This window comes from Salvia hispanica, chromosome 5, assembly GCF_029641045.1.
Source record: "Salvia hispanica isolate PSC_SH4W2 chromosome 5, Shi_PSC_v1, whole genome shotgun sequence".
Lineage (NCBI taxonomy): Eukaryota > Viridiplantae > Streptophyta > Magnoliopsida > Lamiales > Lamiaceae > Salvia > Salvia hispanica.
The window spans coordinates 44,350,847-44,474,732 of NC_142696.1; the positions used below are offsets into that span (position 1 = coordinate 44,350,847).

The following is a 123,886-nucleotide window of genomic DNA, read 5'->3' on the forward strand; positions in this document are numbered from 1 at the left end:
ATTGAATTATGATGAAAGAGTCATGTATTTTCGCACCTCGTTGATACCAATAGCTTTTTTTTAAGCGAAATGAACTATATATGAATAGTAGAATACCAATAACTAAGGTTATTTTGAGTAGTATATAACTCTCATGTTTTATATTAGTAATATTTTTAGAGATATTATTAAATAAAAAGATTTTATTATTATTATTATTGTTGTCGTCCGCAGCGGCGGAGTTATTATGGGGGGCTATGCTCACTCTAGGGTAGTGATAAAATGTGAACTTATATATTGTACAAACTCAAAACTACTCAACACATCTTCAACACTGTTTCAATATAATATTAATATAGTGTAAAATTTCAAGATTTTAATGTCAACATAGTATCAACACAATATCAACATACCATCAATCATTGACTATCATTGGAATTCTGTTGACATTTTCCTGTTGATGCTTTTGTTGTTATTTATTGACATTTTTCAATAGTCCAGATCATAGTTTTGAGTTTGTACAATATTTAGAGTTTTCATTCCGCTCACTCTATATTATTTTCAATCCAAATTTAATTCAATTTAGTTACAAAATTAAAGCATATAGCTTACAAAATTAAAGCAGATAGCTTGTGTCTAAGTAAATGTGAGCTAAGAAATTAAATTTAATCCCTCAATAAATAGCCTATGGGTAAAAAATTGATATATTTTCGTATGCATAAAAATAAGGACCAGAACAATTAATGCATGAGATCATTAATACAAAAAAATAATTAGAAACGAAAAATAAGGACCAGAACAAGCGGTAGAGAGGTTAATGCATGAGATCAGTGCGCAGTTTTTAAATTTTAATTTATTTACTCATAAAAAATAAAATACAATTGAGGCTCAGTTTTGTAAAATTAATTGTGTATGATGGGCAATAAAGGCCCATTATAATTTATAAGTGGTAAAAGCTATTCTTAAGGAATATTAATCAACTGTTAATGCATCACACAAATTTCTACCAATCAAGAATGAAGTAAATAAATACAAACTGCAGCCATGAGAATCCTCTGTTTTACTCATGCTCCTCTAATCCCCAATTATGTACTGTGTAAAGAATCCTTTAATACAAAAAGTCCAATGAACAAATGACTAATGAGTGAGTGAAGAATCAGATCACACCTCTTGACAACTCCTAAGGTGTTCCAACAAAGATCCAGCCTTCATCTTGGCTCTCTCCGTGCCCGATTCCACCAGCTCCGACAGCGCCGTTGCTGCTCCGAGCCTGCTCAGGCACGCAAGACTCACGCTGTCTCTCCTGCACAAAGACAGCAGAATAGCTACAGCATTCTCTCTGCAACGAGGCAGCCCCATCCGAAGAAGTTCTGTCAAGACAGGTATCATGCTGCCTCGCACAAGGGCTGTCTTTGCCTCGTGGTGGCTGGCAAGAACTGAGAGAATGGTAAGAGCTTCATCAACAATACTGCTCGAATCTGTAAGCATCTTGATCAGTGCTGCCACAATGCCGGACCTCACAGCACGTCCCTTGTTTCCTTGATAGATGCACAGGCTGAACAAGGCGGTGGCAGCGTCTTTCTTCCCTCTTGAGCTCCCATTTTGGAGTAGATCCACCAGGGCAGGTATTGCCTCGGATGCACCCATGATTATCTTGTTCTCGTCTGCCAGGGACAAGCAAAAGAGGGTTGCAGCAGCATTTTCCTTTGCCTCAGCGTTTCCCTCTTTGAGGACTTGGACAACGGAGGGGACTGCATTGGCTAGCATGATGAGCTCTTTATTCTCGTCGTAGATGGAGAGATTGAGAATCGAGGTCACTGCATTATCTTGAATCTCAGCATCATTACATGTCAAGAGATTAACCAAAATTGGAATAGCTCCTGCCTCTGCAAGCAAGATTCTGTTATCCGTGCTTCGTTTAGAAAGCAATCGGATTTCAGCCACAGCAGCCCTAATTTTCTCGACACACCGACTTGCAAGCCTACACACAAGGGCTTCTATGGCTGCAATATCCCCCTGACATCACGAAATGATCCATCGCTTCTTTTCAGCCTCCCGTTTACTAATGAAGTCGGCTGAACCACATCATGCTTCAGGCACCACTGAGATATAAGGCTTCTCAATACATAATTCGGAGTGAGAGTGAGATTCTGCAGCTTCTGCCGCGTTTTTGGGCATGTTGTGTTGCCACAGTCTACCCATCTCTGTATATAACATCTCTCATATGTCTGAAACAGCAAAAACCAAACCACATTGTTAGTAAAAGCAAACTCATTATGAATAATTTTAACCCCATTGGTCTAAGGCTCGGTTGGACCATCATCATACCTGTCCGGTGGCCACAACAACCAGATCTCTCATGAGCTCGAGAGAGATAGGGCAACGCAGATCATCAGGAATACAAACAGAACCGGGCTTCTTGTTTTCCTCTACTGCTTTGCCAGACGAGGTATTGAGTCCCGGAGTCCCACCTTCCTTAAAGACAACAGCCTCAGACGAAATGGATGAGTTGGTTACATCGTTTTCAATCAAAACCTTGTTCAAGAATTGATCTACGGCCCCAACGCCTTCTCCCAGACCTTCCGTTTTCGAGCTAGCTTTGGTTACATTGTCTACATGTAAATATCCAATCTCTTTGTCTAATGGCTGAGGTAAGCTCGAGTTCAGAGGGCAGTCGTGTCTTTCACCGGCTCATCTCAACTGTGACCTCACTAATTCAACCTAATGAAAGAATAATGATGTTTAGAAACGAATCATATCCAAAATAACAGTACAAAGATGCTTAACTGTAAATGCTAACAACCTGATCTAGCACCTCTTCCCATATGTTGAAATCATCATAAGGCAAATTATCCAATGCTTTCTCCAGTTTCCATATTACACACTGAAATTGGAAGAGAATTTTCATTTTTGTACCATCCTATAATATAATGCAGATATCAAACAAGAGAAGCATTTCAAGTCAAAGTAATTAAAAACAATAATTTGACATAACTCATTCAACTAACACAGCTAAAGTATCAAAAATCTACAAATCAATCGAGTCAAATTCAAAGATCATATTTTTCATTAAGATTAATAGTTGTATGAACTCAAACATCATAAATCAAAATATACAAATTACATACTTACACAAGTGAACTCGGAGTTATCAAAGTGATTAGCAGCAAACATGAGTCTTGTTGAAACCTGAAGAGCTAAATTCAGATCAGCGAAGCCAGAATTCGAGAGACAAGAAGAGCTTGTTTCACAATTTTTTTGAATCATCTCGGAATCCTCAATTTCTTCAATAAAATCGGCCAAAAGTGAGACTCTTCTCCCCAATTCTGTGCATTCTCTCTTGAAAAAACCAGAGAAGCCCGAGGCGGAGAAGAACTGAGGCGGTCACCGCCGTCTTCTCTTCGCCTGCCATTTCATCGGGAGTGCAACTTCTATTTGGCATTATCACAAACATATTGTCGACATTGTTGTGTGGGACACCGTTATTATAAGATGAAGATTTGATCGTTATACAGTCTTCATTGCCAATTTGCCACAGCCTAAGTATATCCCAATATATAATAAATAAAATGAAATTAATTTGGAAACATTTATCACTAATAATTTTTTTAGCCCAAAAATGAAACTATTTATTATTAATGTAATATTTAAAATAAATTATTGGAAAATGTTTAAAATAGTAGTAATACTTAATCTGTTGCCATAAATATCAACATCTTCTAATTATATGGGCTGGTAAAGATCAACATTAGTTCATAACTTCATATCCCTTGAGTATAAACTAAAATATTGAAATTCGATGAGTATAATTCATAGATAGTACTCCACTACGTTCACAACCTATTTGCCATAAATTAATTGATTCATAGAAAATACTCCACTACGTTCACAACCTATTTGCCATAAATTAATTGACATAAATTTAATAGTACTAATTTGATTCACTTGTTTTGTAGAATCACTGACCGTGATTTGAGTACAATAAAAGATCCAACTTTTAATTGATTTTAATTAATGGATTAAAGATTCACTATAAACAAATGCGTTTGCTTGGTCGAATCTCGTTGGTCTAATTAATTGCACTAGTATTTATTTATTTTAATTAATGGATTAAAGATTCACTATAAACAAATGCGTTTGATTGGTCGAATCTCGTTAGTCTAATTAATTGTACTCGTATTTATTTATATTTCAGTTTTATTGAGAAAATATATTCGATACGAAACATATAGTTTTTGTGCTCTATACGGACTATCATTTATTATAATCCAAACGAACATCATTCTCAATAATGAATTCTCCACAGAAAGGAAAAGCTGGTAAAATATTGGTAGAAAACAAACAAACGAGTACAGTTGGAAGAAGATTAGGCTGCCATATAACTACCCACCAAATAGGTACTCCCTCCGTCCCAGAGAAATTGACATACTTTGAAAATGACACGGGATTTTATGAGGTTTTGTTTTGTGTGTTAAATGGAGAGAGAAAATATAATTTTTATATTCATGTGAGAGGGAACTTTTTCCAAAAAGGAAAATGTGACATCTTTTGTGGGACAAACTAAAAAAGAAAGTGTGTCATCTATTGTGGAACGGAGGGAGTACAAAACAATCATGTCCTTAGGCTGCCAAATAACTACCACCAAATAAGTAACATGTTGGATATTTTAGTGTAATTGGGTTAACTTGATTGATCAGTATTATCATAATAATAATCATATAAGTATGAAAGTACGGAGTGCACGCTTATTTGAATTCATTATGATGGACGGGGGTCCGAGGGCAGCGCCCCCGGGTAGCGGGTTCATCTTCTTCAAAATGCACTGATTCATCTACAGATGCACTTGTTCATCTTCTTCGAAATCTGATCGATTCTTTTGGTTCTAGATACTTCTTGAACATCAACATATAGAAGTTCTGATTTCTCTGAATTGTATGCGATCAAATATTTTGATAGAACATCGAAATTGATTTGACCTGAAAGTGATTTATCACGACTTTCAGATTATCCGTTTTTTATCCAATATTCTAAATCTCCCTAACATAATATAGGGGACAAATTCACATAGTTTTATGCACCGAGGGGACATAAAATAACTGTAGCCATTAGGCTGCCAAATAACTACCCACCAAATAGATACCCATTTTGCCGTACGGAACAGGGCATGGATGATAAAATTCTTGGTTAAATTAAGTCCATTATTTTCACTAATTTGGCCCACAACCTCCACTCAATGGTAATTTCTTAAAGATTATTTTATCCGTCTCATAATAGATGTTACATTTTCCTCTTTAGTTTGTCACACAAACTCTCTCACATTAATATAAATATACTATTATTTTCTCTTTCCAACTTCTCATAAAATTTCATGTCAATCCCAAATGTGTCCTCTATAATGGGATGGAGAGAATATTTTTTACCAAACAATACTGAATAAAACTCGTACCAACCCATGTGTCTTTCTTTTAATGAAGTGAAATCAATCTCTGTTGATGTATAAATTTTGGGTGAAATTCTTGAAGTAATTGTGTTTAGAAAATCATGTCCTTATATTTGACATTTTTTTAAAAATTCTACAAAAGGAGTTACACATTCTCAGATGTGTAAGAGCTTTCACAATAGTAGACAATTAACCTCCAATTTCCTCCTGCCACGTTAGTATTTTATTATTCAGGCTATCCACATGCCGAAATTGCTTGTAATCTTCGATTAATCAAGTAATTAGTACTCGACTTTATAAGTGATACTTCTCTATAATATAATTATGTGTATTTATTTAAATAAGTAAACTTTAAATTTAGTCCTCAAAAGTAAAGGTTTGCACATTTTAGTTTAGCGAATTACTATGAAAATTATCTCTGAGAAACAAAAATGCCTCAAATTCATTTTTTTTTTCTTTTTTATCCTAAGTTAGCATTCTGCGTTCAATTTATGTATGTGTTTTCCGTTTGTATTTATTAAAGTATAAATTGAGCGGAATCATAGGCAAAAATGGGGAAATACCTCAAATGATATTTCATTTTTCAAATATTAGTTACGATACTTCCCATGTCCCAAAAGAATATACACTTTGGCTTCGATACGTGTTTTAATGCAAAATTGTTAAAGTATGAGAGATGTATGGAGAACAAATAATTAAAGTATTGTTAGTGGAGAATGTGTTTCACCTAGGGGTAGCAAAATGGGTAGCGGGTAATGGGTAATTCCCATTTCGACCCGCTACCCGCCGGGTATTGGGTATCCGCTACCCGATGACAACGAAAAACGGGGCGGGATCGGGTAGGGTGTTTTAGAATTTTGCGGGTAGCGGGTATACCCACTACCCGCTTGGGTATACCCGTTAGTCCCGATAATACCCGTTATTATGAGTATTAGCCATATTCCACCTTTTAATATTCCCTTTGTTCAATATTAATAGAGGTGTTTCAAATAGTTAAAGTAGAGAAAAAAAAAATAAATAGTTAAATAATAATAGCTATATACGTACTCATTTTGAAAAATTGAAAATAATTAGTTAGAACGGAGGAAAATTAAAGTAAGAGAGATAATAATGTAGAGAAGAGTATTTATATTATTATATTTCCAAAATGAGTGAAGAAAATAAAATGTCTCTATTAAGACGGAATAGTGGGAATACTTTACATAATCTAAGAGTTCTTTTAAAATATTTTTATATTTCAACAAACTTACAATTAAAAACTCGATATTAATAAAGTAAATTAGAGAGCATGGACGGTTATTACGGTTTTGAAATTTTTTATTAGGATTTCGGGTCGGGTACGGGTACCCGCAATGTTGGGTACGGGAAACCCGACACGGGTATCGGGTAATCCCGGTATGTCGCGGGGCGGGTATTGGGACAATAAATTTGGCTTAAATCGGGTACGGGTACCCGACTTGTCGGGTGCGGGTACCCGCGGGTAACCCGTTTCGCCACCCCTAGTTTCACCTCATTAGAGAGAAAATAATTTTTAAAATTAGAGAGGGCATATTCTTGTGAGGCAGATTAAAAAAGAAAAGAGTGTATATTCTTGTGGGATGAATGAAGTATTATTTTTCATTCAAAAACCTAAAATATGTTAAACCCGGGATCAAATTTGTAATTGAATGTGCATCAATTTTGAGAATAGGAAAGCAAACAATATATATTTAATTGTCACTGTAAAATTGAAATACTCATAAAATTACAAAATCATGCACGCATGATTATATATCTACATGATATAGGATCAATCAATATTTTAGGCTCGAGTCTTTGGTCCACAACCTCCTCCACTAAATAATTTTTTTTTCATTTGTCTACTAGCTTGAGGAAAAAGTAGTCATATATTCCATGTTAATTTCTTATGATAAAGTGAAATCAATATCGTAACCGTGTGACCATTAATTAAGTCAAATCAAATTTGATTCTATGTCCTATGATATACTCCCTCCGTCCCTTATTAGGAGTCACTCTTTGATCGGATACGAGTTTTAAGAAATGCAAAGAAAAGTTGGTTGAAAAAGTTAGTGGAATGTGGGACCCATTTTTTATATTGGTTTTATAATAAAATGTGAGTGAATTGAGTTAGTGGAATGTGAGACCTACTTACTATTTATGGTAAAAATGAAGTGTGACTCTTAATTGGGGACGGACCGAAATGGAAAAGTGTGACTCTTAATGGGGGACGGAGGGAGTATATAGAAGTAAATGTTGATTTTGGTACTAGTATTATCTTAAAATATAAAATTATTAGTAGTCCTTTGACTTCATCAATAAAAAGAGGCATATTAGTACACAAGTTTGCAAGGGAGAAGAAAAAAAGAAAATGGATTCCTTTTTGATTGGTGTTGTGATCAGTGTGGTGTTGTTGGGTTTAAGGTGGTTTGTATTCCTCCGGGAGCCACGGCCACGGCTCCCTCCGGGACCCAGACCCCTCCCGATCATAGGAAACATGCACCAACTAGGTAAAAATCCGTACGAAACACTGAGACAGCTGGCGAAAACGTACGGCCCTCTGATGTCGATCCGCATAGGCAGCGTGTACACGGTGGTGGTGTCCTCACCGGAGATGGCCATGGAGCTCCTCCAATGCCACGGGCAGGTCTTCTCCGGTCGGGCCGTCCCCCATGTGATGGATGTATGCGAGTTTAGCAAGTTCTCTATGACCTTCGGTCCGACCGGGAAGGAGTGGCGCAACAAGCGCAAGATCTGCAAGGAGATTGTCTTCTCGGAGCGGTGCCTCGAGGGAAGCGAGGCCCTCCGCCAGGAGATGCTGCAGAAGCTCGTGGATCACGTCGGGGCCCACTGCGACCGCGGGGACATGGTCAACATCCACGACGTGGTGTTCATGGCCAACCTCAACCTCTTGCTCACCACAATCTTCTCCATCACCTCCCCGGATACCACCATGGAGTTGAAGAACATCATGGACAATGTTTTCTCCTTATTTGTTCCCAATATCGCTGACTCCTTCCCCATTCTCAAACCCTTGGATCCGCAGGGGCTCAAGAGCAAGGCTGAGTTAAACGTGGCTAAACTCTTGGCCAAATTCCAAGATTTTACTAACGAGAGGTTGGAGAACAGAAGGAACAACCCCAAGAAGCAAGATCTGCTCGAGACGATCATCGATATCACCCAAGGAAACGACTTCAACTTCACCACACAAGATATCAATTATTTACTTTTCGTAAGAAGTTCAATTTTCATTTGCTCTATATATATTATATATATTTTAATTCTATAAATATAGGAATTAATCGTGGGAGGAATAAACACCAACTCCAGCACAGTGGAGTGGATCATGACTGAGCTACTATTCAACCCGGACAAACTCAAAAAGCTAAAACAAGAGATAAAGAGCATAGTCGGAGAGAAGGGGCAAATCCGGGAGGCGGACATGGCGTGCCTCCCGTATCTGCAGGCAGTGATCAAAGAAACCTTTCGTTATCACCCGCCAGGGCCTTTCTCGATTTCCCGGGCATCAGAAGCCGATCAAGAGGTGAATGGTTATATGATTTCAAAAGGGACGCAGATAATCGTCAATTCGTGGTCAATGGCAAAAGATCCCACCATCTGGACTGATCCCGAATCTTTTCAGCCAGAACGATTCCTTGACAACAAACTGGACTTCAAAGGCCAGCATTTCCAGCTCATACCCTTCGGGGCGGGCCGGAGAATATGCCCCGGACTACCCTTGGCAACCCGGATTCTGCAGATGACCACTGCGGTTTTGGTTCATAATTTTGACTGGAAACTTGAGAAAGACAAGGATCATCCGGACCATAAAGAAGACAAGTTTTCGATATTCTTGAGCAAATCAATTCCACTTAGAGCTTTTCCTTTTAAAATTTAAGATTTAATGTAACCATGAAAAAGAATAAAGCATGAGAAATAAGACACAGTACTATAAAAGACACGAGTAATTATATATTTTATTTTTTATCAAAAAAAAAATGCTACCTGACCCGGCCATTTCCTCTTTCTCCCCCTTTTCTTAACTTTAGTAAAAGAAATAAAAAGCATAAATTGAATCCCAAGTCCATAACTTAAATAATACTCCTCAACGAATATGGCCCAATTATTCATTTATTTTCAGCCCAACGCAGTTATAACAAAACACAATCAACAACACTAAAACCTTGGCCTTTCTCTCCATTTTCATTACCGCACGCCTCATGGCTCACTGTCGGAATGTTGATCGCGTTACCAATCACACTCGTCTATTTTATTATTCATAATATCACTCATATGGATAGCAACGATTTTCAAGGTTGGAGCTTTGAGTGAATATTAGAAGAAGAAGAGAGAAAATCTGTGCTTCTTCAATTCCCAGAAACTTGGAGAAAGTTGTAGGTATTTGATTTTAGATAATATGAGTAAAAAGCCATTTTATATCGACCACATTGTCAAAAGAAGAGAGAGTACTCCTATTATTTATTTGTGATGATTTGTGCTTAGATTTACTATCCTAAAGGCTAAAATTACAACAGAACGTACGTTCTATTTATGCACCTTAAGGAACCAAGTAACAGCTAGATTATAATTGTGTTAAAATCAAATTAGTTCATGTTTTGTTTGAGGCGCATTGTAAAATTGTGTTAACGTTGATAGATTGTTTGGAGCAAGTAGGTAACGTGGATAATTGCAAAAGAATTCTCAAACCATTTTTTTGTTTTAAGTTCGATATGTTTTTAGGATGTGAATGATTTATTCAATTCCTTAAAAAGGGGGGGAAATATTAGTCATTATTGAATATTATTGTTTTCGCAATGTATTTTTTTCTTTCCGCTAACAATTATTTCAACATGAAGTGCAACTTTTTCGTTCCCATACAGTTTAATTGTAAAGTTGCGATCATGATCTAGTAGTTCAATCCTTTCGATTACATGCTATACAAAAATTCCATAAATTAATTAAATTAGAAAAATCATTGGAAAAGGTTGGAAGTATGCTTCTGAGTTAGTTATTCTAAAAATGGGATAGCCATATACTCGCAGATAAAAATTGGGCTTCGGCCTTATTTAAACAAAGATTGTATATTTGTTATTGGGCTCCAGGCAGTAGGCCCAACAATGGCGAACATTGTCGATGGATCTTGCAAGCATTAACTCTACAGCCTTTTTCCCTTTCAAAAAAACATTCTACTATATTTTAAAATATAATCGTGCATTATTATATCAACAATTTAGATACATCTTATTATATGCACAGGGGTGTGATCAATTGCTAACTTTCTTAAGTTACTAACCTGCTAACTCATCTATGCAGTGTATTAAAAATGTCAAAACATAATTTTGTTGAACTTCAATATAATGTGTTGATATTATGTATTGACATTTTGATGTCACTGTGTTGACAATTTTATTGATGAGTTAGCAGAGTTAGCAACTTAAATAGTTAGCAATATAACGCATCATATGTATATTTATAAAAACTAAAGTCAATCACATAGGAGCATTTAATATATATTGCAGTTCAAGCATTGGAGAGTGATGCCTTCGACTTGTACTTGAATTTGGACATGAGATATGGAATAGTAATAGTCATTGCTAAATGCTACACAAAGTTACAACATACTCCATCACACTTTAGTTGAAAGTTGAAACTATATCCATTTCCCTCATCAATATTAACACAATACACACATCAATGAGTGAATTTCAATGGTCTCATCATCGCATTATCCTCGTGATCTAAAATCTGCAACCAATTCAATATAAAACAATCATTTAAATGTCCTGAAAAAATATTAGGTAGGAATTGAAGGAACTTACATGACAATGGTACACATATCCCGGCTCAGCAGTGGCGTCGAACGGATATGACTCATTCGAATGAATATACGAAAACCTCACAAATATCTTAGTGACATGTCCAGGCATCAACTTGAACACATTTTTCCACCCCCTCTCGTGGGCAGGAACCTGTCGCTTCCTGCCCGTGGCGTACCTGTGGACCCCACACTTGATCGCGTCGTTGTACTTCAGCATACACTCTTTAAACTCATCGACATCCACCAACTCCGTTTGATCAAGAACCATAAAAAGGCCCAAATGTATGTGCAACGGATGGTTATCCTCCGTCAAATTGATCACATTCCATATCTCAGTGGTCCCCACTTTCGGCGTCTCCGTGGCTGGGGCCTCATAGGGCAAGCCGTTGATGTAGAGATGCGTGGGCTCATCGATGGGGCTCGTGTACTCGTATAACGAGATGTACCTCACGAGCACCCCCGTGGCAGACAGACTTGGCAGAGGATACTTGATCAATGTTTTGGGGATTTTTGATGTGTCAAATTCATGTTTGGATTTGATGATGAATTTCATGACCTTGCTATTTGCTGCATTGACCGGGTCACCGGAAGGGTACGGATATGCTGCATCATTGGTCAATAATACTGATTTTGACTTTGACTTGGAGAAGTCAACGACCACGTCAGCGATCTCGGACGGGGCTAGCAGGAAGGAGTTGACTGTTACCGGCTTTTCAATGTATGCTGAGTCGGATCCTACAAGGATAAATTTCAAACCGTTGTCGAATGAGAAGTTGAAGAACCTCGCATTGCTGGCGTTGATGATTCTAAATCTGTATTTTCTCCGCCTCACGGTCATGTACGGCCACGCCTTCCCATTGACAACAATGGCATCACCGAAGTACTCTGGCTGCCACTGAGGATGGATGGATGGGTTATTCCCCTTGGGGTCCATGTAAATCGAGCCATCCGTGGAGAAGCTGCGGTCAAACACGACCAACGGGCGGTCAAACTCCTCATCATAAGGGAGTCCTAGTGGCAGCTCGAGGCTTGGCTGGCGGATGATGTAGGCGCCAACTAGGCCAGCCAAGAGGTTGACCCTGGTCAACCCCATCGCGTGGTCGTGGTACCATAGCGTGCCTGGGTGCTGCAGATTGTGGTAGTTGTAGGTTTCCCTCGTCCAAGATGGGCCATGGTCCTTGAACCGGGCCGTGAACCATGCACCCGAGTGGCCGTCACTCTCGGGCTCGTCGACGCCACCGTGGACGTGCACCACCGTGGGGATGCCCTTACCCTTGTGAGGTGTGGCTGTTGGGATGGTGGGGTCCCAAGGAAGTATGTGTTTTGAAGGGAGATAATTAGTCCATTTTATGTGAGTGTGAACTCCATGAAGAGCTTCAATTGTAGGGCCAGGGACTGTGGCATTTTCTTTTGTTGTACCATATGCAAAAACTGGTGTTGCAGGTAGATCTCTATGAAATTTCTGCAAATAAAAAAAATAAAAAGCAAATTGTTGCATTTTATCTGCTTTACATGTTAATAAGTGCATCATGAAATGAGAGGTTCAATAGTAGTAGTATAAGCTAAAATCAAATAATTGGGACTCCACCAAATTGCAATTGTGAGATGATATTCCACCATAATGTGTCACACCACATAACTACAGAACATATAAATTATAATGGTTCGAATTCGAATTTATGGAGGAATAAATGATATTAATGCAGAATAGTACTATAATGGCACGGCATTAAATTTTGTTAATGATGAATTACAGTTAACAATTGTTGGACTGTGGTGTATATTATTACTAGTAATTATCTTTCTGGAATTTTATAAAATTGCTGTTGAAAGGACTCATACCAATAAAGAACCCACTATATAAAATAAAAATAAAAAAAATTAAATTAAATGTAAAGTGATAGTGGGAAAAGTTTCCTACATTCCAATTGAATTCACATGCCATGTCTATTTTTTGTTCTATCCAACATACGATTCCATTTATTTAAATAAATAATTTTTCTATAAATCGTATATGTATCTCATATAAAAAAGTAAAAAAAAAGTACTTTTATCGAGATAAATTAGACCGATGACCTAAGCTCGTGGAATTCAAGTACAGTATATCAGAACAAGACAGCACAAACATAGGAAAATATGTGCACAACTTATAGAAGAGGTAGAAACATAACGCAAGCTCAACTTTACCTATTGAAAAGTATGCCAAAATTGATGAAAATGAAAATTTAGAAGCAAAAAGATGGAGTACTAAATGAAATGGCTTTGTAAAACAGTGGGCTCTACTACTTCATAAAACAACAAGAAAAAGTGGGTCAGTCGAAAAGTCTAGTACAGACTACAAAACGACCTCGATGATTGAATAAATTTGTGTGTACACACTTATCTTAAAAGTTAAATAAAACTGAAAGATGATAATCTTATTTAACAAATTAAATGAAAATCACACACTCAACACAGCCCTATTTGTGCACATTTGAATTATTGGAGAACATACCCATAGTTTGTGATACATTCCAATACTGAGTTTGGTCGGAATCGGAGAAGTATCGGCGAAATCGAAACCTTTGATTCTGGGCATGTCGGGAAGCTCATCAGCAAACATCTCCAACTCTAATGGCTTTATCATTCTATCCTCAGCCCATGCAATATTCACCAAAATTACTATTACCACACTAAACTGCACCAATTTCTCTCTCCCCACCATATTTTCGTTAGATTGTGAAGGATAATGTGTGTGTATGTGTGAGAGAGAAGGATTAGAATAGAAGAAGCAAGGAGAATGTGACAAATGCAAAGATAAAAGTATACTGAAAAAGGCTTTATTTCGGCACTGCTTCGTTGTCTCCGCTTATATATATACTAGTATAAATTTTACAGCTTAATTTAGTAGGAGTACAACTCCTATATTTTTTGTGGAAATATTGAGATATAGAGTAGAATTTAAATTGAATTCCGATGCTTTAAATTGCAGAAGAATCTTTAGAAAAAGATGAGTATGCACACACATACAATGACACAAAGGTACTATATTTACACTTTTCAAAACTTAATTTCATTGTGTTTCTTTTACACTGCCTAATTTGTTTCGTTCCATTGTGTGAGTATTGCTGTTTTTATTGTGTTTCAATGTCAGAGACCATTAGTCTATATATTTTATTTGCTATAGTTTAGGAGTGTGGTAAGTATGATTATTTTTCCGGTGAACATTTGAGGACATGATAACGGTGCCTCACTTTGTATATCATTAGCAAAACTGAGAATATTTAGCAATAATAAATTTAATTGTGACTCCAAATAATTTAACTTGCTTTTTAACAGTTCTGCACACCAAATAATTTAATTAAAAAATTTATTGATAACAATCGAATCCAAATTGGAATACTTCCATACTGATTGTTGCAGCAAGATGTCACTATAAACAAAGAATAACATATTTGCTATATGCGGAATGGATTAATTCTTCTTCCATCATTATTCTTATAAGATATTTTTATGCTTTTTGTAATTAGAATGACGTGGATTTTCATTCTCCGTTACACATTGGAATAAAATGGTTACCACTTATTTTATCTACGATTTGTTGATTTATGAGATGCTCCTAAATCCAATCCTGTCTATTTTGGCTCAAGATTTTTCCAAGAACCTTCCACTTAGACAAAGCAACTTCTAACTATTTTGAGGATCACATACTGTTTTGAATGATTGCAAAAGAATCACAATTTTGATCAAAGTTGGATTTTAAATATGATTTTAGACTTTTAAAACAATTTTGATTAAATAATGTGTACTGTATTTGATTATACAAAAAGCGCATAATTAAATTGGGTATCGTGTACTGGGCTGAAACAGGGGAGACCCTGACGGCATGCCCAGAAAAGCCCAAATATATGTAAATAGCCCAATCAAATAGTAGATTAGTAGAGTACTTCCTCCATTCTATAGTAATAAAGTCATTTTATCATTTTAGTACATTCCATAGTAATAGAAGCATTTCTCTTTTTAGTAAAAGTCAACATATTTTTCTACACTATTTTACTCTCTCTTACTTTTTTTCTCTATCCATCTCTCTACCTTTTTCATTTTCCACTTTATTCTCTCTTTACTTAACTCACCTAACACAATTTTTCTTAATTTCCGTGCCGAAAAGAATTGTCTCCATTACTATGGAATGAAGGGAGTACCTTTTTTCTCTAATTTTCAACGCTAGCTGAATTTTCTATTTATGGTAATCTCCACGTTGATCATCTAACTGTATGTCTTACTTTCATTCCCCAAAATTGTACTACTACAATTTACATGTATGAACAATAACTAAGAACTTTGTGTATGTTAGTTTAGAGTGCTTAATGAACAAGGTTAAAGATATCAAATTGAGCACGTAGAAACGTGATTTTTAAATTTAATACTTACAATAAAAAAAAATGATAAGCAGAATATAAATTGTCTTTTAGCTCTTCCTCAAACACAATACAATAGGAGATGTAAGAAATGAGGCAATAGACTATGCTTAATAGCTAATACTTCCATCTTGACAATGAAACACAAATAGTAGTTTATAAAAACTCACATGCAAAACAGAGAAAAATTCAAGAAAGTCCAAACTACATAACCCTACAACCACCTGCAATCTCATCACTAAACACATGATCACCTCCACCGGTATAATCTCCGCCACCATAGCTGTAGTAATAACCGGTGGTAGGAGGCACAAACGCGCTCCGGTTATACAACATCTGCTGGTATGGGTAACCCCCATGCCGGCTCACTAACGCATCACTTCCATTAGGCTGCTGCTCAAGTACTCCAAATCCCCCATTCCCTTCCATTCCTAAAACACCATTACCATGAAAACCGGCAAGACTCATCATCGCGCTAATATCATTTACACACATGTCGTTCGTATTGGCCATCTGATCATTCCCTTTCTTACCAACCACATTCTTCTTCGTTTTCCCATTATTAGACTTGAGGCGAGAGAGCTGATTGATCTTATTCCTGATCAGCTGCATCTCGTCTTGTTCATTGTTTTTAGGCACGTGCGGTTTAGTGTTGTTCTTGTTTTCTTTGATCAGTTTCGGGGTTTGGTTGGATTTTGGAGAGCAGAGCTCGGCGTGTTTACCGGACTTCATCAGTTTCTTCACAAGAGTTGCGGAATCGACGTTGCCTGAAACACTCACCCTTTGTTGCTCTGCTTCTATCTTCACTTGGTACACACCTAAATCCACCAACAAATTCAATATTGTCCAAATTTTTGAAATACATTAAAATTGCACTGTGTTTATTCAAAACAACTATTTACATTCATAGCAACTAGTGTATTTAGCTAGCTGAATGTAAATAAGGCATATGTTTTTATTAGACATGACATCAATTGAACATAATTAATATTTTTGTTCTTACTAAAAATGTAAGGAAACAAAACATGAAATATCAACAGACAATGTTGCCACACAACAACATACATTATTTAGGAGAGAAATTGGTATAGTCTAAAAAGAAATGATAATGGGAAAGGAGCAAAAACCTTCAATTCTCTGAAGAATTTTCTTCACTTGCTGCTCACATCCCTCGCAATGTATGTTCACTCTGAGCATAAAGGTCTGTAATTAAAAAATATAGAAAGCCATAAAACTTGAAGCTCTGTCAAAAAAAAAAAGCACTACCATAAAAAAGAGGTTAAGCCATGAAACTATTTTATAACAACAAAGAAACTACCTGGATTTTGAGCAGTTTAAAGTCTTCATCTTTAGTCATTTCTTGGGAGGTAAGATCTGCAACAAGAAAAATGAGACAAGGAAATGTGGGAAACTATGTTATCTGCCTTGGCAGAATTAGAGTGAAAGAGAGATAGTGGTGAAATGAAATGGTACTAGTATAAATAGCTATAACTATTGCTAGAGCTCACTTAATAGGTCAACAAATTTTCTCAAGTGCAAATACACACTCACAAGTCACAATATAGAGAAAAGAGTTGGGAAATGGAATTCTATGGAATATTGTACTCTCTCCGTCCCACAAAAGATGTCACACTTGTGGGATGACACATGATTTTAGGAGGTTTTGTTTTGTGTGTTAAATGGAGAGAAAAAATATAATTTTTATATTCATGTGAAAGATAACTTTTTCCAAAAAGGGAAATATGACATCTTTTGTGGGACAAACTAAAAAGGAAAGTGTGACATCTTTTGTGGGACAAACTAAAAAGGAAAGTGTGACATCTTTTGTGGGACGGAGGGAGTATACAGTTAAAATTTGAAAATGTGTGGAACAATTGGGTCTAAGACTGGTCTCTGGAGTTTCGTGAATTAGTAAAGAGTAAAGGTAAATTTTAGTCCTAAACATATGATCAAAATATGAATTTGGTCCAAAACATTTACTTTTTGAAAAATAGGTCCTTAACAAATAAAAATGTTGCTGAAATAGTCCTTTTTTTTACGGTTTCGTCAAAAAACTAACGGTCAACGTTAATTGCACAGTGGCATGAACGTTAGTTTTTTGACGGAACCATAAAAAAAGGACCACTCCGTATCAGCATCTGCAATATTTTAAATATACTATTTTAAATAGCAATGTCTATAAAAAAATATTGTACTCCATATCATGATAGAATCTAATGTACAGATACTATTAAATTCATTCAAACTAAATCGGAAAATTAATTTTTTATACTATTGCTTCTTTGTTTAAATCAACCAATATTAGAATAGTTTGGAATATAAGAAGATGGGTAGCTACAAAAGAGGCGCATTTTGCCTTGCAAAAATAACTTTGGTGCCATTAAATAACATTGTTGGGGTGGGTCATCGGTTTATTATAGGCTCTGCAATAATCAATGCAGCAATGAATGAAAGCTTTAGCCAATCATTTTACATGAATATTTTTTGTTCCATTCCAACAATACTAAATACAACCATTTTTTTGTTTCTCATCATTTAATACAATTAATGTCATCGGTAGAGTAGATTTACCCTATATAGGGTTGCGTTAGTGTGCTAACTAATTTACAGTAATAACTAATAACTTTTAATATCGTGTATTAAAATTATCAACACAAAGACATAATTATATTAATAATACAACATGTAAATTTAAAATGTCAACACAAAGACATAATTTTATCAGCACAAGAAGATTGATAAATTTATGTTATGTTAATGTTTTTTAACATACAAAATTGATGTTAGTTATTAGTTATTACCATAACTTAGTTAATATTTGATCACATACTACCCTATATATATATAAAGAATGATAACGTTGTGGTTGTGGTACAAATGTTATAAATTTGGAAGAAGCATGACTTGCTTTGGTATTGTGGGAAACGTGGGGCAATAAGAGATTGTGCACACGGTGCAATTATGAGTCCTGTGACTGCCTTTCTCATCGAATTTTTTTCACAGATTAGTGAATTGTCGATTCTCAATTTTACAGCTTTTCTCCATTTTGTAACGCAATGCTTATTTAATTATAAGGACAGGTCCAATCCCATATTGAAGAAGACGACATATATAACGTACGAAAAAGTTGTTCGAATTGTAAAGAGGGGGATTGCTTTGGCCCCGCACCGCATCATATCATATGATAACTTGTTTTTCATTGCTTTGTAATTTTATTCTTCAGCTTATGGGGTTTTTCCACTTTCCACTTTTCTTTAAAGAAATCATCTTTTTGCATGGATATCATCTGGTAATGGAACTTCATGTCATTATTTATGCTGTGTGAGTATGGATTTCTCTTGAGACCTATTTGAGCGATGGGGTTTAATCGATAAAAATATTCAAACTTTATCTATCATTTAATTTTACGGGTTGATTGATTTTAAACTTTATTCATCATTTTATTAGTTCATTATATCAATTAAGTAAGTTTTCGTATTGGGCCATAGATATAAGTAAATATTGTAGTATGGAGTATTCTTTTGGGCCGAGTCGGGTTGATGGAGTCGGGACATGAATTCAGGTTATTTGAGGAATTTGTAATTTACATCTTTAAACTGGGTATTATAAGAAGAATGCAAGGGAGAACAATAGGAACTATTAGTAAATAGTAGTAGTATAAATTTATTCTTTAAAATCCCAAATATAAGGTAATTTCACAACAATAAATGTATCTAGCCTGCTCTTTGCATAGAAAAGTTTCAGTGGTAATGTGGTGAATGGCTCTGCCATACCAACACAAGCAGACCCAGAACTAGTGAAGAGCGAAACTTGATCAAAATCCATGATGAGGAAAAAAGAATTAATGCTCTGCTCAGAAACCTCCCCTCTCACACTACAAAGTTTAAATGAATGACCGAATCAACTGGACATGAGACACTTCGCTTAGCTCCATCTTCTTCGATCCTCATCCTCGTCGACAGGGGTGTACCACGAAGGCCGGCGCTTCGCGTTGCTCAACCTATAGTTGAGGAGAATCTCTTCATTCGAGATGGCCCTTGTAGCCACTAGAACCAGACTCCTGATAACGGGAACATCTGCAACGGTGCTGCTTGATTTCCATGACTTGAACCAAAAGGTTCCAAACTTCTTCATACTTACTTCTTGCCCGCCCCCAAACGGGACATTTGGGATGTAGGTTCTCATATTCTGCTCAGTTAGAGGGAAGTCATAGGGGCATACCATTACATTAGGGAGCGCATCCTTCGATGGATGGTTCGCGAAATGAGCGAAAGCAAGTGGATGTCTCCTTTCCAGAACAGCTCCTGTACCCCCAGCTTTGGAGCCATCTAGTGGTTTACTGAGCAGCTTCCACATCCGATCCGAGCCATCTAAACCACCTTCAGCATTCAACCCAGGCTGTGGAGCACCTGACCCGCTCCACAATTCACGAGCTTCACCACCAGTACCCCAGGGCTGCGCATTTATCACTGTTCCATCATATCTTGTGATCAAATAAGGGTTCTCTAAATCAACTCTGGGGTACCCGGGAATGTATCTGTAATATGCAGGTGAGTATGTGATGCCAGGGTAAAAGGCTATTACAGCTCCCACATCAGCTTCACCATCCAAAAACAAACCTTGGCCAGCATCCTTGTGTTGAATTTGAGACGGCTTGATTTCAAGAGTGTAGTCAAGGAGATCCTTCAGATTTTGTGAAACCTCACAACGCTTTATCATCTTCGTTTCTGGCACAGCCATGCCTGAGTACAAAGTCATCAAATTTGGAGGTTTACACGACAACATCACTCAAGTGGAAAAACACTTAAATGCTATCGGATGACTCCAATGGACTAAGATTATTAATTCATAAAGATGTCCTAAAACTCCAAATAATACATAATGAAGGACTGCAAGAAGCTGTGAGATTCAAACTTCAAACTGCTGAAATTTGATAAAAAGAAATATTTGATGCTCGTTAAGAATGTTACTCACTGGGATTACGATCCATTGGTGTGGTCCTGCCGACAGCAAGACCTAGACCACTACGTCGAGGGGCAGTTTTTGCTTCCGATGATGAGTTGGGAGTGTTCGCCATCCGTGGATCAGGACGAAGAATGTCATCCATATACTTGCAGAAAGTACTTATTTGTTCGTGAATGTTTTCTTGAACTTGCTTCTGTTGCTCTTCCAGATTGGCTTTACTTGCCATCTCAATGATTTCATCTGCATCAGCTTCTTCTGCATTTTTACCCAAACGGTTGTAGCTGACAGTAAACCACATTGCAGCAGCAACAAATAAGCCAGACATAATTCACAATAAATATAACATAAATCACAAATTTTCAAAAACTCAGAAGTGCACAAGCATACAGTTAAGCTCACTGATTATTAAACTTATTGGCATCAACTTTACTCTTAAAAATGCTAGCTCAAGATGAGAAATGGTATTCACCATGTAAAAAGGAAAAGTTTGTTCATATCGGCTTCAAATTGAAGGTGCCTTCCATGCTTAGCAAACGTAGGACTTTTCGCAAGCACCTTGACTGCCTAAATGAAGCAATTAATCACACAGCAGTTCAGTATAAATGAGTGGTAAAAAACGACATAGATATGAATATTGAGTTGAAATCACCAAATATAAATGTCTTTTTTTGCAATTATATCGGAACATCGGCTCAATTGGATGCTAATGCAAGCGATTTCTTCAACTACAGTAATGCAGATCGATAGAAATGGATATCGTGATCGTATACAAACGGGATCATAGGAAGTTTACCTCTTGAAACTTCTGAAATAGAAATGCCATGACAGGAAATTTGTTGCAGAAATTTGAATGAAATATCGGTTACTACTGCTCAGCTTTGGTTAACCTGAAATTTTGAAATTAGGGGTTTGGGAAATGAAAAGTCAAAATTAGGGCATAGACATTGGGGGCAATTTGTAGCTGACTTATTGTAGGAGTATTATCTATTTGATGAATAAATTAAATTACTACACTTTATTACTTAATTAATTTGTTTGATTATATAATAATAATAACAATAATAGTAAATGATAAGAATAACATTTTTAATTAGTTTGGATGAATTGACAAGCTAAAAGCAAAAGCAAATAAATAACGACATTTTAGAGCATTTCCAACAGTTTCCCTAAAACCTCCCTTATTTCTCCCTAACTCCTGCCACATCAGTGCCACATCAGCACCATAATTTATCCCCAGTTTTTAGCCAACTTTTAGCCAACTGTTCCAATGGTTTCTCCCATATTTCTCCCTTATTTCTCCCTAACTCAACATTTCATTTTTACATCATCACTAATTTAATTGTTTTATTTTTGTATATATCTCCTCGTCGGACTGAGAATGAGAAGATGATTCAGAATTCATTAAATATAGATGGAGAGAGAGAAAATAAATGAAGAGAGAAAAGGGATGAGGATGAGGAGAGAATGAAGAGAGAAAAGGGATGAGGATGGGGAGAGAATGAAGAGAAGGTGTGTATTTATAGGGGGGAAATTAAAAAAAAAACAAAAAAAATATTTATCGCCGAATTATCGCCCACGGTGGTCGGCGATAATCCGGCGATTTTTCGCTGGTTGGCGATAAAACGGGAGGAAAACTCGCCGAATTATCGCCGACCTCTCCCATTGGTCGGCGATGACTCGGCGATAGACGGCGAAAAAACGCCGACTTTTAGCCGGCACCATTGGGAGTGCTCTTAAAGTAACAGATTTTTTTTACAAAATATCCATTTAGTTTAGAGCACTCCCTATGGTGCCGGCTAAAAGTCGGCGTTTTTTCGCCGTCTATCGCCGAGTTATCGCCGACCAATGGGAGAGGTCGGCGATAATTCGGCGATTTTTCCTCCCGTTTTATCACCAACCGGCGAAAAATCGCCGGATTATCGCCGACCACTGTGGGCGATAATTCGGCGATAAATATATTTTTTGTTTTTTTTTTTTTAATTCCCCCTCTATAAATACACACCTTCTCTTCATTCTCTTCCCATCCTCATCCCTTTTCTCTCTTCATTCTCTCCTCATCCTCATCCTCATCCCTTTTTTTTATTAATTTTCGTCGTTGTAATGTTTACCCGTGTTTAATACAACGAACTTTATTACTATTATTTGTTTTGTCTTATAAATTAAATTAGCTAGCTTTATTATATACAAAAATAAAACAATTAAATTAGTGATGATGTAAAAATGAAATGTTGAGTTAGTGAGAAATGAGGGAGAAATAAGGGAGAAACCATTGGAGCAGTTGACTAAAAACTGGGGATAAATTATGGTGCTGATGTGGCGCTGATGTGGCAAGAGTTAGGGAGAAATAAGGAAGGTTTTAGGAAAACGGTTGGGAATGCTCTTACAGACATTTAGTATAAAGCTTAAATCTAAGTGAAAGATAATTTTCACTAGTTTAAGATCATAAAATGCACGGAGTATACTTTTTCAAATATACTACTAGTACTACTAAAGTACTAATATTACTCCTTACATTTGTGTAGATAACAATTAGCCAAATTTTAATTAATCCGTTATAATTTTCTTATGATCAATTTTATCTTATGTGGCACCTAATATTTGTATTGGATTCGGATGCACATCTATTTTGATTTCTTTTAAATTTTAAAATATACTCCTATATTTCTTATTAATAAATCAATGCTCAAAACGGGAAGCCCAAAACCATCCACGTAACCAAAGCGAAACAGAACGTGTATAAGAGCATCCACAATGGCGGCTAGCGCACCGGCTAGCCGAACCATTGGGACCACCTAGCGGCAATTCGGCGTAGAAATCGGCGAGTGCACGCCTATTTCCAGGCGCTGGCCGATGCGCACGGAAAGGACTACAGCGGGGAGGAGTGCCGGAAGGGGTGGGAACGCATCAGGGCCGTGGTCGGCCGATTTTCAGGGTTGTACGCCAACGCCCTCCGCATGATGCGTAGTGGACAGACTGAGGAGGACTGCCGGAGGATAGCGGAGAGTCAGTTCCCCAAGTCGGGGGTTTATAAGGAGTTCACCTTCTGGAACTGTTATGTGGTGCTGAAGGACTCCGAGAAGTTCCGGGCAGGGGTCGACGCTGGGTGGCCGAAGAAGCAGAAACTGAACTATTCCGGCGATTACAGCGGCGGCAGCAGCGGCGGTTCCCACGACCTCCCCCCGGATTGAGGAGTTTCCATCCCCTCCATCGTTTGCGACCCGCACTCGCCCGATTGGCCAAAAGCGGGCGCAACAGGCAGCGAGCGGATCTTCCCCCTATCGCCCCAGGAGGTCCAGTCGACAGTCCCCGCCCCCCACCCGCGCGTACACCTTCTTCTCGCGACAAAAAACGCGGGAGCAGATGTACAAGGTCTTCCAAGATTGGAGGGCTGCCACTGACCCCACGGAGAAGAGGTTTCTTCACTCGATGCTCGATAGCATGCAGGTCGATTTGGATGTCGCGAGGGCACAGATGGGGGGCTCAGATGCCACCGATGTGGAGGTCCCGAGTGGCGGCGGCGACGATGATGAGGAGTAGAGAGAGGCGGGGCTCGTGTGTGGAAGCCCGATTTTTTTAAAAAAAAATTTATGTACTTTTTTTTATCTATGTACCTTTTTTTTAATGTAATGAATGAATTTTTCCGTGTATGTCTCGTAAATTTAATTTCATAATTTATCGTAAATTTAATTTTGTAAATGTAGTTGTTTTTTAATTATTTTGCGGCTGGCCTTAGGCTAGCCTATTTGAGTAAAATGGTGATGTGACAGATGGATTTTTAGTGCTGATGACATGGCAGGGAGAGAAAGTGGCTGGCATATGGCTGCCCTATTTATTATGGATGCTCTAAGGGCCTGTTCATTTTAGTAGATATGGATTTGTGAGAATAAAATCTAATCCAGATTTGGCACTGTTCAATTATGATAATTAATGAAGGTTTAGGGTGTTCATTTTTTTCGAAATGGATCAAGAAATGGTCTGCATGAATTTATTAATATATTCCAACATGGGTAGTGTGAGTGTGTGACCATAATACCACCGCTTTTTCTATGTTTTCAGAGAATTCAAAGGGTACATTAGTCAATTTAACTCCATTTCTTGGCTCAAGCTTCAATGCAGATTTGAAAACCACGGTGTGGAGCAGAATTGATTTAAGGGTGTTACACAGCCCAACAGTGCAGGCCTTCCAATTCTGATCGGGCTCTCCAGATATATTCAATGAAACATGAACATCATTTAACAGTTAGAAATCACCCTATTTCTTATCATTTCTAGGAACTTGAACACGCCCTAAGTCTAAACGCAGCACATTCATCATACTTCCACTTTTTTCCGTTATTTAGGCTAGTAATGCCATTTTCATTTTAATTCAGGATGGCAGATAAAAATACTTATATGAGAAAAGCGCGTATTCAGTTTTTACTTTTCTTTCCTTCTTAGAATTAAATGATAAATATATCATCAAAGTGAAAAAATTGGAAAAATTCAAGATAGCATGTGACAACTATAAATTGCAAATTTGTTGTGGATGGCGCCTCTCCACCTACATTGATTACTAGAAGAAATAAGTATATTCCAAGAAATTAATACTAATAGTTAATTACCACAAACTTTCTGTTTACATATTATTATCCCGCGTCATCCCATCACACGCTTTATATACTATCCTCTTCTTTCATATCCAAGATATATATTGCTACTTCTACAAATACCAAACTCCAACACACTAAATTATCACATTTAAAATTTAAAGAAGTAGTATCTTGGAAAAATTAAAGAATCAATCAATTAGATGACTACAGTTGTGCCAACTTCCTATGGGGTTCAATCCTTACTGCTCTCACGCTTCCATTCGGCCCCTCCGAAGAGGCTCGGAAATGGAAGACAACGAGCTTCAACTTCAATTCGTGCAATGAGAAACGACGGTAAGAGAGATAAGCGACGAGATTCGAAACTTGTGGACGAAAATATGATTGTTTTGAAGATGAGGATTCAAGAAACGGAGATGAAGGAGAGGGAAAAGCATAATTTGGAGAATGAGGAGGATTGGTATGAGAATTATGATTCGGATGTGTATGAATTAGTAGGGTTGCTGCAGATTTTGATGATGAACAATAGGCCTAGTTTAGTTTTGGGAGTGTTTGCTCTTTTGGTGATTAGTTCATCAACATCTTTTGCTCTTGTATTCTCCTATTTGCTACACAATATAATGTAATTAAAAATCGAACGCAATTTCATTTGCAGTGTTGTAATAATATTTTTGCATGTAGCTAGTTACGATGTGTAAAGTTGTTAATTGTTATACTATTTGGTACAAAATGATTGATGAAATGGACAATTAAACTGTATTATTTAAATGTCAATAATTAATGAGTATTAGCAAGTAGTTATAAATGGAAGATTCTCCTTTTCTCTCTTATTTACTAAACTCTATCATCCAACCAATCCCACCTTAAATCAATACCAATTAATTAATATTACTCCTAGAAGACTTTTTTTTGAGGTAGTTAAAGAAACATTGTATGCAACGATTAATTCATAGTATTTTCATAGTGATTTGGTCCAGTTACGTCAATGTCGAGTGTTGACCTTATAAATAATTTGATACTAGAAACCCCTATTCATTTAAATTTATAAATAACGAATTTGACCATGGCCAATTAGCATTAAATTCAAATGAAATCACGGCTGAGATGTTTTAGATATTTTCCTCTATATTGTCTCGTCCCACGCAAAATGTTACCAGCAAGCAACAGATAATGCTTCGAAAATCCTTGGGAAAGTTTTTACAAACATGTATATCCTATAGTACTTAACAAAGCCAACACGTTTGAGAAGTGCAACTTGCCATAGAAAAATAGTACAGTTAAAAATCAATTATATATATTTAGAGGATTATTGTTGCCTGGTGCCAGCTTAATTATATGGGGATATTATTATAAAAAAAAAATGAATTAAAAAGAGGTGAAAAAGTACAAAGATTACCATCCCTTGCTTTACGTAATAAGGACGTATTATTTATTTAATTGCACCGTCTTATTAATTTTAATATTTCATCCTATTTTTATATGACAAATATATTTGATTTACAAAAAAATATATGTAAATGATCAATTATTAAATAGAAAGTATATTTGGCATCAACTGGCGACGAAATGGAGGCAAGATCCAAACGATTAAACAATTTGCCGACCAAAACAAAGTCAAATATTAAAATTCAATATCCAAACCATAACGCATTTCAACCAAACTGAAAAACAGGCATATTCCTCCCACTAAAGATTCACATGCAAAAAAACAAACAAATTAAATAAACCCCTATGCAGAAAACTGTGGACCTCTATAGACATGAAGTATCAAGCATCGTAAGCTGGCATCATTTAATGATTTAATAGTGATTATCGAATAAGTATTCGTAATAAATCTGACGTGCACACTTTAAAACAGAGTTGAGAACTATTCAATACAGGTATTCATCCTGCACCCTTCGAATTTCTTTTTAAAGAAGCTAACGTATATCCTTTTGAAGACATTACGATTTAGAGCATCCAAAATTTGTAGGCTACCTAAATGCTCACTCCATACTCCAAATATGGTCTCACTTTGTCTTGATCCGTCACGGATTTTAAGAAATGTAATGAAAAGTGAGTTGAAAAGTTAGTGGAATGTGGGTCCTATTTTTATATACTCCCTCCGTCCCTCATTAAGAGTCACACTTTTCCATTTCGGTCCGTCCCCAATTAAGAGTCACACTTCATTTTTGCCATAAATAGTAAGTAGGTCTCACATTCCACTAACTCAATTCACTCACATTTTATTATAAAACCAATATAAAAAAATGGGTCCCACATTCCACTAACTTTTTCAACCAACTTTTCTTTACATTTCTTAAAACCCGTGCCCGATCAAAGAGTGACTCCTAATAGGGGACGGAGGGAGTATTAGTTTTATAATAAAATATGATTAAAAATGAGTTAGTAGAATATGAGATCCACTACCAAAAATTGGTAATAAGTGATATGAGATAAATTTTGTGGGACGAACGGAAATAGAAAAATGGAACAAACTTTGAAGACGGAGGGTGTAACTCGCAAGTTTAATAGGATAATAAAATTCTAATTAGATTAGTCTATTACCCGAATTTAGTTAATCTGAAATCTAATGGACTGACTTGTTGAGTTGACCCTAAGTGCAACTATTGTCTTTTTTCTATCTTGTCCGAAAATTAATTTAAAACTTTCAGTCAACTATTATGAATTCTAACATAGTATAATTTAAAAAATTTATTGAAAATATTAAGAAGCATCTAATAGTAAAAATAAGAATGTAATTTGGAGCATATTTAATTCATCCAATTTGGTTAAACATTTTTTATCTTTATTGAAAATAAGTAAGTACTAGTAATTTTTTGAGGTGGAAAAGAATAATTATTCTAAGAAGCAATTTGACTTTTATCTCTCAAAATTATTGCCAAAAATCAGATTAGAAGTTTCGTTTTGTATAAATTAATAGTAGTACCCAAAATAGGGGGGGGGGAAACGGCGTTATCTGGTAACGAATGGACGCTTTCACAGCATTTCACCGAAATCGGTTTTGATAAAACGCGTTACGCCTGGCAGGGGCGGCTCGCTGTCAGAAATAGTTTTAACACGCTTTTATTTTAATTAAATTAATATATTAAAAATTCTTGTCACATGCCCAATCAAGAACTAAACTCAAACTATAAATATACGCACACTTAAAACAAATCATCATTCCATCAACAAATTCCCATCAAATCTGAATTCATACTAGTACCAAACAAACATGGCATCAACTTCATTCCTACAAACTTTCCAGCCTTTAGGTAAGATCAAATCGAGTAGAAGGCCGGGGGTGATCAGGGTCCGTGCGATGAAGGGAGAAGCCCGCAACCACGGGTGGAAGGGTGGGAGAGTGGTGGACGAGAACATGATCGTGTTGCGAAAGAGGATCCACGAGATGAAGGTGAGGGAGGCTGATTGCGAGCTGCCGAGAGAATGGATGGAGTGGGAGAGGCGCGTCTACGTGGGCTACGATGCGATCATCTGCGACGCGGTGGGCCATCTGCAGTCTTATTTGATGGACACAAGGCCCGGCTTTGCGCTTGCCATGCTTGCACTTCTCGCATTCAGCGTGCCCACCTCCACGGCTCTGCTCTTGTACAATTTCATGGCTGTTGTCTCTGGGATTCATTTGGGCTAAGTCAGGGGTGTTTAATTTGGGAGGTCTAATAATTAATAGGTGTATATAGTGTGCAAATCTTTGATTATTTTTTTTCAGTTACATTAAATTTCATCACTCAGCTTTGAGTAAAGATCCGTAATAATATGGGAAGAGATTCCTAATTCTTAAAAAATATTACTACTGTACTATAGATTCCCCATGGGGAATAGGTGGAAAAAGAGATAGTGAGTACTATAAATTGTTTGGTGGTGTCATTCTTTTAATTGGAGACTGTTATTAAACAAATAAGATAGCTGAGATGTGTTGATCGGAAGCGGGAAAACTTAAAATGCAAGAAAATAAAGGTTATCTACTAATCTTGAAAGTCATTTGAATTGCCTTGTACGTATCCTAATTATGTACACAACTTATTACCTACAAAATTGTGAAAACTGGAGTTCCCCTGTTAGTTTTGCACATTTCAAATCATATAGTCACACAAGCAAAAAGTGCAGATCAAATAATTAATTAACTAGCTCGTTGTTATTAAGGACCGGTCATTATCAAACGAATTTACTCTTAGTGCTTCTGTTTTATACAACTCTGTTTTTTTTAAGCAACCAATTCTACGACTTTGAAAAATGAAAATGGGCTATTTTACCCTAATCTTGCACACATGATTTTACTCTCTTTAGCCTCAGCTGTTATAGGCCTATAGCCCACTACCATATAGTATCAAAATTCCAGTTGATATTGGGCTTTTACATCCCCTTTAACCCTAAACAGATTACTAAAATAGGAGTAGCAAACTGCACAAAAAAATTGGTGTTTTGGCGTGTTGTTACTCCACTTAAAATTCTAAAGGCAGACATATTAGTAACAAACAAGATTGGCTTATCATACCTCAACTTATTTTTCATTTTCAACATGTTTGGTGCTGTGCAATTTTCTTCAATCAAAAAATAGTCAAAACTGTACAAGTGTTTTTTACTAAATCCGTGTTAAAAATGAACAGAAGGTAATCGACCTAACTTTAATGAATTGAATGAAGCCTAACATATTAATTTGACAAAATTGAAAACGTATAAGGAATGGAATTAATAAGGCATGTCCAATTGATGCTTGCGTTAAAATTTTTATTAGTTTGCCTTGAAACTGGAAATTCTACTAATCGTTTCATTCATTTCCAAGTTATACATAAAAGGGTCCGTGTTTAGCTAAAAAATTGTAACCTATGATATATAGTAGTATTAGTTTTCTTAAAAATAAAATAAGTTGAAATATTATACGTGATGTCTGTATAAGAATTAAGACAGTGCAGTATTCTTTCCCATTGACCTTTTATTTATTATGATCGGTACACGTACGTGGAAATTGCGATCTAATCTTTTTTATATTATCAGGAAGCATAAATTTATAATAAAAACAATTTGGACCTTGGTTACATTATTTTTTGATGTGGACTTCAAACAACTACATCAATGGAAACGGGGAAGTCAAGTTATTCATGAAAAATTAGTAACGTACGCATGGGTCTAGCCATAATAGTCGAACGTGTCCTAAATTTTACTTCCTTCAACCGCAATTAAAAATTCTGATTTATACGATTTAAAATAGAAAAATATACTACTATGTAATAAAAATTCAATAAATATATACTCGTCAATTCATTTTACACCTAAAGACATTAACTTAAACATATTTAAAATTGAATTGAGACAGAACACAATTATTTGGACAATGATAAAGAGACTACATTAAGTGTTGACATTTTTGAAAAATATGTTTAAAATAATCCTTCATATTTCTCTACTAAAAATAATAAATTGTGTAAAGATAAAGATAAATACTATGTGTGTTTGAGTTAAGGATGTTATAATTCTTCTCTCTCTAAGAACGGTAAGAAATATTGGGGTAAAATTCTGGAACCATATACACGCGGTACTAACTTTTGTAATCAAAGGAAAAAAACAACAATAAATGAAATGGAAATTACAATGAAAATTAGTCAAGAAAAACCATCTTTTCGCAAGACAAATTACATCACGGTTAGTGCTCTCGGATTGACATATTTTCCCCAGAGATGAAAACGACTTCCTCCTAAAGTATATAACATCTCAAACCTACTAGGCACCTATAAACTTGATGGGGCTCCAAAATCAAGCAAAACAATGTTCCTAAAATGTGCAATAAAATGTTGGGAGCTTGAGAGAGAATGAAGAATGTTTTGTTAGTGTGTATAGTGTATTTCATCCAATTCTATGCCTTTTATAGGTACAAAATTAGTACATGAGAGATCATGGAATTAAAACATCATAAATTTTAAAATCAAGACAATATAGGTTACAAAATTTGTTAAATGCTCATTATTCTATTTAAATATTTGTAACCACCAATAAGTCATTGTAGTGATTTAAGAATTAGTCAAATGCTCATTAAAATATATAAATAAATATTTATGAGTTACTTAAAATATTCAAATTGGTCCATAACTTATAAATATTTCAGAATAAGGACAAAACATATAAATATTTCAAGAAAAGACCAAAACTCGCCTTTTATATATGTATAGATAGATGTGATAAAGTCCAATTTTATTTTTATTTTAGAAAGTGATAAAATTAAGACATCAATAGATACGGTGAATCGGTGATGATGACCACGTAAACTAATTAGACATCGACACACTTTTTCACTTTATTCTGGCTTCTCTATTTGTGCATTCATTATATCCCTTCGGCCATTCCTATTATTTGACTTATAGCTTCACATAATATTTCTTCTTATGTAAAAAGAACAAATTATTCAATTAAATTTCACATAATTTTCATTTGATTAAATTTTGGGCCTAATTGGAAATTTAAATTATTTAAATATGCATGAAACCTACTCCTATATGAAAATATAGTCCACTTCATTTTACTATGAACATGTTAAAAGTAACAAATCCATTCTCCACTATATGAAAATATAGTCCACTTTTTATAACTGAATTCCTAAAACTATTATACGAAATACCTAATCATAGACTTATTCTTTATCGACAAAATTTGATTTTTTAAAAATGAAATATTAGTGACAAAATTAAAAACAATAGGAGTATAATTTTCAGCATATGGAAATATACTCCCTCTGTCCACCATTAAGAGTCTCATTCATGGGCAACACGGATTTTAAGAAATGTTAAGAAAAATGAGTGAAAAAAAGTTAGTGGAATAAGGGTCTCATTTGTATATTAATTTTAAATAAAATGTGAGTGGAATGAGTTAGTGGAAGGTGAGACCCTATTACCATTTATGGTAAAAGTGAACCGAGACTCTTATTCGCGGACGGACTAAAATGGAAAAACGATACTCTTATTCGCGGACGGAGGGAGTAGTAATTTTTAATTCACGTACAAAATATTCTCTCTGTCACACTAGAAATGAAACGTTTTCCTTTTTGGGTTGTCCCATTAAAAATGAAACGTTTCTTAAAATAGAAATAACTTTCTCTCTACTTTTCTCTCTCTCTTACTTTACTCTCTCATCTTTAACTCACAAAACAACGCTACATAAAATCTTGTGCCAAAAAGCAAACGATTCATATTTATTGGGACAGAGGGAGTATAAATTTAGTAAGTTAAAGTTTTGAGGTAATAAAGCTTATAATAATAAAATTAAAAAATAAAAAACCACAACAATGAAGAAACGACTAGCAACTACAGACTTCAGTAGCTCTAGGGGTGGGAATACGGATATCGGGTATTGGATTTATCCGTACCCGACCCGATACCCGCAGGATTTTGGATACCCAATATCCGATTTATGGGATTGAGTATTGAAATTTGAGATAAATCGGATATTGGATAACCCGAACAGGTACCGGCTATTACCCGAATATCTAATTTATTATTTAAACGCATTTTTTAAATTAGGTTTAGGCGTTTAGCAATGAATGCTTCTATATTTTGCTTAGTTGTTTAATGACTTTTACGTATTGCACAACCAACTCATGTGGTTTATATATTTTATTTAATTATTTTGACTTTTGAATTATATTATTGGTTGCGTCTACAGTTATATTAAATGCATAACTTTTATTATTTTACTTACATATTGCATAATCAATCCCCAAAATTATAATCGTATACTTTAAAATAAATGAAACATTAAAGATATTAGTCAATTTAAATATTTCTATATTTATTTTAATATATAAAATTTGAAATTTTTTTATTAGTTAATAACACTTGTAAAGAGTCGGGTATTTGGGTACCCGATACGTCGGGTATGGATACCCGGGGCGGGTATTGAAGTACCCGAAAATATATCGAGGCGGGTTTTGAATAGACATTTTGATGATTTTCGAGTTTGGGTACCTGGTTTTTTCGGGTCGGGTATCCACGGATACCCGTATTCCCACCCCTAAGTAGCTCTATAATTCCATTGATTTTCTCTTATTTGCATCTGCCCCATTGGCGCCTATATATACATAGACATGATCTGTTGTTGAGAGACTGAGATCTCTGATAATCAGGGCCTCACTAGTCTAGCAACTGCTAAATAAGAAAATCAATGAAATGTCCCTTTCATTTGTTTGCCATGTGCGATAATAAGTAACTACACGGATGATATGATCTGCACTGGCTTTATCTCCAGTTCTTGCAGTGAGATTGGTTAGCTGCTGCGGTGAAGATGGGGAAGTGGGCTTCTTTGTGTTTTGCTGTTTCTCTCATTGTTGTCTTCAACTCAAGTTTTGTGCTTTGCCACCCCAGTGATCCTCTCAACTCCATTTTAGGTTGGTTTTTGATTGCTCCTTTTCCTTATTCTTGAGAATTTTAGTGTTATTGCTGCTGGGGTTCTTGATGCTTTGCTTCAATTGTTATTCCATGATTTAATTTGCCTTTTGTTTGAGGTGAAAGATTGGATTTTGATGGGGGTTGTTTCTGTTAGTTTTGCTAATTGTAACCCATTAGGTTCTTGGAATTTATACTTGTCGTTTTCAATATACTACCGTACAATTTATACTGTTTAGAGTAATCAGGTTTCTTGATAATGTGCTAGTGGGACATATATCTCATTATTCAGTTAAGCTCATATTCTTCATGAAATGGGACGTTTTAGCATCTTTTCTATGTAAATAATAGAGATGGGGGCTTAATTGTGTCACCAAATGACTTGATTCTTGAGAGTATGAGGTTTTGTTGTATGGAGCTTTTGAATCATGTTGGTTTATGGTTTTATACATCATGTCCTGTCATGTGCTCTCTAATTGCAGGGAAGATTTCATCTTTTTTAGCATAAATTTATGAATCAAAGTGCTGAATGTGTAGGTCAAGAAAATATGGGATCTTGGAAGGATCGAACGTTGAGTTCTAACGGAGAAGCTCCGGGGCCTGCCAATGATGTGAGCACACTTGTATTGGCGGCGAACAGGACGAAGAGGCCTGACATTCTCTCCAAGTTCCATAAATACAGAGGTGGATGGGATATTGCCAACAAACATTACTGGACTGTGAGTTCCCTTTCTCACTGTTTGCTGGATTTCGTATGCGTGTGGGGGTTGATCTTTCTTTTGATTGCTTGTGTTTGTGTTAATTTCAGTGATATGGTGGATATTCTTCCTCTTGCTAGAACTTGGTGTGTGCTGATGAAGTTCACATAATTTCTGATGAATTGTTTAGATGACTAAAGCATGTTCAGATGCGATCTTGATATAATTTCAAGAAACGTGTTAGTTTTGTTTGGTCTAATTCGTGTTTTTTGTTGCTAGTGGTTCATAGTATTTTAAATTTGGAACAGACTCCCCAAATACCAAAACTGTTCTGCTATATCTTGTTATCTAATCTTGTACTAGTATAGTTTGTTTGATAAGTACTACTATTATATTTGAGGATGTGGATATTTGTATCATGTTTCTGACCCTCGTTTCTTTAGTCCGTTGGATTCACAGGTGCAGCAGCTTTTAGTCTTGCTATTTTATGGTTTATTTCTTTCGGTGTGGCTCTTCTGGTGCACTACTCGTGCGGATGGAAGATAAACATCTTTGGAAATGAAGCAAGCTGGTCTCTCAGGCTATGCCTTTTACTTCTCATTCTCTTCACCTCTGCTGCAGCGTAATAATCTAATCTTGCACCTTCGGTTATTGATCATCGATCTTCTTAATCATAGAATGCAATGTTGATCATTTGATAATTAACTACCATCTTTGCCTTTGTCAAGAAATGTGAGGATGATTCCTCTGCTCATGATCTACATTCTCTCTCAACAGCATCGGGTGCATTCTGCTCTCCGTGGGACAAGTCGACTTTCATGGGGAAGCAATGCATACTCTGGATTACGTTGTGAATCAATCAGATTACACCGTGGAGACACTTAGAAATGTCACAGGATACTTATCGCTTGCAAAAACCATCAGTGTGGCCCAGATTTTCCTTCCATCAGATGTCAAGAATGACATTGATCAGTTAAATGTAGACTTAAGCTCTGCAGCAGATACATTGGAGCAGAAGACTAAAGAGAACTCAAGCAAAATCCGGAAAGTCCTCAGCAAAGTGTATGTTTTCTGCTACAACAGTAAACAAAATTTTGCTGCATTTGTACACTTAAGCATTAATTAACCTCTTGCTTATTGTAGGAAGTCTGCACTGATCATCATCACTGCTGTGATGCTCGTTGTATCAATCTTAGGTCTAGGTATGTATTGGTGGATCGGAACACTTTTGTGCCCACTCTTTCAACTTCCTGCCTTCATAATCTTGATAATCTTCACCTTTACTTGTGCTGCAGCATTGTCTATCTTCGGCCATCAGCACGTGATGCATGTGTGAGCCTCGTTTCTTGTTCTTCGTCTTTAATCTCTTTACGCAGTTGATGATCATTTTGTTACATCTATAATTGTGTAGATTCATTATCAGTGGATGGCTACTTGTTGCTGTCACTTTCATCCTTTTGGGGGTTTTCATTATTCTCGACAGGTAAGAAAAACTAGCTCGTTTTCTTTTTTCGTTACATAGTCATCGTTGCTTTAAATCTGCGTCTGTGATCAGCGCGATTGCTGACACGTGTTTGGCGATGGGAGAGTGGGTCGAGAATCCTCATGCAGAAACGGCCCTCAGCAACATCTTGCCTTGTGTCGACCAGAGAACTACAAATCAAACCCTTTACAAGAGCAAACAGGTTATCAATGATATTTCAAATTTGGTCAATGGTTTCGTGGGCTCGGTTGCCAATTCGAACCCTCCTCCCCAGGCCGGTTCAAGTTACTACAACCAATCCGGCCCGGTCATACCTCCTCTCTGCTACCCCTACGATGCCCAGCTGCAGGAACGGATATGTTCAGCCGGGGAACTCTCCGTGGAAAATGCTTCCACAGTAAGTGGTCTTGTTTACATTAGTAAACTCAATTCACACTATAAGGATACAAAACTAGAGACACAATCACTTGTATTGAATTTTTTTGAAAAATAACCATAATTTAGGATGCAAAAGCGTCCCTAGGTTGTGGACTAATTATCTTAATATTTTGCTTTATTAGGACGCTTCTATTTGCATCTCCTAATTTTAGTTAGGACACCAACCGTGAAGACATTTTTTAATGGTATATTTAGAAACACAAATTAGCATCCTTGATGTTTACAGGTGTGGCAAAACTATACGTGTACCGTATCCTCGTTTGGCCTCTGCTCTAGCGTTGGGAGGCTGACTCCGGCCATGCACGCGGAGCTGGTGACTGCAGTGAACGTGAGCTACGCCCTCGAGCACTACGCTCCGCTGCTGCTGAATCTCCAAAACTGCAACTTCGTGAGGGATGCCTTCCGCAACATCACCTCAATCTACTGCCCCCCTCTTGAGCACTATCTCCGTGTGGTGAATACCGGGCTAGGGCTGATCTCGGTTGGGGTGATGCTCAGCCTCGCCCTGTGGATACTCTATGTTAACCGCCCCCAAAGGGAGGAGGTGTTGGCAAAGATCTCTTCACAGATACGCCGCGGCTGCATAAGCCGGGACGGTGCAAATTCTGCAGCCACGACGCCTCGGCGTGGAGTTTAGGTTACTTAGACACTAGTCATGTGTTAGGCCGAATTTGGAATGGGGCGAAGCGCCATTTTAAGTTACGTCCGATTGATGTTGTACCAATATTAATTTTTTTTCATTTACTCAAATCAATATAGTACCTCTTAAATATTCACTCAAATGAGAAGGATTTTTAATTAGATTAGTGAAAAAGAAAATATAATAATGATATAAATAGAAAGTTGCGTTACAGTTTGGATGGAGAGGAAAGTGAACGGAATAATGAATAAAGAGAAGATGTTGACATAACTCGTTACAATTTACCTAAATGGTGTAGGAATTTAAGCAACAAACCCCCATAAATTAAGATGTATACTTAGATTCTAAAAATGATTTCCGGTTATGGCAAAAACTAATTTTGTCGGTTTCATACTATTTCTTGCTAATAATGGAGTAATATTCTTCAGCAAAAATTTCTATAAATCCCTAGTATAATATTTTGAACTAACAATCCTGTCCACTATTTGAATTTTGACGAATTTAAGATAATTAAATATACTAAATTTTAGAAAAATAGGAGTAAAATTTAGTCGGACTCATTATATCGAGCATTTATTAAGGCGATTAAATGAAAAAGTTTGCTTATAACGTAATAATAGAATTGATTTAAAGTAAACTCTAATCCATAAATAATGTGCGAAATAACTATTAATTGCCGTTTACTATTTAAGTAGACGTACAACCATTAAAGCCCAGGGTGCCACAAAAGTATCATAAAGCAGGAAGCTGGTGTATCTATCAATGGAGTACAGTGACGTTACTCTTTGAAGTCCCAATATTTTCAACTTTCCCTTCGCCGTTGCCGTCGCCGTCGCCATCGCCAAAATCGGCGATCGCCGGCTATCGAAACGGCACCGTGTCGCCTCTAATCACGTGGACCTCTGCGAAATATAGACATACGCGATTTTGTATCTATATACGTCAGCGTTAATTCCATGTCGTCTGTAACCATTATCACTCTGTTAATCCAAACGCTGTTTTTATACACCGGCGCAGCGTCTCCGGCGACGGATTTTTCGGTTCTGGCGCCGTTTGCAGCTGGATCTCGTTCCCTGCTGCGATCTATCGACGGCGATCAATCTGAAAAACCTGATTACGCGGTGGAATTGAACGCCACGAACTTCGATTCCGTGCTCAGTGAAACCCCCGCTACTCATGCTATTGTGGAATTTTTCGCTCACTGGTTCGTTTGCTCAATTCGTTTTATTTTTTTCGCAAGTTTCTGTCTTTCTCTGTCTCTTCTGTTTAGGCGGAAATATGCTTTCTTAATTATGTGAATTGCGTTGGTGTTCATTGGATTTGACTGTTTAAGTTCTGATTGGTTTGGTGAAATCTATGGCTATTGCGAGAACTGTGATTTGTGGAGGGAAATGGATTTAATTTTTTAAATTAAATCGCACTGTGCATAAAGAATCAAGCTAGGGTAAGAAATTTGAAGGTTTAGGTTGGGAGAAAGATGTTTGATTTCCAGCTAAATAGTGACTGACAAGGTTGGATCGCATGCATTATTGAATATAAATACAACTAAGAAACTAGAGAATACCGGATGCATCGATATAGCTAGAAATTCTGCCATCATAAGCTTAACAAATTTGATTTTTTTTAGTTGCTTTCCTTTGCTTTAAGTAATAGTTTTGCACACGATGCTGTTAAAGGAAGTTGAATTTTTCTCTATTATAGTGCTCCCAGTGAGTCCCAGGTGATGTACTTTTCCCTGCAAAAACTAAGTTCCAGTTATTCTGAAAAACCCCATTTCCAATGTGCTAAATAAAAACATAATAGTACTGGCAGTTCACCGAATGTGATTTTCGCATGGATAATGGAGTTTGTGCCTCATTTATACGCCTTGAAAAAAGCCTGTTTAGTATGGGAATCCAGTTTCTGCTGTATTAGTTTGGTGGAGCTTGTAATGTTCGTCTAATTGGTGAATATATAAGTTCAAAGAAAGAGAAGGGTACATGCAACCTTTTCCTGTTCATCTATTTGTGAAGCTGTGCTTGACTGAGAATTCTGGTTGCTGAATTGCCTTTGTAGTTCCTATTGTGAAAAATAAACAAGCATGGTGTGTTTGTTTTTTGAACACAAGTATCTGCTGCATGGTGTGTATAGTAAATGTGTTCGTAGGTATTCTTATAAAATACAGACAATTGGAAAACAGAGCTGCATATATTTACACTCATAATGTGCTTATTGCCTATCTCTTTTGCAGGTGCCCAGCTTGCAGAAATTACAAGGTATGTTAGGTTTTGGATGTGTTGTTCTTCCATGTGCCAATAATGGTTGGTAACATAATTCAGAATTTGTGCAGCCTCAGTATGAGAAGGTTGCAAAGATATTTAATGGAGCTGATGCTGCCCATCCGGGGATCATATTGATGACCAGAGTAGATTGTGCCCAAAAGGTTCTAATGCTATATGCTTCTCTAAGTTTTCATGAAATTAAGATCTCCGATGTTTGTGAAACAGCGTAGGGATAAAGAAATAGGTTTAGCTGGTAATTTTGTTCTGTTGACACACAAAATGCCGAGAAGATATTTGTCAGATTATATGTTCTTGATTGTTTCTCCAACTTACTTGCTTGGCAGTACAGATAAATACTAATATTTGTGATAAGTACTCTGTCGGGCGCTACCCCACACTTCTATGGGGGCCACCTTCTATGTTTGTGCATGGAAGTTTTGACCCAAAGCAAGGAAAGGGTGAAATTCTCTCTATTGAGGATGGACGAACAGCCGAGCGCCTGCTAAACTGGATTAATCAGCAATTGAACAGGTATAAAACGTCGCTTCATGTTGGCAATTAACTTTGTTGATGGAGTGGAACCCATTTATTTAAGCTCTGGTGTTTGAAACTTTGGAGCATTAAATGCTTGGGCAGTCAAACAATACATATGTCTTTCTTGTATTTGACAATGAGGGTATATATTTGGGCCTAATATATTTTTGTATCTTCATTTTTACATTCACAGCTCATATCTCTTGGATGACCAGAAATACGAGAACGATCAACTTCAGAAAAATTCTTCAGATATTGGACAGGTGCTTTTAGAACATCTCCTAAACACTTTACTAAATTTATAAAAATATAACTCCGACTTTGTGTTTGTTTCTGACACATTCTTATGTTTTTCTGGAGAAAGATTGCACGTGCTATTTATGATATCGAGGAGGCAACATCCACTGCTTTTGACATCATTTTAGACCACAAGGTAAACATCTATTGTGCATTTATTTTATTTTATCATTTTATTTTTGCTTTTTAGTGCTAGTATTTAACAGAAATCATGTCTCAGTTGATCAAATCAGAGACTCGACTGTCACTTGTGAAGTTCTTTCAACTTTTGGTGGTCCATCACCCTTCTAGAAGGTCAACATCCATTCCTTTGTTTTCTTATGCTCTGGTTGGTACTGCGCTTCTTTGCTTCTAACATGGTTTTGGATATTCTTGTTAGATGCCGGAAGGGGACTGCCGAAATACTTGTTGATTTTGATAATATATATGTCAACAAGAAGGAAACCGAAAGTGGCGTCGAGAAGGGAGAACCCAAGCATTATGACATTTGTGGAAAAGATGTACCTCGTGGATATTGGGTAGGTTTTGTTTATATTTAAAAATTTGTTTTTATCAACAATATGGTAGCTATCTGGCCTTAAGCTGACTATAGACATTTCACCCTTACTGTAAAGCGAAGATCACCTCCAATATTTGATGTCTTGAGAAGGCATGCATATACCTATATGTGAAGGATGCCATATTCTTAGATATTTTAATCTACTCTGTTTGGTTCTGTATAAACAAAATTTTCCTTGTCATCTTTCATGTTATATTATTATTTAGTAATTTTCTGAATGTGGCGATTAATTCTGTATAGATGTTTTGTCGGGGAAGCAAGAATGAGACAAGAGGTTTTAGGTAAGCGCATTCCTAATATCTACACTACAAATTACATATCCATGTATTTTAGATCCCAAATTTGGTATTGAGGGAATTTTATATTGTTATATGATTGTTGATGCTGAGGATTCTATCCTTTTAATTGCCATAAATGACCAGATCAGAGATTTATAAACTGCAAAGCATCCAGCAACGGGATGTTAACTATGTTCTTTAATTTTTTTAGCCATATTGGATGTTAACTAGTATGTTCTTTAAGTTATTGAGCCATGTTTGGTTTAAAATGTCGCAGGAAACATAGTAAAAATCTCTAACCCGCTTCTGTTACAGTATCAAACATATGATAATCTACTGATTCTTTGTTTCTGTTGCAGTTGTGGTTTGTGGGTTTTATTTCACTCACTCTCTGTAAGGGTTGATGATGGAGAAAGTGAGTTCGCATTCTCTGCCATTTGCGATTTCGTTCATAATTTCTTCGTATGTGAGGAGTGTAGGCAACATTTTTACAGCATGTGTTCAAGGTAATCAATCTAATGCAATTACCTTACTCAATATTTTTTTAAATGTCAATTATCTGAAAGTCTCAAACCTGCAGTGTTTCTAGCCCTTTCAAGAAATCCCGTGATTTTGCCCTGTGGCTATGGACTACGCACAACAAAGTTAACGAGCGACTCATGAAGGAGGAGGCCTCTCTTGGAACCGGTGATCCTGAATTTCCGAAAATCATCTGGCCTCCAAGACAGCTCTGCCCTTCTTGCTATGTGAGTAAGAGTGGGAAAGACAGTAATAAAATCGAGTGGGATCACGATGAGGTATACAAGTTTCTGAAGGGCTATTACGAGAAGGCCCTTGTAACATTATACAAAGAAAAGGAACTTCTTGTGGAGAAGCAGTCAGTTGGGTTGCTAGCTGAGGATTTGACAGCTTCAACCTCAGTGAACGCCCTCGTTGTTCCACTTGGAGCTGCATTGGCCATCGCTGTTGCCAGCTGTGTGTTTGGAGCGCTTGCCTGCTACTGGCGCCAGCATCAAAAGAGCCGGAAGTATAAATACCTACACTCATTAAAGGATATCTGACTGAATATGATAAATCTAAAGGAAAAGGGTGTTTGTAACACTGGGGAGTTCTTCACGCAAATGTTTAAGGCCAAAGAGAAGCTTGAAGTTAAATACCTAACTGAATCTATACACTGATGAGAAATGGACACTTTTTATTCACGGTTCCGGAGGTGCAGTCCAGTGGGGTTGGAGGGGAGAGCTTGCCTTTCTTCTCAGGCTGACTTCCTGATTGGAGGTACAGATTTTGTTTGTATCGATATGGAGACATTGTAGGGAAAGATTACATAGTGCCATATTGTTTAAAGTGTTATTGCAAAGATTTGTAGGGAGATATTTTTGTTATTGATGTGTACTCAACAAGGAGGATTATGGCTGATACTTTAAAATATGTATTTTTGTGATTTAAATTTTATGCAGCAACCTACAAAATTTTGGTTCAACTGTGCAATCAGAGTGCACGAAATGTGTGACTATTTTGTTTTGAAGTTCAGGCCATCCTACTGATGCATTTGTCTTAACAGTTGGTAAATTTTGTTTGTGGGATAAAATTTCAACACCAAATACTTGTTCTCTACACAAGATCACAAACAAACAATCAAAGCATAGTACACACTGAATACACAACAATCAAATCAATACAAATAGAAAACGATGTTAAAAAACTAATTTCAAGCAAAGCAGAAGATAATGAAAACAGTCCTACGTCCTTCCTATCTGTTAGGTTTCACTCACCAAGCTATGGATAGTCAGGTTCGGGCGAAAACGAAGCCATAGAAGAGAAGCTGATAAACTCAGGGGTATCTATAGACATAGAATGAAAGTCTCTGCTGCCACCATCTCTATCTTGAACATAAGAGCATTCTTCCACCTCTTTGATTGCTTCCAACCGTGCTGTAACTTCCTTCATTCTTGGCCTTCTTTTCCCATTCAAATGAAGACATCTCCGAGCGAGATGAGCTACAGCCATGATTTCACCCCTCTCGCCCTCTTTAAGCACCCTTGCATCAAGAATATCAAACAACACTTCTTTCTCCATCGATTGCAAGAAATGTGTGGCTAAACTCATTCCCTCCTCAGCTCTAATTGCTGTCACAGCTTTTTCGCCGGTTAAAAGTTCAACCATAACCACGCCAAAACTATAGACGTCGCTCTTTTCTGCGAGACTGGAAATACTCTGGATCTAGGTAGCTGAAGGTGCCTAGAACTCGGGTGGTGCAGTGTGTCTGATCAAGAGATACTGATCTTGACGTCCCAAAATCTGAGACTTTAGCGCGATATTTGTCATCTAAGAGTATGTTTTTCGACTTGATATCGCGGTGATAGATAGGAGCTGATGCAGAAGAGTGCAGGTAAGCAAGTGAGCCAGCTACTTCTCTTGCAATTCTCAGTCTCATTTCCCAAGTCAACGGAAAAGGGTTCCATTTGGGATGAACTCATAGACGAGAAGTGGAACTTCAGTCTCGAGACAACATCCTAGTAACTTAACCACATTCCTGTGGTTCACCTGTGATAGAATAACCACTTCATTAATGAAGACTTCAAGGTCGCCTTCATCTACTTTCTTCGATTTCTTGACTGCCACAATCTTACCATCCTTTAACATTCCTTTGTAGACCGTACCTTGGCCACCATGGCCAAGTATACGGTTCTCGTTATAGCGACCAGTAGCCAATGTCAATTCTTTGGAGCTATACAACCTTGTCTTATCAAGGCCATTATCAGTTGCAGAAAGTTGTTGTTCCAGCAACAATCCTCCATTTCTCTTGAAAAACTTGTGTCTCCGGTTGGCCTTGATTCTTCTCCTGATGGCTTTGGTCGACCTCCACGCTACAAGGAGAAGAATTAGAGCACCAAGACTACTGCCAATACTGATGAATGCTACTTTCAGACGAGCTTCATATTTAGCATTCTGATCAATACAACGAAAACTCCCTTGTAGATTGTTACAAGACAATTCTCTACAGTGATTTAGTGTTTCATTCAAGCATTCGTTTACATCAGTACAACGTCCAGGTAGATACGGGTTACCTTCATACCCGTCAGGGCAAGAGCAGTATTTGATTGAAGATGCATAAACAAATCCTTCTTCATAAAGTGCATGCTGATACTCATAATCTACACTATATGATTGTAAAACACTATCAGATGGTGATCTGCATTCATGAGCCCCAAACTTTGAAGGATACATGTTACATTCATCCTCCAAATGTTTACGCAAACAAAACCCATAATTAGTAACATTTCTTATCCCATATTCACCAGGATAAGAGAGGCAATAATCATCAGCATATGTGCAAATACTATCACTAAAACCTTTCAGTTCACCAAATTCCCACTCAAGTACCAGAGGATCATATCCGAATCCTCGGTCTATTGCTTTGAAGCTCTTGTAGTCATTCGCTAACCATATCTTCTCAACTGGGATAACATAACCACAAGAGCTATCATTGCTAGTTTCAGTCATTTTGTACTTATACTCGAGCTCTTGGAATCTTCGCGATGGAAGTGTTATTTGGCAGCAGTTAACGCCATTGCAACTAGTTTCTTTGGAGTTGGCAGCACACATGGATGTACATCCTCCTATAATATTTGTCTCATCAGCTTGCAACCACACTGAATTCTTGCAGCCCAACACGGCCAATTTGTTGAAGCTTGCTGAGATTGTAAAAGGACTTCCTTTGAGGGATGTTGAGAGATGACCCGTAGTCATGTCAGTCGAGCAATTCATAGGTGAAGGCACTGGCTGCTTTACTACAACTGTGCCTAAGATGGAAATATTAACTACTTCAATTTTTATGCTGCTCAAGAATGGTGTTTTGGAGGCATTCGCACTACAGTTGGAACCAACCCCAAATGGATAGGGAATGGTGACATCTCCACACTTTTGATCGCAATTAGGCCAAGACATAGTCAAAGTTACGCCATAGCTTAGCAAGGACAGCACAAGAACTATCATGGACACCTTCATTCTTCCTTCCTTTTTCTTGAACAATAAATTTGCACAAGATGTCAGTCAAATCAATTGCTATAAACTTTAAGAGGTCATAGAATATACATGATACCATATGATTGATGAATGATGATGATCTACCAAATGGGACAAAATATATGAATACTGGTCATGGAAACCATATGAGAAACACTAAGCAAGATGAACATATAAAAAACACAGGGAGAAATAATGAAGCAACATGTGACGATATTCAAGAATCTTGATGGTTTTATGTAGTAGAATACAGGATAATATTTTTATTTACAGTACAACGTATAGTTACATGTCAGTAAGGAAGCATATAAATTTAGTTCAAGAATGTCCAATGTACCCTTTACTGCACCAAAGTGTTTCAAATTTAATTTCCATCAAAGTAATTGAATTGTGTTGTACTCAATATAGTAGTAAGTATATGTTTGATCAGCTTATTTTTCTAACTAAGAGAATCATGCAGTTGTCTTATTTTCCTAGTAAATAACATGTTGGCAACCAACTGCTAATTGTTTCAAATATTTTAGTAATGTGGGATTCTGATAAAAAGATAGAATAATAGTAGCTACATATAAAAACTAATAATGGGAAGGCATTGAGTTATAAGAACATTAATATAGACTAGCTAAAAATTGTTGCTAATCTATAAATAACTATAATTACATATTAATTAAATTAGCATCAATGCATGCTAATTTAACAGGAAAGTTTTCACATACCTGGTTCTTCTGCAGTTATGGTGTGGATAACTTCCAATTGAGAATGATTAAGATGTGGGAAACAATATTGTTAGGTACTTAGGTAGTATAATATATCTTGAGATAAGATTTATTTTACTTTGTTGTGTTGTTTCTTGGTAATTGTTGAGTGGTTAGATGGGCTGGGCTGTCCAATTTTGACACAAACCCATCGCGTGGAATATTTGTTTTTGGGACATGCATGATGCATGTCACACTATAACCTTTTTTTTATTTTTATGATACATTATTGGAAAAAGAAACTTTTGAGGACGGTGAATTGAAGACATATTTTCATACACATAAGCTTGTTTATGTAAAAAATTGTTTGGTGGCGCGACATAACTTAATTCCATCTTTCATTGCAATACTAGTATTTTTTTACTCAAATGAAAAACAAAACCTAATTTGTAGTAGTATATTCTATCTAGATCTATTCGAGATTAATAGATTGTAATATTTGGTGGGTTTCCATGAACTAGTGAACAAAAGTCAATAATTTGAATCCAAAATTTTGGTTTGACTTATGATTTGTTACAGAAACAGTGTAATGCTAGAGTTAAACTAACATTCTTCATGGCTGATGGCTTTATCTCATCAGCCTCAATGACATTGCATTGTTGCTCTTGGACAGTCGACACCATCGTAAGTGGTGTCTGTAGATGGTCATGCACCCTCCAACTCCAACTACAATTGCCTTTGTAAGCAAAAACACTCTGTTCTTGCAGCCCCTCACAACCAAAAAATTCTAGTGTGCTGCGATGGAAAATAGATTTCTAGAGGGGGAGAGGCTCTATTGGTGTTACTATCACTATATATAAAAAAACAAGACTTTGAAATATGCTTTCTATGATGCAATCGTGATAATTGAAATGTACAACTTCTAATAACACAATCCATAACACCTTTAGTTGACCGTCTCCTTAGAAAATGGAGTATCAGTCATTGTCAAGGATTAACAATAGTTATTTTTAACAACGAAAATATCATGAAACTTCCAAACATACAAAAATATTGACGCAGTATCAACAACGAAAATATTGTCCAAACATACCATTATATTCATGAAACTTCCAAGGTTTTTCCAAAACCTGATAAGTCACAATAATGAACTAACTTATAATATACGGAATATATGTATGTATATGAGAATGATTTAATGAGAATGCTAAATATTCGTGAGAAATGAGAAATATGCGTAAGCATGAATTACGATTTACGTTGTATAAACACATATAATCCATGAATAATAAACGATCGAATAAGCATCTGAGTTAAAATTCCATTTATAGCTAATTATTGGTTCATCTCTTATTTATGGAATTTATATGTTTGTGCATGTGTAATTCATATTTTATCACTTTTTCTCATCCTACCAATGCACCAATTTTCCTAATTATATATGAATGGCGGAAGTTTCCCTAAACTCTGTTTTGAAAAGTAAGACCTTGGAATGAGTCAGACTTTGATTAGTACAAATATGGACTCAATATCTACTTATCATAACCAGCCTCAACTCTACACTATCAAACATTTTCCAATCATAAAGAAGCTGTAACCCTGAGAAGCAGCACTTCTGATTGATCAGCAAATTTATCACGAGAGGTATATACAATTAAGCATTCTTTCTAATCATGTCACAGTTAAACTTAAACTACTGAAAACTCTTTCATCCCTCTGCAGATTGTTTCCTTAAAAACACTGATGTTTCCCTCAATCCTCGTGTTCATTTCTTTCCTATGTCTAACAACAACAAAGTCCCAAGAAATATCTTGGACTATCAACAAACACTGTCAGAATAAGTGCGGTAACGTCACCATACCTTACCCTTTCGGAGTTGGCCCAGGATGCAGTTTCAACGCCTCCTTCGCCATCACCTGCAACACCACCAACACCACCACCACTCGTGAAAGGCCATTCCTGAGCAGCATCAACCTCGAAGTATTGAACATTTCTGTGCACGGCGTAGTCATTGTAAACCAGCCCGTCTCACCTGTGAATTGCTCAGCTAACCGGAGATCAGGATCCATGCCCATGTCCCTCCGAGGCAGTCCATTCACAATCTCACCACGCTACAACACGCTGGCTGTGCTAGGCTGCACTAACGCCGTGTGGATTACTAATTCTAGTGGGAGTGGCACCGCTACAGTTGGAGGATGCATGTCCATCTGTGAAGCCAACAGCAACAGCAGCAGCTGCGACGGCCTCAACTGCTGCAAGGCCACAATCCCAGCCGGGCTTAAGAGCTTCCAGTTTAGCTACAGAAGCATACAAAGCAGCAGCAGCAACGATGAATTCTGTGGCTACGCCTTCCCTGTAGACCAGAAATGGTTCCGGCAAGACTACACAAGATACAGAGGCCTTCAGATCAACCAGTCCTACCCATATGATCAAAATTTTGTGTCTGCACCACTTGTGCTCGAGTGGGAACTCGACATCCCAACCATCGACCACAGCCTTGTTTTCTGCAAACTTGCTGCTAACTACCGGTACCCTTCAAACAGTGACGAATACACCGATCCTTCAACATCATTTTATCTTTTAAACTATTATAACGAATACGAATATGTATCCTCCACCAAATACTGCTCTTGCCCAGATGGATACCAAGGCAATCCTTATGTATTCCAAGGTTGTATTGACATTGACGAATGCGCCCTTAACGAAAGGAGAACATACGTCATCTGTGATGACGCTGGAGTCTGCAATAATGTAACCAGGAATTACTACTGCGGCACAGGGACTTGCATCAACAGAATTGGGAGCTATACTTGTCGCTATGCAAACAACGATGCTAGCACCAAACGTAAAATTGCCTTCATCACCATCGGTGCCGTGCTGGGCGGCCTGCTTCTGGCCTTCGCGGGCTGGAAAGCCGCAAGGGCCATCAGGAAGAAAATCAAGGATAAGAGGAGGCAGGAATTCTTCAAGCGCAACGGCGGCTTGTTATTACAGCAGCAGCTTTCCTCAACCGACAACAGCCTCGACAAAACCAAGGTGTTTACCTACAAGGAGCTGGCTAAAGCCACTGATAACTACAACGAGAATCGCGTCCTTGGCCGTGGCGGCCAAGGCACGGTCTACAAAGGAATGCTGATGGATGGCAAGATTGTCGCCGTCAAGAAATCCAAGATGGTGGAAGAAGGCGATCTGCAGGATTTCATCAACGAGATTGTGATTCTCTCCCAGATCAATCACAGGAATGTGGTCAAATTGCTGGGGTGTTGTCTAGAGACCGAAGTTCCTCTCCTCGTCTACGAGTTCATCAACAATGGCACACTTTTCGGGCACATCCACGATCCGAGCGAGGATTTCCCCCTTTCCTGGGAATTCCGCCTCCGAATCGGGAGAGAAGTCGCCGGAGCTATTGCCTACCTTCATTCCGCTGCTTCTGCGCCTATCTATCATCGCGATATCAAATCAACAAATATTTTGTTAGATGATAAATACAGAGCTAAGGTTTCGGATTTTGGAGCTTCACGAACAATATCCATTGACCAAACTCACGTCACCACACGAGTGCTGGGGACGTTCGGGTATTTAGATCCAGAGTATTTCCAGTCGAGTCAGTACACAGAGAAGAGCGACGTGTACAGCTTTGGAGTGGTTATGGTTGAGCTTCTCACCGGAGAGAAGGCGATATCTTCGATCAGAGCGGAGGCAGGGAGGAGTTTGGCGACGCAGTTTTTGGATCTGATGGAGGAGGATCAAGTGTTTGATATTATTGATGAGAGGGTGGTGAGAGAGGGGAAGAGAGAGGAAATCATGGCTGTGGCTCAGCTTGCGAAGAGATGTTTGCATTTGAATGGGAAGAGAAGGCCGACGATGTATGAGGTGGCGGCGGAATTGGAAGGTATTCGGATGGTGAAATTGAGAGAGGAAACGGAATTGCAGCAAAATGAAGATTGTGGAAAAGAGAGTGAAGCGATTGAGGTTGATGAAATGTATGAAGACTTCTCTTCCATCCCCGGAAGCATGCGCTTTGATTCCAGCTCCATCACCGTGGATGATGATGACCGGCGATTGCTAGGTTCATGATTGCTTATATTGTAGTGGAGTAGTATTTGTAATATGTTTATTGGATGATGACCGGCGATTGCTAGGTTCATGATTGCATTGAATACTGAGATTGACAAATTCCGATCAGATGGGAGATTTTGGGCTTCCGTAATTTAGCTATTTGAATAATAATGTAATGTACATCCGGATCCCTACCTATGTCTCTGGAAGGAAGCCCATTCGCAATCTCGCCACACCACAACTCCCTGGCCATGCTAGGCTGCGGTAACTCAGTGTGGCTGATGGCCAACGAGACGACCATAGCTGGAGGATGCGCGACCCTCTGCGACGGCCTCAACTGCTGCAAGGCCCCAATTCCAACACCAGTGCACCACTACAAACTTTCCAATTTACTTACAAAAGCAGTAACAAGGACAGGATCGGGTCGTGTGGGTACGTCTTCCCTGTCAACAAGAAATGGCTCGACCAAGACAGCAAAGCCTTTCACACCAACCCATACGATCAAGAACTCGTGTATGCTCCACTCGTACTCGAGTGGGAACTCGACCAACCAAATATCAACATGCTTGCTATATGCAACCGCGCTGCTAACTACCGTTCTTTTTCAAGCAGCGACGCCTACATTGATCCTTCAACGCTGTTATATCGTATGAATCACTACAACCAACGAGAACACGTATACGTGCCCTCAACCGGGTATTGCACTTGCCAGTCCGGGTTCCAAAGCAATCTGTGCGTAAGACGAAGGGTTTGCTGACATAGACGAGTGTGCCTCCCATACAACGGTGACATTTCTCGTCTGCACGAGGGAAGGAGACTGCGTACTGCGAACAGAACAATTGATTTCCAATGCAGGTTGGGGACTTGTATTAACGAGGTTGGAGGTTTTAGTGAGGGTTACTCAAAAACCAAAATCACGTTCTATTTTTTGCCAAAAATAAAATTGACTCAAAATTATCTTGGAAATTTTAAAATAGTAAAATGATTCAATTAAGAGCATCCACAATGGCTTTAGGCCAGCCACAGGCTAGACACTCTCTCTCCCTGCCACGTCATCAGCGCTAAATATCCACCTGCCACATTATCATTTTAATCAAATAGGCTAGTCACAGGCTAGCTTAGCCGCAATAAAAATAATTTAAAAACAACTACATTTATGGAATTAAATTTACGATAAATTATGGAATTAAATTTACGAGACATATACGGGAAAATTCATTAATTTCATTTTTTTAATAAGTACATTCATTAAAAAAAATTACATAATAAAGAAAAAAACTATCGTCGTGCAGTCTTCCGTGCCCACAACTCTTTAATTAAATCCTTTTGGAGTTGAATGTGAGCATCAACTTGGCGCATGTCGGCATGTGCTACGCCGTGGCTTAGACCGGCTGTATTTGTATTGTCATTGGCCCAATTAGTCAGTTGTACGCCTTCGTTTTCGACGATCATATTGTGCATGATAATGCGGGCGTACATTATATCAGCAATGCATTTGACATCCCACAAACGTGTTGGACCCTTAATGCCGCCCATCGAGACTGGAGCACACCAAATGCGCGCTCCACGTTCTTGCGCGCCGACTCCTGCCATTCCGCAAAGTAAGCCTTCCTGTCATCATTTGCGTGTCTGATCGTCTTCACAAAGACAGGCCACCTAGGGTATATCCCATCCGCCAAGTAGTAGCCCATATCATACCGATTGCCGTTGGCCACAAATGAGACGGCCGGACCGATGCCCTAACACTTCTCGTTGAAGAGGGGCGACGAGTTGAGGTCGTTGTTCGACCCGACTATCCCAAAATACGCATGCCAGATCCACAACCGGTAATCAGCTACGGCCTCGAGGATCATCGTGTGATTCTTTCCCTTGTAGCCGGTCGTGTAGACCCCCTTCCAGGCAGTTGGACAGTTCTTTCACTCCCAATGCATACAATCTATGCTGTTTAACATCTTGGGAAACCCATGCTGCTCCCCATGCATCTGCATCAGATCCTGACAATCTTGGGGGTAGGGCTTCGAAGGTACTGATCACGGAAAATTGTAATCACTCCCTGAGAGAAAAACTTCAGACATTCCAGAGTAGTCGTCTCACCGATGTGGAGGTACTCATCCCACATGTCTGTCGCGCCTCCGTAGGCCAACTGCCTGATTGCCCCTGTGCACTTTTAAATAAGGGTGTGGCCGGGTCTGCTAGCCGCATCGTGCCTGAAGCGGAAGCACATATATCGACGCTCCAAAGCGTCAACGATACGCATAAACAACTTCCTGCGCATTCTAAAACGCCGCCTGAACATGTTTGCGTTAAACCGCGGGTCCGGAGCGAAGTAGTCGTAATATAGCCGCTGATGTGCAGCTACGTGATCCCGATCAATCACTGTTCGGCGGTGGACAACGGGTCGAGGGCGAGGTACCGCCTGGTGTTCGACCCTTTGCATGTACCGCTCTATCTCGCGGTTCATGTAGGCCTCCATAGCCTCGTTCATCCGCCGTTCGTACTCCTCAGCATCCCCACCACTACCACCACTGCTACCACCCGCGTTACTCATCAGTCGATGTTGCTCTTGTACAAAAATTTAGAGAGACAGAAAACTCATTAAAACAAGTGGTGCAAATGAAAATGAAACTAAAATCGCGTATATATAGTGTTTCAAAAAAATTCAAAAATAAAAAATAAAAAATTGCGTTGGCCGATCGCTCGCCGATCGGCACGCCACAATGGCGGCCAGCGCATCGGCCAGCGCCTGGAAATAGGCGTGCGCTCGCCTGTTTTTTCGCCGAAATGCCGCTGGCCGGTTCCAATGGTTCGGCTAGCCGACCGGCTAGCGACGCGAATTGGCTAGCCAGTGCGCTAGCCGCCATTGTGGATGTTCTAACGAGAAACATTGAGGATCTAATAGATTGATTTTATTTTATTTTTCCAGAAATTTTTTTAGTAGAATTGTCGTATTTTAATATACTTATTTACCAATAAAAAAATATGGAAATTTGTTACTCTAATGACTCAAAGGTGCACGTGCGCCTCACTCAAATTAACCAATTGAAACTCTATTCATATCAGCTACACTTCCAAAATCGCTCCTCGCGTTCGGTGATAAATTCCGGCCATATCTCCTCAACTCCGACCAATCCCCGCCGGAGTTGTTGTATCCTCAGCTACGACGTCGTTTGAATTCACTTTCCTATTTGCATGAGCCTCCTTCCTCTCCACTTTCCCCCTCTCCATTTGCACTCCAAAACCCTAATACCTCACACCGCCGACCCTCCGCCGGCGCGATTACTCTTCAGAATGAAGGACCGACCGCCGTCTGCTTACGGCGGGATCTACGTGCCTCCGCACCACCGCTTCCCATCTTCGAACACCGCCGCAACCGCATCCGCCCCGAATGATTCGAAGCCTATGAATGTGACTACTCAATGTGATGCTGAGAAACGAGAGTCGTTTAATAGTGTAAGAGTTACTAGTAATGGCAACAGTGAAGCCGCAAAATCTTATCCCTACTTGCCACCTCATCACTATCAGAAGCAAGTTCAGCAGCAGAAGGAAAAGTCAGGCCGCGAGGAGGTGGCTCAGCAAGTTTCTGATCGCCCAGTCGTGTTTTCAGCACAAGCTGTATGCTAATTTTATTTATTTATTAGTATTATTATGTGAATTTTACTTGTTTGCCTAATTTGTTTGTGTAAAATGGATTTGTATCGCAGCGTACATCTTACATATGCTTAGTTAGGGTTGATCACGATCGATGCCAATCGTGGTTTCCTTTAATATATGATACGGAATAATGAAATATGTTCATTGTTCATTGCGAACACATTTTAGCTTTGAATCGTACCATTGGCTTCGAACTTGGATGACCTCTCACTATTTTTTGAAGCTAAATTTGTCTTTGGACCTACATGCTTTAGGCATGCTGCATTTGTGCTCTGCTGGTGTCTCATGTAACAAATTTATCTACTACAGTAGTTTTTTTTTAACTTTCTTTAATTTCAGGGTTCTTTATCCTCAGAGAATGCTAATACATGGGAATGGAGGTTGAATGCCCTGTTACATGATAAGGATAAGCAAGAGGTAGTGTCAAGAGAGAAAAAAGATAGAAGAGATTTTGATCAAATAGCAGCTGTAGCTAGCAGAATGGGCTTATATAGGTATCTTATCTGTCTCTTCTATTGCACTCCTTTGTTTTTTAACTTTTTGAGTTTTTAACTTTTAAACATGTACTCTACAGCCACCTCTATACGAAGGTAGTTGTTGTCAGTAAATTCCCATTGCCGCACTATCGGTTTGATCTTGATGACAAACGTCCCCAGAGAGAGGTACTTGCTAGCTTTTGATCTTTCACCTGTTGTTTATTTGGTTCTGCTTTCCTAGTCGTTTTTCTGAGTTATTTTGATGACCTATGCATGAGTGGTTTCTTTTGCATTCTTGTCATGCTATGAGGCTTTATTAACTCTGTGATAAATTAAATAATAGCATTCTTTCAACAATTATCTCCCAATCCTAGGTCCTAAATAGTACTCCCTCCGTTTCCTAAAAATAGAAATGCTTTCCTTTTTGGGCAATTTCCTAAAAATATAAACACTCCATTTTAGGAAAGTTCTTTCTCTCTATGAGGTGGAGCCCATTTTCCACTAACACACTTTTTCTTTCTATCTCTCTCTTACTCTACCAATTTTGCATTCAAATCCATGTCGTTCCAAAAGTTCCTATTTTTAGGAAACGGAGGGAGTATTAGAATAATAAAAAAACTTGTTAAGAAAAAGAAATGAGATTCAGAAAGTCTGAGCATTTGTGTGCACTCCAATGGAAGTCTCTGTTTAAATGCTCCATTTTTGTGGGACAATCAGGTAATCGTGGCTCCTGGTCTGCAAAAGCGTGTGGATGCTTATCTTGTCAATTACATTTCTGGAAAGCGTAAGAGCGTGGATGCTATGTCAAGATCAAGTAGTAGTAATGGTAGCATTGCTACCGATGACAGCCTTTTTGAGCAACCAGAGCCACTTCCACATAGCAACACTGCCATGGAGAAAATTTTCTGGAGAAGAAGTATGGAGATGTATGAGAAACAACGCAACTGGCAGGTTCAGTTATCTGATTTCTAGTCTCATTAATTGCCTACGAATCGAAACACTGATTTATCCCATAATAAACCTCTTAAGATGTTTTGATTTCTTGACCTGAATTATAATTTATCATCAAATTTCTCCCATTAACGCTCTGTTTATCGTGGTTACTCGAGTGTAATTGGTAGGCACAACCACTGTATCATAGTTTCATTTGTTACAGGAATCTCCTGAAGGAAGAAATATGATGGAGTTCCGTAAAAGTCTCCCTGTTTACAAGGAGAAAGATTCTATGTTAAGTGCCATTTCACTGAACCAGGTATTTCATGATTGGCGTGATTCCAGTGTTAGTTTTTATTACTTGAATTAGCATGGTTTCAAACCAATTGCTTTATTTTTTTAAATTATGAATTTTCATTCTGACGCTTTTCTGTAGCCTGTTACGTAATTTAATATTTGGCCAATGAATTTAGCTTAGGTCCTTTGCTGTTGCTGCGGTTTGTATTTCTATGTTTTCTTGATCGTTATCTGTATAATCCTCTAAATGCATCACAATTGAGAATAAGAAGTGAATTTCTTGCATGTCTTTTTCTGATCTCTTAAATTTGAAATACTATCAATTAAGAGGTTATGGAGAGAGTTATATTTTTTACTATCAGAAAGGATCCATTTACTTCGTAGCTGTCTTTATTTCCCATTCTCATCTATGATGGATTCTTCTTGTCCAGTGCCTTGATGCATTATGCATGGGTGGTTTATGAATTCTATTTACATAGAATTATTCAACTGCAAAAGCTTTATGGCTTTGTCTTGAACTCACATTACTGATGATTTCTAATATCATTATATAAGTTTTGGTTATTATAATTATGAATGACAATTTGGAGCTTTTTAGGTTGTCCTCATATCTGGTGAAACTGGTTGTGGTAAGACCACCCAAATTCCCCAATTGATTTTGGAATCTGAGATAGACTCTCTGCGTGGGGGCATGTGCAATATTATATGTACCCAACCTCGAAAGATATCTGCCATGTCTGTATCTGAGAGGATTGCAACAGAGAGAGGGGAGAAATTGGGGGAAACAGTGAGTCTCTTATTCTCATTATTACCTGTACAGGTGACTTTTTGGCTGTATGAATCCTGTATAAGCATAACTACATGTTCCTACTCTTGGTATCTCACTCCAGATTGGATATAAAGTTCGGCTAGAGGGTATGAAAGGAAGGGATACCCACCTCCTCTTTTGCACAACTGGCATCTTGTTGCGCAGATTATCACTCGATAGAAGCTTAAAGACCGTAACACATATTATTGTTGATGAAATTCACGAACGTGGGATTAATGAAGGTATTTGTTCTTTACCTGCTTTGTAAAAGTTAAGCTGGGTTTAGTGTCATTCTTAACTCTTTATGTTTTGTGACAGATTTTCTGCTTATTGTTTTGAAAGATCTTCTTCCTCGTCGACCGGACCTAAGGCTTGTCTTGATGAGTGCAACCTTAGATGAAAAACTCTTCTCATCATACTTTAGTGGGGCTCCAAGGCTCCATATTCCTGTTAGTCTTTGGTTTAACTGTATGCTATCATCTCATTTGTAGACTAATAAATAATTACTTATTTTCTACGATTGATTTAGGCTAAATTTGTATGATTATTAACATATTTCAAGGTTCAGAGTTTTTCACAGTGGATTTACTTAGACATACAAAATAATGAAGGGGCCCTAATTCATTTATGTTGTTACTGTTAGGGATTTACTTATCCAGTTCAGACCTATTTCCTAGAAAGTATTCTGGAGATAACAGGATACAAGTTGACGCCTCATAATCAAATAGATGAATATGGTATGGACAAGGCATGGAAAATGAGCAAACAAGTACCTAGAAAGAGAAAGAGCCAAATTGCTTCGGCAGTTGAGGTGATCTGCGTTGTTGTTTACTCTGGTGAAATTATGGTTTATGTCCTTGTGGGGTGTAAGCAATATATCTGTGAAACTGAATCAGGATACACTTAGTGATGCTGAATTCAAGGACTATAGTGCTCAGACAAGGGAGTCTCTGTCTTGCTGGAATCCAGATTGTCTTGGTTTCAACCTTATAGAATATCTTCTGTGCACGATATGTGAAAACGAAAGACCAGGTTCTGTTTTAGTGTTTATGACTGGGTGGGATGACATAACAGCTCTGAAGGACAAGCTTCAAGCTCATCCTGTTGTAGGAGATGCAAATCGGGTTTTGTTACTGGCGTGCCATGGTTCTATGGGCAGTGCAGAACAGGTTATTTGAACATTACTTGTTAAATGTATCTGCTGTCTTTTGAATTCTTACTGAGTTGATTAGTTGTGCTGTGTGCCATATATATCAGTTTGTTTGTTACATGAACATTTTTCCTTTCTTTCCTTCCTCTAACAAGCCCATATTTTTGCTAAAGATTAATTATTGCATGTATAATTAATCAGTTTGTATGCTAGATCACTAGACATTTTGTGGTTTGGCCATTTCCTTGCTGTTTCAGTTATGCAGGTCCTCAGGATAAAAAAGGAAATGTTGAAATGAGTGTCATTAAAGTTTTCCCTTTAACATTCTTCCTGATTGTCCATTGCCTATCGTCTATCGTCATATAATCTGATAACTACCCAGTAACCTTTCCCAGCATTCAGTTGCTCAATGACACGATTGCGTGAAGTGTGCCCTTTTAGCTTGTAATTCCATGTAACAATTAAATTATTTTCTTGTTTAAATCAAAATAGGTCCTTATTTTTAGCAGTAAAATTTCATTTTGTTTCCAGACCATGATATATATGAGTTACCTGTTCTTGTGCTATAATGTATGCAATTAAGGGTATAAAATTTTACGTTAGCATACTCTTTTTAAATATATTTTTTTACCTTGAACATTGCAGAAATTGATTTTTGACAGACCCCAAGATGGAATAAGAAAGGTTGTTCTAGCCACAAATATTGCTGAGACTAGTATCACTATTGATGATGTAGTTTTTGTTATTGATTGCGGGAAGGCAAAAGAGGCATCATATGATGCGCTAAACAACACTTCTTGTTTGCTTCCTTCCTGGATCTCAAAGGTTTCAGCCAAGCAAGTATGTAACAGCCAGCTTATTTTCTGTTGTCAGCCATTGGCACCAATAAGTTCTTGGTCCTTTAACTATGTGTAATATTATCATGCTCTTTGTTTACCACAATCTAACCATAGATCATATTAAGCTAATAGAGAACATTGCTAGTGCAGACAGTTCTGAGATAAATACTTTTTGGGATTGGTTTTTGAATGCTGTTTAACTAAACCAAAAATAAGAATGAAAAGAGAGTGGTGGCTAAGGGGATATAGATGAACTTCAACTTTACCTAAAAAGCTTTGCATGGTTTTTAAGCACGCTAAGGTTATATTTTCCTAGGAGATTCTAGTGATAGAACTTTCAGCATTCACTTGGGTTGCTTTTTATTTCCTCTAATAATTTTCTGTTTCCCCCTTTCCTCTTTCGGTGTTTTAAATAGAGAAGAGGAAGAGCTGGTCGTGTTCAGCCAGGAGAATGCTACCATCTTTATCCAAAATGTGTATTTGATGGTTTTGCTGAATATCAATTACCAGAGATTCTGAGAACTCCACTGCAATCCCTTTGTTTACAAATCAAGAGTCTAAAGCTTGGGGGTATCTCTGAGTTCTTATCTAGGGCATTGCAGTCACCTGAATATCTTGCGGTAATGCTCACATGTTAGCTGGAACATGTTTTCATAGCAGTTGGCACTATTCACAAATGCATTTCCATCAAATTCCGAGCTTTAATGTTGTCATGACTTTTTACTTGTTTCATGTGTCTACCTCTTATAACTTCTATCTTTTATTGTTAGGTTCAAAACGCTATAGAATACCTAAAGATTATTGGGGCTTTAGATGAGAGTGAGAATTTAACTGTTTTGGGTAAGTTAAACAAGCAATTTACTTATTCGTCCATTTTAAGGTTATGTGATGATGCACTTCCGTTCATGAATCTACCTCATCTGTTTTGTAGGTCGCTACTTGACAATGCTTCCCATGGAGCCCAAACTTGGGAAAATGCTTATATTAGGTGTCATTTTTAATTGCTTGGATCCCATATTAAGTGTTGTTGCTGGTCTAAGTGTCCGTGATCCTTTCTTAGCTCCATTGGATAAGAAAGATGTAAGAGACATTCATAGATCAACTATTGCTCTTTAAAAGGACATGTTTTAAACATAGGGCTTAGAGGGCCCTGGTAATAGCACTTCTGTTTTTATTGGTCATACTTGGGGCTATAGTCAAATCCAAATGTGCTCTAATTCCTTATTCATTAGGGTTGTCAAATAATCTTATAATTTGTTTGCATGTCATTTACCAATGAACATGGAAAGTATTTGTCTGAGGCATAAAGCTGACACAGAACTAACAGCTCATAACATTTTTTCCCTTTATTTGTTATAGCTGGCAGAGGCGGCAAAAGCTCAATTTTCACATGACTTCAGCGACCATCTTGCTCTTGTCCGAGCATATGAAGGTTGGAAAGTTGCTGATAAAGAACTCAATGCTTATGAATATTGTTGGAAAAACTTTCTGTCTGCACAATCAATGAAAGCTATTGATTCCCTTCGTACGGAGTTCTACTCTTTGCTGATGGACGCAGGACTTGTGGATAGCAACCCAATTACTTATAATGTCTGGAGCTATGATGAGAATCTACTCCGTGCAGTTATTTGTTATGGCTTGTATCCAGGAATTTGTTCTGTTGTGGTAAGCATGATTTTCGATCTTACAAAGATGTTATTGTTGATAACATGGTTGCGTTTTATTTATTAAGCGTATTTATTATATAATCCATAGAATCAGCTGACTATTACTCGCTGATTTTTTTTTAAAATTATATGATTTGAACTCACTGACAGCACAATGAAAGATCATTCTCTCTCAAAACAATGGAAGATGGGAATGTGCTTTTGTACTCTGTAAGTTTTTAGCTAGCTTGATGTCTTAAATTGCGTTGATGCTTAGGATTTATAGACTAATAAAGAGTCCTTTGGTTCCTTCCAAATTGGCTCAGAACTCTGTGAACGCACGTAACTCAAGAATACCATACCCATGGTTTGTTTTCAATGAAAAGATCAAGGTGAATTCTGTGTTTCTGCGTGATTCAACAGCTGTATCTGATTCCATGATTCTGTTATTTGGTGGAAACATCTTGAGAGGTGACACGGTAAATTTCTCAAACTTCATATACATTGTGATCACGATGATGGCATCTTGATCATGAAAATATATGCCGATGAGAATAATTTGAGTTCACAGGATGGCCACTTAAAAATGTTGGGTGGATACTTGGAATTCTTTATGGATCCTGCTCTGGCAAAAATGTACGAGAGTTTGAAGCTGGAGCTTGACGAATTAATTCAGACGAAAGTGAGTGAAAAGAGTTAAACTATCTATTTTATGTATATCATAAGTGTTTTTCCTGTGTTTTTTTGTCAAGCTAAACTGCTTTTTCTTGTATATTTTGTGGATGTTTAAACTAAAATCTGGGTTGCTTGTTTCGTGTGTTAATTCATTAATTATCTATACTGTTTTGCAGCTTCTAAACCCCACGATGGACATACACTCGTATCACGAACTCATCTCTGCCATCCGTCTGCTGATCTCGGAAGATCGTTGTGGTGGCAGATTTGTGTTTAACCATCAGTTGCTGCTGCCTTCGAATCCACCCCTTTCAGCAATGACAGAAGCACAAAAATCAGCTTCAATACACAACACAGAAAGTGGTCCTGGTGGCGATAACTCTAAGAGCCAGCTACAGACGTTGCTGACACGTGCAGGCTATGCCGCACCCAGCTACAAAACTAAGCAACAAAAGAACAGCCAATTTCAGTCGACAGTTGCATTTAACGGCATGGAGATAATGGGGAAGCCTTGCAACAACAAGAAGCTGGCTGAGAAAGACGCAGCAGCTGAGGCTCTGCAGTATCTGCTTGGAGGGAACGGATCATGTCGTGACCGTCTCGACCTCGTGTCGATAATGTTGAAAAGAAGCAAGAAAGATCACAAGTAGTTTTGCATATATTGTGGCATCCTGCAGGCGGCAAGGTATCACAGATAGTTCCCACCGTCCTAGCTAGATATGCTTTACTGCAATGCGAATTCCCAAGGTGGTCGTTCAGCATTGGAGTCCAATGCTGAACCATCAACCAAGAAAGTTGCAGGTTCGAGATGAAGTATTTTGCTGTCTTCTACGATCGAAACCTAAATCTTGTGCAGAGGCTGCTATGTACTGTCTAATGTTGTGGGTGTTGGTACAACTGTGGTTTGCTGCATCTACTCAACTGAGGACCAATGGTTTTTGACCGATGAAGTCTAGGATCCTGTTGGACTCGGAAATGAACGCGACGTTTTGCCTCTAGTCAAGAAATGGTAGATACTTTTAATCCCCTTGATCCCTCCCTTTTTGTATACTAGTAAATTTTAATGGTCGATTGTATTTTTTGCTTCATCAAACAATCAACCGCTTGTATATGAGTACTTACAACATGATTTTCCCATTTCTTCTATCAACTTGTCCTTTATGGTTGAGCTTGTTGAATGAAATTCGGTTATTTTGTCACAAAAATTGATAGAAAGAAAAAGAAATTGTTAAGTGGACCATGATCCTTGTCTGAAAAGATTGTACGCATTCTCTTTCTTTTTCTACTTTTTCAACTATTTTGATAGTGCTACTGATGTGTTACATGAATTTTATACTCCCTCTGTTCCATAATAATTGCCACTTTTTTCTATTTTGGTTGTCTTCTTTACATTTTTTAAAACTCGTGTCCACAATAAGAGGACCATTGTTGTGCGATGGAGGGAGTAATTTCGAATTTCGAAAGTAGCACACGGTTTTAAGGATTTTTTCCGAAAGTTGGTTTTCCTCGTATGATTCCATGCGTTTCAGACATTTCCACACCACCATCATACGCTCGTCGCAGAAAAGAACACGAATTATTTCACGGAGTGCTACGCCGCCGCGCCGCGGTGCTACCTACTTCTTCGACCCACCGGCCAGTCGGGAGCCGCCGAGGCCCAAAAGCAACAAATTTACAGACTCCGACATAGTGAAATGCAACATTGCTATCACAAGCCACTTGCGCAATGGCCAATGCGACGCCGCCTTACACTTGTTCAACTCCATGCCTCGCAAATCAACGATCTCCTACAATACTATGATATCCGGTTACTTGTCTAATGGCCAATTTAAGCTAGCCCAACAGGTGTTCGATGAAATGCCTGTGAAGGGTTTGGTCACTCGGAATATAATGATAAGTGGTAATATTAAGAACAAGAATCTCGGAGCTGCACGGCGCCTGTTCGATGAAATGCCAGAGAAGGATGTTGTTTCATGGAACGCGATGTTGTCTGGGTATGCACAAAACGGGTTCTTGGATGAGGCCAGGAGAGTTTTTGATGCGATGCCGGAGAAGAATGAGATATCTTGGAATGGGATTCTTGCGGCCTACGTTCAAAATGGGAAGATGGAGGAGGCAAGGACGTTGTTTGAGAGTAAAGAGCATTGGGCGCTGGTTTCTTGGAACTGTTTAATGGGAGGTTACTTGAAGAAGAAGAGGTTTGTTGAAGCAAGACAGATTTTCGAGCGTATGCCTGTTAGAGATGAAGTTTCTTGGAATACGATGGTTACATGTTATGCACAAAATGGGAATATGAAAGAAGCAAGGAAATTGTTCGAAGAATGTCCAAGCCGTGATGTGTTCACGTGGACAGCAATGGTTTCAGGTTACATACAAAACGGGCAGTTGCATGAAGCAAGGAGGATATTTGATGAGATGCCAGAGAAAAATGTCATTTCGTGGAATGCAATGATTGCAGGATATGTGCAAAGCCAGAAAATGGATTTGGCAGGAGAGTTGTTTGAAGCAATGCCGAGCAAGAATATTAGTTCTTGGAACACTATGATAACTGGTTATGCTCAAAACAATGATATTGCCAAAGCTAGGAACTTATTTGATAGGATGCCACATAGGGATTGCATCTCTTGGGCTGCAATCATAACCGGGTACATTCAGAATGGTGATAGTGAGGGTGGATTGCGGATTTTTATTGAGGCGATGAGGGATGGGGAAAGGTTAAACAGATCTGCATTTGTTTGTGTTTTAAGTACATCTGCCGATATTGCTGCTTTTGAGCTTGGTAAGCAAATACATGGACGCGTAGTTAAAGCCGGATTTGAGTCCGGCTGCTATGTGGGAAATGCTCTTCTTTCCATGTACTGTAGGTGCGGAAGAATCAAGGAGGCCTATGAAGTTTTTGAGATAATTGAGGATAAAGACGTGATCTCGTGGAATACAATCATTACTGGTTATGCAAGACATGGCTTCGGCAAAGAGGCTCTCCAACATTTTGAGTTAATGAAACAAGCCTCTATACAACCTGATGAAGTTACAATGGTAAATTTCAATTGCATTTTCTGACTTCTTGCTTCCATTTACTGATTTACTTGAGTTGAGACTGCATTATCTCAGAATCAAATAGTTTTCTTTTGTGATGCATCCTGTCTCCAAGTTGATTAAATTTTAAGTAAAACAAAAAGGGAAAAAATGGTTCAAAAACAGAGTCAAGAAAAGATGCAATTTTATCTGAAGGAAAGAACAATGGAGGTGTGTATTAAAATCTGTCTTTCTTGATCAATTTTCCTGCAACACATTGGAGGTGTCTTTCTTGATCAATTTTCTTAAGGTAAATTTTCTATACAAGTGAGCGTGGAAGTTTTCATTGATCAATTGTTCTTTATGTGAGAAGTTCCTGTCCATCTGTTGATCAAAAGTATTGACTTGTAGAGCTTGTTTTGATATAGGTTGGTGTTCTATCTGCTTGTAGTCACACCGGCTTGGTGGACAAGGGAAAACATTACTTCTACTCCATGAGCAAAGATCATGGCATTGTGCCAAACTCAAAGCATTATACCTGCCTGGTTGATCTCCTAGGTCGAGCTGGGCGCCTAGACGAAGCTCAAAACCTAATGAAAAGCATGCCCTTTGAGCCAGATGGAGCAACGTGGGGAGCTCTCCTTGGCGCTAGTAGGATTCATGGAAATACAGAACTGGGAGAAAAGGCTGCCGAAATGATCTTTGCTTTGGAGCCATGGAATTCCGGGATGTATGTTCTTCTTTCCAACTTATACGCAGCTTCAGGGAGATGGCAAGATGTTAAGAAGATGCGTTTAAGAATGAGGGATACGGGTGTTCAGAAAACTCCAGGATATAGCTGGGTTGAAGTGCTAAACAAGATTCACACGTTTTCTGTTGGAGACTCGACCCATCCTGATAGCAGTAGCATCTATGCTTTCTTAGAAGAGTTGGATTTGCGGATGAAAGAAGAGGGATATGTTTCAGCCACAAAACTGGTACTGCATGATGTGGAGGAAGAAGAAAAGCAGCATATGCTCAAGTATCATAGTGAAAGACTAGCTGTTGCTTATGGGATTATGAAGATACCGAGTGGGAGACCTGTTTGTGTTTACAAGAACTTGCGCGTCTGTGAGGACTGCCACACGGTGATCAAGCTCATAGCCAAGATCACGGGGAGATTGATCATCTTACGTGATCCTAATCGCTTTCACCACTTCGAGGGAGGATCATGCAACTGTGGTGACTATTGGTGAATGCAGCTTCTACTTATGGGCTGATGCACATTCTTGCTCTTGAATTCCTGCAGTAAAAGAATATCAAAATAGGTAACAAATTTGCCCTCTGAAAAAAAGAAACCAGGACTGGTGAATTATAAAATTTTTGTTTCAATTTTTATATGACCTGTACACCAATTTTGTTAGTCTCATGTGAATAATACTAACATTTAGAAAGTATTCAAGAAATTTAGGTTTTTGGTGAAAAAAAAGAGAGAAAAGAAAATCGATTTAAGTGAAAGCGATCAATTTGGCCATTACTTCCTATGAAGCATAAACACGTTTTAGGTATTTAGCATTAACAAACAAAGGCGCGCATAATAGCTCACCCACGTGCTCCTCGACTAAAACGCGCATCGTCCTGCACCAGAATAAACTGAAAAATATCACCGCGTAAACCATCTATAACCAATCATCTTTTCAAAATTTCGCTTCTGATTCTGCTCCCACCTCCAACAATGGCGACTGCGCTCATCTACCATCCTCATCTCAGCAGAAACATGCTCGATTTCAAATGTTTTAACTCGCTTTCTCTGTCTAGAACTCTCAAGCAGAAATCGCCCAATCCTCGGAGCTTCTCTAGTAGGAAGCTTTTCAAGCGATTCGGAAGATTGTCTTGTTCTGCTGTTGAAGATGCGACGCAGAAACAACAAGAAATTAGTACAACCACCAATTTCAATGGTGCGTAGAAACTCTTAATTTTGTAGTTTTATTTTCACAGATACAACATGAATTGGTAATTTGTAGGAGTTAATTTGATTGCTGAATGAAAACCCTAGCTCTTTGAATAGAAATTCAGTAAGTTAGAAGTAGAACTCGAATTTCTGGCCCATTTTTTTACAGTTGGGAAGTTTGATCGTCGAATCTATTTCATCCGGTATTTATGGGAAGTGATTATGCAATCTGATCTATTTGAATCTATTTTTAATTGAAATATTTCTGTCGTTTTGGTAGAGATGTTAAAATCATTGCACAGTTTTCGTTCGAGTATCTAAAACACAAACTAGATGGAGAAATATTTGAACTACTATGATTAATCTCTGTAATTACAGAGGCTAGCAATGATGTAGAAGAAAATCCTTTTCTAAACAATAAGTTAGATGATGGGGGAAATTCCATCTACGACATTCTTTATCCGAGCAAAGAGCTTCTCCCAGACGACGTAGAAATGAGTGTATACGACCATTTAGAGGAGCTGAGGCAGAGACTAATTGTCTCAGTTTTGGCTGTTGGAGCTGCCATTGTTGGTTGTTTTGCTTTTTCAAAGGATCTCATCTTGATTCTCGAAGCTCCGATCAGTGCACAAGGCGTTCGTTTTCTACAACTTGCTCCTGGAGAATTTTTCTTCACATCTCTTAAGGTTTGTTAGTATCCTCATATATTTTGATCAGTTTAGTTTCAGTAAGACAACTGATGTTCTTGAATTTCATCATGTTGTATGAGTTAGTTTGTGATAGATATGATGAGATCATTGTTTCATTCAAGAGTTTTGATAGTTGAGAGCTTTTACTGTAATATCCATTCATGAATAGGAATGATTACCGCGTTTTTGGACTGAAACTCGAAGCAATATCATCTTCTTTTACAGGTGTCTGGATACTGTGGCCTTCTAATAGGGATCCCTGTGATACTCTACGAGATCATAGCTTTCGTTCTTCCAGGTTTAACAGTGGCGGAAAGAAGATTTCTGGGGCCGATTGTCCTAGGCTCGTCTGTCCTCTTCTATGCAGGCATCGCCTTCTCCTACCTCGTTCTCACTCCAGCCGCCCTGACATTCTTCGTTAGCTACTCCGAGGGGGCGGTTGAGTCGCTGTGGTCAATTGATCAGTACTTTGAGTTTGTGCTTGTGCTCATGTTCAGCACTGGCTTGTCTTTCCAGGTTTTCTCTCATTCTTTTATGCCAATTTGCAATGTTTGTCTACTTTTTCTTGAAATGTCTGTTTATAACATTTCCATTCATGGAATGATTTTCAGGTCCCTGTTATACAACTGCTTCTTGGACAATTGGGGTTGGTTTCTTCGGCTCAAATGCTGTCGATATGGAGATACGTTGTGGTAGGCTCAGTGGTTGCTGCAGCTGTGCTCACGCCCTCGACCGATCCTCTAACTCAGATGCTCCTCGCTGGCCCTCTTATGGGTCTCTATCTTGGTGGCGCGACGATGGTTAAAGTCATCGGGCGATAACTGTTGCTTGCAAGAATGGGCGTTTCTGGCTGTGTGCGCGCTTTGTATAAAGATTTTTGTTGGTTAAATCGTAGAATGTGTATACAGTATACGTCCATTTGAAGAAATCTTGAAATTACTTGAGCTGTTTGAAATATATAGGTGATCAGATTTCAAGATAAAATGAAGAGAAAGGATACTATTAAGTAGTGGGCCTAAATTGACGAAGAGTTGATTAAATCATATTCAAGTATCATACACACGCGTGAACCATTTTGACATTTCTTCGGACTCGAGAGTCCTATTGCAGTGGAACTCCTTTACTTTAACATATTATATCGTGAATCCCCGTGCCACTAATAATTACTAGTATTATTATTAAAATTATTTTTATGTAAATGCATATCACCTTTCAGTTACTTTACTAGTGGAGTATAATTTTTATCCCTGAATTTTCTTAAATACAAATAGACATAAAACGAACTTAGTAACTCCAATCAAATATCATTCCAAATATGCTACACTAACTTAATTCTCTTTTTTAATTCAAATATATTGTTTCACCCTAGTATAGCATAAGATGTTGACACATTAAACTACTTTTATACCATGTGTGGAATTGCTTGTTATAGAAAAATCATAAGAACACTAAATTCATATACACCTAAATAAAGGGGTACTTTTATACCAGATGTGGAATTGCTTGTTATAGAAAAATCATAAGAACACTAAATTCCTATACACCTAAATAAAGGGACGTGATCAATTGTTAACTCTCTTAAGTTGCTAACTTGTTAACTCATCGATACAGTGTATTAAAAATGTCAACATAATGAAATTAAAATGTCAACACATAATTTTGTTGAACTTCAATATAATGTATTAACATTTTAATGTTATCGTGTTAATATTTCTAATACATTGTATTGATGAGCTAACAGAGTTAGCAACTTAAATAGTAGCAATATAACGCATCCTCTAAATAAAATTTAAAAAAAATAGAATATAACTCTTATTATAAGACTAACTAACTAACAAAATAGGATTCATACGGACGGAGGGGAGTACCTATTATGCATAGAAAACGCGTGGTCCGTGAAAACAGTGGAGAAAACTGGTGGAAGATTAAAAATGAGGAGTAAATGAGTTAAATATGAGTTAAGTATGATTTGTGGCCGCCACCGTAGCTGAGAAAAACAGCAATAAACAAACCATTTACTTGTACTCCTTACTCTCAACCAAGTCTACGGTGAGAGAGAGAGAGAGATGGATGAGGGATTGGTGAGGAAGGAGGAGAGAGGAAGAAGATGGGGAGAGATATTGGAGGAGATGAAGAGATTATGTTATTTAGCAGGGCCGATGGTGGCTGTCACTCTTTCATTCTTCTTGCTCAATGTCATTTCATTGATGATGGTCGGCCACTTAGGGGAACTCCCTCTTTCCAGCACCGCCATAGCCATTTCTTTTGCTGGCGTCACTGGCTTCAGCGTCCTTGTATGCCACTCCCCCTCTCCCTCTGTTTTTTACACCTCAATGATTGCTAATTTGATGCTTTGCGGCATTTTTTTTAACTTGGTGGACTTTGTCTTTTAATTGCTAAATTTGGTAAACATTTTTTGTTTTACTTGCTAAATTTAGTAAGCACTTCTGTTCTTCAGCTCTAGTCTAGCTTTCCTCATAAATCACCTACAGAGCTGCTATCGCCTAGTCAGCTATCACTCTTGATTTAGGAGGTGCATATGCTTATTTTACTGACTTTATACATTCTAATCATTTATAAGATGTATAATATATGTTTAGATAATCGAGATAATTAGTTAAACAAAAATTGTGAGTCAAGAGAGAAAATTGAATTAGATAAATTAGGGTCAAATGAATTTATGTTTTGAGACATGTTAAGAGGATGTTTTTACAGCTTATATTGTCAGCATGGGTTAATAGCAAGTTTGTAAAAGTTACTACCTATTAAAGCCCAGATTTCAAAACTGTTAATTAGTACATGTAGATTGACTTTAGTTTCATTTATGCAAAGACTAACTATTGGTTGCAAAGCTGGGGTGTTATAATGTTCAAATCAAATACTTCAAGTAATGCATTGTTCACACTCAGTTTCCAACTTGTAGTTTCTATGATTCAACAAAGCATCAGCACACTAGATTTCAACTTCATAATACTCCTTGTTTATAGACTGAGAATTGAGAAAGAGAGCATTCATCTGATCTGAGTTTTAAGTCTTACTGCATTTTTAAGGTTCACACTGAAATTTTCACTACAATCTTGTTTCTTGAAAACTGTCTGAACTGGTGAACAACAGTTAGGTATGGCAAGTGCTCTAGAGACGATCAGCGGGCAAGCTTTCGGAGCTAAGCAATATGAGAGGGTCGGAACTCAGACTTACACTGCCATCGCCTCTCTGCTCTTGGTCTGCTTTCCCATGTCTCTCCTGTGGATATACATGGGAGACTTGCTCAAATTGGTTGGCCAAGACCCTCAGATTTCTCACGAGGCCGGGAGGTTCTCAGTGTGCCTAATCCCAGCTCTCTTTGGATACGCAGCTCTCCAGCCCCTCATTCGTTACTTCCAGATGCAGAGCTTGATCTGGCCCATGCTCGTTAGCTCGTGCACCACCCTCTGCTTCCATGTGCCCGTGTGTTGGGTGCTCGTCTACAAAACAGGGTTGGAGAATCTCGGAGGTGCAGTCTCCATTGGCCTCTCTATGTGGTTGAATGTCACCATTTTAGGTCTGTATATGTGGTACTCGCCCGACTGCCAGAAAACAAGAGCTCCAATCTCGTGTATGATATTCGAGATCAACGGGATTAAGGAGTTCTTCCGCTTTGCAGTGCCTTCTGCTGTTATGATTTGGTGAGTTGCTTGTTATTGTGTCATTTGTCTTGTATTGTTAGAGCCTCATGTTATGGAATATGGTGATTTTGTAGTCTGGAGTGGTGGTCGTACGAGCTGATGATCTTGATGTCGGGGCTATTACCAAATCCCCAACTTGAGAGCTCCGTACTGTCTGTGTGGTATGTGAACCATTTTTATCGTGAGAACATATGCAAGAAATATGAATAAATTCATTGCAACCAGTTCTCAAGTTCTCACTTGAAAGAATGTTTTTATTCGAACCTTCTCGTACGAAAACAATTACTTCAATTTTTCCAGTCCTAGCGTGTGTTTTCGGACTCATTAATAACTATCCCTTTTTCAACAGCCTAAACACTATCTCAACGCTGTATGCAATACCGTTTGGATTTGCTGGTGCAGCGAGGTATATTAGCAACACAACCAACCAACACTTTGTGTGTCATTAATTTAGGTTTTAATGCTCGATTTTTTATCTTCAGTACTAGGATTTCAAATGAGCTGGGAGCCGGGAGGCCGGAGGGGGCCCAGCTCTCTGTCAGGGCGCTAATGCTGCTTGCTGGTGTGTGCGCGTTGAGTATAAGTTCATGTGTGTTTGCTAGCCGGGATGTTTTTGGATACATTTTCAGCAATGAGAAGGAAGTCGTGGACTACGTTGCTTACATGGCACCGCTTCTCTGTCTGTCTATTATAACGGACAATCTCCAAGGATGTCTTTCTGGTAATCATCTGCTTCCTCAAGGACTTCTTTGAATTGATACAAAAATAACATAATTGTGACGCATGTAACGTAATAGAATCATTTAACGAGGTCGTTCTCGATTTTAAAAAAAAGAGCATATCATAATCAAGTGTGCCATGTGCTGAGTTTGCAGGGGTTGCTAGGGGATGCGGGTGGCAGCACATTGGCGCCTATATCAACCTTGCATCGTTTTATCTATTCGGAATCCCTATCGCGATTGCACTGACGTTTTGGTTTAATTTTAGAGGGGTTGGCCTCTGGATCGGGATATTATCCGGTGCAACGCTTCAGACGATTTTGCTCTCGCTAATAACCATTTTCACAAATTGGGAGAAACAAGTATGTTTTCTTCGTTTGTTTCTAAATAGTTGTGACATTACTATGAACCGTGGGTATACATTGCTAACTATGTTTTCTTTTAAGAAAAATACTAAGTTTGGATTGTGAGTTGTGACCAATCTTTATTTATGTTGTAGGCTGCTAAAGCAAGAGAGAGGTTATTCAAGGAGGAGATTGCACTTCTTTCATGAAGGAGGAAAGGGAATTTAAATTTTGTAATAGTCATAATAATACTATCCCCAGGTTTGTTTGACATTTGAAATTTTAAGTGGAGTATATGTTTTTTTGAACTGTGCATCATTATTTTGAAATATAATGCAACGTTATCAATTTCATATGTCAATTTGCTCTTCTTTTAATGTATCTTGTTGATTTTTTTTTTTAAAAATTTTGCTTCTTCTCCATCTTTGATTCGATTTGGAAAATGATGCATACCAAATCTGTCTATTTAATAACGGTTGTAAACGAATATATCGTTTCTTTAGCAAGACTATGTAATTCATGATGGATCCTTATGTATCACAATGATAAAAAAGTGTAGAAATCAAATCAACATGAGTTACCATACCATCATAATTTTGATATTTATTACACTAATCACAGGATTAATTTATTACTGCATGATGTAACACAGGTTATGGAATCGAAAGTTAATTTAATTAGGCTTTGATAATTTCTTTTACAAGTATATTTGATAATTTCTTTTACAAGTTTAAATTAACATTATATTCGTCAAAATTACTAGTACAAAATAATCTTAACATGAGCAAATTATTGTTTGTACTACTACAAAAAAATAGAAAAATAAATGAAAATTGTTGAGGACAGAGTCAATAGCCCTTAAGCGCCACGTGTCATATTTGAACCCATTCACATTTCCTTGATCCTTTTTTATCTGCTTACCCGAAAACGGTACCCCGTCGCAACAGCACAGTAAAAATAAAACAGGTTAAAAAGTTAAAAAAAAATTAAAGTCCACTCCTCTTTCACTCCAGATTATAACCCCCTTTGACACAAACCCTAGCACCCATTTCTCCTCACCATTTCTCCAATCTCTCCAAATCTCTATCATCAACTCCTCCGCCATGGCTTCCCGGAGGCTCCTGGCCTCGTTCCTCCGATCCGCCGCCGCTCGCCGACCTAGATCTCCAATCCCCTCGGCCCCGAGGCCTAGCTCTCGGCCTTCACCCGCCGGCCACTTCCTCCACCGCTTCGCCAGCCACTACGCCACATCGGCAGCTCCGGCTGCTCCTCCCTCTAAGGCGCCATCCAATGACGGCCACACTGGGAAGATCACTGACGAGTTCACCGGAAAAGGCGCGATCGGGAAGGTCTGCCAGGTCATCGGTGCCGTCGTCGATGTGAGATTCGACGACGGTTTGCCCCCGATTCTGACGGCGCTTGAGGTTCTGGATAACCAGATCAGGCTTGTGCTTGAGGTGGCTTCTCACTTGGGTGAGAGTGTGGTGAGATGCATTGCTATGGATGGAACTGAAGGGCTTGTTAGAGGCCAGCGCGTGCTGAACACGGGGTCTCCAATTACTGTGAGTTTTAATGTGTTGACGTCGTATTGGATTTACATTTTTTTTAATTTTGATTTTGTTATTGAGCTTCTGTTTTGTTATATTGTTTGAATTAGTGTTTTGTTCTTAAGGATTATAATGAAATCGAGTTGAATTGATTTGTATTATATTGGTTTTATCCGGGTGTTTTGTTTGATGGTTAGATCTGAGGATAAGCTATTCGTTTCTCATGGTCAATTGATGATAAATGAGCTTTTTTTAAAAAGCTTTGATTTATCATAATAAGTCTTTTTGTTCATACATGGACGTGTCTGAGATTTAAGCTTTCTTAACTTTATAATTTCATCAAAGCAATGCGTCTGTTGCTCTCGATGACACATTTGGTCACTTGACTGAAATTATATGATCTAGTTAAAAGTTTATATACTGCCATGGGGGTGACAATTTGTTGGTTTCCTGATATTGATTGGGGTTACTTAACTTGAGCAATTTCCACTGGCCCTTGCTTACCTAGAATCAGGTGTAAAATGACACTTTTGGTTGTCAACTGTGCCAATTGCTCAAGTCATTGTTGTAGGTATCTTGTCGATTAACGATTATATTGCATGGTTGTAGGTTCCTGTTGGTAGGGCCACTCTAGGTCGCATCATTAATGTCATTGGAGAGCCCATTGACCACAAGGGTGATCTTAGTAAGTAATATTGCCTTTTGGGAAGAAGTCATTTCTTGTTGGTGATTGGAAAAAATGAAGCTTTACCAATGAACTGTTGTTATGCAGAGACTGAGCACTTCTTACCCATTCACCGTGAAGCTCCATCCTTTGTGGAGCAATCTACCGAACAAGAAATTCTTGTCACTGGTATCAAGGTACTTTTGTACTGGTCATTGCAGAGATCCTCTTGAACGACCAAATCTACCTCATTCTTCTCAATCTCAGTGGGTTTCTCTTAGACATTACTTTTCTAATTTTGTATTGGAAATTCCAGGTTGTCGACCTACTTGCACCTTACCAAAGAGGAGGAAAGATTGGGCTTTTTGGTGGTGCTGGTGTTGGAAAGACAGTGCTTATCATGGAGCTGATCAACAATGTTGCCAAAGCTCATGGTTAGTTCTTGTCGGATTTCTGCATTTTAGTGATGCATCGCTAAACAAATATCTCATTGTTGTTGCTGGTTTGTCTGTCAGGTGGTTTCTCTGTCTTCGCTGGTGTGGGAGAACGTACGCGTGAGGGTAATGACTTGTACCGGGAAATGATTGAAAGTGGTGTCATTAAGCTAGATGAGAAGCAGGTCAGCAACTCAGCAATGCTTATTCTGGATGTTTTCTGTTATCCAGTTTGGTATTACCTTTTTACTGAGGTTTTGTTATCTTACTTGTTCAGGCTGAGAGCAAATGTGCTCTTGTCTATGGTCAAATGAATGAGCCCCCGGGTGCTCGTGCTCGTGTTGGACTTACTGGATTGACTGTGGCTGAACATTTCCGTGATGCTGAGGGGCAGGATGTGCTTCTGTTTATTGATAACATTTTCCGTTTCACCCAAGTAGGCTTAATTTGTTATAACTATTCATTGTTTAGCCATTTTGTATTTTGCATGTTGCTGATGTTACGTGTTGTGTTTAATATTTTTCCAGGCCAACTCTGAAGTGTCTGCTTTGCTTGGACGTATTCCTTCTGCTGTCGGTTATCAGCCTACTTTGGCTACTGATCTTGGAGGTCTTCAAGAACGTATTACTACGACCAAGAAGGGTTCTATTACATCAGTCCAAGCTATTTATGTGCCAGCTGACGATTTGACAGATCCTGCTCCTGCAACCACCTTCGCTCACTTGGATGCCACCACTGTGTTATCACGATCGGTATGTATATATTGTTTATAACTTGCTTCAAGAAATTTTACGAACGTTTTTTTATTTATTTATTATTTTTCTGCCTGTACTTGTAGATTTCTGAGCTTGGTATTTATCCTGCTGTCGATCCTCTGGATTCAACATCTCGCATGCTTTCCCCACACATATTGGGAGAGGGACACTACAATACAGCTCGTGGTGTCCAGAAAGTTTTGCAGAACTACAAGAATCTTCAAGATATTATTGCCATTCTCGGAATGGATGAGCTCAGTGAAGATGACAAATTGACTGTTGCACGTGCTCGTAAGATCCAACGATTTTTGAGCCAGCCTTTCCATGTCGCAGAAGTTTTCACGGGTGCCCCAGGAAAGTATGTTGAGTTGAAGGAGAGCATCACCAGTTTCCAGGTAAATATTGTTACACTCCTGTCTTTCATGAGATCAGTAATTCTTATTTGGTACCGTTTGTCAAGGTGCTGTTGCTATGATACAGAGTGGATGTGTATATTTCTATTTTCCTTCTGTTTATATTATGCTGATAGACTTGTTAATTTATGCACCACTGAATTACATGGTTCATATATGATCGTTATTTGATGTGTCTCTCTTGATTGTTCTGTAACAGGGAGTCTTGGATGGTAAGTATGATGACCTTTCAGAACAGTCATTTTACATGGTTGGAGGAATCGAGGAGGTGATTGCCAAGGCTGAGAAGATTGCCAAGGAGTCTGCTGCTTAGATATAGGTCAAACTTTCTCTTTTGATGACATCTTGTTCTGCGCTGCTGATAATTGCAAAAATAATTTAGCTCTTGGCAATGCAAATGCCCACATGAAAGATTTTTCTATTTTTGGGGATATTACATTTCTGTTTTTGTTCTATATGTGCGGGAAAATGTTACAATGGCTCTCTGCCAAGCCCCCTATCCGATTGTCTTGTCGTGTGACATAATAAGCTGGGGGGACATCGGCAGACTTGTATATTTTTGCTTCAAGTTGTTTCCTGAGAATCGGATTCACCCCACTGCTATGTTGTTTCAATGTGTTTGAATATCTCAGTGTCTTTGACATGTTTACATTTCTGTTGTCAGAGGAAATGATTCAGCTTTCTTCATTGTGAAATCTCAATTGATTTGTTAAAAATCGGAAGATTGTGTTTGAAGTTCACTGTTATGGCTCCTGAGATTTATTTGAAATTCAGCTACAGTTTTAATGTTGATCCCACATGGTTATTTAAATGATAATATCAACCATTGATATTGTACCTACTACCGTGCACGCACTTATCAAAAATTCTAGAGACAGTATATTAGCCTATTTACGAACAAAAATTCAAATGAAAGCATGTTATTAGGGTACATGTCTTGTTTCAGTAGGATACATTCTGAAGGTTTCATCACCATATTTTATGAAGCATGTTATACTATTGGACTTCCAGAAAACCGTAAAATGAGACTTAGTAGTATTAGTTATTCCCAGCTCAAGACACGTAAATAGTGATGTGAATTTAGATCCAATAAACTCTAAAATAGTGTAGTAACAAAAATCATTGGTTCTGTTGGGAGTATTATTAAATATAAATCCCGACACATTGCCAATCCTAGTTGCCAAATTAAGAGAGAATCGCATTCAAATGACAATTGGCTATTATTACTCCAATTACATAACTAAGTAAATTAAGTCATTGACTAATAATTTACCAATTCGGTTTCTCTAACCTGTACATTGGTTTCTCACGATTTGTTTTCTATACAAGTTATACCTATTTGATTATTGAGGTTGATATAGATTCATAGTCAAGCACTTGAGAAAGATCGCAGTCAATTTTATAACAAACGAATGTAACGTTCCAAAGCAGATGACAAATTTGAAAGTAGTCAAGATACAAACATTCTAAGAATCAATGACCATGGAAGTTTCGTGCTAGCCTAGCACAATAAATTATCAAGATAACTAAAGCAAATGGTCAGTGGTTTCTATGGCTTTCCATAACATCTAATCTTGGCCATTTATACTGGCATTTTCAGGTGCATTACTATCTTCAATACGCTGCAAGGCTTCATCTTTGTTGGGTGTCATCAGCTCATGTGACCGTTGGCGACCATTAGTGTGATCATGGTGGTCGCCTTTTCTGTTGTCATCATCAGATGATCTCCCCAGAGATATGCTCCTCCTACCCCACCGGTGCCTATCAGAATCAGACTTGTGCTCATTACGCTGTTCCCTTCTGCCCGTCTCCTCCTCACTCCAATCAGAATCACGCGCTCGTCCATGATGATGATGGCGGTGGTGATGTTTGTGATGCTTTCTATTGCTTTTTCTTCGAACAGCATGACCATCCTCGTCACTGTCAGAATCAGAACTTGAAGCTGAGTGTGAATCATGCCTGCGTTTCCTATGGCCATGCCGCCTCCTTTTCTCTCCGAAGTCGCTGCTATATCCATCACTGCTGTCGCCATCAGATCTCTTTGGCTTCTTCCTCAATTTCCTATCCTTCCTCTTCTCCTCCTCCAAGTCGTACTCATCGCTGCTTTCATCATCAGAGTCATATGATCGTCTCTTTGGCTTCCTCTTGGATTTCCTATTCTTCCTCTTCTCATGGTCTGAATCTGAATGGCTGTGCCTTCTTCGCTTCTTGTGGGACTTGCTAGTCCTCTTTCTCTCCTCACTACGATCACTATCACTGTCGCTATCAGACACTGATGCAGACCTTCCCTTGTGCTTGGCAGCTTTTGCCATCCTCGCCTTGGCTTCAGCATCAGCCCGTGCCTTTGCAGCAGCTTCTAGCTTTTGTTCCCATTTCAGGGGTGCTTCCTTCTTCGCCAAAACTCTCTTTTTCTTCTCCTCGACAAGCTGCATAAATTTCTTGGCATCCATAAACACAAGTCTCGCTGCATTTGGTATGATGACGACGACCAGAAGTGCATCTCAAAGAGAGAAGGAAATAATGTTAGTTCCTCCAGCACTAACACCAGACTATCAAGATGTAATGCTAGTAACAAATACTACTAGAAATCGGATTCCACATCTGCCAGCAACTTAAGTAGCAAAATTAAACCAATCAAATCAGTTCAAGGTTCAACATATACAACTACAAGAAACTTATCATGTCTATGGCAGTTCAAATTCTTGATCCTAAGTCTAAGTGAATAAATTCAACCAATTAAATCAGTTTAAGATTCAGCATATACAACACAACTATCACAAACTTATCATGTCTATGCGTATTCAAATTACTGTTCCTAACTGACAAATTTCAACCAATCAAATTACCTTGGAAACACAACAATATTCTAGAATCGCAAAATATATAGCTAAACAGCAAAATACGATCTCTAATAGTAGCACGTTTCTCACCTTTTGACAACCAAGGGATTTCACAAAAGCCCAAGAGTAAGACCACCTCTCCGCCCTCAACTGTTCAAACAAGAACATAAGCTTCAAATTATAACTAGTAACCTAGATTTTTTGGGGGGAAAACCAGTCAAAACACAAAATTGAAGAGGTCGATTTCACACTATTTAAAACATAAATCGGCAGTTCAAAGATTCGGTCTTTTGGCAAAACCCTAAATTTTAACAATCCGTTCGCAAAGAAACTACAAATCCAAGGCAAAACAAGAAACAAGTAGTAAAAAGAGACGGAATTCGAGAATCCGCACCTGAAAAAAAAAACAGATCCAGATGAAATTGGAGGAGGAGCTGATGTTCTTGACTAATCTCGTGAGCTGATTGACCTTTTCTTTCTCTGGAACGTTCCCGAATTCAAATTTCAGACACGATGACTAACCCATTCTGCAAAACATATTTATACCCATCATATAATAAAACAATATAAATTTAAATTCTCTAGTATACCTAGTAATTTTTCCTAAACTAGTCAGATTACTTATTTCATAAATTTATTTAGGAAAAATTGTGAATTAAATCATCATTTTTGTTTGACTTTTGTCAATTCCATAACTTATAAAAACAACTAATTAAAATCACAGTTTTGATACATTTCTCAATTATCTCATTCAATTAAAATTTTGATAAAATTGGTTGTGACTTTCACCGGTTATATAATAATCATCTAAAATCGATCATCATAATATAGAGCAAGGTTAAATTTATCTAAAGGGAAGCATGATGATGACACCATAGTTAAAATGACAACTTAGGCAAACAATCTTCAATACAAAATCAGAGCACTATAGTGACACTATAGTTAAAATGACAACCTAGATAAGCAATTTGCGATACACAGGCAATCAATATGAGATACGTGGGCAAACAATCTACAATATACAGGCAAACAACTCGACATATGGTTCCAAACAATCTACGATACGAAATCAAAGATAATCAAGCAATATGCGATACATAGACAAGCAAGTCTGCCACGTGACATGCTAAGGTTTAATCTACTTCTAAATCTAAGAATTCTCATTGTTAGTACATCATCATTTTAGTTGTGGTTGTCATTTTAGTATAACCCTGTATCCAAAAGTTAACTAAAAATTGTGATTTAAATGACAGATTTCATCAAAATTTTAATTGTATAGGATAATTGAAAAATATTAAAATTACTATGATTTGATTAGTCACTTTTGTAAGTCATGGGATGGACTAGAAATCAACAAAAAATTTTGATTTAAATGGCAACTTTCCATTTATTCAATGCCGATACGCATAGAATACTTGGAAAAATAATTAATTAATATTAATACTAACATAATAGAAAATTCGAAATTTCGAAATTCCAGCGTTCAATCTGAATAAACTGAATACTTAATTATATTTACAGTGTAATTTAGTAACAACACCCACTATAAAGGCATCGATTCGCCACCCAATCGATCGGCGCCTATTGTAGCCAGACCGCCAATCGACGACCTCCTCCCACCGACATGCTCCCATCCACGCCCGGATGCGATCGTCGGTCATTGCGGCGCGCACCGCCGATCTTGCGGCCATTTTTTTTTAATTACAGTTTTCTTTTATCATTTCACTTCCCGCATCTATTTCATTTTTACTTTACACCCCTCCATTCTCTCATCTCTAAAATGTTTCTCTCTCTCTAGCAATGACTTCTGATGGTAGTCCCAAAAATTTCGGGGAAAACCAATAGCATGGTGGTCACCCATACCCCGGCTTCCCTCTGTACATCGGAGGTCCCCCATACCCCAACTTCCCTCCGTACCAAGGCCATGTCTACGTCGGTGCTAGTAGACCGTTAACTCCGCATGCATCACAAAATTACCGCCATAGGAGCTACGGATGAGGGTATGACCCGCATTACGGCGACAAAGGCTATGGCCAAGCATGCACGGTACCCTCGGTTCAAATGAATCCAACATGGTTCCCGATTTCAGCACCGACAACTACAACTTGTTGGACATAGAGCCATCTCCTACCAAAGAGGATCCCACTCCCCCGCCGAAGGAAAAGGGTAGGGGGTGTCTGAGCCCGTGCCCAAACGGAAAGAAAAGAGGGTGAACTACACCCCAGCGGAGTCAATGGCCCTGGCTCGGTGTTGGGTCGACATTTCTGAGGACCCGATTGCATCCAACATACTAATGAATGAAGGGTTATGGGGTGTATCACGACTAGATACGCTGAAACGAAGCCTCCAGAGGCAAATGCCCACAATCTTGACCAACTCCGAAAGTATTGGGAGCGCATGAAAGCCGAAATTGGCAGATGGCAGGGTCTATACGAAAATCACATGTGGATGATGGGCAGCGGCCAAAACTATGGCGATGTCAAAGAGTTGATGATGGAGGAGTATTTGCTCAACGGTGTGTCTCCCCCTTCAAGCACTGGGAGACTCGACAGATTCTGAAAGATATCCCCACATTTCGATCGGGAATGGATCCGAACGTGCCGAAAAGGTTGCGTCTCAATAGACTCGGGGCTACAGCAACATCAATTGTCACGACCACAACTCCCTAGTGCTAGTGAGCGTAGCTATTTCACGACTAAACAATTTACAATAATCAAGGGACAACATAAAAGGGGTGAAATCACTTAAAGCAATAGTCTCAAAGGCATATGGGTACATAGTCAAAATGAATTCAGCGTATCAAGACTAAGTTCATAACTTTCTAGAACATAACTTTAGATTGCAGCGGAAGAGTCCAAGACAAAATAGCACGTATGAAGACATGCTACTTTGGGCTACCTAACTACTTATTTAAAATTCTTGTCCCAACACCTTCGCCTGCTCGTCCACGTTCAATCTGCACATTTAAAAATAACATGCAGGGCTGAGTATTTGATATACTCAGTGGGCACATTGCCAAAAATAGTTCTATCTTTAATTGTCAATGCCACAGTTGAGTGATCACGGGGTTTTACTTAAAAGACCCGAGTCACTAAATACTTTCCTTTTCATTAAAATTTGATTGCGCAATCACGTAACATAGATATACCATATCTGAACCTTGTGTGAACCGGGAATGTGGCCACATTCCACGACGGTCACTGGACCGGCCAACTCCTTTGTTAGCTCACGATCCCCTTATGTGTACACTAGTCCGAGTAGGGTTTGCGGCCTTAATGGGACCCGAATTCGATTTAACTTAAATTGGCATAGCCAAGCAGATAGGTAATCATAAAACAAAACATGGCATGACAACATACTTGAGCAAAGATTCACATTTTCATAATGAAATCACGTTTTGAAAGAAATGCCCACCTCAAAAGCTAAAGCTCCTTCCGAAATTTCCTTAACTTGGCCTTAGATGACGTTCGTAGACGCCCCTTTAGGAAATAACATAGTACTTAATTAGATTTTGGGATATCCATTAAGCTTAGACATGAATGCATCCTAAGTGCGTGGTCATTTTATTCTTTCTCTTAATTTTCTAGAAGAGCTCTAGAATTCTTGAATATTAATTAAATCAGTAGATTTAATTAAATCGGGAAAATTATTCGCTTAACTAGAGGGTGCTACCTCCTACGCCATTTATTTAAGTACTAAAAAAAAAATAGGTTCGAGGTCTATTCATCATTAGCGTATCATAATTTCTTAAAATTAATTATTTGAGCACTCATACTAAATCCCGGGAAATTTAGACTTATCCTCGTGGAAATAATTAGCGGACCATTAATTATTAAATCCACAACATAGTAAGGCCCATGATTTAATTAGATCCCTCATACTTACTTTAATTTAATTAGTGGCCCAACCTAAAACTTAATTGGTGAAGTGGCCCAAAAAGAAAATAGCCAACTTAAACATGAGTCCACCAAGCCTGGCCCAAACTAAACACTCCCCCATATCCATCGTTCTCTCTCATTTCATCAAAATCAAAAATCCCCAAATTGAAAGAACAACCCTAGCTCCTTCTCCCTCCTTCCTCTCGGTGGAATCGCCGCCCCACCTAGTCGCCGGAGTACCGCCGGCTCCAGCTCCCCAGCGTCACCGGTTCACCGGCGAAACCCTCCGCCGTCACCGTCTGCTGCTGCTCTCACCCCCGTCGCTCCCTCTGTCTCTCTCTCTCTCTCTCTCTGTGACAGAAACGACTCCTCTTTCCATCTCTCGCATTTTCCGGCGATTTCACCGATAGGGGAGGGGGTGTCGCCTCTCTTCCACGGCGTCACTTTCTTCCATGTCGGCCCTCGCTGTCGCTTCGCGCGGACGCCGTCGGCTGTGCAGCGGTGCATGCAGGCGGTCACGCCTGCCTAGCTCTCCTTGCTGGCGTTTGACACTGTTCGCCACCGTCCAGAGCTGGGCAGCCGCCGCCACCGTCCTTCACGAGTCGCCGTTGCTGTTGCGCTGGACAGCCACCACCTCGCCGACCGATGTACGGTGGGACAGCCGCTGCTGGAGCTGTTCAGCCGGGGCAACCTGCTGCCCGTGGAGTCCCCGCGGCTGCCCTCCTGGCCTCGCCGTCTACGGTGGTCTCCGAGGGAGCCCCTCGGTCTTAAAGCTACGTTCTTATACTTCCTTTCATTACTAAGTATTTTGTTGAGACTTGGGCAGTAGCTATGTTGGAGACCTTTTGATTATTGTGTTTTGAGGATGTGATCTTGGAGATAAATTTAGCTCACTGGAAAGAATCTTTACATATATATATGCTACTGTAAATTTTGCATTTTGAACATGAAAACTGAAGTGCTTCTATCGGCTGAAGTTTTGTTGTAAAAACTTATAATTACTGTGTTGTGGTTTAAAGTCTATCATGATGTGCCTAATATTTGATGTTCTAGAATGGATGTAATAAAATGGATGTGGTGATTACCTCTTTGAGTGGCTGGCGGATTTTGGTTCAAGCTGGTGGTGCAAGGGAGCTCCGTCACTCCTTTCCTTACTATTACTCTTCTTACTCACTCTCTAACTCTCCTTACTGCTGGAAACTTTGAAGTATGTGAAAGGGAGTTCATATGTAGTGTGGAGGGGTTTTTATAGGTTGATTTTGTGTACCTTAGGAGGAGTTTAATGAGGCTGATCTTGTTTGGTTTCTTGCCCAGCATATCTCTTGTTCTTGATCCTCAAAGCAGCCTTCTACTTGACACATTTTGGTGTTACTTGGAGTACTAGGTGTTTGACTAATTAATTTAACTTGTTCTCACATGCTCTCTTAGTACTTTAGTTTTTATAGCTCTATTTGTTTGCAAGCTGCAGGAAATCTCTTACTTCCTTGATCTCTACTACTCTTGATTAAAGAAACTTGGTGTTTTGCTTAGGACAAAGGACTTCTCATTTACTTATTTTGGTGGTTTGTGTGACTAGGAAAGGCTGATGTGCAGGCTGTTTTGGAGGTGAGTGCAAGGCAGATTTGACTTGCTATTTTTGGTGAGTCCTTAATCCTCCATAGCTAAAAGAGATGTTGTTTCTTTCCCTTAGAGGTAGCCCCTAAATATTCCTTCTTTCTTAGCAACTAACACTTGTTTTTTTTTTATCTTGCAGGAGGAAGAAAACCATTTGGCTGCCACTTAGCTGTCTCGAAGAGTGGTTCGCTGCCCTGGGCCCGGTGGCCGATCAGATACGGGCCGCGACTTTCGGCCCGGAAGAGGAGGCCCGATGCCATTTGTTCCATGCACACTTTTGTCTTTTTAGTTGTTCATTTTATTGCCTATGTAACGCTATTCGAAAAATTCGTGATATTCTATAACGTATTTCCCATTGTTTAGTTCATTTGATTACTTTAGCTTTTACTTGCAACTAAAAAGAATTAAATTTCATTAAAGGCTCGAGTTCCAATAACTCTTCGTGAAAAGAGAACTTACATCTTTAGTTCGATAATAACAAAACGAAAGAAAGGAAATAAGGGTGCGGGTATTACATCAATGGAGCTGAGCCTAGGGGTGACAAATCGTGTGTGTTGGGTCGTTATCGGGTCAACTTGTTAAAGACACGACCTAATAAGGACAAACACGAACACGACTCGTTAAGAAAATCTCAAATTCGAACACAAACACGACTCTCTACCATCAAACCCGAACATGGCACGAATCCGACATGAACCCATTAACGACATGAACCACTTTGGGTCAACACGACACGAGAACAACACGTACATGACACGACACTATAACATCGTGAATATGATCTTTAAGAATCTAATTAAAAACTTAAAATCTGATTACACAATGTGATCTAATGAAATAACATCAATAGATTTATAGCAAAGAAATCCAACAAAAAAAAAATCAATTTTAAAATACTAGTAAAAATTAATAATATTATAATATTATTTCTTAACTGGTAACATGAACACGACACGAATTTTTCGTGTCCTTAACGTTTCGATCTGATAAGGACACGAACCCAATAAGTTTTTACTCAAATCCAATTTCGTGCGAATTCGTGTATGGTTATCGTGTCGTGCAAAAAATTGACAGTCCTAGCTGAGGCGATCAACTTGAGCAAAGCCGCGAGAAGAGTATAACAATTGTGACGTAGTAGTATATTGTAAACACGTAAGAAATGCCACATGTGAAACCAAATATTTATTTAGATGACAAAATTTTTTGTTAGAAGTGAAGGTGAATTCTAAAAGATACTTAATGCGATCTATTGGAATTTGTTGTTGGAAATAAACGTAAATTCTTAAAGACACTTAATGCGATTTGCCGAAATATTTTATTGGATATAAACGTCAATACTTAACACGATTTTACAGTTACGAAGATACTTAACACGATTTTACAAGTGCGCTTATATTGATGTGAATTTTCAAATAAATTTAATGCGATTTGCCGAAATATTTTATTGGAAATGAACGCGAATATTCGAAGATACTTAACACGATTTTACATTTACGCTTATACTGAAATGTATATAAGAATACGAATCGATTAACTTGAGCCGCAGCCGTTGCATATAAACCCTAGCTCTCATCGTCATCCCCTTCACCCCCACACCACCTGCATTTTCACCTCAGCACTAAACGCCGTGATTCAGCTTTTTCGTTCATCCGAAAACACCTGTTTAGCTCCTGAATCAATCCTTCTAATCCACACACATTTCGCAAAAATCCGGTGGAAAACATTTGTTGATCGATCCTCGATGTCTTTCGACGGTGCACGTACAGCAGGGGTATCCGGCGGGAGGCCCGAGCAAGCAATTGGCCGTGCCAACGGCGGCGCCCTTGTCCCGGGGCTAAAAAATGGCGCCGCACCGCCGCCGACATACTCGACGCACAAACTGAGGCTGAACCCCAATTCGGATCACAGGCCCGACAATTACGAGGAATTGGACCTCGAATTCAACCCCTTGATCTTCAGCTCGCTGGAGAGGTATCTCCCGCCAAATCTGCTGCCTCAGGTGCGCGATGTGAAGTTGAATTACATGCGCGAGATTCTTCTCGGGTACTACCCCGAAAACGAGCGAATTAGGGTAACTGTTCTTTCCTACGCCATTCTCATTTGATTTAGTGTTAGTGTTAGTATTAATGTGTGTGTTTTGTATCGGTATGCGGAATCTAATTAGGATACATTTCTGACTTTTCAGTGAAAAATTTAGCTTGTTACTGAGTATATGGTTTTTGATGAAACGGATTTTTGCTAAAATTTCAAATCTTTGGTTTAACAGCTTCAGAAGCATCGGGAGTACAGACAGAAGATTATATCCAATTATCAGGTATACTTCTCAGAAATTCTAATTCTCATTGGATCCTTACCCCACACACATATGTATATAGGATCGTAATCATTTGGTAACCAATTCTTATTGCAGAACTACTAACCATGAACATTTTATGCACTTGTAATGAACATTGTATGCACTTGTAATGAACATTGTTTGCACTTGTTTGCACTTGTAGTGTTCATTATATGTGCATAAGATGTTCATTACAAGTGCATAAAATGTTCATTACAAGTGCATAAAATGTTCACTATAAGTGCATAAAATGTTCATTGTTTGTAGTTCTGCAATAAGAATTGTTTGTATTTTAACGCACCCCTATATATTATCATTTCCTTGCATTTGAACTCCTGTCCCAGGAAAATCTTGTTATTCTAACAAATAACTGCACCATCTTTCTCTTTTCAGCGACTCCACCTTGAGCTATATGATATGCATCCAACAAACTTTTTCGTGCCTTCATTCCTCAAGGCTATCAATGAAAACACTGAACAGGCTTTTAGAAATATAATGTCGGAGCCTTCTCCTGGAATCTTCACGTTTGAAATGCTGCAGCCGCGGTTCTGTGAAATGTTGCTGGCCGAGGTATTCCCTTATTTTCAACTATCATTTAGCATATTAATATTATTCTTCCAACTAGTTATATTCGCTTAAAATGTTTCAATTGCTTAGGTGGAAAATTTTGAGAAATGGGTGCATGAGACGAAGTTCGAAATCATGAGACCCAGTACAATGAATAAGTATGGTGCTGTTCTTGATGATTTTGGCATGAAAAACATGCTTGAAAAGCTCATGGAAGATTTTATCTGCCCTATATCAAAAGGTAACTTCGCTTTTCGGTGACAAGTTTGTATACATCTAACATTGTTGGTACTCGGTCTGATACTAACTAGCTCCTGTAAAAATCTTTTTCAGTTTTCTTTCCTGAGGTTGGGGGATCAATCCTTGATAGCCATCATGGTTTTGTTCTTGAATATGGGATTGATAGAGATGTTGACCAGGGTTAGTGACTGTGTCCATGTTTGTTCTTGATTTTACATTTTTACGGTTTGTATGTTCAATCATTTCTCTGTGAACTTCTTTCCAGGGCAACCTCTTCAGCTGTTTTAAGTTGTAGTATATAATTTGATGTAAAAGTTATCTTTCAATATGAAAACTCATAGGTTTCCATGTGGATGACTCGGAAGTGTCCTTGAATGTCTGCGTGGGTAAACAATTTTCTGGGGGAGAACTCTTTTTTCGTGGAGTACGATGTGATGAACATGTAAATACGGAAACACAACCTGAGGTAAGTACTTTGAGTAGAGTTTCTTCTTATTTGCAGAAATTCTCATATTTAAACACTGAAACCTTCATTTCGTTTGATGGTATTAATGAAATTTTTTGTTAGGATTGATTGTTATAAATGAAAATAGGCTTCATCGGTAGGGCTTTGTCTTTTCTGTTTTGTAGGAGATATATGACTACTCGCAAGTGCCAGGACGTGCCGTTCTTCATCGTGGTCGTCATAGGCATGGTGCTAGAGCCACAACATCTGGGAATAGGATAAACTTATTGTTGTGGTGTAGAAGGTTCGACTACTATTCTTTGACTTCTAAAGCCGTAATACTTTTATCCTGCTGATTGAAGCAGAAAAAAAAGAACTTCTTGACTATTAATAATGAGAAATATAGATCTTTCCTTCACCTTATTAACAACTGTTTGATCTTGCTATACAGTTCTGTATTCAGAGAATCCAGAAAATATCAAAAGGATTTTTCCAGCTGGTGTGCAGAGTGCAAACGTGAGAAGAAAGAAAGACACCGCCAGTTAGTTGCTGCCATTGATAAGGTATTCTAAAATATTTGGAGCTTCAAATTCCACAATTTGAATTCCGTATCAAAAGTAGATAATTGGTATTTCAAAGAATTATAAAATTAGATACCTTAACACATACCCATAGCGCACACGCACTGCACACATTGCGCACACACACACACTGCACATGCGCGCGCGCACACACATACTGCATGGTGTGTGAGCAGAATTGTTCAATTTCTATTCCATATCAATTATGTCATTCTACCTAACCAAGGATTTGGAATTGATATCTAATTCAGTTCCAATTCGAATTCCGTGTTCCCAACGAACCCTAATAACGTTGTCTGATGGTATGACATGGTTTTCACTTTAACCATCCTTTCAGAGGGTTATATTTGCTGAAATTATCAGTTATTAGAATGATGGGATATAGTTGTTTTTGAGAAAGAGATCACAGGTTCAAAAATCAGAGAGACATTGCCATTGTAAAATATTATTATAATGATCACAGTTTTTTTCCCGAACTTCATTTAGGTGGATAAACTGCAAGGTGCTTTCATGTATCACAAATATGACAAGCTGTAATGTGTTTGTTTTGCAGGATTTGCTGAGGAGGGGTGGGGAAACTGCTACCTGAGCTCAGGTGAAAAATTGTTAAAAACCTGTTAAGAAATCGTGAAAAACCTTGGAGCTCAAGAGCAATTATTGATGCATAAACAGGTCTATATATAATCTGTTATGTTATTAAGTCCCCTTTTGAGTGTAGTATTAGTTGGCATGCTTTTCCTTCGAAGTTGGTTCAAAGTGAATGTTATTAACTTGATCCTTCGTATCTTCGCAGGCTCAAAATGATTAGTTTGCTGCTATCTTTAACCTTGAAGATCATAAAGGTATTGCTTGCTGGATGCAATTGGTGCCATCCTCGTCTTCCTTTTACCAGAGAGCTTTTCACACATCACCAACACACATTCACTTCTATTTGTCCTTTAAATATTGGCTTCACACAACAGCCAATATCTTTGGATTCTCTACTTTATCTCTGCTGATGATCCGATCTTTGATCTTTCAGCATCTCATGAGAAGACCTATAAACAGATCGAAGCTGCCATAGCTAAATACTGAGAAAAAAGGAGTGCATTAACGTAGGACTGAAGTTTTATGTTGATCCTTCAGGTAACACCGACATTATATTTCTATACAAATTTTTAAAACCATCTGTAATGCTGTTTGGCTGTGGAAACAGGATGTCATAACCCTTGTAAAGCAACAATGCAGCGATTTCGTGATGACTAGAAACATGCAGTGCCAAGAAATGATTGACTATGTTCAGAAGAAACTAGCTGGTCTTAGTTTCCTAGACAGCAAAAGCAGTAGCTGTTCTTTCCTGCCTGTGTCACAGCATCAAGCTCAAATGTCCAACCACCCTCAACAGCCGTTGGATCAAGGACGCATGCCCCACACGTCTTACCTTCAAACCCCTACCTACCAGCCACCTCTGCACCCAACAACACCTGCCTATGCCAGACTCTGCCTTATGGATACTCACAACCACCGCCAGCTCCATATCAGCCTCCCAGTTCAAATTATCCGTACCCTCCTCCCCAACACCAGCAAAGTACGAGTGCTGAATACAGGCAACCCCCGTGTGGTGGGTGGCAAGGCGAATACTACAATGCACCTCCGCAGCAAACTGGGTCGATGCCCCACCCTCTATACTATGGTCAATCTCCCTATCCACCTCCCAGCCAAAGCGGCTACTACAGACAATGATTGCATGTTTTCTCTTGTATCTATAAGTTTATTCGACATCTGTGTTGTTTAATGTTATAAAATGTTTCACCTTGTGAATTTTTGAGAAATAATATGCAGATTTTTGCGTTCTCAGTTTCCCTTTAGGCTTCACGATCACTCACTCATTCACTTCCATGCTGCACGGCCTTGTCAGTAAGAAATGTTCAAGTCTTGAAAATCTCTATTTTTTTCAGTACTGAAACTGTTTGCCCTTCTGGCTTCTGCAATATGGCTCTCAACTCTTGAAAGAGCAAAACCAAATAATAACCATGACGGCAAATGAAATAACTCTTCCAATTTAGCCCTATAACTTTCGAGCCTCTCCAAGCACTCCATTTAGAATTACTTGTATTCATTAATTCATATCCACAAGATGAAATAAGTACCAGTGGGCCGGAGTGGTTCTCTTATTTTATTTTCAAGTCCATACCATACCTCTCGAAATCCTTCCAAACTTCACTATTCTATTACTAGTACATAATTTAACTTCGATATAGTATTTCATAAATTCGATTTTTAATTTTTAAGGTCTTACAATAACGTTTTGGTTTTAAAAATGTATAGATACGGTACTGTGAGTATTGTTGACAAATCTAATATCACGAGTCTCCAGGTGTAAGCTTGGTCTCAAAATTCTTGCATTATGAATTTGGCATGGTTGATTGACGAAAGACTTTCTCTATCAAAGTTAATTGATGGAAGACTCCATGCTTCAGTTATGATGTCAGAGTTAATTGACTCTAGACTTCAGTTATCATCTCCTGATTTGTATTATGTCTAAGTTTATTAATGGAATATTTCAGTTATTATCTTCAGAATTGTATTTATGACGTAAATATAAACAGTAAGTTGTGCGACAACACAGTATGGTGCAGGGTGCATTGAGATGCAATGAATCAAGATGGTTGTTATATATTGCTTTTTATGTTCAATCCAGATCATAAATTAATTCGCAATTATTGATTTATTCTGTTATATATAACTCATCTTTTTATTCTCAACATTTGTTTTATCCTCATCTTCAATTGCAGTTTTTGTCATCAACTTAAACTCATTGAGTTCTATCTAAAAAAGTTTTTGAATTCTTTTGTCATCAACTTAAACTATTAGTTAGGAACCAAAAGAAAAAGAAAAAAACCTACTATTATTGTGAACAAATTAAGTGAATTAAATTTGATTTGTAGCGATATGGGTCTACGATTCAATTATCATAAAGGAAACGCACATTTTTTACCTATGATAATATTACTATTAGGTTATTTTGGGTTGGTTTCTTTTTTCTATTGTGCTACAATAGTACTCCATTTGCATAATATTACCACTTCACACCAGTGTTTGTGTCTTTGTGGAGTATAAGCAAAAAATATAACTAGAACAATTTAGCATGTTTTCATGATATTTATAAGGGAAATTAAACACAAAATAACATTAATTAGCTTAATTAACTTTGGAGAAAAAACATTGAAAATCATGGTAATGTTGACTTATATTCAATCTTATTAAAGAGACCGCGGGTCCAAAAGTAATATTTTAATTGACAAGTTTCAGCAACAAGAAAATTCGTATTTATTGAGTAATTAATTAAGATATACTTGTATTAAAGAGAATAGACAATGAAAATTATAACGACTAACGAGATTTAGTTTTATGATTGTATGAGTTTTATGTTTCTATATTGGCCGAAGTTCTTGCTTTTTTTTATAATTACAATACGGTCTAGTCTTCTATGATTCGATGTTTGCCGAAGTTCGTGGATTTCATTAATAAATACTTGTACTACATATCAATGATATTATGACCATGGTTAGTGTTCTCTGTATTTTTTGCTCTCACGTTATAAATGGTGGGACCAAAAATTATATAGCGATTTTTTTGGCTTGGTATCGTTTCCCAGACAAAAATACATTTGTATCGAACTGAGTAAAAATAATTCTTGCGTTCATCTTTATTTATACTTTATTATCTATGTTTATTTTCCAACGACTAATATACAGTCTTTGATGTGAGTAGGAGAAGTCACGAAATATAGACGATGGGTCCCATATGGCACCAACCAATGGCCGTGGTTGTTGACACCAAACATCGGATGTAGGCGTCATCGGGTGTGGCTGAGGGTGAATGGGTGCATTGGGCGGGGACGAGCAAGACGAGCGGGGGACACAGGGCAAGGCGCAAGGGAGGCATGGTATTGAGCGCAAGCCAAATGTAGCTTGGTCATGCGGGCGAGCACTGAAAGCATAGCGGTAAGTGACCGGTCGATGTCGGCGCAAGCGGACAACTAGAAGGTCAGGTCATAGGTGATGCTAAGTGGTTGCATGGTGCAGACTGCAGATCAAGAAGATGTGGTTGGTTCCTTGAGAGTTCTCAATCTCCAAGTTGGAGACTATTATAGAGGATGATGTGTTTTAGATCTAATATATTTTCTATCTTGTCTAGAATCTGTTTTCTTAGAATATACTCTATTTCCTAGTGTTATCATGATTAGTGTTCTTTGAATTGCTTATATAGAGTTGTTTTCTCATTGTAATCGGCGTGATCAAAAATGATATGAGATCTATAGCTTTTGGCATCGCCTACACATTGTCTAGAGCTAGATAAATGAATATACTTGTATTCAACTCTATTATTTATTATCCTGATTATACGTTTTGAATCTTATATAATGCTATGACACGACGAAATTGACATGTGATATTTCTTACATATAGTAAAATATATGATGTTGAGCTATGTAACAAGAAACGTGTGATTTGAAAAATGTGTTTAAGCTAATATTACAATTAGAATATTTTGGAGACGTTTTTAGAATTAAGAGTATAATTATTGTGACATATACTATATTGTAAACAAGTAAGAAATGCTACATGTGAAACCAAATAATCATTCATTCAGATGGTGAATTTTGTGTTGGAAATGAACGTGAAATTCTCGAAGATACTTTAATGGATTTGCAAGGATTTGTTGTTGGATATGAACGTGAATTCTCGAAAACACTTAATGCGATTTGCAAAAAAAATTTTATTAGACATTAACGAGGATTTTCGTTGATACTTAACACGATTTTATAGTTACACATATATTGTGAGATGTGTATTTTCGAAAATATTTACTGTTGTTTGCCGAAATCTTCAGTTGGAAATGAATGTGAATTTTTCAGAGACGCCTTAACACGATTTTAAAATTACGCTTATATTGAAATGTGAATTTTCTGAGATACTTAATGCGATTTGCCGAAATAATTTGCCAAACATGAACATAAATTTTCAAAAATACTTAACACAATTTTACAGTCACGCTTATATTCAAATATAACATATTCATATAACGATTTCTTAATTATCGAAAATACTTATGCGGCTTGCCGAAATATTTGGTTAGAAATGAAAGTAAATTTCCGAAGATGCTTAACACGATTTTACAGCTACGCTTATATGAAGATGTGAATTTTTGAAGATACCTAATGCGATTTGCCGAAATATTTTATAGGATATAAACATTAATTTAAAAGATACTTAAAACGATTTTACAATTATGCTTATAGTGAAATCTATTATATTCGTATAACGATTTCTATGCAAGATAACTAATGCGATTACCGAAATACTTTGATGGACATGAACATTAATTTTCGAAAATATAACACGATTTTACAATTATGCTTATAATGAAATTTATCATATTTGATTTATAAGAAGAAATACGAATCAATTAAGTTATATTGGGTCAAATTCATCTTTATACAATCCTAATTCCTAAATTTTGCATAACCTGAAACCCTAGCACTCATCATCATCCCCTTCACCACACCACCTGCACTTTCACCTCAGCCCTAAACGCCGCGATTCAGCTTTTCCGTTCCTCCGAAAATTCCTGTTTAAGCTCCTATATCAATCCTTCCAATCCACACACATTTCGCAAAAATCCGGTGGAAACATTTGTTGATCGATCCTCGATGTCTTTCGACGGTGCACGTACAGCAGGGGCATCCGGCGGGAGGCCTGAGCAAGCAATTGGCCGTGCCAACGGCGGCGCCCTTGCCCCGGGGCTAAAAAATGGCGCCGCGCCGCCCCCGACGTACTTGACGCACAGACTGAGGCTGAACCCCAATTCGGATCACAGGCCAGACAATTATGAGGATTTGGACCTCGAATTCAGCCCCTTGATCTTCAGCTCGCTGGAGAGGTATCTCCCGCCAAATTTGCTGCATCAGGCGCGTGATGTGAAGTTGAATTACATGCGCGAAATCCTTCTCCGTTACTACCCCGAAAACGAGCGAATTAGGGTAACTGTTCCTACGCCATTCTCATTTATTTAGTGTTAGTGTTGTTAGTGTTAATGTATATGCATTAGAGTCTAATTAGGAAACATGACACGTGGTGTTCTGACCTCTCAGTGAAAAATTTAGCTTGTTACTGTGTATAATGGATATCTGGTTTTTGATGAAAGGGATTTTTGCTAAAATTTCAAATCTTTGGTTTTTCCATATATTTATTGCTAAATCTCCATTATATGAGTGTTTGCTTGGGGCATCTGGACAGAGCATTTTTGCACGGACTTAAAATTGCATGATTGCTTACAATAAGAACCTATATGATTTAAACAAGCAAACAATGATAACAAGCGAGCTACATGAAACTCGACTATTGGTTGCTTAAAGCTTCTCTGTCTCAATAAATTAGATAAGCAAACAGGTTACTACTATTGCTCTGCTATGTTTGTTTTGCTTTTTTTTTTCTTCTACTGATTTTTAATTCTGTTTTAGAATAAACAAACTTAGAACGATTTAGTTAGAAAAATAAGGATGTTATGTTTGAAAGATCTAGCTATTCGAGTATGATTAAATATATGTAAACCAAGATTATACAAAAACTTGACACTATGTATTGACAGAAGTGGACAAGATTGAACACTGTCATATTCGATTCAATTCAATTTGTTATGTGCCTATTTATATATGGAACAATGTATTCTAGAATATAGTGACTATAGTCTGCCTTTCATATACATCATCGCTCAACAATGACATTGACCTTTTGACTTCTTCATTTTAACAGCTTCAGAAGCATCGGGAGTACAGACAGAAGATTATATCCAACTATCAGGTATACTTCTCTTAAAATCTAATTCTCATTGGATCCTTACCACACACACATATTTATATAGGATCGTAATCAGTTGGTAACCAATTCTTATTGCTAAACTACTAACCATGAAATTTTATGCACTTGTAATAAACATTGTATGCACATGTTTGCACTTGTATGCACTTGTAGTGTTCATGTGCATAAAATGTTCATTACAGGTGCATAAAATGTTCATTGTTTTTAGTTCTGCAATAAAAACTGTTTGTATTTTAACCCACCCCTATATATCATCATTTCTTTGCATTTTGAACTCCTGTCCTAGGAAATATCTTGTTATTCTAACAAATAACCACACCATCTTCTCTTTTCAGCGTCTCCACCTTGACCTTTATAATATGCATCCGACAAACTTTTTCGTGCCTTCATTCCTCAAGGCTATCAATGAAAACACTGAACAGGCTTTTAGAAACATAATGTCGGAGCCCTCTCCCGGAATCTTCACGTTTGAAATGTTGCAGCCACGGTTCTGTGAAATGTTGCTGGCCGAGGTATTCCCTTATTTTCAATTATCGTTCAGCATCTTAATATTATTCTTCCAACTAGTTTATATTCTCTTACAATGTTTCAATTGCTTAGGTGGAAAATTTTGAGAAATGGGTGCACGAGACGAAGTTCAGAATCATGAGACCCAGTACAATGAATAAGTACGGTGCTGTTCTTGATGATTTTGGCATGAAAAACATGCTTGAAAAGCTCATGGAAGATTTTATTCGCCCTATATCAAAAGGTGACTTAGCTTTTTGGTGACAAGTTTGAATACATCTAACGTTGTTGGTGCTCGGTTTGATACTAATTAGCTCCTGTAAAAATCTGTTTCAGTTTTCTTTCCTGAGGTTGGGGGATCAAACCTTGATAGCCATCATGGTTTTGTCCTTGAATATGGGATTGATAGAGATGTTGACCTGGGTTAGTGACTGTGTCCTAGTTTGTTCTTCATTTTACACTTTTATGGTTTGTTCAATCATTTCCCAATTTAATTATTATTTTCTTGCCAGTGGGTATTATTTTATACTAAATCGATACAAATGACTGTCTTTTTGAAGTACGAAGCTATTGTTTAATTACCTATGCCCTGTTCTGATCTGTGTACTTCTTTCCAGTGCAACCGCAATGCACTCTCTTCAGCCGGTTTAAGTTGTATAGTATTTGATTGTAAAAGTTCTCTTTCAATATGAAAACTTGTAGGTTTCCATGTGGATGACTCGGAAGTCTCCTTGAATGTCTGCGTGGGTAAACAATTTTCTGGGGGAGAACTCTTTTTTCGTGGAGTACGATGTGATAAACATGTAAATACAGAAACACAGCCTGAGGTAAGTAGTTTGAGCAGTGTTTCTTTCTTTTTGGCGAAAAATACTCCTTTTTAAACACTGAAACCTTCATTTCGTTTGATGGTATTAATTTAAATTTATGTCAGGATTGATTTTTATAACTGAACATAGGCTTCATCAGTAGGGCTTTGTCTTGTCTGTTTTGTAGGAGATATTTGACTACTCGCACGTGCCAGGACAAGCCGTTCTTCATCGTGGTCGTCATAGGCATGGTGCTAGAGCCACTACATCTGGAAATAGGATAAACCTATTGTTGTGGTGTAGAAGGTTCGACTACTATTCTCTTTCTCTGTCTATTGTGCCTTTGACTTCTAAAGATATCCTGGTGAGTTAAGTGTAGATCTTTCCTTCACCTTATTAACACAACTGTTTGATCTTGCTATACAGTTCTGTATTCAGAGAATCAAAAAAATATCAAAAAGATTTTTCCAACTGGTGTGCAGAGTGCCAACGCGAGAAGAAAGAAAGACAACGGCAGTCAGTTGCTGCTATTAAAATGGTAATTCTAAAATCCGTAGCTTGGGATACACTGCTTTTCTTATTACTATCTGGCAAGGACAACACCATCCTGGTTTCCTCTTCAATACCAACAATTTATTTAATGTCTGAAGCTTTTAAAACAAACCAGTGAAAATTGATCCAAATGCTACCCGGTGACTGTTGCTGTTTCAGTTTTTTGCAAATTATAGAGCAAATAGTGTCATCAGAATCTAGATACTAAATTGAGGGTGTGGAATTGGAATTGGAGCCTTCAATTCCAAATTAGTGTTTGGTATCATAAATACTTGGAACCTCCAATTCCAAATAATTTTAAAATAAGATACCTTCACACACTGCACACACACTGCACACATTTTGCGTGCACACACACACTGCAAACACATCCTTTCAGAGGGTTATATGTGCTGAAATTATCAGTTACTATTAGAAAGATGGGGTATAGTTGTTTTTGGGAAAGAGATCACAGGTTCAAAAATCAAATAGAGATTGCCATAGTTAACATTATCATGATAAAAAAATGACAAGCTGTAATGTTTTTGTTTTGCAGGATTTACTGAGGAGGGAGGGGCAAACTGCTACCTGAGCTGAGGTGGTTGTATATTTTGTTGTTGAAGCTGTGTATTACATTAGAAGCCAACTCATAGCAAATATTCACAATCAGCAGCATCTAACAATGATCATTTTGTTGTCTGTTTCATTTGCAATCCAAGCACATATGTAAATGGAATTAGTTAGGTGCAAGAATTCTGTATTGGTCCTATAAACATGCGCTGCAGTTGACTCATGCGGTTAAAAACCAGCCAGCCTTGTTTTGTATCCAATTGTTTCGATTTTCTTTATTTGTGCTTTATTTGAAAGAACGTAAACAACACATTAATTTGGTTATTAGACCAATGGTATTCCAATGATTATATCCTGATTTGTAGGTAGGTACCTTGAAGGATGGAATAACGGGTGAAGATTTAGAGTTGCTCCATACCCAAAGGTTGGTGAGATAGTTGTCTAAGGATTTAAAACTGCTTCATACTCAAGTTTACTCCATAACTATTTTAATTTTCCAATTTTTGTATTAAAAACTTATGTTGTCCCTAAAGTCGAGACAAAAGAGAGTATTTAAGTAGTACAATAATGTTGTGAAGCCCAAATACTAGAATGTGTTAAGCCCAATCCTAGCCTATATTTTCTCTATAATGTTTTTTCGTACAAATACTTTTTCAACATTATTTTAATTTTTTAAGCCCTTTCACACTCAAACTAATATTTGTAAGGACTAAATGACAACACATCCTTTACAGCTTGAGTTGAACTGGATGTGTTTTGATATCACGTGACACGATAGCGACTTAAGCGCACGAATTGAACCATTATCACGTGAATTTAAACCATTTGGGCCCATTCCATTGAAAATCCAGCCCAATAATGGGCCCATTTCAGGGGGGTCTATAGGGAGTGTAGCTTTAGGAGTTTGTTATAAATGCGCAGAAAGATAACGTCGCTGATTATTGTCTCTTTTATCAAATATCAATTCACATTTTAAATATTTTTATTCACTTATCACTGTCACTCGTTGTCAAAATTCATCCACGACAACCTCACAAATCCCATCTTGAATGTTCTATTTTCAACTCATCTACAGAAAAATTCATATTAAATGCCCAATTATTACAAAGTTAGTGGAAGAAGATAGAGATTAGAGTTGTAATTAAATATAGGTGCTATCTCTTTGCATCCCACTTCTGCAACAGCTTTTATTTAATCAGACTTTTAAAGAACTGCTTCTTTGTTTCTCAACAGGATTTTGAAGAATTATATGTGATTCGTGACCCATTTTGCATCAGTGATATATATAGTTGGTTAATCAGTCGAAGATTAATTTAAGTAATTTTTATTTATATGCTGATTTATATTTTATACTACCTGTTTATCGTTTAATTGTTATAAATGATATTTTTTGGAAATTCAAGGGGCTGCAAATAATAATAATTAAAATTCGAGTTCAACAAATTTGACGATTCCCACAGCTATTATATATGTTGAAACATGCGTGTGATCAAATACTAACTAATTTATAGTAATTACTAATAACTAATATTAGTTTTATATGTTAAAAATATCAACACAAGGACATAAATTTATCAATCTTCTTGTGTTGATATTTAAAAATTTACATGTTATATTGATATAATTATGTCTTTGTATTGATAATTTTAATACATTGAATTGAAAGTTATTAGTTATTACTATAAATTAGTTAGCACACTGTCACTGACGCAACCCGATTGAGACATATAATATTTTCTTTACTTAAACCCTATTTCACATAGAGCTTGACTATGATCATGACCTGACCTGACCAACCCATAACATATATCTTCGTCAATTAACGTGACCATGACAATGATATATAGATGTTGAGTATAATTTGGCTTTAATATACTATAAGGAAAAAAATACAAACTTAATAAATATATAAATCAAAGAAGCTGGCAATTAGCACACTCGGAGGTGGCATGGAAAGTTCCACTAATGAAAACATACAAAATTAGTGAATTTTATTTTATATCAACTTGAGTAATATTTTATTACAGTTTGGGACAAATAAATGTGTGGTCGGCGGATATGAAGTCTTTGGAACAGATGGTTTGCTTATATATAAATTCCCAATTAGCTTTAATTTATGTAGAATTCTTGCTTAAACTCTAATGATATCATGTGCCAATACTTAATTTATTGTTGCAAGTTGCACAAGAAATCTTAGCAAATCTTTTTTAGTCAGATGGTCGTTGTCTAAACCACTTATTGTCACCGCCCTAACGCGTTATTTTCTCATTCTTAATTATTTTTTAATTCGAGTTTTATGGTAAAGTACATTATTATGTTGTTATCAATGCTCTCTTACGTTCCAACTTAAAAATCTTGCGTGGCTACAAATTACAAATGGAGTGTTACTCTATTTTAAAAAATATATTTGCCCACTAAGAATACTGTGCAAGAATTGACTTGTTACGAATCCACAAATAATGTACTACTACTACAAAAAAATAATGTACTACTACAAATTTTCCTTTTAGAACAAAGCCTTTACCGTTTACAATATTCCTTATTTACAAAACAAGTCTACACATATTCTACCATGCTAATCCACTATTAGATTCAATTTATTGTTTTTTTATTTCGACATGCATGTTGCAATATTATTTCGTTGTAGCTGCATTATTTTTTGATAAAATTGAAGTTGTGGATGATTTCATGCCATGCCGTTCACAGAAGATACCAAATATTGATTTGGTGCAACTAATTAAATTCGGTACAGCTTGATCAGCTTGTAGTATAATATTACTACTTGTGTTGCTTGATTAGGCATAATTTGAACATATTTGAAAAAGGCATATGCGTAGGTTTCGAAATGAATATAATAGTAATAATTCCCCAAACAACAAAATAAATGACATCACAAATTGAAAATCAAACAATGATTTTATATTGAGACCGAATAAATGAAGGTTTGGAAAGAAAGATGGAGAAAATTATAGCATATGATATGATATATATACAACCCCAATCAAATTAAAGAAGTTGTCAAATTCCAAAACTTTATGCAACAACTCCCCAAATACAAAATGCTGGATAACAACATCATTACACGAAGTAGAGTAGTAGCTTAAAATATGAAGTAAGTATTATAGTAGTATTCAACTCCCATCTAGAAAATAAAAAACACAAACACAAACACAAACACTGGAGGGTTTCTTCCACAATCTATGGTTCTAGGTCATGAAAACCCTAATCATGGTGATAGTTAAGAAGTTACTAATGAACTCGATTCAACAAATGACTTTGATATCTAGCTATCCTATTTAGGTGATTTAACTAGTTAATATTGTATTATAAACTATAGTAGGAGTACAAGATTAGTATAAACTCTATACAAATTAAATATCTAAACAAATGAAATACTAGCAATGATGGCAAATCACACATGAAAACAAAAAACCCTAAATAAAACAACATAATAGTTGATCACCAATTTTCACATGGGCCTTCACCTCCAACTTGTTAGGCCTTGACCTGTCCACTTATATCTATGCATTCTCTCTCATAATTCATCCCCCCTATATATACATACACCACACATTTACATACACAATCACTTATCTCTAACCCCAAACATCCCAAAGCCTTCTACTCAATTGCATGAACGAATAAATCAAAAAATGGGTTTGCAAAACCAGCTCTCCGACGTGTCATCCGAATCCATCCTCATACTCACAGTGGTGCTGATCGCCAAAAGCGTACGTTATCTCCGATCCCTTCTCACCACTATCCTGCGCGCAATCGGCGTATTCTCCCCCGACCGCCCCCATTCCGGCGCATCCTCGCTATACAGCGCCGTGGGGTCCGGTCTGGCCGGAGTCATCCTCCTCTGCGAGCAGATGAATCTGAACCGGGCCTACCCATACGCGAACCGGTCAGGGCGGTGCGCTTCGGACTGCGTGGTGTGCCTGAACCTGTTCGAGGACGGGGAGGCCGTGCGCAAGTTAGCGTGCCGCCACGTGTTCCACAAGGACTGCATCGACGGCTGGCTCGACCAGCTCAACTTCAGCTGCCCACTCTGCCGCGCGCCGCTCGTGGCCGAGGAGCGCGTGGATCGCACGAGGAGGCGCGTGGCCGGCGACGTCCTGGCTTGGTTCCCCTTTCAGTAGTAACGAATCTATCGGTGGCGCGTGGTGATCAAGTCGCCCCTTTTCGGTTTGTTCCTTGTTTGATGTCAATGGTTTTTCGACCATTGACTTTTACATTTCATTTTTCTTTTTCCTCTCTCTTTGTTGAGCTTGAGAGGGTATTTATTTTTCCTTTGTTTTTTGAAGAGTCGCATACACGACTCTTTTGCAGCTGTACAAAATCTTAGCCGGCCGACTCTTTCATCTTAAGAATGCTTATTTTAAAAAATGAGTGCTTGTCCTTCTTCAACTTTTAATGGTGGAGTACTACTATATTCAATTAAACTCTACTTAATCATGAAGAGGTACTCCTACAAAATTTGAAGACCTCAAAAAAAGAAAGTAATCATATTTATCCATTGCATATTGCCAACATAAAAAAATGGAAGAATTGAAAATATCGAGTAACCAGCCAAGCTTCTTTCATTTCATGTGTAGAAACAACTTTAATTTAGCCTTTTCAATGTTAAATCCGAATATCGAAATTCAACTATATAAATTTCGAATATTTTAATTTTAAATATACATCTACTAATGATACAACATTTATAACTGAACTCAATATATTATAAAGACATAATTTCATATACTTGTATATGATCAGAACCATATTTATTACATGATTTTTTGAATCTTTATTATAGGGAGTAGTATTGAGTGTAAATTGTGTACTGTGGAACAACACAAATTCAGTTATTGCATACATGATCTGCAGGTGTAAAATTGCGTCATGTATAGACAGACCAAAATGAATAAAGAGTATGATGAAAATACAGAAGCTCCAACAAAAGAAAGAAAAGTTGGAGAGTAAAACATAGCGAAAATATCACTAGTTTTGCACCAGTACGTTTATCTATTTATTTTATTTTTTATTTGTCCCTATTTGCATATATGGACCACTAAAATTTCCAGAAGATAAAAGAATGCCTTTAGAAGCTCACTATTACTACTATTTGTTTTACACAAAAAATATGATCATTATATATACTACAAGAATAAAACAATACGGTGATACATTATCATCTTTTTACTTACGTTCGCAACCCCCTTGATTTCTTTTTCGATGTATATTAATTTTCAACCCTTGGTGATTGAGAGTTGTGCAGCAACCCCTTGGATTTCTTTTCCATTTTTAGGGGTTTGAAAAATGAGAGTAGAGAGACCATTCCATTTTCTAAATTATTCATATCTTCCCAGTTAATACTCTCTTTTCTCCTCTCAAAAGGAACCAAATTTAAGAATTTATGATCTCTTTTTCTTTTTCTGATGATATGCCAAGTTTTTACACACATAACGCATGTACCACGTAAACCATAAAATTTAACCAAAACATTAAAAAGATAATATGGAGGCCTTTGTCCATTTAACATATCAAATCTGGATGGGCCACTAAGGGATCAAGCTACCAGCCCACTAGATCATCAAAGTAAATACAAATACTTAATTGGCATTAATATCGTGTGACAATAAACAAGACACGACATACATTGGCCACAAATGATTACACAACTGAAAAATGCACTAATAATCAGCGTGGCAATGCATTATTACGACTAATGACATTTTAAACGTAAAGAAACGTCACAAAATGATGAAAGCACACAATAATTCTCTGTTTCAGATCCTAAGCCATTCAACATTCGCCTCTCTGTTTGATGCTTATTTACTCACAGCATCGAATCCCATTCTACTTAAAAGAGTAGTTACCGGCAGCTCATAGGTTGAAGGGAGTTGGAATTCCTGGCCCTCACGAGCTCCTCCTCCTCCTCCGTGAGAGTGTGGCGGAAGTGGCAGCGGTGGCCATAAGGGCAAGGGACGCCGTGCAAGACCATGCGACAGACCTCAGTCTTGTAACGAGGGTGGCGGATGACTGGCCGGAGCTCTGCAATGCCATGAGCAAACTGGCAGTCATCTCCATAAGGGCAAGCTCTAGTTTGTTGCCATTTGTTGCACAGCTCAGTCTTCAACATACCTTGATTGTACACTTCCAGTTCCACCGCTCGCTCCTCCTCACCTTTCACATACACCTTTTGCTGCATTCACAACATAAGAAGGCCTATATAAGATCGAGTCCAAACAGAATCAGGAGCTACAGAGGATGCCTTTGGATTTCGTGAATAAAAGATATAATCAATCAATCAATGTTATCATTCAAAGTAAAAAAAAATTACCGTCCCATTGTTTTCGTTTGATGGTTTGACATAGCCATTAGAACGAACTGAAATACAGTTTGGAAAATGAAGCTGCTTCTCTCCTAGTCCACCCTGGCCGGAATCCATCACACTAGTGGGGCTCTGCGCCGCCCCCACCTCACTCGTCCCCTCCTCTTCCGCACTCATCTTCATCGAATTGAGTAGCAGATCCAAGCGATTGTTCAAGTCAATGTTGACCATTTTGAGATTGACGTTCTCCTGCCGGAGGGTCCGCGCCTGCTTCGCCACGCTGCGGAGGCGCGAGAGGACCATCCGGTGGCGGATCGCCAAGTCCTGATTCAGCAGCTGCTGGAATTGGGGCGCTAGGGCTCTAGAGTAATTAGAGGATTCGTCGCTGTTAGTGTAATTTGACGACGGATCGAAATCGAATTCACCGTTGAAAGGCAGAGTGGAGATGGCTGATGAGATTGAGATTTCTCTTTGCATCGTGAATTCTGCCAACTTACCACTGCTTCGCAATTCACCACTACCAGAGAGAAAAAGGCAAAAACGTGAGATTCATGAATGTTGTTATGATAACGATAGCTGTGTTTTTTAAAATTGAAGCTATTTCTTCGGATAACAGAATTAAATCGGAAGAAAATTTTGAAATTGAGCACCATGCCAACAATATCAAAGTTCTACGCACTGCAGAATTGATCTGAGGATAATTTCATCCTTCAATTGCGTCGATGAATTGAACTAGAGTTTAGATTAGCTGACCTGATTAAAAATCAAAGCTTACGCGTAAGCTCCAAATTGATCTCGAAAATACCTTCTGCTCCTATACGAGACAGAGAAGCTATAAAATCGACAAGTAGAAGGCGTAAAATTTATACTATTACTACTACATTGCAATTGCATGGTGAAGGTGAGCACTCTGCGATTGCATTAAAGGGTATTTTCGTCATTACAAAATTGCCTAAATATTAGTACTAGTACTATATATGTGGATTGGCGGGAAGAATGTTATAAATTAGATTAAGTATCAGTATCAATGTATCATTCTTAAGGATTTATATATTAATAAAACAAATTTCGTATTATAAAACTCCTCTATTTAAAAAAAATCTTTAAAATATTGTTATGTGATGGTGAAATAATTCATGCAAAAAAGTGAGCAATTTAAATGGATAATTGTGTCAACATACTAACAAATACCGTAACTCTATCGTAACCAATTTGTCCAACAAAGTCGCGCATTTTCACGTTACTAATTTACTATTACAACTATATACTCCCTCCGTCCCAAGATAAGTGACTTGTATTCCTTTTTGGGTGTCCCACTATAAGTGATCTATTTCCATTTTTAGCAAAAAGTCATATCTCTTACTTTATTCTCCACCTACTTTATTCTCTCTTCTCTCCTCTACTTTTCCCACTCTCATACTTTACTCTCTCCACTTTAACTTATTTAAATACTATTCCTTAAATCCCGTGCCCAAAAGAAGTAGGTCACTTATGTTGGGACGGAGGGAGTATTAATTAAAGCATGTATTTTGGGCACCTAATATATTGGGTATAAATTATCATGGATACTAAGGGATATTTGAGCTATTCAAAAAAATACAAATGACATCAAATTGTATGATTAAATGTGGGTTTGATGCGGCCATTTCCCCTATTAATTTTGACTTCTCGATGCTTCAATTATTTAATTTTACACTTAAACATGCATTTACAAATGGTGATTGGTGATTATCCTTTTCATTTTTATTACTATATTTTTTGAATCTAGTAATATAAAAAGTTATCCATCTTTTAAAGCACCAAATTGTATTATTAAACAATTACTAGTAGTTGTTAACGTGCGGGATATATATATTTGTGAAAATAGTTTGTTAGAGGAACAAAATCCATCATATCTCAATCAACTCTTTTCATCGATCTTACTCAAAATAATTTGCAGTTAGTTGAAAACCACAGTTAGAACACACGTTGTAGTTAGCAAACACCCATTTTAATTGATTTGCCTTTTTCATCTAGCTTGTTATAGAATTTACGATGTTGTGGGCAAGACTAAACCCTGTTGGTGAGCTTGCAAATTCTCATATTTTGTATCTTTATTATAATTTTCTCATTGGAAAGCTAGATTAAATTAAGACAGAAGCCACTTGTAGCAGACAAAACACTCATGATTGTGCTCGAGCGACTTTGCTTCTTTAACAAAACATTAAACTACTCCTATCTCTTAAGATCTGGTGAAACTTAGCAATTATCTATTTTGATTTTGACCAATTACAAGTCCCTTTTTGTTGTAATGTCATGGTTTGTTAAGCTCCTGCTATTTTTCACTGACCTTCACATTGAAGTTTCATCTTCTCCAGCATTATCCAGTTCGATGATTGGTACCATTGTACCATGTTTCATCTCGTATTTTATTTGAAGCTGTACACATAGAAAGCACGGCCCTAAAGGCGGATTAACGACATTGTCCAACGTCATGAATGATTTATGACGGCATTTAATTAAATTCTAACTATATGCAAAATTGTTGGATAGAGAAGGGTTCAAATTAAAATCTTCATAAAAATTAGTATAACTTGAGAAGTGAGAACGATTGCATTGAATGTATAAACATTATGCACTAGTCTAATGCATAAAGTGTATATATAGTTGCATTTTGATATATGCATAAAGTACATAGTTGCATTTTGATATATTATAGGAGCACATAATTAAGGTGTATTAGTCATTTTAGCGTTCTGATAATGCAAATATTTGGTACAAATACTTCTTATATTAAATGCAATGTTTTAAATTTTTTAATTATTACATATAGCATATATTTATGAAAATTTGAAGGAGGTAGAACTTTGCATTACAATGAGAGAATAACTTCAACCATTTTCAACCAAGCTTAATATCACAATATCATGTCTTGGCTACATTAATATCTCAAATTCATAAATTCAAGAATATTTTGGTATGATAATTTAGATTCAAGAATTTTATATATAGGAATTATCTCAATTGATGCGCTTTATTTTCCGAGGAAAGAGCTAATCTGGAGCAGTGGATTTTCATGGATTCTGTTTAGATTAAAGCAAACTTATAAAGCACATACAGAATAATTCAGGCAGATGCTTCTCAAGATGGAATGGTTTAAATTGATGTTCATGTATCAACAATTATTGAAATGGTAGAATCTGCTCAGATTTTATTATGTATTTCAATTCGACAAAGAAACACCAGATTTATGAACACATAAAAAAGATACTCAAAATACTCTTCTATACATTATTCTCCCTCTTATTTTGCCATAACTATTTATTAACAAAACGAGTGCAGAAAAGTAATTGGGATTGCTAAAGTGGGAGAGAGAGTATTTGTTTATCACCTTATAATGGAGAAAATAGTTTGTTTCATTTTTGCATCAATTGCACTGTTCTCTACAAAATTCTTGTCATAGAGTTTCCAGAGAAGGATCATGAAATACAGTCCCTACCAATTTTCGAGGCCTTGGGATTCCACTGCTTGATGGTGAGATACAGATCGTTGTTACTATTAGCATCACAATTGGAATATTATTCCTATTGAGGTACATGTAAGTTCCCTTTTTTACTCTCTTTTTTTAATATACTTATATTGGAGAAATTTAAAAGATATGAACTGTAGATGTCTGCAATATGCAAGAACTTCAAATTTCATAGTAAAAGTTTTGCAACCCTCAAAATTTAGATAGTATCGATTTTTTCTTTCCTTGTCCCCATTGTCCTTTTGCTTTCTTGTTGGATACTTTTGTGCTTTTACACATGTTACTATTATCCACAATTGTTACTTTTATTAATAACAATAGCTACCACCATTTTCCAAGAATAGCAGATCATGGCTGAAATTGAAATGCAAGAAATGGACTGTTTCAACTTTCACGTTATCAAGTCCAAAATATCTATAGAATTGAGCAAGTAGAAAAAAATGTAGTAGGAGCCATACTTGACAACCTTCATAATTCAATTAGAATTTATCAAAATCTGCGAGTTTTGCAACTGATCATTGCCAAATCATCATAGTAAGAGTAGTTCTACTTCTAGCAAATGTATTAGCCTCTCTCTACTATGTGCATACACTAGCTCATTTTCTGGACTCCCATACTTGATATAAGAGACTTACACATTCTCAAATTCCGACTCTCGTTCAGCAAGATGGATTCCATGGTCAGCACTCTGTGACTCTGCCACCATGTCGAGATATGCATGAGGTGCCCAACCTGCTTCATCATCACAAACAAGAATTTACAAGCATATCGTTTTAACCTCTATCCTTAAGGTTTGATTTCGGAAAATTCTGTGATCAAAACATACAAATAAATACTCCTAGTCTCCTTCCATGAAATGGCAAATTGAGTTTATGAGGGAAGATAGAACATATAAAGATGGGTAGGCAAATGATGTGGGCCCTAATATTGTATAACTTCACAGCCACTGATGCTTAACTTTATCACATCTCTAACAACATTAATTCATTGATAGCTATCAACCATTCCCAAGATATTAACTTGAAACAGAAAATAAAATTTCTTTCGAACTCTGGCAATCACGGACAGAAAATAAGTGTGGAGAAGAGTACCGTCTATGTCATATGGTGGAGGAAAAAATTGCAAGTAACAAAATGAAGCAACTGTCAACCCTACATGTTGAGCAACCACAGATTATTAGTAAAAGAAAGTATAGACCTAAACCACGTAACTGAAACCGAGGATACCCCATATTGTTTATGAAATACCTAGTAGACCTCCAGCAAAGACATCCTGCCAGTGATGCCAATAATCATCAACTCTCGAAACTCCTACTAATGCTGCCAAGAGTAATGGAAAAAAGACGAGACAGAGCTTTGCTACGTGGCCTCTGCGATCAAACACTTTAATTTTACCAGACAAATACCAGGCCAGGAAGCCAAGCCCAGCAAAGGACCCTAAGAACAATAACCAACCCAGTCTTTGGTTAAGACAACAAAGCTCGTGTAACAGCATTATACGGAAATATTAGGTTTCACTGATTAGTATACGTATATAGCAGCGACAGCATATGAGACTAAGAGACTGATTTCTTGCAATAGGAGTATCAGGTGTCACAAGGAATCACTCACATGAAGTATGTCCACTGGGAAAACTTTTATGACCTTCTTTTATGACACTCTTTGATCCAGTGCACTGGACATTCCCTGTCACATTATGAAAAAACTATCCACCAAAGTGAAGTACAGTTACTGAATGCTAGTGGCTGCATATGCAGTATAAGTTGTTCCGGGTCTAAAATCGCAGCATACCAACAGGACTTACCGGTTTACCATCAGGGAAGCAGCGCCAGTAGAAGTCTGGTCGAGGTCGGCCAACAGCATCTTTAATTGCATCAGTGAGAACACCAGTAATAAGTACAGAAAAAAGCAGTCCTGAAAGTGGATGCACACAAATAATATCACATCAATTCTAAGCTTTTGATCAATGCGATTGGCAGAGGAAAAGAAAAAGGGCAGGCGAGAAAATGAGAGCCATACCCAGCAGAGCATGGTGTAAATCATAGACATTGTGTCGAATGAAGTAGAAGACAAGAATGACAAGGAGAGGCAATATTACTGCAATTATCTGTCACATATTTTTATTAGAGGAAATAGTTATCTGTCTGAAGGTATCTCAATTTATATGCAGTAATACACCGATTTGAAGACACTGCATACCGGAACAGCCCAAATGGGAACGGTGTTATCTTTCAACGGATACTTGAGGTCAGTCATCATATCTTGACCAACAAACCGGTGAAATGGTTCGATGACATTCAGGCTGATGTCGATCGCCACAAGCAGAAAAAGTATAAACCAATCATGCATGTGAAACCTGGCTACTTGAGCACCATGAGATCTTAATGTGTGAGCACCCAACTGAATCTCCGGCATCTTCACAGCCTAGAACAAATTCAAAATAGTACAAAAATTGTAGTGAATGATTCAGACTCTAAAACCAAAACTTTAGAGGTTGCCGAAAAATAAATTCCTCTGTTATCATTTGAGAAGCACATATAGTTAACAATCACATAAACACTAGTTCATGCAGGTGAAAATGCGGAAATCAAATTATATTTACATTTACAAGTATCTGAACAAGGTAACTATATAATCAGTTCAATTCCTGCAGCACAACAACACTTTAGTCGCTAACTCCTATCTTCCACTGAGATTTCATTTTTGAATTTCTGATGTTCCTGAAAAATTCCGTTTGTGAATTTCTAACGTCGGTATTTCGATTCATAGAGTTCTCTTTTGCTATCAAACACAAAAACAATAAACTGTGCCAAAATTTCATTACTGCATTTTTACATCGGAGGAATTCGTAAGTTCGTCTTTGCTCTCCAAGCATAAGAATAACAAAACTGAGCAAAATTTTATTCAGAATCACGTTTGCAGTTTGCAGCAACCAAAAAAATACTCTGTACAGAAGAAGCAACACTCACAAATCTCACCGGGAGCTGATGAATGACAATTGATTCCAACAAATATTCAATTAACTCCAACAAGTTATTATTCAAAAATAAATAAAACAACCGTATTTGAAGATTTTAATATAAAAGCAACAGTGAAACATAATTCACCTGAGAAGAGCGGCACTATATGAATGCACGCTCGAGAGAGACGAATAAGAAATACGCTGAGCACCCAATCTATATCAATTTTGCGAAATTCCAAATTTCGAATTCAGAGAGAGATTGTTGATTGCAAATATTCTTCAGTCAAATAAAGAAAGCAACCCCAGTCCAATGCAGTCCAGATATTCTGACTTTTGACAGAATAATGGTTGTTTAAACTCGAAGAAAATTCACGAAGCTAAACGCTTAAACTTTGAACCTAATTTTAAATCAGTAGTAGTAAAACATAGGAGTATTAAAATTTATGATTTTAGAAATCAATAGTCTTATTTAATATTTTTTTTATCATTTTTCATGTAAAATTTCATATTTTGCACCATATTTGTTTCAATTTTTTGGTCATAGTATTATGTTCAATAATCAATATATGTATCAAATATTTTAGATGTTTTAACATAACATTTCAGATCCAAAAAATCTCATATTTGCATTTAATTAAAAGGATTTACAAAATACTACTACTACGTGTATCAAATACTTGGAAGTCTCCCAGAATAAATAAAGTGTCACAATGGGTAAAACACCTAGTACAACATGTCACAATAGATTAAAGATCTATTAATATATTTTAGATGTAACAATAGATATTATTATAAATTTATTAGGCAACTTAAAAAAGTGTGATATAGATCATGCGCATCATAGGCGTACACACACAGATTAAAACCATGATGTATTATCAATTTTCAGAAATAAAACTTATCATTACATAGACACAGATTTTCTCATAATTCGAATGAGATACATCATATATTTGTATATAAAAAAAATAAACATATAAAACATTTATAATTATATAAATCATAGACAAAATTAATTTTAGAATATGTTATGAAAAAAATACTACTACTCGTAATAGAGGCATTTCATTTTCTGCACTTGTTTTTAAAAAATGATATTAAATAGTTAAAGTGGAGAGAGAGTAAAGTAAAAGATAGACATTTAATGTAAAGAAGTGTCTTATCTACAATATTCTCTCTCTTACTTAAATTTTTCTCCACTTTAACTATTTATAATTATTTTATCAAAATGAGTGCGCAAAATGAAATGCCTCTATTACTGTGGAACAGAAGGAGTACTATTTTTATTTAAACTGTCCTAATAAAGATGACTCTTTATTAAAATCGAAACACATTTATCCTCGTATTTTATTCACTTTCCACTTCAAACACAGAACAACGCTCTCTAAAATCATACCCCTTAAAAAATGATTCGTCTTTCTTAAGATGAAGATGGTACAATATAATAATATTATTATTACATTAGAAAAGTTAGTAGTTATTTTGGTCTATAATATTATAAACTTGGAGTATTTAGTATGTTTTATACGAGGGTTCATAATTTTGTGCAATCAAAATTATATTGTTAAATATAGAGTAAATGCCAAAACAGGTCATGAACATATGTCCCTTTTATGATTTTGGTCCTACACTTTATCTTTTGAATTTTTGCATCCTGAACATTTCAACTCGGATCACAATTGGTCCTACACTAACATTTCCGTCAATTTTTAAACGGTTTTAACCCGAATGAGACTGTTAAAACTATCAAAATCGAGTTAAAACCGTTTAAAAATTGACGGTATTGTTAGTGTAGGACCAATTGTGATTCGAGTTGAAATGTTCAGGATGCAAAATTTAGAAGATAAAGTGTAGGACCAAAATCATAAAATGGGCATATGTTCGGGACCAGTTTTGGCCTTTAAATTAGGTTTATTTTAACTTGTAATGGAAATTAATAATAATACGGATGTCACTCATTCTATTTTCGAAAATAGTTCAATACTTTCAACTGTCGTCACCCACCTCAATCGGCAGTTTCATTTGACTCCGCACCAACTTAGAGTCATATTTGTGTTTACTCAATGAGCTTACTTGGATAATTGGCAAAAAAAATTAATTAATTTAGGAAAAAAATGTAATTTTCTTTGTGTAAATTGCCATATTCACTCAAAAATGAGCACCATCATTATCACGATTGGATTTACATATCACGCCTTATTTCCTTTAATTCCTTTTAACATGTGATAAAGATAAAGCTATTACAAAAAGTAAAAATCGCTTGAATCCCCTACACTCCTCTTTACTCTTTAGTTTCTTTTAAGTCTTTAAAAGCTATGATCCTTCTGCACATTCCTCAAAGAGCCTCTATTTTTCATAAATCTTGATTTAACAAAAATACTTTCAAATTTATAATTGGTTGAGTCACTAAACGAGTCATTCGCAGCTTGATCGAGCCACAAACCAGCTTAATAACGCTGGAAGTAGTCATCCATGAATCGAGCTCAAACCGGACACAAAACTTAATAGCTTTGGTTCGAGTCGAGCTCGTGTGTTTGAAGCCCTATTCTTTCACTCGAACAAAAGTGCATAGGTAAACCGTCGATAACAGGTTGATGATAATTACGCTTTTGGTTAAGATGATTTACACAAAAAGAAAGGGTAAAACAAATAAAAAGAAATTTGATAAAATGCCACAAGACTTGAACAAGTAGTGTTACTTTCTTCCTGTCTCCATGGCATCAAAGACTGAGTCAAGATTGGAACCAACGACACTCGTTGCTACTCGTTGCTGGTTCGTTCCTAGCATGGTCATCACATCTGGCGGAAGAGAGTTGGAACGAAGGTCCTCCACAGCGCGGAAATAAGCATAAGGACCCCATCCTAGCAAAATCCCACGTTACATACCGTGTTTTTCTTTTTTGGTAATGTTAAATTTAGAGACTCAACAGAGGCATTAACCACTCTACTGCTAGGCCAACACACATACATTTTTGTGTTTCACCACATGATGAGAAGTGTACCTTCATTCTGGTATGGAGGTGGGAAAAACTGCAGGTAGCAAAAGGTAGCAACTACAAGACCTACAATTAACAACAGTTGTGAAGAAAATCTGAAAATGTGAGCAGCATTTGTAGTCGTGTAGTGAATTTTCAAACAGTTGGAACAAACGTACCTAGGATGCCGCCAGCAAACACGTCTTGCCAGTGATGCCAGTAGTCGTCCACACGAGAAACCCCAACAAGACAAGCAGCGAGGATAGGGAGGAAGATGATGCACAGTTTTGCAACGTGCCCTCTGCGATCAAAGCATTTGATTTTTGCTGACATATACAAGGCCAGAAAGCCTAGACCTGCAAACGACCCTGCAAAATATCGTAGAATAATGAAGACCATGAGCTTTGATCTAGACCATAACACGCGCGTGTCTTCCTTTTTATGTTTGTTTTGAGTAGAGGAAGGGGTTCTTACATGAAGTATGACCGCTCGGGAAACTCTTGTGCCCTTCTTTTATGTCACCCGGTTTTCCATGGCACACCACATTGCCCCAACGATCATACTCCTGTCGAAGAGAAGATAATACTACAAGATAAGATAGTATGTTCATCTCTGTCCAAAACATGAGCCCTTTTGTTTTAGCAAATAACGATCGTGTCACTGTGGAGTCGAACATAATGCCTATGTATTGGTTTTCAAACCAAAAAACAACACTCCAAACTCATATATAAACTCAATAATTCAGATATTAAGACGACATACATCACGTCCATCAGGAAAACAGCGCCAGAAAAAGTCCGGTCGGGGCCTGCCAACTGCATCTTTTATGGCATCAGTGAGAACTCCCGTTATCAATACAGAGAAGAGCAGCCCTGCAGTAATGCAGTTACATCACTAGGTTTTCTTCATTGAACCAAAAAACGGGAAGCCTAAACTTTACTAGTCCCAAAAGGTCAAAATAACTATACCTAGCACGCTATGGTGAAGATCATACACATCATTTCTCCGAAGGTAGTAGAGAAAGAACACGGTCATAGGCAGCAAAACTGCATACAGCTAATTCACCACAAGATATACACAACATGATTTGAAACAATGTTAGCTTATGGTGGTAACCTTAAACAAACTACTAAGATGTTTCTACTCACAGGAACTGCCCAAACGGGGACAGTGTTTTCCTTCATCGGATACTTGAGATCTTCCATCATGCCTTCTCCAACGAACCTATAGAATGGGTTGATGACATTCAGAATGATCTCTATGACCACGAGTAGCAACAAAATCAGCCAGTCGTGCTTGTGGTCTCCAGCAAGTTTCCTCCCGTGAGACCTAATAGTGTGTCGACATTCTAGCTCAGTCTGACTTGGCCTAACCTGTTTGGTAGCGCGCAATACATATAAGTCTCGTGTCAATTCGTGAAAGTAAAGACTAGCAAACTCAATAATTCAGCATTGCAGTGACAAAGTTGGATCACTTAACCATATGTTACTGCATCAAGAAAGAACTTTTAGTGATCATATATGGTACCAACTGAACAAAATTCTTGATAAACGATTAACTAAATGAGTACAAATTCTTGATAATCAATCTAGAGGTTGAAACCAAACACCTCTAGATTTTTACATCACAGTTTTATTCATGTTTTTTTGTTGTTGGTAATTCTGCAAATTGAGTTACAGATATGTTAACTATACAAGCTACATCATATCGAATTCAACAATAAATTGAATACCGAAGAAACCAAATAGAAAATACATTAATCCAAGCCTCTAAAAGAAGTTATATTTTCAACAACCAACTGAACAAAATTCTTGATTAACAAAAAAAATACTCCTACATACTATACTAAATTTTTAAAGAAAAATCGAGAAACGAAAAGAAAAACATAAACAAACAAACCTGAAACATTGTCCGGAGAGTCGTGTTGGGACAAAAAGAAATCTTCCAACCCATTTGCGCCCAATAATCGAAGCAAACCCACCAAACTAAACCTCAAAAAATCAAGAATTTTGAAGGAGAGCTGACCCACAAGTGGGTAAGACGTTGTTTAGAAAAGACGGTAAATAATTACAAGACGCGTAAAGATACCGAGCCCAAATAGCAAGAAAAATAGAATCTTGTTATCCATAACCGAATGGCATTGCGATTTGGTGGTAAAACCAAAATAAGTGATACTCCTATTTAAGGAAATTTTGGACGGAGATATTTTTCTCATGTTGCTGTCTAAACTTCAAATTAATGGACCCCAACTTCATCAAATCTAGCATACAATCATTAAGAGCTTTTACTCAAAAAGGATCACTAATTATCACGATTAGTAAATTATTTTTAGAGATAATGAGATATTAGAAACCAACTCTACAAATAGAGGGAGGGAGAAATGATGAAGACTTCAAATTGAAGTGGAAGAGAACTGATGAGGCGCATGGGATTCGTTTGGGTCAAGGGGCAATTGTACCAATCAATAATGATTTTGAGTCGGTAAGAGCATCCACATCCACAGTAGTGTCTCTTATCCGTCTCTTAACCGTCTCATCTCTTCACTATTTATGGGCCCCACTATACTTTTCACTCCATCTCTTAACTAAGAGATAGCACCCACATCCATCCATCTCTTAATCATCTCATCTCTTAACTATTCATTCAATTTCATTTTTTATTTTTATTTTCAACAAATCCAATTAATAAAAAACACACTTCATTAAATAAAATAAAATTACAATTTAAAATCCTAAAAACAAAAAAAAATACATAATTAAAATCCTAAAAAAATAAAAACACACATAATTAAAATCCTAAAAAAATAAAAATACACACCATTAAAAAAATGGAGGCAAAGAGCTGTCTAATGAAGATCATTTGCGTCTACTCGTTGCCAAATTTTGCCCAAATGTGCTCCATTAGATCCTCCTGAAGTTGGCCGTGGGCGGTAGAATCACGTGTCCTAGCCCCAATACACATCCGCTCTTCCAAAGACGGATGCAATCCACTGCGAGGCGGACTACTTGCGGTAGAGCTTCCCGCGGTCTCAGGGTCGAACCAATTTCCCGCCTGAGGTCCTTCGTCGGCAACAATCATGTTGTGCAAGATTATGCACGTATACATGATGTCGACCATATTATCTATAAACCAAGTACGAGCCGGGGCTTTGATGATGTTCCATCGAGCTTGGAGAACCCCGAACGCTCTCTCCACATCCTTGCGAGCAGCCTCTTGCTTCTGCGCAAAAAGAGCCTGTTTTTCGTTCGCAGGCCTGTTGAACGTCTTCACGAAGGTTGGCCACTTCGGATAGATGCCGTCGGCAAGATAGTACCCCATTTTATACTGGCGGTTGTTAGCGACGAAGTTGATGGCCGGCGCTTTACCATTCAGAACTTCGGTGAAGAGGTCGGAGTGGTTGAGCACGTTGATGTCGTTGTTCGAGCCGGGGACCCCGAAATACGCATACCAAATTCATAGCCGGTAGTCGGCGACGGCCTCGAGTATAACGGTGGGGTGGGTGCCTTTGTGGCGGCTCGTGTATGACCCTCTCAACGCCGTTGGGCAATTCTTCCATTGCCAATGCATGCAATCGACGCTCCCGAGCATCCCGGGAAACCCGTGTGCTTGTTCGTGAAGTTGGAGCAGAAACTGACAATCCGCGGTGTTTGGCTTCTTCAGAAATTCGTCGGTGAAGGCTGCCCGGACGCCTTTGCAGAAGTTCATCAAACAAAGTCTCCCAGTGGTTTCTCCGACGTGTAGGTATTCGTCGAACAAATCCGCCGTTTGTCCAGTAGCAAGCTGACGGATTGCTGCAGTACATTTCTGGAGCGCCGTGTGACTGGGACGGCCAGTAGCGTCGAAACCTTCTTGGAAGTACTCTTCCCGGGCCGCCAATGTATTTGCGATATGCAAAAATAGCGGGCGTGACATACGGAAACGGCGACGGAAGTAGGTATCATCCCATCTCGGGTTGTTAGAGAAGTAATCGCGTACCAACCTTGCAGCGGCTTGCTCCCTGTCACGATGGATGTATTTCCGGGTTCGCTTTTGACGCGCCGCGGCTTCCTCCTCCTCCCTACGTCGATCTTCTTCTAGCGATTTCTCCATTAGTTGACGCATTAGCTCAAATGGATCCATGAATTGATTAAATTTGGGAGAAGAAAAATATTTTGAGATGAAGAATGTAGTGTGTTTGAGTGAGAATAGAGAGTTTTTTATGGTGGATAATTTGTGGGAATGATTTGGTATTTATAGAAGTGATTTGGGGCTTAAAAAAAATTTTAAAAAAATTAAAAATTTGTAAAAAACGGCTATAAACGGCTAGTATAATTTTTGAAATTTTTTTTATATATATTTTTTATTTTTTTGAATTTTTTCTGATTTTAAAAAAAAAATCAATTTTAACGGATACAAACGACGCCACGCGGGACGGCGAGTGGGCGTCACGCACGAACCGGAGCTCGCCACGTCGCCCAAGCGCATGGCGTCTCGTCTCGCCGGGAGCCCCTTCACTAAGAGACGTGGGACGAGATAGAGACGGGATGGGGACGGGATGCATCCCACAGCGGCGTCTCTTATCCGTCTCGTCTCTCCGAGACGAGATAGAGACGGTTTTGTGAACCGCTGTGGATGCCCTAAAGGCCATCTTGTGTCTATCGTGGAACGAGTATTTATTGAGTTTATTTGATTTTATATTTATTTGAGAAAATCAATAGTAGTAGTAGATGACTTCGAAATGAACGATTACCCATGAACGATTTTTCAAACGATTAAAATTACTAAAATCAAATGGATTTTATACATACATTTGGAACGAAGGTAGTAGTAATAGAAAATGATGACGAGATAGTCATCCTTTCGAAATGTAAAATGAAAGTCTCATGCACAATTTTTTATTTAAGAGAGTAATTCTCTTTTCAATTTTGATTTTCGGCCTTATGGTAATTATTCTTTTGACATTGCGTTCTTTATCATAATGGTGTTATCTAATGAGTAGATCATACTCCTACTGTTTTATTTATTGTGGGGGTCTGGTCACACGAATTTCCTTGCACGAAAGAATTCAAATACTAGTAGGAGTATGTTTCTTCATCAAGTGTAATTTCAAAATTTACTGAAATAAACTAAAAAATTTAAAAATTGAATAACAAATTAGTATAAATAAAATATATTTCATTTAGCAGGGGCAATTGCCCCTTATCCTCTCTAAGTAGATCCTCCCTTGTTGCAAACAAAAAATACTATGTAGATAAAATATTCAGTTACTTAAACAACGTCATTTAATAGACCTAGTTAGCTATGTTTTTAATTTTTACACGTGTATGCATCACATCAATAAAGTCAGTCACGTAATACACCATAATTTATTGTCGTGATACAATTAAAAAAGAATAACAAAATTATAATATAAAATTATGGAACTAACCAAAAACTGGCCAAACTAGACATTTATACACTATCAAAAAAATATACACCATTGATCATCGATATTGGGCTTTTTCAGTGATGTTTATATCATACATCAGCCCGTATTTTATACTCCATGACCCAAAATCTTAAGCCCAAAATCATTTTTCTGTTGCTCTTCTTCTACAGCAATTCTCATTAGTCAAGCTCCATCAATGGAGTCCTTCAATCCCAATAGGCACCTTAAAGAACTGTGATTACAGTCGAAAACTTGATCTTTACTTTCACCTCCTTTCAAATTTGCCGTGCTAATTTGAAAATTTTATGAGATTTATCGTCAAAAATCATTACTCCTTGTTACAGATTCGCGAGTCACTTAACGGGGTCTTCGAAGCTTGAAATTTTCTTTCTGATCACAAATCTTTCGGTTAGTATTTAGCTATGCAGTGTTCTCGGTTTTATTGTTTGCGTCGTGAGCTCATAATTGTTTTCGTTCTCTTCAGATTTTGGTTCTTATTAGACGTTGCATCGGATTCAACTGGATCAGTAATGGTAATTGCATAGTTTTTGAATGTTCGCAGTTGTGAATTCTCTTTGTTGTTTTGTTCATTTCACATGATGACTTTAGTTTAATTTTTTGGGTAAAATTAGGCCATCCTAAGAAAGATGATAACGTTGCTGGTGGTGGAAAGAGTTTCAAAGCTTATGTTGCAGTCTTGCTTATTGATTATCTCTGCATTGCTATGCCTTATATTTTATATCTGATGACAGGTTTTGGCAGAATGGACTTATTGGAGCACAGTCTTGATGCTTTTGCTGCTGTTTTGCCTGAAAACATTTGATAGGTAAAATTGTGAAGATTTCTGTTAGGGATTGTTTTATAATGATAGTATTAAAGATTCTTGTGAATTTTAGTGGTTCTAATAGTACTTCACTAGATTTTGCATTTCTCATGTTTTTGGAATTAATTTAATCTTTAGAACAAATCGACCTTCATTCTTGCAGGAAGGTGGTGTAGATTCTATTAGGGAAGATATCACATCTTACAGAATCTCTACGGTACACGGTCAAACTTTTGTTAATCAAATAGTACATCGGTTTTCTCTACTGTTTTAACAAGGATGATTTACTTCAGATGCTTGTTACATGCTTCTCTATTTTGGCTGTTGATTTCAAGATATTTCCCAGAAGATACGCGAAAACAGAGACATATGGGACTGGATTGGTTAGAATTATGTGCTTACTTTGGCATAAGTCCTCATTTTGCGTGTTTGTTTGTATCACCGTCTGCAATAGCTTTCACTCTTTTGTCCAACTTTGAGCTTCTATTAGTTTGGGGATAAAGTCTGATATTCCATTTGCATGTTAGATGGATCTTGGGGTTGGCGCATTTGTAGTAGCAAATGCCTTGGTTTCACGACAGGCACGTGGCATCGCAAATATGTAAGAAACTAAAGTTCTTTTCCACATGTGTGCTTGATTGCTTTCTATATCCTCGCGGCAGTCCTGGAGACCAGAATGACTTGGTTCTGGTCCCAATTAGCTTAGTTTCTTAAAGTTGCAGTTGCATTTATTTATTGACAAATACCAAGGTATTCTTAGTTTCTTGTATTATTCAATGGCTGTTGAGTTAGATTTTAGTTGCCAGTTCTGCAGCATTTTCGTATAATATCTTTTTTATGTGTTGTTAACCTATTATAATTGATCGGGTACTCTTAATTTCTAGTTCATTTGTGCCAATCTAGGACACTGAGTACTGGCCTTCGTTCAACTAGTCCATTGATTATTTTGGGTTTTGCTCGACTTGTCTCTACTTCAAGTGTGAATTACCAGGTACAGTAATATGGGATTTTCAACTTATTTACCCTTCTGCGTTTGATGATCATCCTCTGAATTTTCTAAGCTCACGCGCCTAAAATGATTGTGTTTGCATGTTTTCCTTCATTTTAGCTTGTGTTTGTTTCGTATAGGTTCACGTTGGTGAATATGGTGTCCATTGGAACTTCTTTTTCACTCTAGCTGCTATGGCTATCCTCACATTAATCGTTAATGTTCATCCTAAATACTGTGGTATTCTAGGTTCATTAATCCTAATAGGTACTGCCCAATTTCCAATTTCCAATTTCCAATCTATTCTAGCTGAGGTCCTTAGCTATAACAGTTATATAAATCATATAACTTGTTTCGTTTAACATGTGTGGACTGTATGTGATATCAGGTTATCAAGCCTTACTATTGCGTGGGCTGAATTTATATCTTCTTTCTAAAGACAGGAAAAGTGACATCTTTAGCCAAAACAAGGAAGGGATTTTTAGCATATTTGGTGAGGATCTCCTTGTAGTTTGGGTATTTCTCATTGCTTGTCCTTCTCTGTTTCTTCTTTATACATTTCTCCTCGGAAATATTGTGAACATAAACATTCTCCCATAAATGATATGAAATTTGAACTTTATGCCATTGGTTTGTTCTTGGTTTCAGGATATTGGGGTATGTATCTTATTGGTGTCAGAATTGGAAGCTATGCCTTCTTTGGAGACAATGCTGATGCTATATTGAAAACCAAGACTTGGATGAGAACTAGAGTTTGGGTTCTTTGCATGTTTTTCTGGTAAGGGGACTGTGTTTTGGTCCCAGCAGTTACTTCTTTATTGTTTAATTGAACAATATACCAAGTCATATGGTTTCCTTCTTGTCTTGTTACAGGTCACTAACTTTGCTTCTTGACTGGTATGTTGAAGCAACATCTTGCCGAATGGTAATTATCACTCTGAAATGTCACTCTTGCACTTGTAATATAACTAATGTGTATCATTGTATCATCCTAGAAGATAATGACTTCGAGATTTCTGTGCAGTGCAACATGGCATATGTATCTCTTATCTTGGCTATCAACCTTCAGGTAACTTTTTCGTATTTTTGATTCATGAAAAAGATGATCCTGTTAAATTATTTTAATCATGCATAAATTTGTATTCTAATTTCTTTATATTGTAGTACATTGATGTTACTAAATTGATATCAGTAATGAAAACTGTCTTCTTTTCTCTGCATAATTTTGCAAGTGTGAACAAACCCTGTACTTTCTATGCTGTTTGCTGCTTCCAATCAAGCAATAACTACATATCACTCTCTCCCAGGTGTTAGGCATTGTAATGATGTTCGACTGTGTTCCGGGATGCAAGAGTTCAGCCATGGAAGAAGCTTTTAGTCGAAATATGTTGGCATCGTTTCTACTGGTTAGAGAGATAGTAGCACCCACCCTTGCTCATGTTTGCTGTTTGCATACATATGATGAATCATGTCTCGATCGAGCGACTGGCCACCAGTTTTCTGAATGTGTGCAGGCTAATGTTCTTACAGGATTGGTGAACTTCTATCAGCTTCATCGATCTCAGCTGTAGCTATCTTGTTTGCTTATGCCTTCATTTTATGTTATGTTGTGGGAATTGCAAACTTTTTTGGCATGGTGTTCAAGTTTTGGTAGTAAAAAATCTCACCACCGTTTGCTTGATTTCCAATCTTGCTTCACACTCTTGATAGATATGAGAATCTTTTGAAATAGATTCGAATATAACTTTATCTAAATGTTTCCTCAATATTAACGTCAGGGTAATCATCTACTACATCCACAACCAATAATAGCATTAACCAAAATAATAGAGTTTTTAATGATATAAAAACGGACTAACGGAAAGGTAATATATATCCTTTTTAAGGGGGTATTAGTTTTTCCAAAAGAGATGCAAAAACAACAAATTGATAGTACTACAATAAGCTGCAAGTGGGTCAATTTCATGGTGATCATAATCGCACAACGAATTTAGGCAACTCCATTATTTAATATACGTATTATTTTGAAATATTTAATAAAATATTACAAAATATTCCTATCATACTATATTAATTTCTCAAAACCCTGAGATATTAAAAAACAAAAATTATTAACACATAACAGAGTCAGCAAGTACGTCCATAATAATAGCTTCTCATATCGCACTTTTGGTTTAATACTAATTATATACTCAGTGGCGGACGCATGAATTTATTAGGGTAGGGGCTATATATTCAAATTTTGTATGAGATAATAATTTTCTTATACTTTTCTATTTTGGTAGGGGCTTTTACACATTAATTCACATAAATTATTAATAAAATTATAAGATTTTATAACCAAAAAAGTAAAAAAAAAAATATTGGAACTCATGTGTGTCCGCCAGTGTATATACTCCTATCACACAACGACCATGATCATTTATCAGGTATAATAAAATAATATGGCTTCATTTATCTTATCCTTATACACGAATACTTCAAGACAAAGAAAGTTGGGAGATATGATGATCAATTGAAAATTTCAAAAGTATGCTAGCTATCACTATCATGCACAGTTTCACTCTATGTTGAGGTTATCCGATTTTGCTAAATTGTTTGAATTAATCAAAGTTGTTCAAATTATTGGGAATGACACGCGATTGTGAAATTAAATTGGATTAGCATACATTTTTCATCCAAAGAAAGGTTACATAGTAGTTGTTCTCCGTATGGTACTATTTTCGTGAGTCTCCCTTATTTACATTATTATCTTTTATAAATTATACGTATAAAAATAAAATATTAGATTATGGAGTATATTTTATTTGTAAATTTAAAAATATGATTAAAATATTATTATGGAGTATATTTTATTTGTAAATTTAACTAAATGATTAAAAAATGTATATCGGCTTTACAGATACTCATATCTGTAAATGTACCTATCACAGCTAATATAAAGATTAAGGAGAACTGACATCGGAATCGGAGAGGAATATTTAACTTTTAATACTAAAAATTTTATATATCTGTCATACAGTTATTAACATTGTTATAAAGTTGATTAAATAAGTATGACGTGAAAATCGCGAAGCACGGAAAAGTGTCGCCAATGACGACAAAAATCACCTGGCGTGTTACTCCAACCAGCATATTATAAAATAAAATAAAATAAATAAAAGGAAATTTCATAAAATTTTCTATCGGTTAAATTTGATCAAAACTTATATAGAAGTACTTAACTTCAACTATTACTAAATTTTCTATCGGTTAAATTTGATCAAAACTTATATAGAAGTACTTAACTTCAACTATTACTAAATTTAAAATAGTAATCCCTCCACTTTAAAATAGTAATCCCTTCAACTATTACTAAATTTAAAATAGTACTTAACTTCTGCACTCGTTTTATAAAAATGGTAATAAATAGTTAAAGTGGAGAAATGGTAAAGTAAGAGAGAGAATAATGTAGATAAAACTTTATCTACATTATTCTCTCTCTTACTTTACCATTTCTCCACTTTAACTATTTATTACCATTTTTATAAAACGAGTGCAGAAATAGAAGTGTGACTCCTAATGGGGGACGGAGGGAGTAATAAATATTTAATTATGAAAACTAATAAATATGAATAATGTGTGGTAAAAAAAGCTTTCAAAAATATAAATAGATAAATCAAAATAAAAAAGAATATGATTATTTTTGGCAAAACACATTCTTAGGTCCTTATACTTTAGTCAAAATGTTAATTAGGTTCTTGCATAATTTTTTCGTTTTACTAGGTCCTTATACTTTTAACAATATTTTTATCAGGTACTTGTACGATTTTTCGTTTTAGTAGGTCTTTATACTTTTATCATAACTTTCATTAGGTCCTTGTACAATCTTTTATTTTAGGGACTTTTTTACATTTATCTTGGATAATAATATAAATTTAATTAAACTTAATGAACTTTTTAATATAACATTTTTTAACTTAGCATAGTCTATAAAGATAATATCATCTTGTTATCCAATAATCTCAATAAGTTGTAGAGAATAATAAAAAGATTAACCGTGATGATTGAAGATTAAAATCGAAGTTTTTTTTAGAATAACTATCCGAATTTTCAATTGATTATTTATATTTATATTGAAAGATACGTTTCCCTGAATATTTATAATCATAAGCTAAGTTAAATAATAAAATTAAAAGGTTCATTAAATTTAATTAATTAAATATAAATTATCATCTAAGATAAAAGTAAAAAATATCTTAAAATAAAAAATTGTATAAGGACCTAATAAAATTTATAATCAAAGTATAAGGACCTATTAAAACGAAAAAATTGTACGAGGATGTGATGAAATTTATGAGAAAGGTATAAGGACCTATTAAAACGAAAAAATTGTACGAGGATCTAATGAACAATTTGATTAAAGTATAATGACCTAAGAATGTGTTTTGCCATTATTTTTCTGGAATGATTTTTCCATTTTCCTCTACAGTAGTATCCACAACTAGGGGTGTAAATTCGGGTATCCGCGGGTACCCAAACCCGAAAATTCGGGTACCCGAATCCGAAATCTAAAAAATATCATACCCAATACCCGACCCGTATGTGAATTCGGATACCCTAATACCCGATGCGGATACCCAAACCCAACTAATCGGGTACCCATAAACCCGGAATTATTATATTTAAAATTTATTCTTTTATATAAATTAAATTGTGATGAGAATAGAAATTATTAAAAATAACACAATACTTACTATTTATTGACAATAATTCTATATTATATAAAATAGACATAGACATTAGACAAATAGACACTATTTAATTTTAAAATAATTTCTTTTTGGTATAATTTGAAACATAAAAGAGATTAAAATAATTTTTAAGACATTAAATGAACATGTAAATAAAATGGAGAAAGAATAACTAACTAAATATATAATATTCTCAAAAGATAACAAGTAAGAACAT

The 123,886-nt window shown here is 37.3% G+C and overlaps 20 protein-coding genes, 1 long non-coding RNA gene and 3 pseudogenes across 35 annotated transcripts; 15 read left to right on the top strand and 9 right to left on the bottom strand.

Moving 5' to 3' along the window:
• Positions 1 to 1,005: 1,005 nt before the first annotated feature.
• Positions 1,006 to 3,565, bottom strand: LOC125187652 (U-box domain-containing protein 11-like; annotated as a pseudogene). Its single transcript, XR_016130457.1, has 4 exons — positions 3,112 to 3,565; positions 2,783 to 2,899; positions 2,308 to 2,700; positions 1,006 to 2,207 (listed from the first exon to the last, which is right to left on the bottom strand). The product of XR_016130457.1 is annotated as a U-box domain-containing protein 11-like (transcript).
• A 4,218-nt stretch (positions 3,566 to 7,783) lies between these two features.
• Positions 7,784 to 9,379, top strand: LOC125189260 (ferruginol synthase-like). The gene is made up of 2 exons (XM_048086553.2): positions 7,784 to 8,648; positions 8,712 to 9,379. The coding sequence occupies exons 1-2, from the start codon at positions 7,788 to 7,790 to the stop codon at positions 9,312 to 9,314; spliced, it is 1,464 nt and encodes a 487-aa protein (XP_047942510.1). The 5' UTR covers positions 7,784 to 7,787; the 3' UTR covers positions 9,315 to 9,379.
• A 1,531-nt stretch (positions 9,380 to 10,910) lies between these two features.
• On the bottom strand, positions 10,911 to 14,132 carry LOC125186997 (multicopper oxidase LPR1-like). The gene is made up of 3 exons (XM_048083493.2): positions 13,729 to 14,132; positions 11,236 to 12,696; positions 10,911 to 11,161 (listed from the first exon to the last, which is right to left on the bottom strand). The coding sequence occupies exons 1-3, from the start codon at positions 13,936 to 13,938 to the stop codon at positions 11,108 to 11,110; spliced, it is 1,725 nt and encodes a 574-aa protein (XP_047939450.1). The 5' UTR covers positions 13,939 to 14,132; the 3' UTR covers positions 10,911 to 11,107.
• A 1,514-nt stretch (positions 14,133 to 15,646) lies between these two features.
• LOC125186348 (uncharacterized) lies at positions 15,647 to 17,103 on the bottom strand. Its single transcript, XM_048082700.2, has 3 exons — positions 16,950 to 17,103; positions 16,759 to 16,834; positions 15,647 to 16,449 (listed from the first exon to the last, which is right to left on the bottom strand). The coding sequence occupies exons 1-3, from the start codon at positions 16,986 to 16,988 to the stop codon at positions 15,836 to 15,838; spliced, it is 729 nt and encodes a 242-aa protein (XP_047938657.1). The 5' UTR covers positions 16,989 to 17,103; the 3' UTR covers positions 15,647 to 15,835.
• A 2,165-nt stretch (positions 17,104 to 19,268) lies between these two features.
• On the bottom strand, positions 19,269 to 21,542 carry LOC125187398 (C5orf35). 3 transcript variants are annotated; one of them, XM_048083983.2, is made up of 4 exons: positions 21,390 to 21,542; positions 21,066 to 21,160; positions 20,606 to 20,877; positions 19,269 to 20,373 (listed from the first exon to the last, which is right to left on the bottom strand). In XM_048083983.2, exons 1-4 carry the CDS (start codon positions 21,417 to 21,419, stop codon positions 19,556 to 19,558), a joined length of 1,215 nt encoding a protein of 404 aa, XP_047939940.1. In that variant the 5' UTR covers positions 21,420 to 21,542; the 3' UTR covers positions 19,269 to 19,555. The 3 variants fall into 3 exon arrangements, with proteins under 3 accessions (XP_047939940.1, XP_047939941.1, XP_047939942.1); XM_048083984.2 differs by lacking the exon at positions 21,066 to 21,160 and having other exon boundaries at positions 21,390 to 21,540; XM_048083985.2 differs by lacking the exon at positions 21,390 to 21,542 and having other exon boundaries at positions 20,606 to 20,851.
• A 6,792-nt stretch (positions 21,543 to 28,334) lies between these two features.
• LOC125190649 (uncharacterized) lies at positions 28,335 to 29,061 on the top strand. The gene has a single exon (XM_048087999.2). It carries the CDS (start codon positions 28,400 to 28,402, stop codon positions 28,814 to 28,816), a length of 417 nt encoding a protein of 138 aa, XP_047943956.1. The 5' UTR covers positions 28,335 to 28,399; the 3' UTR covers positions 28,817 to 29,061.
• Positions 29,062 to 33,259: 4,198 nt separating this feature from the next.
• Positions 33,260 to 36,955, top strand: LOC125187810 (uncharacterized). The gene is made up of 9 exons (XM_048084452.2): positions 33,260 to 33,556; positions 34,092 to 34,273; positions 34,696 to 34,874; positions 35,030 to 35,314; positions 35,396 to 35,454; positions 35,548 to 35,584; positions 35,664 to 35,735; positions 35,808 to 36,132; positions 36,400 to 36,955. Exons 1-9 carry the CDS (start codon positions 33,454 to 33,456, stop codon positions 36,808 to 36,810), a joined length of 1,653 nt encoding a protein of 550 aa, XP_047940409.1. The 5' UTR covers positions 33,260 to 33,453; the 3' UTR covers positions 36,811 to 36,955.
• Positions 36,956 to 37,528: 573 nt separating this feature from the next.
• On the top strand, positions 37,529 to 42,225 carry LOC125190356 (sulfhydryl oxidase 2-like). The gene is made up of 11 exons (XM_048087636.2): positions 37,529 to 38,017; positions 39,044 to 39,068; positions 39,143 to 39,235; positions 39,424 to 39,605; positions 39,802 to 39,871; positions 39,973 to 40,041; positions 40,126 to 40,199; positions 40,285 to 40,423; positions 40,705 to 40,745; positions 41,102 to 41,248; positions 41,323 to 42,225. Exons 1-11 carry the CDS (start codon positions 37,770 to 37,772, stop codon positions 41,801 to 41,803), a joined length of 1,569 nt encoding a protein of 522 aa, XP_047943593.1. The 5' UTR covers positions 37,529 to 37,769; the 3' UTR covers positions 41,804 to 42,225.
• A 284-nt stretch (positions 42,226 to 42,509) lies between these two features.
• On the bottom strand, positions 42,510 to 44,756 carry LOC125186567 (wall-associated receptor kinase-like 2 pseudogene; annotated as a pseudogene).
• A 2,244-nt stretch (positions 44,757 to 47,000) lies between these two features.
• On the top strand, positions 47,001 to 49,651 carry LOC125188147 (wall-associated receptor kinase-like 6 pseudogene; annotated as a pseudogene). Its single transcript, XR_016130904.1, has 2 exons — positions 47,001 to 47,110; positions 47,189 to 49,651. The product of XR_016130904.1 is annotated as a wall-associated receptor kinase-like 6 pseudogene (transcript).
• Positions 49,652 to 52,550: 2,899 nt separating this feature from the next.
• On the top strand, positions 52,551 to 61,168 carry LOC125188146 (DEA(D/H)-box RNA helicase family protein). Its single transcript, XM_048084890.2, has 19 exons — positions 52,551 to 53,137; positions 53,516 to 53,670; positions 53,751 to 53,838; positions 54,370 to 54,603; positions 54,809 to 54,904; positions 55,481 to 55,669; positions 55,773 to 55,932; positions 56,009 to 56,139; positions 56,334 to 56,501; positions 56,587 to 56,859; positions 57,486 to 57,680; positions 58,096 to 58,299; positions 58,450 to 58,519; positions 58,611 to 58,759; positions 59,039 to 59,344; positions 59,497 to 59,556; positions 59,652 to 59,804; positions 59,897 to 60,007; positions 60,177 to 61,168. The coding sequence occupies exons 1-19, from the start codon at positions 52,715 to 52,717 to the stop codon at positions 60,648 to 60,650; spliced, it is 3,639 nt and encodes a 1,212-aa protein (XP_047940847.1). The 5' UTR covers positions 52,551 to 52,714; the 3' UTR covers positions 60,651 to 61,168.
• A 74-nt stretch (positions 61,169 to 61,242) lies between these two features.
• LOC125188148 (putative pentatricopeptide repeat-containing protein At5g52630) lies at positions 61,243 to 64,394 on the top strand. Its single transcript, XM_048084894.2, has 2 exons — positions 61,243 to 63,036; positions 63,444 to 64,394. The coding sequence occupies exons 1-2, from the start codon at positions 61,519 to 61,521 to the stop codon at positions 64,248 to 64,250; spliced, it is 2,325 nt and encodes a 774-aa protein (XP_047940851.1). The 5' UTR covers positions 61,243 to 61,518; the 3' UTR covers positions 64,251 to 64,394.
• A 261-nt stretch (positions 64,395 to 64,655) lies between these two features.
• Positions 64,656 to 66,591, top strand: LOC125188149 (sec-independent protein translocase protein TATC, chloroplastic-like). Its single transcript, XM_048084895.2, has 4 exons — positions 64,656 to 64,952; positions 65,324 to 65,631; positions 65,860 to 66,150; positions 66,246 to 66,591. Exons 1-4 carry the CDS (start codon positions 64,730 to 64,732, stop codon positions 66,453 to 66,455), a joined length of 1,032 nt encoding a protein of 343 aa, XP_047940852.1. The 5' UTR covers positions 64,656 to 64,729; the 3' UTR covers positions 66,456 to 66,591.
• Positions 66,592 to 67,546: 955 nt separating this feature from the next.
• Positions 67,547 to 70,723, top strand: LOC125191227 (protein DETOXIFICATION 14-like). The gene is made up of 7 exons (XM_048088742.2): positions 67,547 to 67,928; positions 68,749 to 69,299; positions 69,374 to 69,460; positions 69,649 to 69,705; positions 69,782 to 70,020; positions 70,175 to 70,380; positions 70,518 to 70,723. The coding sequence occupies exons 1-7, from the start codon at positions 67,701 to 67,703 to the stop codon at positions 70,569 to 70,571; spliced, it is 1,422 nt and encodes a 473-aa protein (XP_047944699.1). The 5' UTR covers positions 67,547 to 67,700; the 3' UTR covers positions 70,572 to 70,723.
• Positions 70,724 to 71,385: 662 nt separating this feature from the next.
• LOC125188201 (ATP synthase subunit beta, mitochondrial) lies at positions 71,386 to 74,801 on the top strand. The gene is made up of 9 exons (XM_048084959.2): positions 71,386 to 71,924; positions 72,519 to 72,594; positions 72,682 to 72,770; positions 72,890 to 73,007; positions 73,089 to 73,192; positions 73,285 to 73,443; positions 73,535 to 73,759; positions 73,846 to 74,157; positions 74,375 to 74,801. The coding sequence occupies exons 1-9, from the start codon at positions 71,466 to 71,468 to the stop codon at positions 74,486 to 74,488; spliced, it is 1,656 nt and encodes a 551-aa protein (XP_047940916.1). The 5' UTR covers positions 71,386 to 71,465; the 3' UTR covers positions 74,489 to 74,801.
• A 751-nt stretch (positions 74,802 to 75,552) lies between these two features.
• On the bottom strand, positions 75,553 to 77,567 carry LOC125190633 (uncharacterized). 4 transcript variants are annotated; one of them, XM_089058371.1, is made up of 3 exons: positions 77,410 to 77,567; positions 77,106 to 77,165; positions 75,553 to 76,639 (listed from the first exon to the last, which is right to left on the bottom strand). In XM_089058371.1, the coding sequence occupies exon 3, from the start codon at positions 76,623 to 76,625 to the stop codon at positions 75,744 to 75,746; it is 882 nt and encodes a 293-aa protein (XP_088914497.1). In that variant the 5' UTR covers positions 76,626 to 76,639; positions 77,106 to 77,165; positions 77,410 to 77,567; the 3' UTR covers positions 75,553 to 75,743. The 4 variants fall into 4 exon arrangements, with proteins under 4 accessions (XP_088914497.1, XP_088914496.1, XP_088914499.1 ...); XM_089058370.1 differs by having other exon boundaries at positions 75,553 to 76,675; XM_089058373.1 differs by lacking the exon at positions 77,106 to 77,165 and having other exon boundaries at positions 77,410 to 77,522.
• A 3,485-nt stretch (positions 77,568 to 81,052) lies between these two features.
• LOC125187777 (uncharacterized) lies at positions 81,053 to 82,869 on the top strand. The gene is made up of 2 exons (XR_007170662.2): positions 81,053 to 82,532; positions 82,647 to 82,869. It is a non-coding gene; the product is annotated as an uncharacterized LOC125187777 (long non-coding RNA).
• Positions 82,870 to 84,041: 1,172 nt separating this feature from the next.
• On the top strand, positions 84,042 to 88,511 carry LOC125191000 (2-oxoglutarate and iron-dependent oxygenase domain-containing protein CP2-like). Of its 2 annotated transcripts, none has more exons than XM_048088450.2 (12): positions 84,042 to 84,578; positions 84,774 to 84,821; positions 85,236 to 85,412; positions 85,500 to 85,650; positions 85,743 to 85,829; positions 85,991 to 86,115; positions 86,280 to 86,398; positions 86,546 to 86,657; positions 87,229 to 87,270; positions 87,469 to 87,517; positions 87,697 to 87,800; positions 87,871 to 88,511. In XM_048088450.2, exons 1-9 carry the CDS (start codon positions 84,249 to 84,251, stop codon positions 87,262 to 87,264), a joined length of 1,185 nt encoding a protein of 394 aa, XP_047944407.1. In that variant the 5' UTR covers positions 84,042 to 84,248; the 3' UTR covers positions 87,265 to 87,270; positions 87,469 to 87,517; positions 87,697 to 87,800; positions 87,871 to 88,511. The 2 variants fall into 2 exon arrangements, with proteins under 2 accessions (XP_047944407.1, XP_047944406.1); XM_048088449.2 differs by having other exon boundaries at positions 84,064 to 84,578; positions 87,229 to 87,347.
• Positions 88,512 to 92,161: 3,650 nt separating this feature from the next.
• LOC125186716 (2-oxoglutarate and iron-dependent oxygenase domain-containing protein CP2-like) lies at positions 92,162 to 96,230 on the top strand. Its single transcript, XM_048083145.2, has 9 exons — positions 92,162 to 92,700; positions 93,473 to 93,520; positions 93,874 to 94,050; positions 94,139 to 94,289; positions 94,382 to 94,468; positions 94,748 to 94,872; positions 95,039 to 95,157; positions 95,278 to 95,389; positions 95,939 to 96,230. Exons 1-9 carry the CDS (start codon positions 92,371 to 92,373, stop codon positions 95,972 to 95,974), a joined length of 1,185 nt encoding a protein of 394 aa, XP_047939102.1. The 5' UTR covers positions 92,162 to 92,370; the 3' UTR covers positions 95,975 to 96,230.
• Positions 96,231 to 99,502: 3,272 nt separating this feature from the next.
• LOC125190546 (E3 ubiquitin-protein ligase RHA2A) lies at positions 99,503 to 100,362 on the top strand. Its single transcript, XM_048087875.2, has one exon. The coding sequence runs from the start codon at positions 99,606 to 99,608 to the stop codon at positions 100,092 to 100,094; it is 489 nt and encodes a 162-aa protein (XP_047943832.2). The 5' UTR covers positions 99,503 to 99,605; the 3' UTR covers positions 100,095 to 100,362.
• Positions 100,363 to 101,613: 1,251 nt separating this feature from the next.
• On the bottom strand, positions 101,614 to 103,122 carry LOC125191268 (zinc finger CCCH domain-containing protein 15-like). The gene is made up of 3 exons (XM_048088784.2): positions 103,028 to 103,122; positions 102,284 to 102,791; positions 101,614 to 102,145 (listed from the first exon to the last, which is right to left on the bottom strand). The coding sequence occupies exons 2-3, from the start codon at positions 102,749 to 102,751 to the stop codon at positions 101,816 to 101,818; spliced, it is 798 nt and encodes a 265-aa protein (XP_047944741.2). The 5' UTR covers positions 102,752 to 102,791; positions 103,028 to 103,122; the 3' UTR covers positions 101,614 to 101,815.
• Positions 103,123 to 106,237: 3,115 nt separating this feature from the next.
• Positions 106,238 to 109,116, bottom strand: LOC125200353 (lipid phosphate phosphatase 2-like). 2 transcript variants are annotated; one of them, XM_089058328.1, is made up of 8 exons: positions 108,889 to 109,112; positions 107,981 to 108,205; positions 107,801 to 107,888; positions 107,586 to 107,695; positions 107,393 to 107,486; positions 107,030 to 107,218; positions 106,874 to 106,933; positions 106,238 to 106,514 (listed from the first exon to the last, which is right to left on the bottom strand). In XM_089058328.1, the coding sequence occupies exons 2-8, from the start codon at positions 108,194 to 108,196 to the stop codon at positions 106,414 to 106,416; spliced, it is 858 nt and encodes a 285-aa protein (XP_088914454.1). In that variant the 5' UTR covers positions 108,197 to 108,205; positions 108,889 to 109,112; the 3' UTR covers positions 106,238 to 106,413. The 2 variants fall into 2 exon arrangements, with proteins under 2 accessions (XP_088914454.1, XP_047953968.2); XM_048098011.2 differs by lacking the exon at positions 106,238 to 106,514 and having other exon boundaries at positions 106,525 to 106,933; positions 108,889 to 109,116.
• A 2,196-nt stretch (positions 109,117 to 111,312) lies between these two features.
• On the bottom strand, positions 111,313 to 114,169 carry LOC125186282 (lipid phosphate phosphatase 2-like). Of its 3 annotated transcripts, none has more exons than XM_089059656.1 (8): positions 113,618 to 114,166; positions 112,867 to 113,091; positions 112,687 to 112,774; positions 112,481 to 112,590; positions 112,193 to 112,283; positions 111,898 to 112,074; positions 111,746 to 111,805; positions 111,313 to 111,605 (listed from the first exon to the last, which is right to left on the bottom strand). In XM_089059656.1, the coding sequence occupies exons 1-8, from the start codon at positions 113,669 to 113,671 to the stop codon at positions 111,439 to 111,441; spliced, it is 972 nt and encodes a 323-aa protein (XP_088915782.1). In that variant the 5' UTR covers positions 113,672 to 114,166; the 3' UTR covers positions 111,313 to 111,438. The 3 variants fall into 3 exon arrangements, with proteins under 3 accessions (XP_088915782.1, XP_047938592.2, XP_047938593.2); XM_048082635.2 differs by having other exon boundaries at positions 111,898 to 112,086; positions 113,618 to 114,165; XM_048082636.2 differs by having other exon boundaries at positions 111,385 to 111,605; positions 111,712 to 111,805; positions 111,898 to 112,086; positions 113,618 to 114,169.
• Positions 114,170 to 117,262: 3,093 nt separating this feature from the next.
• On the top strand, positions 117,263 to 120,624 carry LOC125190316 (uncharacterized protein At4g17910-like). Of its 4 annotated transcripts, none has more exons than XM_089058197.1 (14): positions 117,263 to 117,359; positions 117,470 to 117,533; positions 117,610 to 117,658; positions 117,758 to 117,951; positions 118,090 to 118,165; positions 118,242 to 118,331; positions 118,476 to 118,549; positions 118,852 to 118,939; positions 119,077 to 119,203; positions 119,325 to 119,429; positions 119,585 to 119,714; positions 119,810 to 119,861; positions 119,961 to 120,005; positions 120,244 to 120,624. In XM_089058197.1, exons 4-14 carry the CDS (start codon positions 117,914 to 117,916, stop codon positions 120,505 to 120,507), a joined length of 1,089 nt encoding a protein of 362 aa, XP_088914323.1. In that variant the 5' UTR covers positions 117,263 to 117,359; positions 117,470 to 117,533; positions 117,610 to 117,658; positions 117,758 to 117,913; the 3' UTR covers positions 120,508 to 120,624. The 4 variants fall into 4 exon arrangements, with proteins under 4 accessions (XP_088914323.1, XP_088914324.1, XP_088914322.1 ...); XM_089058198.1 differs by having other exon boundaries at positions 118,112 to 118,165; XM_089058196.1 differs by having other exon boundaries at positions 117,878 to 117,951.
• The last annotated feature ends 3,262 nt before the right edge of the window (positions 120,625 to 123,886 follow it).

Coding starts and splice junctions, on each gene's coding strand:
- LOC125188148 (XM_048084894.2), top strand. CDS start 61,519: ATGCGTTTCAGACATTTCCACACCACCATCATACGCTCGTCGCAGAAA. Junction 63,037..63,443: donor AACCTGATGAAGTTACAATG/GTAAATTTCAAT, acceptor GTTTTGATATAG/GTTGGTGTTCTATCTGCTTG.
- LOC125191000 (XM_048088450.2), top strand. CDS start 84,249: ATGTCTTTCGACGGTGCACGTACAGCAGGGGTATCCGGCGGGAGGCCC. Junction 85,413..85,499: donor GTGAAATGTTGCTGGCCGAG/GTATTCCCTTAT, acceptor TCAATTGCTTAG/GTGGAAAATTTTGAGAAATG. Junction 86,658..87,228: donor TAGTTGCTGCCATTGATAAG/GTATTCTAAAAT, acceptor TTTGTTTTGCAG/GATTTGCTGAGGAGGGGTGG.
- LOC125190649 (XM_048087999.2), top strand. CDS start 28,400: ATGGCATCAACTTCATTCCTACAAACTTTCCAGCCTTTAGGTAAGATC.
- LOC125190633 (XM_089058371.1), bottom strand. CDS start 76,625: ATGGATGCCAAGAAATTTATGCAGCTTGTCGAGGAGAAGAAAAAGAGA.
- LOC125191227 (XM_048088742.2), top strand. CDS start 67,701: ATGGATGAGGGATTGGTGAGGAAGGAGGAGAGAGGAAGAAGATGGGGA. Junction 67,929..68,748: donor TCACTGGCTTCAGCGTCCTT/GTATGCCACTCC, acceptor GGTGAACAACAG/TTAGGTATGGCAAGTGCTCT. Junction 69,300..69,373: donor CCTTCTGCTGTTATGATTTG/GTGAGTTGCTTG, acceptor GTGATTTTGTAG/TCTGGAGTGGTGGTCGTACG.
- LOC125188201 (XM_048084959.2), top strand. CDS start 71,466: ATGGCTTCCCGGAGGCTCCTGGCCTCGTTCCTCCGATCCGCCGCCGCT. Junction 72,771..72,889: donor TTCTTGTCACTGGTATCAAG/GTACTTTTGTAC, acceptor TGGAAATTCCAG/GTTGTCGACCTACTTGCACC. Junction 73,760..73,845: donor CCACTGTGTTATCACGATCG/GTATGTATATAT, acceptor CTGTACTTGTAG/ATTTCTGAGCTTGGTATTTA.
- LOC125190546 (XM_048087875.2), top strand. CDS start 99,606: ATGGGTTTGCAAAACCAGCTCTCCGACGTGTCATCCGAATCCATCCTC.
- LOC125200353 (XM_048098011.2), bottom strand. CDS start 108,196: ATGCCGGAGATTCAGTTGGGTGCTCACACATTAAGATCTCATGGTGCT. Junction 107,889..107,980: donor TTCCCATTTGGGCTGTTCCG/GTATGCAGTGTC, acceptor AATATGTGACAG/ATAATTGCAGTAATATTGCC. Junction 107,696..107,800: donor TTTACACCATGCTCTGCTGG/GTATGGCTCTCA, acceptor ATCCACTTTCAG/GACTGCTTTTTTCTGTACTT.
- LOC125186716 (XM_048083145.2), top strand. CDS start 92,371: ATGTCTTTCGACGGTGCACGTACAGCAGGGGCATCCGGCGGGAGGCCT. Junction 93,521..93,873: donor AGATTATATCCAACTATCAG/GTATACTTCTCT, acceptor TTCTCTTTTCAG/CGTCTCCACCTTGACCTTTA. Junction 94,290..94,381: donor TATTCGCCCTATATCAAAAG/GTGACTTAGCTT, acceptor AATCTGTTTCAG/TTTTCTTTCCTGAGGTTGGG.
- LOC125187398 (XM_048083983.2), bottom strand. CDS start 21,419: ATGGCATTTCTATTTCAGAAGTTTCAAGAG. Junction 21,161..21,389: donor TATTTCAGAAGTTTCAAGAG/GTAAACTTCCTA, acceptor TGCTTCATTTAG/GCAGTCAAGGTGCTTGCGAA. Junction 20,374..20,605: donor ACCAATGGATCGTAATCCCA/GTGAGTAACATT, acceptor CTTTGTACTCAG/GCATGGCTGTGCCAGAAACG.
- LOC125189260 (XM_048086553.2), top strand. CDS start 7,788: ATGGATTCCTTTTTGATTGGTGTTGTGATCAGTGTGGTGTTGTTGGGT. Junction 8,649..8,711: donor ATATCAATTATTTACTTTTC/GTAAGAAGTTCA, acceptor CTATAAATATAG/GAATTAATCGTGGGAGGAAT.
- LOC125191268 (XM_048088784.2), bottom strand. CDS start 102,751: ATGCAAAGAGAAATCTCAATCTCATCAGCCATCTCCACTCTGCCTTTC. Junction 102,146..102,283: donor CAAACGAAAACAATGGGACG/GTAATTTTTTTT, acceptor TTGTGAATGCAG/CAAAAGGTGTATGTGAAAGG.
- LOC125190356 (XM_048087636.2), top strand. CDS start 37,770: ATGTCGTCTGTAACCATTATCACTCTGTTAATCCAAACGCTGTTTTTA. Junction 40,424..40,704: donor ATGTACCTCGTGGATATTGG/GTAGGTTTTGTT, acceptor AATTCTGTATAG/ATGTTTTGTCGGGGAAGCAA. Junction 40,746..41,101: donor AATGAGACAAGAGGTTTTAG/GTAAGCGCATTC, acceptor TTTCTGTTGCAG/TTGTGGTTTGTGGGTTTTAT.
- LOC125186348 (XM_048082700.2), bottom strand. CDS start 16,988: ATGACTAAAGATGAAGACTTTAAACTGCTCAAAATCCAG. Junction 16,835..16,949: donor TTAAACTGCTCAAAATCCAG/GTAGTTTCTTTG, acceptor TTTTAATTACAG/ACCTTTATGCTCAGAGTGAA. Junction 16,450..16,758: donor AATTCTTCAGAGAATTGAAG/GTTTTTGCTCCT, acceptor TGGTGGATTTAG/GTGTGTACCAAGTGAAGATA.
- LOC125190316 (XM_089058196.1), top strand. Junction 119,715..119,809: donor GTTCTTTGCATGTTTTTCTG/GTAAGGGGACTG, acceptor GTCTTGTTACAG/GTCACTAACTTTGCTTCTTG. Junction 120,006..120,243: donor TCTTGGCTATCAACCTTCAG/GTAACTTTTTCG, acceptor ACTCTCTCCCAG/GTGTTAGGCATTGTAATGAT.
- LOC125188149 (XM_048084895.2), top strand. CDS start 64,730: ATGGCGACTGCGCTCATCTACCATCCTCATCTCAGCAGAAACATGCTC. Junction 65,632..65,859: donor TTTTCTTCACATCTCTTAAG/GTTTGTTAGTAT, acceptor CTTCTTTTACAG/GTGTCTGGATACTGTGGCCT. Junction 66,151..66,245: donor GCACTGGCTTGTCTTTCCAG/GTTTTCTCTCAT, acceptor AATGATTTTCAG/GTCCCTGTTATACAACTGCT.
- LOC125186282 (XM_048082635.2), bottom strand. CDS start 113,671: ATGGGTTGGAAGATTTCTTTTTGTCCCAACACGACTCTCCGGACAATG. Junction 112,775..112,866: donor TCCCCGTTTGGGCAGTTCCT/GTGAGTAGAAAC, acceptor GTGGTGAATTAG/CTGTATGCAGTTTTGCTGCC. Junction 112,087..112,192: donor CCCGAGCGGTCATACTTCAT/GTAAGAACCCCT, acceptor GATATTTTGCAG/GGTCGTTTGCAGGTCTAGGC.
- LOC125188146 (XM_048084890.2), top strand. CDS start 52,715: ATGAGCCTCCTTCCTCTCCACTTTCCCCCTCTCCATTTGCACTCCAAA. Junction 53,671..53,750: donor AGCAGAATGGGCTTATATAG/GTATCTTATCTG, acceptor TGTACTCTACAG/CCACCTCTATACGAAGGTAG. Junction 55,933..56,008: donor CGAACGTGGGATTAATGAAG/GTATTTGTTCTT, acceptor GTTTTGTGACAG/ATTTTCTGCTTATTGTTTTG.
- LOC125187810 (XM_048084452.2), top strand. CDS start 33,454: ATGGGGAAGTGGGCTTCTTTGTGTTTTGCTGTTTCTCTCATTGTTGTC. Junction 35,585..35,663: donor CATCAGCACGTGATGCATGT/GTGAGCCTCGTT, acceptor ATAATTGTGTAG/ATTCATTATCAGTGGATGGC. Junction 36,133..36,399: donor CCGTGGAAAATGCTTCCACA/GTAAGTGGTCTT, acceptor TGATGTTTACAG/GTGTGGCAAAACTATACGTG.
- LOC125186997 (XM_048083493.2), bottom strand. CDS start 13,938: ATGGTGGGGAGAGAGAAATTGGTGCAGTTTAGTGTGGTAATAGTAATT. Junction 12,697..13,728: donor GAATGTATCACAAACTATGG/GTATGTTCTCCA, acceptor TTTTATTTGCAG/AAATTTCATAGAGATCTACC. Junction 11,162..11,235: donor GATATGTGTACCATTGTCAT/GTAAGTTCCTTC, acceptor AATTGGTTGCAG/ATTTTAGATCACGAGGATAA.